Genomic DNA, 123988 nt, shown 5'->3' with positions numbered 1-123988 from the left:
AGCCATCTCGACCGCTGATGGAAGCAACAGTAACTCCATGAAACTGTTAATTACGACATTTTCTTGAATTTCAGGAGTCCAACAAAATATAACTCTAAGCTTAAATTTCTGTCTTGTCTTCTGAAATAGGATTACTTTGCAGTATATTTTAAGGAAAATTCTAACTGAAAGCGCCATAAAAATGATTTAAGTAATTATAATAAGAATTAAAAAATAATAGGATAAATAAAACTTGGCGTAAATTCACGTCACAAAAAATCCCTGCCCTAATCATAAATAATAAACAAATTAATTATTATCGTCAAACTGATCATATTCAGTAAAAAAGCTTAAATTTATAGCAATTTATGCTAGCGATGAAAGTATAACTAATTTTGACTGCAGCGTTTAAGTGTTAAACATCTGGTACAGCAGAAGTTTAAAAAAAATGTAATTTATATTCTCATTTAGAATGTTTCATTTGCAACTTGCTGAAAATCATTCTTAGCAATTTTCTCGTATCATAATATCTGAAAAAAATTGGGTTAAGAAAGGAAATTCGAATTTATATACATAATGCAACGTGTTTTAAAATTATATATTTAAATTTAGACTTATTCAATAAACATTTATACGAAAAAACTGCTTACAGTGTTAAAAAACTTATAATTTAAAATCCAATGACTGAGAACTAGCATTAATTAAAGCATTTCCTTAGATTTATTACTATTTAAAAAACTATGACTTATGAGAAACTATGATTTTAAAAACTATGATTTTTTAAAAACTATGACTATGCCATATTATGTAAATATATTATGTGTGAAATTTTCATGTGTGAAAACGTTCCTTTAAAATTTAATTTCCTAAAATGTACATCGTTTTAAATTATACTTTTTGTTCGAATTTATTTTGATATTGTACTGCGTGTTATAATTCCTGCATATATTAAAATTTCAGGTTGAAATATTGCTTCTTCTAAAGGAAGATTTAATATATGAAAGTCTCAGGACGAAAATACTATAGGTCATCTATCATCTACTTTGTCATCCCCTTAATATAGTAACAAATAAATTCAATGACAAAATACTGGTAGCTTTGTCCAGATTTTCATCGCCTTAGTACGAAAGAAGATCATCAAGCGAATTATGTAATTTACGAACTCCTGGAGCCACTAAATAATTCGTAAATTTTTACAAATTAATTCGTTCAACTTTGATCAACAAGCAAATTATGGAATTTGCAAATTCTTGGAACCATTAAAATTATAACAAATTAATTGGTTCAGCTCTCGCATGAGCTGAACGGTTAATGAGGTACATTCCGATGACCTCAAAGATCACTTATGTATAGCTAACATAAGTTACGGGATCTTTGAGGTCATCGTAACGTTAACAAACAATGCAGATGGCGTGAGAGATCACCTGACTTATGTACTGCTAACGTAAACAAACAAGGTCATTCTTCGTGTTTTTCTCTTGCGAAAAGTATTTCATTAAAAAAAAAGTGATTTTGTGAATTTTATTTTAACTGATGTTTCATTTCTGATGTTGAAACTTTTCTGCACGTTTACTGGTTTGCCTGCTTTATCACAAATATAAATCAAAGAATTTAAATAGACAAAGAGTCCAAATTTTAGCAAGAGAGTTAACAATAGGAACCTACCACTTTGTAAGTTCTGGTCTGCTACCTGTCTTTAACACTGTGCTATGATTTGATGTTCGTCGAAGGATAAAAGAATCATTTTGGTTACAGAAGAAACGGCAAAAACTTTGCGAACGAAAACATCGCGGAGAAAACAACTCAAGCCCATAAATGTCGCTGTGCAAAACATCGTAGAAGAAAACAAAGGAAGCAGAAAACCTCCTAGTGTAACCGTTCTTATGTAAAAACAAACGCCGGCTAGCTCTAAAAGTGTTTATTAAAGTGTTTGGAGATCTTCCTCACCCTGTACAGAGTTTAGGATTTTTGATGCTGAGAAACGTGAAAAATGAGCAATGGCCTCTCCGGGACTCGAACCACGGACCTCTCGAATATGCAACGAGTGTGCTGACCAACCACTACACTACGAAGACATGCTAAGAAGGTGGGAGCAGTACCTTATATACTTCCCCTTTTAAAGGCGACTAGTGTTTAAGGGACCCAGTCGCCAAATCCTGGTGATGGAGAATCATCATTCACCACCTTTTAGTTCGGGCGCCACTGTAGAGTCGTTAGGTAGTTCTAATATGGGAGACGAGAAAAATGAGCATTGCCCTCGCCGGGACTCGAAACCTGGACCTCTGGAACACGTGCCGAGTATGCCCCCTGTTAGACTACGAAGGAGGGAGGAAGAAAATACCTTATACAATATCAACTAAGTTATCGACGTTATAGATACAATTTCCTTATTATTAACGCTATAGATACAATTTCCTTATTATTAACAATCCATCATTAAGTGTTGGGTCCTATTGATCTCTTAATTAAGATAGTTGTTTAGATTCTATCCTCGTTACTATTCTGCAGCTAAAGTATATTCAACAAAGTGTCATAATCGCTCCCTGAATTTCTGGATTAATATCTCCTCTCCATAATTTTCACAACTGCAATTTCTGGTTTGAGGCGATTTCTCGCCTTTCCAGTAGCTGACTCTCACGCTGAGTGAAAGATGTTCTCCTCATTATACTCTCAGAGAACTGAGTTTCAAAAAGCTCCTCATTACCTCGATTTATTTGGTCCGGCAGCGGCAACCCTTTCCCTCTCTCTCTGTCCTTCTCTCCCTCCCTCTCTCTGTCTTCGAAATGTTCATCAAGCCCTAATTTTAAAAGACGTCATTTCGAACTACTTCAGATACTGGGAACAAACAATGTTCATTACCTCGAAATGTTTAGCTAGAGTTTAAGTGCCGAAATTACTCCTTGTAATCTTTACCACTTTGTTCCTTGGGCAAGAAAAGCACACAATTCAGGTAACCGTTCTAGGAAGGGAGAGAGAGAGAAACTAACAAATTAATTTTAACTTCGCATCATCATAAAGCAGTGAGAGAGAGAGAGAGGGAAAGAGAGAGGCTCTCCGGTAATTTATTAAAAGTTCCTTTCCTTCGCATTCCAGTGTACACATTTTAAGAGGGAATTCCGCATGTCGTAAATATGCGCATTACGAAATTCTTAGCCAACGTTAGATTGGAAAGCAAGGTCCAGATGAACTGAAATCGCACCAGAGTTTTGTTCGAATTCTAGATTAATGGGAAGTTTAGCGCATACCTGGGTGCACAATATATACGAGGACCACTGCCCTTGTAAATATTTTGGTCGAGTTGACCTTGCAGAAAATTCTTCTCGTTATTAAAGAGCCGAGCAAATTAGGGAAGTTAAATAAATATCAGCGAATAATATTTCATTAACTTGAACGCAAGAATTTACTGCAAGTTGTATTTTTATGCCAAACATTTCTATCAGGATACAACTGCGAACAAGTAAAACAACTCTGAATAAAGCTAATTCTTCCGAGGATCTTCGCACACTTTTTAGACGATTTTGCTTTGCTACAAAACGATTATCTACTTGGATGCCTTTTAAACGGCCTGCAATTATATTTTTAAAGTATAAATTATTCTCTGCTACTTGACAGTTTTGTTTTCATGCAAAATGGCACATTTAAAGGGGCAATAGATGGAAGGCTATGTTTGTGGTCTTTCCGAAAAACATAATTCGTACCTAGTTATTAAAAAACACTGTGAAAGCCATGGTCTTTAGATATCTAAACTTATTGGCGTCAAGGCCTGCAGTGCCCGAAATCAGCTTTCTTGACCGTGTGCCCCGGGGTGCGTAAGCATATGCCCTGAACAAGTGGTCAACTTGTCGCAGGACTCCCAGTGTTTAGTCCCCAAGCAAACTTCGTACTCATTTTATCGACCCAAGAGATGGAAATCAAGGGACGAAAGGCTGAGTCGTCCTTTCCCAGCCCGGGTATCGAACCCCGGACCTGTGGTGCTGCTGTGCGATGAGCTAGTCACTACGCCACTAGGCCTCCGATATCTAAAGCTACGAAAGGTAATATTGTCAACAAGAAAAGAAACAAAGTTTTACGTTGTTATTTTATCCTTTATGTTGCCCAGCCTTTGGTTTGAAAACCGCTTTTCAAAGAAAAATCCCAAAAGCTAAATTTACCTTATTTATGACATATTTTGTTCACTTGGACAGAAAACGGGATAATTTTTGTTTAAATTCGTAGTCAAAGGGTTCAGTTATCCACGTGTGTCAGGATCCTTAAAGGATAAGCCTCGTGATCGTAATAAGAATTGTGATTGATAAATCTTAGAAGAATAGCTACCATCTTTACACTCTCCTAATTACAGTGGGACTTCAGTCTCGTGATCCTAAGGAATAAGTCTCGTGATCGTAATAAGAATTGTGATTGATAAATCTTAGAGGAATAGCTACCATCTTTACACTCTCCTGATTACAGTGGGACTTCAGTCTCGTGATCCTAAGGAATAAGTCTCGGGATCGTAATAAGATTGGGATCGATAAGTTTTGAGATCATAGCTACCATCTCTAGACTCCTTTGATTATAGTGGAGCTTCAGTTATCCATCACTTTCGAGATCTTAAAGGAGTCTCAGGATCGTAATAAGATCGGGATCGATAAGCCTCGGAATCATAACTGCCATCTCTAAGCTCACCTGGTTACAGTGGGACTTCAATTATCCATCAATCTCGGGAGAGTAACAAGGTTGGGATCGATAAGTCTTGGTATTATAGCTACCATCTCATCTCAGATTTTAGAGATTTATTGCCTGTTTTGAATAATGGCATAAACAAAATTCCTTTATTATCTCCTACAAATTGTGTACGTTATAATTACGTTCATTGCATGCAATAAATTATATGCACGTTTATATTGCAGTTATATGTACGTTTATTACATACAATAAATTACTTTATTATTTATTACATTATTATTAAATTATTAAATTACATTATTATTTATTGTAGATTTATTTCATTTTCATAATTATTATTTACAGTAGGGTTTGGCGTATGCATAATTTTCGCAACTCTTCCGGCTCTTTACTTTTATGTTAAAACAGCTTAATTTATTTTTTAAGCCAAAGTTCTCAAAGGATAGGGTATAGGATCAATAATTTCGTGAGGGACGTTTTCGCTCTAGACCGGCAAGGCCGTATACTATATACAATTTACATTATCTTCTGTGACGTCATTAAAAAAGTATATATATCATGCATCTTGAAATATGTCCAAGAAATTAAAATAATATAATAAAAGTACATAAATCCAGACATAGAGTACCAGGAGCACTTTGGCATAAAAATCAAGAAAATAGCTTTTTCTTCGGCAGTTTTTGGATGGCAGTACATTTAGCTTCTCATGGCAGTACATTTAGTCGGAAGGTTAAAGAAACCTGGTATACTTTGACGCGGCACATAAGGAAAAACTCATGCAAACAGCCCAATCTGTCTTTGGAAGGGAAATTCGTAAAGACACTTTATAAGGTTGAAGTTACAAAGAAGAGAATTTTCTCCCGCCTTTCTGCATGCCTTCGTGGTGTAAACGCTAGCACACTCGGCGAGTATTTGAGAGATCCAGGTTCGAGTCCCAGTGAGGGCATTACTCATTTTTCATGCGTCCTGCTTCAAAAAAAAAAAAAAAAAAAAACCTAATGACTCTGCAGCGGCGCCCGAACTAAAACGTGGTGAAGGATGATTCTCCATCACCAGGATTTCGCGATTGGGTCCCTTAAACACCAGTCGCCCTTTAAAAGGTGGAGTATATAAGGTATTTTCTACCTCCTTTCTGTATTGAAATTGAAATTTGGAATTTCGTGGTGTAACGATAGCACACTCGGCGCGTATTCGAGAGTGCCAGGTTCAAACCCCGGCGAGGGCATTTCTTATTTTTCATGCTTCCTGCTTCAAGGAAAAAAAACCTAATGACTCTACAAATGTTCTCTTATTCTTTTATTTATTATTTTAATTATGTCCTAATCTATGTCTTTTATTATCTAAGAAAATTTATAATATATAAAATGCCATGATAGGTTTAGCAGCACTATACAGAACAGTACTCAATGAATGTTATGAATTAAATTACTGCCATATGATTTTCATTTTCGAAAAGAAAATAGCTGAATAAATTAATAAGAATTAAAAATTTACATATTTTGCTTTTGCTTAATATGTTTCTATATTATTAAACATGCGTTTAATTAATACTGCGAAGATTAGCATTATTAGTTACTCAAACACACCTGTAAAGAAGGATCCTGTTTTAAAACTAAATCAAATTAAAAATGAATTCTATTTCCATAATTTGAAGTAACTGAATTTAAAACATTTACAGTCTGATCAAAATCAGTTTTCGGCCCACCAGCAGCCGAGCGGTAAAGTCGTTGAACACTGGTTGTTAGGTCTGAATCCCCCGAACGGGATGGCTACAGGGATGTTTTCGTGGTTTTCCCCATGTATAACGTGTATACGAGCAGGTTTTCCTCAGAAAGTCCTCCGCAAAGGCACGTCTTCCCTTAGGCAGATAGCCCTCGAGGCTTTGCCGTAATCACAAAATCCAAACCAAAATCACTTTTCAGCTGCGTGCGGAGGAATCTGACGAAGCGCACGAACGAAGGCTGACTTTAAATAAAACCTCAAATGACGAGGATAAAATAAATCATAATAATTGTCGACACATATTACGATTGCAAACGGCCTTGAAGTGCCTATTTTAAATAAGATAATAATTGATTTTCTCGCTTATTTTTCCCATTTAGAATATATAATTTAACTTGGTAATTAACAACACCAGGCTCTCCTGCTGTGAATTCGATGACTTCACATGAACATCTTTTTATTCTTTGGGATAGCTTTCTTAGACATACATAACATTTTAATAGCTTGAAATTTTAAATCAGACCTTAAAGTATGTGTGTTGTAAGTTCGCAACATTTAGGTCCATTTATAAGGTTTTCTCTCTCCTTATCACGTACGTTCGTATTCTACTCAGAAAGCGCCTCCTTGCTAGCATGCTCACCAGCGCCAAGGGGTAAAATTCGCTGAACACTGGTAGTCCGATCCGGGGTTCGTGGTCCCGCGAACGGGCTGGCTGCTTGGGCGTTTTCATGGTTTCCCCATGTGTAATATGGATACGAGCCAGTTTCCCTTAAAAAGAGCTCCAAGGGGCATCACTCCTTTCCGTGTAGTGCCTAATGGCAGAGAACGTAATAAGTTAAAAAGCAAAAAAAAAAAAAAAAAAAAAACGTGCTCGCAGTCGGAAGGTCCGTAGTTCGAGTCATCGAGAGGGAGATGTTCATTTTTCTCGTCTTTTCTTTTTAATATTTTTATTCTAAAGGGGCTTTGTCCCTGGGGGAGGCAATTGTTTTCGTTTTGGCATTTTGCGTTGGTTCATTATAAATTCATTTTTCAAATTGTTGCCACCGAATGCTACAGTCCTGCATTATATTTGAAGAAAGTAAATAATAAAGAATCTGCATAAACGTATGTATGTTTTTCGCATTGTGATCAAACGACGGTACCTAGAGGCATCCAATTTTGAATGACGTAATATTACTGCGCATATGGGCAGGTGGAAACGCAAATTGAAATTTGGAATTTATTTTATTATCGATTTCATATTTTGTAAACCTTTAACAAATTTTGATTAACAAATTCAACGATTTCAAAGCGAGCTATGGCAACATTGTACTGAAAAAACATTTTTATCTCCAGCGCGCGAAACTGTGTATCGGAAATTCTAAAGATAGGCTCATTTGATTAACAAATTCAACAATTTCAAAGCGAGCTATGGCAACATTGTACTGAAAAAACATTTTTATCTCCAGCGCGCGAAACTGTGTATCGGAAATTCTAAAGATAGGCTCATTCAGATTTTCATTTTTTTTAATCGAAGCGTGGGTGGCCAATATTACCTTCTATGAGGGGCAGACAATTTACATCCCGGTTTCGGTATCGCAGTCGGCTCCTCTAACTACTCTATCGTCAGGGCGGCTTTTCTCGTTACCGGCTTCGTCAAACCTAATGATTTACACGTTCACGTAAACTACAAGCGATATTGCTTGGCTCTTATATGATAGCCAGTGTTCTAAAGGATGCATGCGATGAATTTAAGTCTATCGTAAGTAATAATGATTCATAAAAGATTACTTGTAGTAGAGCCAGATAGGATAATTTAAATATCTCCGGCATCTTAGCATTTTTCGGCAGGACGCATCTTTATCCTAACATCCAACTCGTATGAATATAAAATATAGATCATTTCTTACAAATGAGTTCTCCTTTTCAATCCAAATATAAAAAGTTTAATTGCCGGAGGAAAGAAAGCGATACATTCTTAAAGAAACAAACAATACGCTTTCTAAAACCACTCCGCATACAGTTATTGTTGCCAATACAATAGCAACGAAAATTAAATGTAAGAAAAACCTCATTTCGCTACAGTATTTTTTCTTGCGTCATAATATGGATGCGCGGAATCCTTGCTCATTTATCTTTTTAATTACTCCAGCCAAATGCTGGCAGGATGTATACAAAGTTACTTTTCGCTCCCCCTTTCCACCAATTTTAATGACGTATAATTTACTCCGCGCCTTCCCTTTAACTTCCAAGTTTTTTATTTAAAATCGTTAAGTTAAAAAGTTGCAAGGCTTTAAGTAGAATGCGAAAATCCACTGCCGTTGTACCTCAAATTTACTACACAATACCACTCTGTTCCCCTTAGCGCGTATTCAAGCTACTGCCGTATTCAATATAGTACCGTATTCAATGTGGTGCCGTATTCAGTATTTACTGCCGTACTCAATATGGTGGCTACGGTTACTGGTTGCAATATCATTGAGCTTGAAGTAGAATCCCAGAATAGTTTAGGGATCTGCATAAAATCTGTGTGCTTGTAAATACGGTGTCTTTGTAGCACGGAGACATTTAAAAACATCAAGCCAAAAATCCCCTCGAGAGATTAGCGGTAGAGGAAAAGGAGAACAAGCTTCTTGGATTCTGTCTCCCAGCAGTCCCTTTTTTATTATTTTCTCGAAGTACTGAATACGCAGTGCGTCTGTGTACTAATTGTTCTAAATACATTTTTTATACTGCTTCGTGCTTTATCACGATGCTATTTCCTAACCTGTTCTCATATAATTGTACAGACTGTGTCTGGTGAGAAAGTCGACATTGACGGGACTTCCAAAAGTTAGCATCACGTTTGGAAGTACCGCCTACCATCACACGACATATGTTACAGAGATTACAGATCCTTGCATACTCGGATTGGAGTTTCTAAGGAAATACAATTTTACTTTGGACTTTCATCGGACTTGTGCATTCAAATATTTTGCCAGCGAAATATTTTGCCAAAAAAACGAAAATATACCCATTCGCATGATATGAAACTTTATTTTGGTAAACGAACATTTTTAAGAGTGTGATCATCAAGTGGGACTTGGAAAAGACTACTGGTTTAAAGGAAGCAGAATTCCATTTTGTTCAGCTTTGAGAATCACATACTGTTGGTGCGAGGAGTTGACGTCGATTAAATTTTGTGAAAAGTAACTTGATTTATCGGATAAAACTGTTATAGATTGGAACAATCACATGCATGAATTATGTGTCTTGGATATGGCGAATAAACCAAACAAGAAAGTATGCGCACCAGATTGCATTGTGGAAATTGATGAAAGTTTGTTTACTAAGCGTAAAAATAATTGCGGTCGAGTATTACCCGAACAGTGGGTGTTTGGTGGTATATGTAGAATGACAAAAGATTCGTCTGTTGTCACTGTTTCTAATAGAACTGGCTCTACCCTTCTTAATAAAATTATTGAAAACATTGCAGACGGTAGCACAATTTATACTGACAGTTGGAAAGGTTACCAAACAAATAAAATAGAAAAAGAAGGATTCCTACATGCTAAAGTTAATCATAAATACAATTTGATTGATCCTGATACAGGAGTTCATACACAAACAGTTGAGAGAATGTGGGGCAGTGCTAAATGGAGGAATAGGGGGACAGCGAAACATCATTTAGAATCTTATTTAGCAGAGTTCATATGGCGACAGCATCAGGTCAAAAGAAAATAGAGACATTTTTGAATCTATGTTAAACTCTATATCGGCCCATTTTTCACCGAAATCCGATTGACTACTTTGATTTTAAATAAAGTATTTTAATTTATGATTTGTCGAAAAAATTTTAGGTGTAAATTGGCGACACTTAAAAACCGCCAAATCTGCAGCTGCGGTGGCGTTAATACGTAAGTATTACCAAAAAATTAAAGGAAATAAGTTTAAATGAAATGAAGGTAAAAAATGTAGTATATAATTAAATAGGCGTACAAGGTAGTCGTGTTACCCACATCTTATTTTTTGTTTTATATTGAATGATTTTCCATAGGTTTTGCTGAAATGAGCTTGAGCTCAGAGTTAATTCCTGCGAGAAAAAATTGTTTCAGTTTATGAACGTCCAAGTTGACGAATGCCTTCAGGAAACAATTAAATTCGTTAACAGAGGTTTCACTGTAGTTTGATCTGTTTTACATATTGTTGCGTGCGTACGGGTTTGTTATGAAATGAATGCACAAGTCCGATGAAAAATGAACAAAAATTTATTATTATCACAACAAAAATGCTTAAATTTTCTCAAATTATCATGCAGTATTACAATATCTCACAGTAGTTATCTTTTAACTACTCAAATGTCCAATAGAACGTAATTCAAAACAGCTAAAGAAAGCTAATCCGCGAATTCGCTACAATCAACAAGAGCAGTTTTCTAAACTACAACAAACTAAGCAACTACTACGAACTGAGATGTTTTCCTCCTTTTATAAGATTTTAAAATCACGCGCTAGAATTTTCTAGTACTTTCTCGAAATCAAAAAGAGATATTTATTTATTTAATGCACGCGCTCTTGTATTTTCAATTTTCCGGCTTAGCTTTCTTTTAATATTCGTCACGCGCTGCACTGCGCGAGAAATAAAACCATTTAATTTATAATTGAACTAACATTAGCTTTTTTAAATATCAAATTCGTAACAATATCAAGCACACTGATATTGTTACGAATATTGTTCTGTTTCTTTCTTTTTGCAGTGCTGCATGGTATAGACTTGCACGTGCCTTTTAACCCTTAAATGCATGCAGTTGCCATTTGGCAAATGCTCATATTTAATCACGTAAATCAAATCAAAACACAAATTCTAGCTTACTGCATAGTGTAACCAATTGGATACGTACTGTTTTTGTATAATTATACATACTGCATAGTGTAACCAATTGGATAAATACTGTTTTGAAAGTTTCAGTGTGGTGGCAACACTAATGTTGTAACGTTCATTAGTGTGAGTTGATGTGTAGGGTGTGGACATCATTTCTGTTTACGAACTTTTCATTTTGTGTTTGTTGTTATTTTGATGTAATCGAAGTTTTAAAATTCTTTGATCAAGTTCATAAGCTTATAAAAAGCAAATTTATAACAAGCTTATCATATTTCTTTGTAAAACTTAATAATATTTTTTCAAAAATTGGGATAAAAACTTAACTTAAATATATATTTTTTTAATAATTTTTCTCTATTTTATTTGACACCAATTCTAATGTATTTTTGACTTTAAAAATAAAAATTCATGCATTTAAGAGTTCAGTCTGCTTCTCTGATAATTAGGTAATGCTGCATGACTAATTGGCAGATTGCCAGATTCCTTTGATAAATAAGATTTTTCTTATTGCTTTCCAACCTATGTAAAATTAGAATTAAGTTAGTTAACGTACCCATTTAGACTACAAAATTTAAAAAATAATTTAAAAGTAAATATATACCGATTGCTGTTCAATTCACCCGCAATTTATTCGGGTGACTCTCAAAAGAAAATTGGAGAAATATAAAAACTGCCGTCATCACATTTGTTCTTTGAAAGTAATTTATAGGGATTGGTGCAATTAAAAGTTGAATTGTTATTTTGCATTAACACCCCGCTTGAGAAAACTGAACTTAAATGAAACGGCAGGAAAAAGTAACCTCGAATTCGCTTTTTTTAATTGAATTTCAATGAACTTTTTACGTTATCCGAGCATTTAAAGAGTAAATAATAGTTTATGAAAAAGTAATCTGTCTCAGTCTGTTGGATGAAAACATAACGGAGAGCAAAAATTTAGCGAACTACCCAAATTCTTTGACTGAATTCATTAGATCAGGTTATGATAATGCACACTTGAGCGGTATGCCCAAGAGAAGAGATGCCTTCGTCGAAGGCTTTCTAATAGAAGTTGGCTCCTATTCACGTTACACATAACCAAAACTATCACACCAGTGGCCGAGCGGTAAAGCCGCTGGACACTGGTACTTTGCTCCGAAGTTCGAATCCAGCGAACGGGTTGGCTGCATGGGCGTTTTCTCAGTTTTCCCCATGTGAACGTGTATATGAGCCAGTTTCCCTTAGAAAGTCCTCCATGAAGACATCTCTCCCCTTAGACAGATAGCCTTCGAGGGTTTGACGTAATTTCGCATAATCAACCCAAACCATGAGCAAAACTCCCATGCAGCCAACCCAATCGTGGAAACTGGTACTGGGGTCAAAATACCAGTGCTCAACTGTCTCTTTCTCTTGGCTGTTAGTAATCGTTCTTTGACAAAGGACATGAATTAAATTCGCTTTATTTTTAAAATATTATTCCGCAGCTAAAATAATCTTCAGAATGAAATTATCAAAAGTTTGCATAAATTATTAAACGCGTTTTCCATCTTAACCGTTTTCTCATTCATTAGATTTAGCACTATTAACTTCTAGAACTTATTTTTGAAGGCTTTTTCATAGTTTAGTTTTAAAAGAAAGGTTTAAGAACTAAATATTCTCGTAATAAAATATTTGAGAGTCACAGGATGGTTAGCCTGACCTGTTTGTTGCCATGAAAGAGTATGCTTACCATAAAATTTATGCGGTTTCTTGCCACGTAAGTTACTCATCAATACACTAAAACTTTTTTTTTTTTTTTTTTTTTTTTTTCGGAGAAAAAAATATAATTTTTTTTTTTATCTAATTAAATAAATATTTATTTCAGAAGAGGGAAAAATGGTTTTACTGTGTTTCACACCTATGAGCATTATTAGGGTTAAATAAATATTTAAAAGAGAGAGTGTGAAAGAAAGAACAAGGCAAGACGCTAGGAGCGGGGGGGCGCAAAAATTAAAAATGAACACAATAATAATATATTTTATTTTTCGGTTCACTGAATTTGCATTTTAAGTAAGTTCCTTCAAAATCTTACAGCTCTTACGGCGTTTCATATTTGATAGAAATCCTCTACGTTTAAATTGAAATGTTCGAACAACATGTGAAAGAAATAATTGATGAAGAAGTTCACATTTCTGTATCACATCATATGGTGCACAAGAGTTAATTTATTATAGTGAACTAAAATTCTTTTTAAAATCATGTATGTTTTTTCCTTCATTAAGAATCAATCAAAACATGGATTGAAATATATTAGTATTTTAGGAAAAATAGCATGATTATACTGTTTCTTACTTAAAAATTTTATTAAATTATTTCTTAAATAAATCTTTTTATAAAATTTCCTAATTTTTTAGTCCATCTCAAATCATTTATTTATTTTATCATCTCAAATTGTTCTCCACACTTTTGTCATCTAAAATCATTAAAAGAAATTAACATCTAAAATAAAATTTAAATTTTCAGGGTGTGATTAGTTTTTAATATTTTCTGTTAAACAATGCAATTTAATTTTAAATTTTCCGTTATGATTTTAAATTTTGTAGTCAATTTCTGTTGGAAAAGCATTTATCATAAAACTGCTTTCCGAATTGATTTGCACAATGAAAAAATACTAAATCAATTGTCTTTTTAACATTAAAAGGAAGCTAAGGATATTCAGTTCTAATCATAGCTAATAGATGGCAGCACTAAACAGAGGTGAGTTAATCTAAATTTACTTTTGTTGTGCTGCCATCTGGTGAAGATACATATAAATGTTAAACATAAAGCCGCAGCTTATCAATATTAAACGTAGTATTAAGCAAAACTGCCACCATATTTTATAAAGATTTTATGAATTCAGCATTTAACTAGTATATTTTCTTTTTTAAAGTTTCTTTTATGTTTAAGAAAAAAGTGAAAACGAAACAAACAAAAAAAACCTTATTCTAGGCAATAATAATTGTATTAATTATTGAATCATCTGATCGCCCACACATGATAAAGTAACACTACTGAATATTTGAAACGTTTCCCACCCAGATCTTGGCTTTGAGGGAAACAAAAGCATTTTAATTCTATCATTTTTAATATAACTAGAGTCAGTTTTGCAGGTCGCAATTTGCTTTTTCACCTTCTAATAACGTATAGGAATTTTTAAATGTTTAGTTCTACTCATAACTAATAGATGGCAGCACTAAAGACTGCTGGTTTTTTTTTGCTATTCAAAATTTACATTGTGCTGCATCTAGTGAGAATACAGATATATAAAGCAAAGCAGAAGCAATTTTTTTTTACTTTGTTTTGAATCTGCATCATTTTTAATCGGTCATTTATTCTTGGAATTAAGGGGAGTCATCGCACCTTTACACATTCAAAAAATCGAATTTTTTTTTTTTTTTTTTTAGAAACTGTAAACATTTTTGTGTCTGTTAAAACAAACGGCGTTACGATAATTGAATTAGAACTTTAAAAATTATGAAATAAAGAAACCGATTCTGAGGTAAATATTGCCATATCGGGCTTTTAAATCATCACTTGACGTTTGTTTACATTTGTACGCGCAGCTGCTTACGAATGTTCACTCATAGATTGCTTTAATTTTTACTGTTAACATCATGTATATTGGTAAAATTGAATGTGTCGGTCACATTCATAAAACAATGGGCACTAGATTACGAAAGCAAGAAATGAACGGGAAGCAACTTAGGGACGGTAAAACTCTCAGTGGAAAAGGTCGCTTTGCGGATGATATTATAAACCAGTTGACAATTTATTATCGAAATGCTATTAGAAAACATTGCGATTCTCTAAAAGATACGCAAAAGGCAGTGTGGGCGATGTTTTACCACAAACGTTCAACCGACGGGGAACCTACTCACAATTTTTGCCCAATAGGGGAGGATTCGTGGTGTAGATATCAAAGAGAGAGTGCGAGTGTAAATCTGAGATCCTGCAAATATAAAAATTCAATTCCACCACCTGTAATGGATGCTAAAAATTCCGGGTGTGATTATAATGTTAAGACAGCAGTAAATTAGGGTAAATGAGGCAGTTATTACATACAACGAAGGTCAATCTGGGCGATTACATACTAGGAATGAACTTGGATATCGGATTGGTGATAATGCAGTCAGGTTTGCAGCAGATACTGATCAACGTGGTATTCAGTCAGCCGAAATAAAGGCAGAGATGTCTACAATAAATGCTTGCAGAGCAAGAAAAGGAGCCAAATTTGTTGCAGTAACAGCTGTTGAAGAACAAGAGGGTATGGTGTCTGCAGCTGGGCAGTTTTAAACTGTTTGAGAGAAAATATATTGAAATGTTTGAAACTTTAAACTTTAAAACCATTTTTCTCAAAATGGTGATTTTCATACTTGCGCGCACTCTTTAAACAAATCTATCATAGCTATTGATTTAAAAATTTCAGGGTAAGTACATGATGATATTGCTGAAAAATTGCACCTACTTTTTTCTTTGGAAAATTATTTTAAAAATTACTTAAACTTAAAAATTACTTTAAATTTTACTTAAAACATTTTTAACACTTTTTCTGTTTTCTAAGATTTTATTGTAATGGTGTTAATATTCTTTGATATTTTAAAATTTAAATAGGTGCAGAATCATACCTAATGATGTTTTATCACAAAATTGTAAAAATTATTATTGTAACTAGATTTCTATTACTGTCAGTTTGCGCGCAGTGCTTTAGTACAAATTTTAAAATTTGGGGCAAATACAAATTTATTTTTCTTTATAAAACAAATTCCTATACACTATTAGTAAAATAAATCAAGAAACATAATTATCTATGTATAGAGATGACACACTGAAAATTTCATATATCTAAGACCATAAAAATTTGACTTAATTAAAACTCGAAAAAAATCAGTCAAAATTCTTACTTTTTGTGTTGTGCAAAGGTGATAGTAACGTTTGTGAAGGCAATCTTTAGTGAAATTCATATCGTTTACATGATTACATTTACGTTTGTCACAATGTGAATAACTTCTAAGACATCAGACGTTTGGAATTTTGGCCATCATAATTATTACTACATTTTTTACATTTCTACATTATTACACAAATAAATTCATATAAAACGTAATTAAAACTCTACAGTTAAATTCATGTAAAACGTAATTAAATCATTATATTGCCCAAAGTTATTTAATTGTTCTAGTTCGATCAAATGCATAAAAATTATTTAAAGAAATCTCATTCCTTTTTTAATGCCGTAAAGACTAATATATGTTAATTACATGCTTTTTATACACTGCATCTTAATTCTGTTTTTAATTTAAAACGTGTAATATTAAAAACAACAACGGGACCTACTTAGCACCTATTTTTTAATTCCATTTGCTTGCATTTCGAAACACCTTCCATTCAAAGACACTTTCTGTAATTCTTGTACATCTAGACTCTCTAGTCTTGCAATTTCGAAATATTTTTCACTGCGTATGTCTCTGCAAATAAAAATTAGTAACCCTTGTGCGTGAACCTTCTTGTAAATAAATGACCTTGTATAAAATTCTTTAGTTCTGATATAATATTTCTCCTAGTACACAAACTTGCATCCTAAAAAATACATTCTTCATGTAGGCACAGTAATAAAATAATTTTTCGATAAATTTTACTTGCACATTTTATGGTGCTCTGATTTTGTTGCCAGCTAAGTTTATTAGTTTTGTATTCGACCTATCACTATATAAAGATTTTTGCTAAAATTAAAATCTCCTGTGATGTTAACACTTTTTTCTCAAATCGATTTACAAACGTTAGAAAATTAGAAAACTATAACATAATCGTTAAGGTAAGCAAATTAAATTTGAAGTAAGTATTAAAATATTATTACAAATTACTTTATATTATATATTTCATTAATTCTTCGTATCTTAAAAATGTATAGTTATCTGGATTTCAAATTACTGATGATGTCCAATATTTCATTACGATCAGATGTTTACTGAAGTTTTCAATCACAATTAATTTCATTTGGAATTAAATAATATTAGGAATTTTCTATATATGCAAACAATTTTAGTGAATTTATACGTAAAATTGTAATATCTCATGTATGATGTAACATGAAAGACCTCTAGAGTCTGAAGTTTCGCCGGAAAAATAAGGTTACAAGGACAAATCTTCTGAACATTAAGGCTCTCTCACATAACTGGTGAGATATCGCCAACTGGTGATGGCGATTTGGCGTTTGGCGATTAATTTATATCGCCAAATTTTGAAAGAATTATTCCCAAATTTGGAGAGAATTATTTGACGATTATTGCTTCCAAATGATCTCCAAATTTGGCCACTATTTGGCAACATTTTGGTCCCATCCTTGTATACCTTGCCTTCTCCTTACTGCGTGTCTAATGGTCTTTGCCTTTCAGCATTTCGAGAAATCGGAGGTGCTGAAAATTTCTTGGCGGACGACAGAGGAAAGAACATCAGTTCAGATTTGAGTTCAAAGTGTTGAGAAATCAATTCGCGAGTTTACAAACTAAGGCTTTATATATTGCCTATGTTTAACGTTCTTAGTGATCTGAAGTGGTAAACTACCAATTGTGTTCTGTCATATTGAAAAGTACGAATATTCTTGTGATACGTTACAGAGCTCAAAGTATGTTTTTCATAAAATAAATTTTATCAGGCTGTCATCAGGTCTGTGCGTATTCAATCCATTACGAACTTGTACGCATGTAAAAATATTAGTATGTTGGTTTTGTAATAAAATTTTGCTCAGTTATCAAGAATGAGATTTTCCTCCTAAATACTTTGCAGAGGCATTTAAGTTATTTTAAAGCAAGAAATGGGGAAAATGTGCAATGCCCTCGCCAGGACTCGAACCTGGACCTCTCGATACATGCCGAGTCAGCCAACCATTTCCGAAGGCATGCATAAGGGAGAAAATACCTTCTATACTCCTCTTTTAAAGGCCGACTGGGGATTACGGGACCCAATAGCCAAATCTTGGTGGCAAAAAATCATCATCCATCATCTTTTAGTTCGGGCGCCACTGTAGAGTCATTACGTTATTTTTGAAGCAGGAGATGCTTAAAATTAACAACGCCTTCGCCTGGACTCGAACCTGGATATCTGAATTGCGAGCCGAGTTCGCTAACCATTACGCCACGAAGGCTTACAGGAAAGAGGAAGAAAATACTTTACATACACCATCTTTCAAAGGATGACTGGGGATTAGGGGACCCAATCGCCAACTCCTGGTGGCGAAGAATCATCACCGAACACCTTTTATTTCGGGCGCTACTGTAGAGTGATTAGGGTTTAGAACCAGAGGGAAAGGAAAAATGAGCAATGCCCTCGCCGGGACTCGAACTTGGACCTCTCGTGTACGCGCCGAGTGTGCTAACCGTTACACCACGAAGGCATGCAGGAAGGAAAAAGAAAATACCTTATAAGCTTTTTAACACACAGTTGTAGGTCTTGTGATTCTGAATACAACAACTTTTAAACTGTTAAGATAGCTAAAGAGAAGGTTGTTGTTATGATTGATCTCTCTTGTATGAATCAGAACAAGACCACGAAAGTCATCACGGCAAGAAGTACAAGATTAATTCCAAGTGCCCGTATTCGGGTAAAGGACTACATTGTTCAAGTTTTGACGGCTCTAGGTGCTATTGTTTTTTCACAATGCGAGAAACATATATATATTTATACAGATTCTTCATTATTTAATTTCTTTAAATAGAATACAGAGCGGCAATATTTGGCGTGAACAATTTCAAAAATAATACAACGTATTTAAGTGCTTCGAAACAAAATGAATCTGAAATTTATTGCTTTTAAATCGCTTAATTTGTTAATTAATAGCTGAATTAACTTGAAACAAAAATGAAATCTTCTTAAATGACCTTCTTGTCCTTTTGGAGGTCAAGTGTACCAAATTTCATTGGAATAAAATTGTGTATTTATATGAAAGAAAGTCTCATGGACACTCTTCTTTATTTATATAGTATATATTCTCTCTAATAGTGGACAAATGAAAAGCATGATACAGTTTTGTACATATTTGTATGTTCTGATATACAAGATAAAAGCTCTGAACAGAATTTAGACACATTTTTAGGTATTGTTTAAAAGTGTGAGTAGACAGTTGTTTAAAGCTTTTGTGCGCAACTAACTGGCTGAGCTATATGGCAAGTCCCATGGGCTATCAGCCTAACAGGAAAGATGCCTTCATGAAGGATTTCGAAGGGAAACTGGCTCACATGGGAAAAAATACAAAACACAACCACGCAATAAGAGGAAAGATACCTTCGAGAAGGACTTTCTGACGGAAACTAGCTTGTATTCACGTCACACAAGGAGAAAACCACGAAAACTAACCCATTCGCTTGGGATCGAATCCATGTCTAACTACCACTAGTTAGAGGTCTTAACCATTCGGTTATTACTGAGGCCGCACTGAAAGAAATTGAACGAAAAATAAATAAATAAAACCAAGGACATAGGTGAAGTTTCATGTTCCGCCCTTCGAAAAATTTCTAATGGAATATTTCCGTCAAAACTGGACCTGCTTTCTGAAGGCAGAATTAATCTGAAGCGTTTATTTCAAAATTTTCAGATTTTCAGTAAATCAAGCAGAAAGTGATGTAGTAATGGCCAAAAGATGCGATAAAGCGCCAAAAATGGAAGCATTTGCGCTGAGGTTATTAGCCTCAGCCTTTAATCATTCACGCTTTCTTGCCCGTAATATTTTGTTTTATTCTATGCACTGCAAACTTTGGTGTGATTTTATTTATTTAATTATTTTATTATTATTATTGTCGTGACGGATTCGTGGCATGTATTGAAAACTGAAACAGAACCTAAATTGTCAGCAAGATTCAGAAATATTGACAACAAATCGAAAATGTTCAGATTCGAACAAAGTCTTCACTGGTATTACCACCGACATCGCTCCCAAAGTTATACGCATGATTACCGCATTTCTGTCTTACGGATAAAAAACAAATAAAAAGATTTCAATTCAACACAAAACAAAACAAAATGATGGATGTGAAACTCATTAAAACATTTTTTTTTATTTTTTCAGTAATTACAAAAATGTAAAAGCAGTCTTACAGGAAAATATGATGACTCATTTCAATAAGTAACAAAAAAGTCAAGAATAAAAGACAAGTCAGAAAAATCTTCATTGTATTAGCATTACAGTAAGAGTAAATAATTCACTGGGACAAAACGTCAAACTCGAAGCTAATTACAATTAAATACTGAAAAATGAAAAAAACACATTTAACATCACATCGTATATACACAACAGTCGCTTAGTTATAAAGTTAACAGTCACTCAATAACAGTCCATCTTTATACAAATAAATTGCACATTTGCTCTCAACAAATACATGCACATTATCATTCATAATATTTATATACAATTAAAATACAAGTATCATGAACCACTTTTCCTCGAAAATTTGCTCATGATTGACACAAATTTGCACTAGCGACCAGTCATAAAAATAAAAATGAAAGTAGGTTAAAAGATAATGAATTACAATAGAGTTAAATAGATGGCAGCACCAGCCATTCTTGCGAAATAGTTTCAAATTACACATATAGATGGCAGCACTACTCTTTTTAAATTAATAATCTTCAACTATTTCTTTAAAAATTTCAAACCTTAATATCTTTACAAATGGGATTGCGTACTATTTAAATAACAGTACTTTTACTGCATTTTTTTTTTAAGGAACAATCTCAAAAACATTTTCCAGTTGAAAAATAAGAAATTGTTCGATTAGAAAACATTCCTTATGAAACATATGCTTTCTTCTCTTATTAGCAAACACATTTTAAACAAATTTATATAAATAATAAGAATAGAATGACATCAGAAGTTTATTTGCTTTTTATTCTAACAGTTTTATAGTTAAAAACTGTAATTTTGCTACTTGATGTTTCAGCTTAGTATTTAAGAAACATTTTATATTACGATAATTATTTTAACAAAAATCCTACGACCTGACACAGTTGCGCAAGGTAACTGTTTACTCTCTGATTATAGTTATATTTATTAAATATATATTTAGCTCATTTAATATTACAGCACAATGACTCAGTGCAGTGGAGCACAATTTAACTACGATTCTCTGCAGTAAAATTCATTTTAAGCATTTAAACAATATTTATAACTTTGTGCAAAAACATTACAGCCATATTTTTCCGCCAGTACATCTTATACATTGGAAAATAATAACAGTAGCAAAAATAGACAAAACAGATCGCATAAAATGGAAAAACAAGCAAAAATTCACAGTTACATAAACAAACACTTGATGCATTGAACATTAAAATCAAAACAAGAAACGATCAGAGAGATTTTGTTGCATGAAACACACTCTAGCGGTGGGAGGAGCGGGGAAGGAATTGATGAACTCTAGCGGTGGGAGGAGCGGGGAAGGAATGATGCGAGTTATGGAAAGAATTACTAGTACTGTCATATTATTAGTATTATATTAATACACAAAAATACTCTCATTACAGATTTTAATATGCATTTCTGGATTCACAAACATACATACTTGGGCCTAAAACTTACTATTTTTTGTAAGAGTTCAACGTTAAACGGCAAATTTTTCTTCGCGTTAAGTTGCAGATAAATCACAATCACTGCAGCGATATATTTCTCGAATATTTCACTCCATGTTGCATTAAGCTACCAAAATATGATAGAGGTCCGCGAGAATTTCTACACAGTTATTAAAATTTTAGTTTTAACATTCGATTCAGTTCTCCAAATTAAAATATGTTTAAAAATGTTCTGTTAAAGGAAGGTGAACTGCACCACTGCCTCAATGGCAAATACGTATGACGAGCTAATATAACAATGGATATACAGTGTGAATCTGAACAAGAGGGCAGACAGTTAGGGGGTGATAGAAAGCAACTATACGAGTAATATTCGTCAGAGACTGTATGATCGGGACTCAAACGGTGGCATAGTAAATGAATAGTATAAAGAGGGTCAGTCCTCTCATCCAACGGGCATTTTCTATCGTGGATTGCCGAGAGGATTGCTGGTTATACGAATAACATGGATTGGTCAAGGTGGTCCCATAGCTTGGCCACCAAGATCACCGGATCTCTCTTTTGCGGACTTTTTCTGCGGGGCCATCTGAGAAGCTTAGTCTACGAGAGCCCCATTGAAAACAATACATATCTAGGCGCCAGGATCGCCGTTGTTGCTGGTGAATTCGGGAAATGCCTGGTGTCTTCGCAAATGTGCGTCAATCCCTATCCTGCAGGCTTAAAGCCTTCATTATAGTTGTCGGAAGGTCTATTCAGTAATTTTTATGAGCACGTTCTGTTAATAAAACGTTTTCTGAAGTATTTCCTCTCATTCTTGTGTTAATTTTTTAGATACGACAGTGGAAAACTACTCTGTAACTACTTTCCGACCATACATTCTATGACGAATATTGCTCCTTGCCTTCTTGTTCGAATCACCTTGTATATTTCAGAAAGTGTTCAAATACTTTCAAGAGACATAACTTCCTTATATCTTTCAGGCAAAAATAATCAGGAAGTTAACTTGGTTGTATAATCGGCTGAAATATTTCAGTTCGCTTGAAACCTTCAAACCATTTTGAAGAAAAACTCATGAACACAGAAAACTGGAGAGGAAATGTGTACGTTAGTTTGTCATTTAGTTTACATGCATCAGATTATTAATTACAGTGAGTTAATCCAGTTTGACCAGAATCACTGAAAATAATGAAGCTACAAATATAAACGTTTTTCACAAGAATAATCAGAGCGTACATTGAAAGCGATGAATGGAAACGATTTTTTCTAAGAGAAAGCTTTATAAAAAGACTTATAAGACTAACAGAAATAGAACACATTTAGCATTTTATACGAATATTTTCTAATGTTAGTTTAGTTCTGTACAGAACACGAAATATCTTCAAAATGATAAATATCTTATACTCATTCCAGATGATTTGCATTAATCTAAACTATAATAATGTTATGAGTTTATATATAAATTAACAGCTTTAAACACATTTTAATAAAAGAATGCAATGCCAAGAACTTTTTTCCTTTATGCTCTTTCAGATATGTTGAAAATCTCATCATCAATTCTTTAACTTTTATTAATTCCTTAATTTCCAAAAAGAAATCACCATCAATGAGCCTAAAGTTTCAAGAACAAAGATCAGCATAGCCCAATTTCGTTATCAGTAAACTTGAAGTTTCGAGATAAAAAAGCAGCATAGCCAAATTCACTATCAGTAAACTTGAAGTTTTAAGATAAAAAAGCAGCACAGCCCAGTAAATGGTTTCACTATGTCAAGTTTCAAGATAAAAAAGTAGCATAGCCCAATTTCACCATCAGTAAAATTGAAATTTCAAGATAAAAAAAGCATAGCCGAATTTCATTATCAGTAAACTTGAAGTTTTAGATAAAAAAAAAGCAGCATAGCCCAATTTCACCATCAGTAAACTTGAAGTTTCAAGATTAAAAAAGCAAGCATAGCCCAATTTCACCATCAGTAAACTTGAAGTTTCAAGATAAAATATCACCATAGCTTGATTTCAGCAAGCTTATAGATACTCAAATTCTTCATATTTTCTAAAATTGGACTAGGCTGTACCCATTTCATAGTCATGTTTTATAGTAATGATTTTGGTTTTACCTTTCGGGATTTCTTAACTTGAGATTTTTATTTCGAAAATAAAAAACTTCAGTGTTTGGCTTTGGAAAATGAATAAAACAGTATAACTTCAACAACTTCAAGATTCAAGATAAAAATTCCACATACATGAAGCCATTAAAAATTTTCAAGTTTGCTAGGTATGGGTTATAAAAAGGTAACAAGGTTTGTAATCAATTTCGCGATAATATTTGACAGTAATTTAGCTCTTTGGGTAATACTTTACTTTCATGAAATTTTTTTTTTTCAAACTTCTAACAAAACAGAAAGAAAAAACATATTTCAACTTCAAAAGACTTGAAAGTGTTTCAGAATAAAAATTTCAGTAATAATCATAACTTAACAAGCTTGAATTGTCAAGAGTTTTTTAAGAGACAAAACACTCTAAGACCCAGAATGCGACTTTCATATTTTACCCAAATAATCTATTTGCCAAATAGAATTTGTAATTTATCCATTTACCAATAATCTATTGTCGTAACAACTTTTAAAGTTTAACTGAAAATGCAAAAGATAACAAAAACTTTAAATATGGTTAGCATTTATCTGAAGGATTTCAATTCACAGGCTCAAAAATAATGGATTATGTAAGAGACATAAGCAATCTTTTAAATACATTTGTATAACTGCGGTTTGAGCTCAATGGTATGAAATCTAAAAACAGTCACATTTACAGGTACTCGGATGAGATCACAATACATCGACTACACCGGGACTGACTGCTAAGTCATGTTTTCTTCTCAAACATGTTTCTCAGCAGCATTTTGTGCACAGGCTTCGACACAACAGCATTGTCTATGTCATGTATCGACATCCTTGGATATGCATTTGTACAATTTTCAAGTAGTATTTACAAAATATAAAAGTTCAGAGCTGTATCTCATAATACCATCGTTCTGCAATACCCACTATACGTCCTGGCACCATCACGTGGGCTATCATAATCTTCCACGACGTAAGGATCTGTGTGATGCGTGGGGCAAGTTGCCTTAGGTGGACAATCGCACAGAAAACTAGTTGTCACGTCTTCTACGGGAAATCGTTTGCGAACTGAGAATAGGCGGCAGGGTTCCTTCCGACCACATGGCATTTTCTAAAGACAAATATATGTACAAAAATTAGGAGATTAGGAAAAAAAACGTGCCAAGTTAAATAAAAATGCTAATAAGTTAAAGAATAAACATTAATAAGTTAAATAAAAACACCAATAAGTCAAAGAATAAACAGTAATAAGTTAAATAGAAACATTAATAAATTAAAATAATAATAAGAAGAAACACTAATGAGTTAAAAAATAAACACTAATAGTTTAAGTAAAAACATCAGTAAGTTAAAGAAAAAAACACTAATGAAATAAAGAATAAACTCCATTAAGTGACAATCATTAATAAATTATAAAAACACATTAATAGGTTAAATAAAAAAGCATTAATTAGTCGAATAAAAATTGACTAATATAGAATGCTCGCCAGGCGGTAATGTCCCTGAACACTGGTAGTTCGGTCCGAGGTTCGAATCCCATGAATGGGCTGGCTAGATGGGCATTTTCGTGGTTTTCCCCATGTGTAACGTTCAAATACGAGCCAATTTCTCTTAGAAAGTCCTCCACGAAAGCATCCCTCCCTTCCGTGTAGTGCCTTAGGGCGGAACACGTAAATAATAATAATAATAATAATATAGAACGCTCAAACATTTTGACCACGATTCTTCTTCTCTCCGTAATATTTATTTTAGACTTATATTTCGAATGGTAAAGTTTCTTAAAATCAGAAGCAGATCTTTTTTAAAACTATCTCAATCACTGAAGGTAGAAAGGATCTACAAGTTAAAATCATTTGGAATGGTGTTTGTAGAGTTAAAATTTCAATTACTACAAAGTTAAAGATTTAAATTAAAGGCATAATTCGAAGTCTTTACTTGTTAAACGTGAAATTACACTGTATATAAAGTAATTAAAAATCGGTTTCTTCTCCTTAGTTAATTTCTTTTTTAAAAAAATACCGTATTTCCTTGCATATTTCTCCCAATAGTTTCCTAATAATTTTCAGCATTTCATTTCGAAACTTCTGGTTCGTAGTGACAACGTAAAATGCATGCACAAATAGAAAAAATATTTTATACAAATTAAAACAATCTTACCGAAATTTCGTAAGTTCTTACTGTTAAGAAATACATAATATAACAATATTAGTGTGCATTCATGTGTTCTTTCTACTGTGCTATGTTCATCAATTAAGCCGTCTCTTGACAAATATTTTTCCAAATTTTTCCCCTTCATGGTTTTAAGGGGCAAAATTTGTAGGAAAAGAAGGGGGAAATGCACGAGTAAGTATGGAGGTTTCCCCCCCCCCAAAATATGTTTTATAATTTCACTGAAGTTTTAAATTCTTCGGATTATATGCTATTTGTTTAAAAGTAAAAATTTTTATTTAAATTTTTCACTGAAGTATTTTCAATTCTTTAAGTAAAATATAATTCTCTTTATTTAAGGTACAAGATTCTAATTAGAATTTACTTTGTTTTTTCCTTGCTTTGGGGAAAAGCCGGAATTTTCGGATCAACTATTATAATTAAAATACATTGAAATGGTTCATCGGCTAATTCTGGGTACAAAAAAGCAAGGATTTTTGTAGAAGAGAGATTTCAATAGATTTCAATGTTCCTCTCCCCTGACGAAGCGGCACTGAAGTTGATTGAGTTTCTCTTCTGTTATGTACTTTTTTCTGTAAATTTCATTAATTTTTTAATGGGGTTCTGCTTGTTTGAAAAGGTTTAATTTTAACATTTTTTTAATTCTTTGTTGCTTTTATAGAATTATTTGGAATTTATTAATTATTAATTTCAATTTTTTTTGTCTTTCCTAACAATTAGTTCTAAATTTCTTACCTTATGTCTTTAATGGTAATTTTCCAGCAGCTTAAAGCGCGAAAATACTAGGCATGTTCATATTTTGCTTTAAAAATTTTTTTTTGTTATTATGTATATATATGTATACATTATTGGCGAAGGAAAAGGTATATAGATAGCAATACACATATTGTTACAGATTTCGTATTTATTTAGCTATTTTTTTAGAATTAATTAATATTGTTTTATATCCCCGTGCAATGCAGCACGAGATTATTTGAAGAGAAAGCTACGTCGCAAAATTAAAAATACAAGAGCTCGCGCATTTAATAAATAGATATCTCGTAATTGTACGCTTTTGCTTTCCGGAAAAATCGAGAAAATACCAGAATATTCTCGTGCTTGGTTTAAAAAGCTTATTAAAGCTGGAGGAAAACATCTCAATTCAGTGTTGTTGTATACTGTAGCGAATTCGCAGTGAAATCGGATTAATTTTCTCTGTTTTGAATTAAGTTCTGTTGAACATTTTAGTAGTTTAAAAGATAACTTTTGTGAGATATTGTGATATTGTACGCATATCTCTGACGAAATTTAAGCATTTTGTTTTTATTTGTTGTGATAAGAATAAATTTCATTCACTTTTCATTGGACTTGTGCATTCAATTTATTACGAACCCCTAAGCACGCAAGATTATTATATTGAACAATCGGTATAATTTTTTTTATATAATAAGTTTCCATAACAGAAATAGCATTCTTTCTTTTACCGAATGATAAGTCATTAGATTAAAGATTTTGGTGAATATTTTAAATACATTTGAAACATTTTTAAATCACTGCTTTTGTAATAAAAACGCTTTTCATGCCTTATTTTTATTGAAAATTTTTATTGGTCACTTTTTCTGCGTTGAAGGTCATTAGTAGCAATAACGGAGGGCGGCGGGAAAAGACAAAATTTGAGAGCCGGGAGACGGGTCGAAGTGAAAATTCGGGAAATTTTCGTAACTTGGGATTTTCACTAATAATTTCACAAAAAATTTCGTTATCGAGGCTTTATATTCATATTTCGGAGAAGACAGAAGAATATCCAAAACTGAAGAAATAACATAACATGTTATAAGGTATTTTCTCCCTCCTTTCCGCATACCTTCGTGGGGTAATTGGAAGCATGCTCGTATTCGAGAGAGCCAAGGTTTGAGCCCCTGCGAGGATACCGCTCATTTTTCACGTCTTCCGCTTCAAAATAACCTAATGACTCTGCAATGGTGCCCGAACAAAATTTGTTTATGTACGTGCAACAACGTACGCATGTGTAAAACAAATATTATTGTAACAAGATATTCCCAGTGTTTAAACCTAGGTGCACATAAAATGCACCACGGTCATGTTTAATTCTTAATGTATAATATTTATGTTGCAGCTGCAGTGCGTGTATCAGTATACAATTATTGTAAAATGTTTAAATATCAGTTTAAAATGCTCAAATTTCAATATAAAGCACGACTTTCTATTAAGCTCCTGACGCCGGGCTTTTGGGGCGCCAAAGAGTTCTCGCATTGTACAGCTCCGGATTCTGGACGATACCCGAATAGTCCTAGTAAGCCACCCGGTTGTCCGAATCCACTCTCACTTGTCACCTGTACTGATACACCTTGCATATACATTTTTCTTTGAGAAACACATTAAAAAAGAATAATTCTCAGCATCGTAGCTGTTTACCAACAGCGACATGCAACGAAAGGCGATTTTACATAATTTTCGGAAAAAAGACTTTTTCTCATAGCGCAGAAGTCACTCTTGTAGTTTGGATTTTGGAACAGGGATACTTTAAAACGTATTTTTGACCCACTTGTAATGCAGAGAAACATACAAATTATTTAAACAAAGTAAATAAAAAATAACTAAACAACAAGAGACACAAATCCGAAATTCAATATTTATGAAAAGTGCCTAATGTTCGCGAAAGCATAGACCATCCCATAACATTCACAGAAATTCGTACCGCGACGGAAGTTGCTGCTTTAATTACTATTAGTGTTGTCGTTGTTGTTACTTATCCTAACTGGTTAGCTATTAACTAGACCAGATCCATGAGTCCAAGAACCATTAATAAGTCCATAACGAATGTAGGTCTGTAAGATCACACCCTTTTTGCTAACATTCAAATATACACGACTTCTAAAGCAGACGACTTCTCACACAAGCGTGAAGAAACAGCACTCGCAGGAAAAGGTTTACATTGCTCTTTTATTTGATTAAACTCTTCAACAAAAATGCACGCAATTTGTGCTTACAGTAACACCGATTATTTGCGGTGGGAACTTAAGAATAATTTAACAATGACGTTAAATGGCAATGAGTAGTGCTGGACTCTTTAAGACTAGCAGGCTGACTCAGCAACCTACACCGGCGATAGATTTTAAATAAATGACCACAAGGCGTATCAGCAACTCAGACCAACATCAGAAAGGACAAAGTAGCACCGTGCCAGCGAAATGACGCTCTGACTAACTTTCTCTTTTCACCCCTTTAAATACGCTATTTCACTTTAATTTCCATCCTGGCGAGGAAATGCGAGGGGAAGTTGAGGAGTTCAGAAAAGATAACAAAAATTAGAATAACTGGTTATTCAAACTAAAGGGATGTCTGTAAGGGAAACCCTACAAGTCTTTTCAATAGGTCCTCTTTTACGAGCCCCAAACAGGTAAGAAGATATTCAGGAGTGAAATGATCATAATTACATTTCCTACAGATGAGGTACATTTTATTTCCCCGCTCAAATTTAAGGTATTTCATGTGTCCACTTAGGAGCCTCGTCACTGTGCACGATTACTCCCCAAAAGCAATAGCACTTCTCAGCTGTTGGCAAAGTACCAGTCATGAGCCGAAGGAAAATACCAGGAGGAGGAGGCAACAAGGATTCAACTCTCGAGCAGATCTCCAAAAGGTTTTTTTTTTTTTTTTTTTTTTTTTTTAATTATTATTATTAGTATTTATTTTTACTAATAGAGCAGTAATATTTTTATTTTAAGATTTGAGTCTCAATCATATTGCTTAATCGTTCCTAATTATAGTTGAGCTTCTAAAAATCTATACTTACAATCACAGGAGAACAGGAGAAGTGATAATAGAAGAACAAGCCTTGCGCCGTCATCTTGACATCTTGTCCGAAGATGTACGTGGTGGTATTGTGGGGGCATTTACAGTGCATCCGCTGTTGAAATTTATTATCCGTGCCGATTATATTGGTCCACGTAATGTCCTTGAAAACACGGCATATCGGAAGGGCGTCCGCCGATTCGCAAACCTGAAAGAATAACAAACAATAAATCAACTGATTTTAATTAAATGCATTAGCATATTTAATACCAAAATTGATAGTGTTGTTACGTAATGTCCAGCCGCAGTAAGATAACTTCCCCACGAAGCTAGTTTAGCGTTGTCAGAAAATGGCAAGAGAAGGCAGGGTTGCCAGATTTGGTGCGAAATCGCCCTTTTGGCGACAAAACTGGCGACGTGCCATAGACGCAGCGAGAACATTCTACAACTAATTCCTACCAGTTTGTCCCAGAATGCTCTCGAAGGCAGGCCAAAAAGCTAAATAAACCCAGCTTGTCGCCCAGACGTTATAGAGGTTAGGAAAGCTGACTGCGATACCGAAGAGCCCGAAAAAAAAGGCAAGTGCCCGACATTCGATTAAAAAATATATAAACCACTGCCTGTACGCGGAGTAGTGCATCGTGAGTGTATCATTGAGAGTATCGAGAGTACGTTGAATTCAGTGGAATGTGCTCCGAAAGCGATTAACCGGGTCGGGAGCTGTACTTTAGTGCTTTGCCGTGAAGCTGTCCTCACCGTTGTAGCCTGAAGGCTGTGTTGCTGATTGTTTCAGAGTGTTTATCCTAGATTGTTCGGCGGCTGTAAACGTGTCTTTGGAACTCTCCTGTGTAATACTGTCGAATAAATTGTGTTTTGGTTTTTTATGCAGTGTTGTCGTCAATCACTCCAAATCCACGAACTCGTAGAACGAAAAAGTATGTATTTTACTGTAAGGAGTTGATATCGTCTTGCGTACTTACGGGTTCGTAATGGATCGAATGCTCACAGATCCGATGATAGCTTGATAAAATTTATTTTATGAAAAGAAACACTTTAGAATACTGGAACTTTCCACAAAAATACTTGTACAGCTCTTCTCAATATATATATATATATATATATATATAATAACAATTTTTTATTTAGAACAAAATTATCCCAATTTTTTCCGCGGAATTTTCAGTAGAAAATTAATCAGTATAGACAAAAAAGTCTTCTTAAGGAAAGAGGTGCGTGTTATACCGCGAATATACCTAAAAATTAAAAAATATAGCTTGAAATTATAGGTACGCGTTATACGCGAGAATATGCGGCATTTATTTTGACTAATAATTAATATAAAGCGACTTTCCTGTCGCTCCTGTTTCTCACCTACGCTTCTCATGCCACAATGTAAATTAGGTGACGCGCATTTATTGAGATTATAGGTGAAAGAAATGCTATTTAAGCAAAGATTTTGCAAATTGATTTTACAGCTTATTCATCATACCTGAGGCCATGTTGTTACCGTGACTTATTAGCGATTTGATTCTGTGGCGTTAAGAGCTTCTAGCCATTAAGCTTGTTCCGCCGGATTCTACGAGCCAGAGCCGTTTAAATTATCTTGTGGGCCTTTAGGCTAGTCTAATTACATTTTAAGTTAAGTATTGGCTTATGTAAACCCAAGTGAGGTTAATTCTTTGTGATTGAATAAAAGGGCTATTTACACCCTTCCTCTGGTTTTGTCTGCTCTGGTTATGAAGATAATTCCTCTACAGTCTTTCTAGAGCTCGTGAGTTTGTTAGCCAAGAATACGAGACTCTATAACGCACTTGTGAAATATTTAATTTTAAGATTTTCGGGCAGTGCCGTTTTCATTAACATTCATTAAAGTATTATGTATAAGATCAAAAAGCGTTCAGAATCACAGAATGATGCTTATTGTTAGAATGGGATGAACGCGTTTCCACACCAGATAATTACTTTGAATTTTGAGTATGTCTCACGACTAATTGCGAGTTAAAGAACAGATGAAAACAATTCAATACATGATGCTCTTTTTTTTTTTTTTTTGTCACAAATAGACATGCACGTTTCAATGACATTGATTTTTTAGATCGTGTTCCTGCAAATTTTAATCACTTACTTTGTATTGTCTCGTCCTGTCCACTACGGTGTGTCCATCATCTGCTTGAAGGGATGTAGAACACATCTGACCACCACGACACGTGCACAGACGTTCCACCCACGGCGTAGAATACGTATCGACTCGACTACAGACTGACCAGCGCTCGCATTCAGGCATCTGAGACTCGCCAGTCTAGAAAAGAGAACATAATAATGACTTCGACTGAAAATTAATTTCCATACATCCTATGGTAGGGGTCCCCAACCTTTTGGTCCCAAACAGCACATTCTAGAATATCTGTTGCACGGCGGGCACCATTTACTTCTTCAAGGTGTATTAATAGTTGGATAGAGTTTAATAACACATGCCCATAAAAAAACAAAGATCGGTCGCATTTCGCTTTGTGCTGGTATCTGTGTTGGACGCGATTTCTATTTCATTAAGCATGAGAAAACTTTCGCATAGAATTTTATTTAAAATTAAAACATTTTTTATTGTACTCGCACAGCGGTGGGCACACGTTAAACGATCGAACGGGCGCCATGGTGCCGGCGCGCAAAGGGTTGGGAACCCCTGTCCTATGATATATAAAACTTTTTTACTGAAAAAAAAAATTATTCTTATTTATTTGTGCATTATCTCTCCTAGTTTTATTAATATTATCCCTTTATTCTTTTAAAAATCGGGAAGTGAAAATTACATAGTATACACCATTTCTGAAAGGAAATAAAAGAAAATAATACCATTTCTGAAAGGAAGTTGCCCATAAAAACAGATGAACCCATAAAAGAAGTAACCCTTAAAAACAAATGTCCTTATATGGATTAATAGGTTCTTCCAGATAAGAATCGAGAAAAATTTACCGGTATTCGAACCTCAAATCGTCCAGTTGCTAGGTGGACGTGCACTTACACCACGAAGGAGTGCAATAATTCTTTATACAGATTGTGTTCACACATTTGTAGAACGGTTTCAATAAATAATTCTTTAAAAAGCAAATGATGAGAGTAAAATTTTCTGACAATAGATTATTATTTGAAATAACAAAATCGTCTCTACTTTTATATGTATTCTTCTTTCAAAATGTCGCATGTAAACGAGCCGTGCATTAAAGGATATATTTTTGGGCTTTAGGAAGAGTAACATTCCTATTCCATAATTCAAAAATGCTGTGAAATGCATCGAATTAAAATTTCTAAGTGCAAAATAAGTAAAATTTTTAATCGTAAGGAGAAAAAAACATCAGTTATTTCTCTATTTTATATTTATATAAAAACCCGAAAAATGAAAACCGAAAAAGGTACGTACTGTTTCTAATGCTTATAAAGTTAAATAGTTGGTAACAAGAGAAAATCCGCCGACCCAGAAATGAATTGCAAAGTCTTCAAATACATCTCTAGCAACAATAAATAAAATAAAAAACCAAAATTTACAACTTAAAAAAGCTAAAAAAAAACAAAGTTGTACGGCTTTTGCCCAGGCATGTGACTCAACGCAGAACAATTTGTACAACTCTGTATGAAAACTATTTAAAAGGAGAGGAATGTAAATACATTTGTGACCCCTGATAGATCACGGGTTTCAGTCATCTCGGGTCAATGACTGAGGGGGGGGGGAGATCTATTTATTATCGAAAACGAAAAGGGAAAAAAATAGCAAACCTAATTCAATCAATGCAAAGAAACTTTCAATAGGAATGTGTGATTGTCGCAGAATTCTCTTATAATGGGAAATTTTAAAAATAATAATAAATAAATAAATAAAAAGTAAGGAAATTGTTAAAATCAACTCAACCTACTATCAAAAGAATGTTTTACGTCCAATATTTACAAAAGAAATTCCACTTCTTTATCCCAATGATTTTCAAAGAGTGAAACTCCAAACAAAGGAATAAGTCATGCTTCAAAAAGTAGCACTGAATTCCTTGAAAACATGAAGACTAATACAAGTATTGCATACATATCTTTCCATATTTCTGCGAACTCTTGAAAAGAAATCTTTAAACCCACCGCGACTGATGGACTCTGGAAAGTGGTGGAAAAGGAATGGAAATCATCACCCCCAGCAAGTTTTACAAAAAGCTTTTCTATCATGGAAATCAAGATTCAGACTTTTAGTGCAGATAAAAGGCGTCTTTCTCGCATTGTGAAAAAACAACGGTACCTAGTCATCAGATTTTGAATAACGTAGTCCTCCACCTAAACATGGGCACCTGGGAGCCCGAATTTGGAGTTTGTTTTATTGTCTATTTCCTATTTTGTAAAACTTTAACGAATTTTTAATCCAAAACCCAATAATTTTAAAGCAAGTAGTGGCAGCACTGTAGGAAATAAGATATTTTTATCTCCAGCGAGCGAGACTGTCCATCGGAAATGCTAAAGATACGCTGTTTTTAAATATTTTAGCCCAAATGCTCTCGAAACGTGTATGCGTCTGTAAATAGAAAGGGGGGAAGAAACAAAACGCCCGTTTGAGCATAGTATAAAATCTGAAAGCTTTCAGAATTTTTTTCCAGCAGTTTTTTTCCTTAGATCAATGATTATCCGAGCATTTAACAATATTTCTATATTCCGTATTACGTACACTGGTGCAGATAAAAGCAATTACCACATATTAAAGTCATCATATGCTATGACTACTGCTAATTCCCTGCATTTTTCTTTTCCTTTTGATTTTTTCTGTAGATAGTTTTGTTTATGGCGTATGATAGTAAATTTCTATCTTTTCACAATAAAGAAAGTTCATCTTTTAGATCGAATTCGGTTAATCCGCCGCCGGTATATGGGGAACTAATTCCGTTTCAAAATTCTTCGGTGCGATTGCATTATTAGCATTGACGGCTCCTTGCGCATCGGAAATGTCTTACCACTGCAAGTGAAAATGCCCGTTCCCCGGTGAACACCCAAAAGAAAAACAAAAAGGCTCGAAAATTCCTTCCAAAAATGTACGATGTCCTGGTCACGGCGTTTCCGCAGCCTTGCCTCTTCTCCGTTCCATTCGGATAAGAATCACTGGAAATGTGAATTTGAGTGAAAACATTTTAATTGCCGTGGTCACAGAAGAGAGAGCGCTTCGGCCCACTAATGTGTGTCGAGCGTTTAGCCGAACACTTAATTAGGCTTCCCTATTCCCACGTGCCACACTCATGCCTGTCTCCTCTACACTCCTTGGAGGATGTGAACAACATCATCCCCTTGCCCATGCGTGAGATCTCACGGGAGTCATCATCACGACCCTCCTCACTTTGTTAACCCAAAAGACGACACGCTCGGTATTTAATTCGCGCATGAATATTTATGAGAATGACGAACCTTGATTTCGGAAAACGTCTCGAAAGTTTACGTTGAAAGAAAAACGCTACAGGAAAGCTAACATATATGCTAATTCAGTCCTGCATTAATGGGGGGTTTCGGCAGCCGTTAGCAATCCGCGGCGTTGCCGAAATAAAATTTTGTTAGAGTAAAAGGCCAGGAAAACGAAAAATGAATTGAAATGTATTTTCCATGCCGGCATTGCATTAAAAAGTCGGGATACAGGTAATCAGTTCCATCCCAACTGAAGGAAATGGAATCTGGAGCTGAACTTCTCTCCGAAGCGTGTACCATTTCCTCGTGTTTGAAATGGAACGAAGTCTTTACAACATTTAGTAAGAAGAAATAGTCCCGTCCGGTTTCTAACTACAGCCGCAAAATAATCCACATTTATTCTTTGACCCAGAACAGAATACCCTACCGACAATACTGTTGCTATATGGGATTGGTGTTCACACACTTTTGTAACGACTTTGCGAAGTTTTATATATAAACAAACCTTAGAATTTTATTTTCTAATATGTTCAGTCTGATAGCCCTTTTGTTGAACTATCTATCATATTACGTCTTGATTTCCAAGATAAAATTCCTTTTCTTAAAACATCGAGGTTGATTTTATTCCACTCTGTAGAAACTGTATTTGAACCAGATGGCGCTGTGTGCGCCTGAATTCCTTTGAGGACTTCAGAACTTTGATGACTGTGAGTGATGTAACAAGAAATTACATTAAGTGCGAATTGCGAACTAAGTTATATGTGTTCTTTATTGTAAATGTAGTTGTGTCGTCAATAAAAAATTGGATGAAATGACAAAAAGAGAGAATTAGTGCTGCGTCTGACAGGTAAGCGAAATTTCTTAATTATTATTTGATTTGAACATTGAGTTTTAGAACAATGCGAACGCGAATATTAGATGTATATGCGTATTTACACACTCCTCCTTCACCATCTTCCAGACGCCATCCAATGTTTTGGGATGCCCTTATAAAGAGCTTGTTTTAAAAGTCAAAATGCACAGTAATCCACAGGAGACACATCAGGGGATTTGGGTGGGCTGCATTTAAAGGAAATAGCTTCAATTTCGGGTTCATTGCTCAATTTTTCAAAAAATAGAGCAGAAGATTTAGAGGTTCAAAGACGCATCCGCATGGTTGATCTTAAAACGATTAAAGATTGTTTGAATAGAGAGATGAAATTTCTTCTTTAAAAGTAGGTCTTAAAACATACTTCTGATAATAATCCGAATTAATTTTGACTATTTCTACTTCCTTTATTTTAAGCTTACCTTATAAGGTATTTCTTGCGCCTTCTTAGCATGCTTTCGCAGTGTAGTGGTCAGCACGCTCGACGCGTATTCGAGAGGTCCATGGTTCGAGTCTCGGCGAAGGCTATGCTCATTTTTCATCTCTTCTGCTTCGAAATAACATAATGTCTCTACAGTGGCGCCCAAACTAAAATGTGGTGAATGATGATTCTTCACCACCAGGATTTGGCGATTGGGTCCCCTAAAATCGCAGTCTCCCTTTAAAAGAGGGAGTATATAAGGTATTGTTCCCGCCTTCGTAATGTAGTGCAGTGGTCAGCACGCTCGACGCGTATTCGAGAGGTCCGTGGTTCGAGTCCCGGCGAAGGCACTGCTCATTTTTCATCTCTTTTGCTTCAAAATAACCTAATGTCTTTACAACCGTTATAAGAGAATCTAGTAAGAACCATAAAACTAAATAGAAAAGTTTTCCTTTAACAAACATATTGAGTCTTTTCTCCTCTTTTTCGGTAGTAAATATCTTTTTTTCTATTGTAGTTCGATAAGTATATCCAAGCCTCATCCTTTGTAATTATATATTTCCATTTTTCACCTGCCAAATAATTTTCATAGAGCTATCTGCAAATAGTCCTAAGCCGAGAAACTTGTACCGATGAACACCGTGTTTTTTCTGTTTTGATTAGCTTCAAATCAGGTTTTATAATTTTGTTCTCTGTTCCTACAAAGATAATTAAAGATTTTGCAATAGCTCTCTGGAGGGGCTAGATTTTCCTTTAAAACACGAGATGCGACTTTTGATTTAATAAGAGCTGTAATTATCTTTGCTGGGTATGCATTTTTTGCCTTTTCCCAAGTCAGATGTAAACTAGACGTTTCTTTCCTTTCATATTAGTTATGTCACTTATTTTAGGTGTTGAAGTATTAAAACCATTCTGTTCACGTGTTTTTTTAATAATTGAATAAAAGTATTTCTCTTCGGACGGCGCAAAAATATAGCCTTCAATCCATTGTTCATTTTTCGGGGATATTTTTAAAAGAAAATGAAAAAAAAAATTATTAAAGAATAAAAAAAAAGAAAATATGAAAGGTTTCAGATTTTAAATTACGTCCAAAGGGGTGGTTTTTTTTTAACATTTTGTTAGTTACCTTTATTTGTTAAATATGTTCTTCGGACTTAAACACTAAAATTCAGTTCAAGAGAAATATCGCAAAATAATTTTAAATTGTGCGTATCTTTAGAGTTTCCGATACACAAGCTCGCGCGCTGGAAATATTTTTTTTTTTTTTTTTTTTTTTTCGTACAGTGTTGCCATAGCTCGCTTTTAAATCGTTGAGTTTGGTAATCAAAAATTCGTTAAAGTCTCACAAAGTATGAAATCGATAATAAAACGAATTCCAGCTTTTAAATTATGGCTTTCAAATGCGCATATTCGCAGTAGGATTACGTCATTCAAAATTGGATGGCTCTAGGTACCGTTGTTTTATTACAATGCCAGAAACATACATACATTCATGCAGATTCTTCGTTATTTAATTTCTTCAAATATAACACAGGGCGATAATATATGGTGGCAACAGTTTGAAAAGTGAAACCAACATTCAGAGCGATTCGACGCCAAATCGCAAAACGAAAAGAATAGTCCCTCAGGGGCAAAGCCCCTTTGGACTCAAAAGAATATTTTTAATGCTGCAGACGATAATTAAACCTTATTCCAATTGGATACCAGTCACGTTTATATTTTAAAATTAATATTTAAATTCATGGAAAAAATCAAAATCGTTACGAAAATGTGCGAACACCCTAAGTACTTCTCAAAACAGAAATTCAAGCCGATTATGAAAATAGCCTTCTGTAAATTATAAGAACCCCTTCCTCCAAGTGTAATAAGTACACAAAAGTTTTCTTATCGCCCAACCCTAGCTATCTCTTCTTATATCTTGCGATGATGGATGAATGCCCACTGAATAATGGGTCCCTATACTGGTCTCCAGAGATTTGCTTTGATTTGCCACGCGTTATGGAGACAGTGATTGCGGAGGGAGAGCACACGACAACATTGATTGATGCTTAAAAAAAAAAAAAAAATCTGTTGATGGCTGAATCGCACAATCTCAGTTTTTGTTTTTAAAACCCTACGCATAAATTTAACTAAAAAGAAGAAGAAAGAAACTTAGCCACATCTAATTGCATTCCCTCTGTCTCATAATAATAGTTATTAATATTAAACTAGGAACTGTTAGTTTATCATTTGGATGTTGATTTCTCGTGTAAAATAATAAATCAGGATAACTTACATATGGACATGCTCATTTACAATCTCTTGTTCGCTATTTTCAACTGATCTTTAGCTATATTAAACTCGATATAGAACAAGATACCATTCCGTAGCGCAAGCATCCACATGACAATATGCAATTTTTTGGTTTAAGAACGAAAGGTTTTTCCAATTTTCTGTTCTCGTGTTGCCATATATTTCACTTTTATCTGCGAATAACATGGTTTAGTTATAGTCTTGGCTACTTACGTATCAAAGCAATCACCTTGGCGCAATTTGGCGATTTTTTACGAATGAAAATGTAAAAGTTACTTATCTGATGCAAACTGCTAAACTTTTTTTTTTTTTTTTTTTTTTTTTGAAATATTCCGAAACTATCCGTATTTATACATTTATCGTAAAACGGTAAACATTATCAATATACGAATAGAAAATATACTTCAGCAATTTAAAATATAAATTTGAACTATTGAAATAGGATTACGTAATACATTAAAAAATAAACCACTTAACATTTTTCTTAAAATCTTTCTATAATGTTTTAGCGCAGTTCCTCTCCCGAAGTACACGGCGATCTAGTTCCGCTTAAGAAAACATCAGAGAATTGCGAAGACTCGGCTTCGTACAATCCTCCAGAATAGCGTTTATCGAGGAAATGCATTTCCTCGTTGTTTTCTTTAGAAAATGTTCAGCAAAATTCTGTATTCCTGCAGTAATTTTGCCGCACTTTGTTACATTGCTGGCAAATTCCACAAGCTCATGAGCAATGCACTCGCCGGGACTCGAACCCTCGACCTCTCGAATACGTAACGAGTGTGCTTCCAATTACACCACGAGGATTCAGAGAAATGTTAACATGTTGCTTCAGAGAAAACAAAGAAAACTTTTCTAAAGTTTTATGGTTATTACTGGATTCTCTTATAACGGTTGTAAAGACATTAGGCTATTTCGAAGCAGAAAAGATGAAAAATGAGCATCGCCTTCGCCGGGACTCAAACCCTCGACCTCTCGAATACGCGTCGAGTATGCTTCCAATTAAACGACGAAGGTACGCGGAAACGAGAGAAAAATAGCTTATATTCTCCCCCCTTTTAAAGGGTGACTGATGAGGTTACCCAATCGCCAAATCCTGGTGGTGACGAATTATCGTGGACCACCTTTTAGTTCGGGCGCCACTGTAAAAATATTAGTAATTTTTTTTTTTTTTTTTTTTTTTTTTTTTTTTTTTAAAGCAGGAGAGATGATGAAAAATGTGCAATGCCTTTCCTAGGGCTCGAACCTGGGACTTCTCGAATACGCGTCGAGTTCCAATTACACCACGAAGGCATGCTGAAAGGAGGGAGAAAATACTTGTACCTTGTACGGGTTTGGAATGTATGCCAGAAACAAGCAATAAATAATATGAGTAATTAAATAAAAATTCTAAATTACACTTATAAATCATCGAATTTTAAAGCGAATTCTATACCATTGTTTTAGTTCAAGATTATCATTTAACCGAATAATGTACTTATACATTAAACTGCGCATCCACGAGATATTCTTCATTACGTACAAATTTTTTTAAAAAGGTTTGTCCGACATCAACACTGTCGACACTGATAGAAGTGGGTATTGGTTTAATTTATTACGGCAGACAGTCTAGGGCTATCTGCCTAAGGGGATGGATGCTTTCGCGGAGGACTTTCTAAGAGAAATTGTCTCTTATACAAATTACACATGAGGGAAACCATGAAAACGCCCATGCAGCCAATTCATTCGCCTGGTTTCGAATCCAGCTCTGAACTACCAGTATTCAGTGATTTTCCTACAGAAGGCGAAGGGCAATTTTCGAAGGCTAGCGGAATGACTTTTGTCTTGTATTTCCTAAGGCCAGCAAAACTTGGAGTAATTCAGACTTTTAATCTTTTAGACTTGATTTTGCCATAACATTATTCTGACTTATACGCTTGCGAAACTTATTACGAAAATTAGCGAAAGATTATTTAGATATAAAAACAATCCAAGAGTTATAATAGAAATTTACCAAAAAAATATCTAATATTGGTTAAGTTTCAGAAAACTCCCTAAAATTCAAAAAGAATAATTTCGGAAATTCGCCTCGCATTAGCTCATTTTTATAAACCACGTTACGCATGTTCATGGAGCATTCAGCATGCGACTATAATGAAAAAAGGGGGGGGCTAAAGCGAAATTTTAAGACCCTTTGCATGACACAATGTCGTTTCTGAACATCAGAAATCATCCCGCGGACTATTTTTATTGCATGTCTTTTAGGGAAAAAGGCTTCCTCCCCCCGCGCTTAAGAACAGAGAATAAATTAAATAAAATAAAAACCAAATAGGTCATTAATCCCTGTCTTCGTAAACTTCCTGTTTACGAATGTGCAAAACACCAGTTCTACAGAACAGGATTTTAAGCTATTTTGAGAAAATGAATCAAGTCTCTCCCGCCGTGATTAGAGAAAAACAACACGAAGCGTAGCGTCCTGCCCCACGCCACCACCGTATGCCCGTGTCTAATTTCTTGGCTTGGATCTAAACAAATTGCTGTGTTTATTCTGACTCATCACATTGTAATGGATGAATTAGCGGGCTGCGGCGAAATAAAAATTTGTATGTTCTATGTACACCTATTGAAAAAAAATGTATAAAAACATGTCAATATGAATGAAATCATTTCATTCTTTCCAAGCAACAACCGTTTCGCAAATAATGTTTTTGTTGCCAAACTAGGCAACAAAAACATTGACACTTCAGGTTAATACGCATGACGTCATGATTTAAATTTAATGTAATATAGCAACTTTGACTCCATATCAATAAAAGAATTAAAGTGGCAATAACATACCCTGTCAATTATCCTAATCTGAAACAAAAAAATTTACAACACCATCTATTTATTTAAAATGCTGACATTAACGAAAAATGTTCGACATCCAATGGCGAGCTTTCTTCAAAGTCAAAATAGGATCTTATATTATAATAATATGCTTAATGCTTGGCAATGCTATTTTTATTTCATACTTTGTACAACTTACAAATTTTTGACCAACAGACTCTACGATTTGAAAGCGAGCAGTGGACACACTTTTCGAAATTAAGGAGATTTTTATTTCCAGCTCCCGAGATTGTTGCCACTCGGAAAAATGGGAGCGGAAATTAACGTCTTCAGGGTTTTTAATTAATATCTCGACTGATTAAAGTTATACGAAGGTGAGAATGATCGAAATGACTTCCGACGAATTTTTGTAATGCGGAGGGGGGGTACCCTCTCTCGAAACTTAACTCCCCGCCGTTCCGGTGGAAATGATATTAGAAAAAATAGACATACGGGCACAGATTTTAATAGTACAGATTATACTAAATTATGAAACGATTAAACAGTAGTTATAAAACAGGATGGACCGAAATATTTTCCCTTCTCTCTCTAATGTAATATTTCTAATTATTAAAGACAAACAAACAAAAGAAAAGTTTTAAAAAAAACACATTGACTTTGATTTTCAGAAAAGCAATTTTGTTGGGGGAATAATCATAGCTGTCGACATAAGTAAAAAAGTTCTCTCTTTTCCTCCAGGCATAAATGGCATATGAATTTTGATGCTTACTAATTAAATGTGTAACGTCTATGTCTCTTTGGGGACATACAGATTAGACTTTAGAAAGGACTATTGAAGAATTATCTTCTAGCCTGTGAAACAAAACAAAAATCAGAAGAAGGGTGTATAAGAGCCTTTTATTCAAACATAAAATTAGCAAATGGCCGGACTTCGGTTACAAGAAGCCACGCACTTCTGGCTTAACAGAATAACGTAACAAATGGTAAATTTAAGGTGTGGTAGATTAGCCTAACAGCTCAGAGAATGCTTTAACGAGCAGGAAAGGCTCTGGTTTGCAGTAAACCGGCGAAATAAAGCCGAATGGCTAGAACACTCAACGTCGCTAATAATCACAGCCCAGCGTAGCCTAGAATAGGCAGACACGCTCTGAAATTGACTTCAAAACTCTTGCTTAAATAGCACTTCTTTTTACCTTAATCTGATTTTAAACTCTCGCTATTTCATTTACATTCTGGCATGCAAAACGTGGGTGAGAAGAAGGTAATACGAAACTCTTTCAACATAAAATGAACTATTAGTTCAAAATAAATAGATAAACCTCACAAATGCTTTCATAAAACATTCCATAAATAAGGAAAGCAAGAAAGCGAATGTTGTATTGAGCGCTTTAAAATACTGAACACTTCAAGCCTATAAATATTTCAAATTGTTGACAAAAAAAGAAATTTTACCTGGCCATTCAATTTTGTAAATTGTTCTCTGCTCGTAAGTGTCATTCTACTTGTCATAAATAACATGTATGATATGTGTTGTCATTAATCTCGCTTGTCTGACATCCGAACAATCCCACGAAATTCCTTGCGGCAAGGAATACAAGATTATGCCTGGCAACAGCCTTGAGCACAATATAAGTAAAAATACATTTTTGCCCTGTTCCACATCGAAGGGGGTTCCGAGGGTGACCCAACATGTTCAAAAACAGGGCTTAGTACAAAACTTATTACGTTTTCAAATGGCATGTTCGTTAGACATCAATTCAAATATTCATGCTGCATGTTTGCTGCGATACGTAAGAAAACTGCACTTATTATTTTTCCATTTCTGACCTTAAGAGAATTTCACTTTTAGTACTGTAGTAATTTTATTTAAAAAATTTTTTAATTAAGTTAAATTTTTGTTTAACTCCCATATTTATCGGAGAAACTTAAAACTTTTTTTTCCCTCTTTATTTCAGCTTACCTTTCAGTTTCACATGAATGAATAATTAAAAATCAAAAATCCAGTTCTTAAAGTTAGCCGAATAGTATAGATGACTGACAGAGCTAAACTCGTAAATTTTTTCTCGAGAAGACAGATAATACCAAAATTAAATATTAAACTTAACGATTTTTGCACTGCAATATTTTCAAATGAGTGGAGCTTCACTATGTATGTACGAAAATCAAACGAACGGCTCCCTAGGTTCTCATAATAAGAAACGTAATAATAAAAATAAATCAAAAACGGTTAGGCATAGAACTTTGAAATTTTATATATGGAACTGCCATAGCATCTTGTTGTGCACCTCCCTTTTTTTTAATTGCAGTTGGCGGGACCAAACGTGTATATATATATATGAACTAAAATTCTCTTTGGACACACACCCCTTCTGAGTAAGACACAGAAGAGAACACTTTACCAACATGCCACTAGAAAGAATGTAAATTAATTAATGCATTTTCTCACCATTTATACCTTCATATACACTTCACATTTTACTTTTTTATTATACGTATTTTAATTTTTCAACTTTTATTTGATTTATTTTTCAACTTTTATTTGATTTATTTTTCAAAGATAGCATTGTTATGTTTCTTATTTTTCTCATGTTTATTTCAGTTCCTTTGAGTTCTATTTCATAATTCTAACTAAGATTACTACTGTTTATTATGTTTATTTTTATAAAAATAGTCTTGAATTAGCATGTTTAAAAGCGAAGGTGTCGGGGGACATTTACTCAAATATTTTCTAAATTTTACTACATAAATTGGCTTTTTACAGAAAATTTCTGAAAAATCTTGTATTAGCGAAAATGCTTCATTCAGAATGAATTCTTTGGTACTCTACTTTGATTATAAATCCCAAACTAATTTCCGATCAATAGCAATAATTATTCGTTTTTTTTTTTTTTTTTTTTTTTTTTTAATTTCTTTTTCAAAGTTTGAAATTTTGTTATTCATGATTTAAATTCAAGTCCCCTTAAAACTTTTTTTTTCTCTCGTTATGAAAAAATAATATTATAAGAAATATGATTTCCGTGCGGCATAAATTGATCTGCCTATTTAATTTCAAAATTTGCAATTTTTCATATCATTTTCAACTTGCCTCCAGAAATCGATTCATTAAGTTACAATAATTAGAAAGAAATGAGTTTAAATGAAGTGCGACAAAAAATATGTGTAATTCAACACACCGTACAAGGAAGTCATATATGGTGTCCACATCAAATTTTTTAATAAGGTTCTGCAACAAAACGAATCTTTACCCAAGTAAGGGAATCGGAAAATCGAAGGGGTAACGAAAACTTTCTCAGGTTGAAATGCTTTTAAAAACAAGTGAACAAATGTTTTAAAAACAGATTAAAATATTTATCTTTCCTTCTGACGTAATCTTCCGTTCCAGAAAAGTACTCCCCCCCCCTTTTTTTTTTCTTTTGCTTCACGTTCATATTTTCGGAGTCTTCCAGCTCCGACTGCAAACAAGTCTTCAACTCATTAAACAAACATCTTTTCGGAAAAGAAGGAAAGAAGTAGAGCGAAGCTTGGAGAGAGCGGGAAAATGAGAGTGACGTCATGAGTAGGGAATCATGGATGAGAAGACGAAAAATGTTCTCAACGGCTAAGAAGCAAACCCAAGGTCGAACGGAAAAGAAGTCCATCGCGGTATTAAGGGTTCCTGTGGGAAAAAAGATCGCTGGCAAAACCGTCATGCAGACAGTTTCCAATCACGACCACAAGAGCATGGCGTAAAATGCAAGGAGGGAAAGAAAAAGGAAAAAAATCCCACTCTTTGGTAGCAGGTAATTAAAAAATCACGTGGTTGAAAGTCTCGCAGTCGGACTTGTGACGGATGCTGCCGGACACTGGCATCTCAAGGATGCGAGTCCGTGTAGCGCGACAATCTTGGGAACGGATTTTGCTGAAAACTTCTAGAATCCATCCCAAACGAAATCTCATTTTTGTTCTGAACGTTACAAAACCTAATACGGAAACTGAAATAACGAACATTTTCGTTAAACTCCCATGTTATGCACTAATTTGAATTTGGCACATGTCAGTAAAAATTGCTTTTTTTAGAACACAGCCTTCGGAAAACGTCATTCATAACAACGCTAACATCAAAGTAAACATCCATTACGATTGCTTTTAATTAAACAAAAGAAATTATCAGGGCAAATAGATGTATGTGTTACGAATAATTTGCTTAGATGAGTCATTTTAGTAGAATTATAAGTAAAATTGTTGTATTTTTCTATGTATTGTAGCGCGAGACTAATTTTCAGAGAAAGCTATGCCGGAGCAAGTGCATTTAACATTGAATAAATAAATGGGTATCTCCATAATTTGGCGATATACAGCCAAGCTGAACGCGGTTTTGAAGACTTATTTTGTCGCCAAATTCGGCAATAAATCGCCAGAAGGCGCCAAATTTGGTGACAATTTAGCGGCATTCGGGTCCGTCCTTATATGTATTGAAATTGAATAAATGTAATTGATCACTATGCTAGCTGTAACGATAATTCCATACTCTTATTGCTTTCCAGTAATTTCGAGAAGCAGAAAGTACTAGAACTTTCTGGGCGGGCGGTTGAAAACTATAAAAAGCCGGAGAGAGAGCATCTGAGGTCAGCTGCTTAGTTATTGTTGTTGCGAGCTGTAGTTCCGCGTGAAGTGAGATAAATCCGAGTTAGCTTTCTCTTTAGATGCGCTTTGCACTGGGTTGTGTTTAACGTTCTTAGTAGTTTGAAGTGTAAGTACTGATAATACTGTGCGATACTGTAAAAAATTGTACGAATATTTCTGTGAAAAATTCCAGAGTTCTGAAACATTTATTTGATAAAAATAAATTATACCAATAATTATAGTATTTACTTATTATCGGACTTGTGCATTCAATCTGTTACGAGCCCGTACGCACGCAACACACGATTATAATAATAACGATAATAGCTGGCCGTTTTCGTGCTAATAATAACGCTCAGTTTAATTTTAATGAAGTTTTACAAAAGCCAAGAACACTGTTAATGCATGAGTTTCAGATGCCAAGATGTCTTTTCTGAAGGCGTAAGCCCGTTGTAAGCTTTAACTGACAACTGTAATCGACTTGGAGACAAAACGGAAGGCGAAATTGTTGGAATTATAAACTTCATCAGTCAATAGTCTTCCATAGCCCTCCAATCAATAGTCGAGAACTATTCATATTATTTTCTCGAAGGCCAATTCTACCTTTTTAGTCCAAAGGAACTTTGTCCCTGAAGGATTATTGTTTTCGTTTTGCGATTTTGCGTTGAAACATTATTAATGTCCGTTTCACTTTTCAAACTGTTGCCACCGAATGTTAGAGTCCTGCATTATATTTGAAGAAATTAAATAATGAAAAATCTGCATAAGTATGTCTATTCTCGCATTGTGATAAAACAACGGTCCATAGAGCCATCGAATTTTGAATGACGACATCCTCCTACGAATTTGGGCATGTGGAAGACCCAATTTGAAATCTGAAATTTGTTTTATGATCGATTTCATATTTTTAAAACTTTAACGAATTTTTGATAAACAAACTCCAGAATTTCAAAGCGAGCAATAGCAACACTCCGCCGGGGAAAAAAACATTTTCATCTCCAGCGCGCGGAACTGTGTATCGGAAATTCTAAAGATCGGCTCATTTTAAAAGTGTTTTACGACATTGCTATTGGACTGAATTTTGTGGTTTAAGTGCAAAGAACATGATATTCAATAAATAAAGGTAACACACAAAACGTTAAAAAACGCCCCTTTGGACGTAATTTAAAATTTGAAACCTTTCAACTTCCCGCCCCTCTCTTCTGTGGCTAGAACTCGGATATGTTGAAAGTCTTCTCCAACGCTTTCTCTATTTGGTTAAAAGCCTCTTATTATTGCTCTAATTTTATTACAGTTGTTGATTATAGTATTTGTCAGAGCATGGCTACAGTTGCAAAACGGAATAGACTTGCAAGTGTGATATTCTGTCTGCATCAGCAAGGTGGAGGAAGAACTACCGCAAACACCAGTGAAATTTTCCGAAATACTGCTGCCCGATGCCTCCAAACTTTACCCGAATCAAATTCTGCCCCCCCCGATGCAGTCGCACCGGTTGCCTGGTTGGCCAATGAAACTGCTAATAGAATCTCGGTGGTTTCTAAAATCCGTGAATCTTTCAGAATGTTGACCTTTTCTATGATCTGAATTATTAATACGAATAAATCGTCATGCTTATATACCTTTCGAAGTAATGAAGATTATAAATACGAACAAAGATAGAGTTGGAATTCGGCACTAAGACTCAGATTTTGGACTTTTGGGGGGGGGGGGACTAGTCTCTTTTTTTTATCATACGGCCGGCTAGGAGAATCGGGGCTGTGTCCTTATAATAATAATAATAATACCTTTCCAAGGTCTCTTTTAGTGATTATAGAATTCTTTTTTAAATATGCTTATAACATGAAGTTGGTGATTTTCTTTATTAATGATGATTTTTTTCAGAAATGTCAGTGATGAGTGATCACACCCCGTTCACCCAACAAACAATACACTGTAGAATAACAAAATTCACGATTACTGTAGCATGCAATCAGTAGTTTCCGCATTCTTTAAACGACACCATTTTCCACTTCACCGCTGAAAGTCCAAACAATTACGAACTTTTCGAACCCATTCTTCGTTTTTGCTCTCTTATTTACATAAAAACTATTTTTATTTACATAAAGATTTATTTAACTCAAACTAGCCCCGAAACGTCTACAATAGCATTGTCCTTGTTTTCTACCGCATAATTTATACGTAACTGACATAACTGCATAGATTGTAATTATATACTTGTTCCTAATGATTTTTCTATAGCAAAAGATTGGTAAATTTGAATTACCATAGTTTCTGGGTTATCAGTACTTACAGGTAGTTATTTAATCGCGTCGAGAATATCCATGAAGAATTTCAGAGATTTTGTAAGATTTCGTTAATATTGTTTTTCCGCAATTATCAATTAAATTCTTCAATTTCAGATATTTTAAGTCCAGTGGGGTGTTAGCCAAGAAGGGCTATAAGTCTCGAAACGGCATTTTGCGTCAAATCACTATAAACGCCTGTATCCCTTTCCAAATAGTTCCCACCAAATATTATCGCCCTGCATTATATATAAAGAAACTAAATCTACATAAATGTACGTATGTTTCTCGCACTGTGAAAAAACAGCGTTACCTAGAGCTATCAAATTTTGAATAAAGTTAGGCCTCCACGAACATGGACCCTGATATACACTCATGTCCATAAATTAAGGATAATTCGGAGTCGCGCGGAAATCGAACTATAAAATAAATATATCACCTGTAAAATCACTACACACATCTTCAAGAATTATATGCAAATTTCAGGAAGTAACCAGATGACACTGATGGTAAGTCACAATGACGAGAGTGTAAGAGAGTGATATATAAGGAATACAATACAAAGAAGTATAATTGTTCGCAGGCGCTTTATAAGCATTTCAGTGCAATAGCCGAATAGTTATGACACAAAGGACGCATTTGGATGATTTTTTACGTGGTAGAATTATCGGCCGTCTGGAATGTGGACGTACCCAACTGGAAGTATTAGACGAACTTGGAATTGCCCAGAGTGTCATCTCCAGGCTTTGGCAACGATTCCAAGATGATGGTAATATGAGTATACGTTATAGCACAGGTCGCCCAAGAGTTACAATGTCGAATGAGGACCAGTATTTGGCAGTTACTGCCAAAAGAAACAGGCGGAGCACAGCCTCAGACCTGTCTCGTCAGCTCTCTTCAGCCACTGGTACGACAATTTCAAGGCAGACCGTGTACAGACGCTAAGGGCAGATTGGTCTATATGCTCGTAGACCTGTCAGATGTGTTCCACTTATTGCAACTCACTGTCGCCTGCGGTTAGCCTGGAGTAGAGAGCATGCATTGTGGACACCGCAACAGTGGGCTTGTGTGATGTTTTCTGACAAGTCCAGGTTTAGCTTGCAGTCTGATTCTCTCCGGACTTTCATATAGAGAGCTCCAGGTACCCGTTACCACCAAGAAAACATCATTGAACGACACCGTTACGGTGATGCAGGAGTGCTCGTTTTGGGTGGAATTATTCTGGGTTCCAGAACTGACCTGCATGTTCAAATTGGAACCATGACAAGCCAAATCTATCGGTACGTCATTCTGAAACAACATGTACGTTTGTTTTGGGGCGCCATGGGCGCACAATTTCTGTTTATGGATGACAACGCCCGTCCTCACCGTGCAAACATCGTAAGCGAATGCCTTCAATCGGAGGATATAACCCGTATGTACTGGCCAGCATTCTCACCGGACTTGAATCCAGTAGAGTACGTGTGGGGCATGCTTGGCCGACGAGTTGCAGCTCGTCAAACTCCTCCTACATGTCTACCGGAACTTCGGAGAGCATTGCTTTTTGAGTGGTGTAATATCCCCCAAGATCAGATCGATAATTTGATACTCAGCATGCCTAGGCGTTGTACGGACTGTATTGCATCGTATGGCAGACATACAATGTATTAACAGTCATACCAACCACGTAATATTGTTTTTTTGTAAATAGGTTTTTTTTTTTTTTTTTTTTTTTGTTATTTGCTCCAGGGAGCAAAAATCGTTAATTTTTTTAATAATATCAAACATATAGCATCTTTTTTTGCTCTTTACCTCTTGTTTAATAAATAAACTTCACAAATAAGTCAGATTTGTTTTGCTTTTAACTCTTCCTTTGCCTGATTTTGCATTATCCTTAATTTATGGACATGAGTGTATATAGAATATATAGCTTCTGCTAACTTTGCAAATACGAAGTAATTAAGAATTGCCACTCAAATTACGATTCGAAGAATTCTCAGAATGTCAAGCAAGCTACTGTAGAAAGAAATATAATCAGCCTTTTTCCAATAAAAAAAGAAAGTATATGAATGAAATATAAAATTAAATTTAACAAAAAATTCTGAAAGCTTTCATATTTTATATTACGCTCCGATTGGACGTTTTTTCATTTACACACACATACACGTTTCGAGGGCATTTGGGTTAAAAATATTTAAAAGAAGCATATCTTTATAATTTCCGATAGTCAGTCTCGCGAGTTGGTGATAAAAATGTTTTATTCCGTACAGCGTTGCCACTGCTCGCTTTGAAATCGTTGTGTTTTTTAATCAACAATTTGTTAAAGCTTCAGAAAATATGAAATAGCTAATAAAACAAATTTAAAATTCGGGCTTCTGGTTGCCCATGTTCGGGTGGAGGACTACGTTATTCAAAAATGGATGGCTCTAGGTTCCGTACCGTTGTTTTTTCACAGTTGGAGAAACATATACATACATTCAGGCAGATTCTTCATTATTTCATTTCTTTAAATATAGTGCTGGACGATAATATTTGGTGGCAACTATTTGGAAAGTGATCAACGCGAAATGGCGTTTCGAGACTAACAGCCCTTCTGAACGAACGCCTGTTTGGGCTGATTATGTAGTCCGATTTCCGCCACTGTACTTTGATCAAAATATGCGAAGAATTGAATGAAATAGGCTCACTTCAGTTACATTGCCCAACAATTGGGGGGGGATATCATTATTGAACAACACAGAACCAAATTAAGAGGTTCTATTCTCAACTTCATTCACTTTTACTATTCTACACACACAAAGTTACTTAATACTTCAATCGTAAAAAAAGCTGCCAGCAACGCTAAAAAAAATAAAGAGATTCAAGTATTCAAATGAAAAAGTTCAGCGGAACGCATGCAGGAGAAAATGGGCCAAGATAACAACTTCTTTTATTTCTTACGTTTCTGAGCGTGGCAACGTGAGCACCTGCCTGCTAGTGTTGCACAAGAACTTCGACGTCAGCGGCTACAAAATGACGCCGAATTCTGAGTACTGCCACCAACGCAGTTAAAAATAGTCAACAAGATGATTTACGAATCCTGTTTTCAATTGAATATTTAAACCGTGTTATATGGAAGAGGAATCACGAACGGAAGATTTTTTTAAGCGGGCCTACTCTTGAGTCAACTGTGAATGTTCTTTGGACAACAAATTTGAAACCTAGATTTTAAAACTATTGATTCTGACGTGTAACTTTGTTACAAATGTTTACACCCAGTAATAAGACTCGTATAAGATTCATACACTTCATAATCCACTCCATACATATTATTAATAAACTTATTGATATTTTCTATAGCAGAGGTTCTCAACCTTTTGACTAACGCGTACCATCCAAACAAAAATTGAAAAACTTTACTGCCACAACTACATTTTACAATGATTATTTTTCAATTTCTCAATAGAAACATTAAATACATATTATTTATTACATATATATATATATATGTATGTATTATTATTATTATGACATATTATGACACTATTTATTACATATATATATATATATATATATATATATATATTGCCATTTTGCACAACCCACTGAATATTTGCATTAAATGTAGACACATAAAAATATTAGATTAAAAATCGGTTACCATTTTAATTATCAAAATTTTAAATTATAATACGTAAATTTTAAAATTTAACGCAAAGTTTGGGCTGTTTAAGAGAGATCAGTTTCTTTATGTCTGGTCTTACTTCAATTAACTTTAACCGTAAATTAGGATCCACTTTTAATTTTGTTCTGTATTTCTTTCTCAAATAAAACGTGGAATAAAATCCTTGTTCACACAAATAAGTTCTGTAAAAAAGGCAATAAAAATTGAATAGCTTTATTGGAAACACCTTTAAATTGTTTTTTGGGGTTCAATCAAAGGTTAAAAGAGTGTGTTGTTTTTGAATTCTTCAGTTAGAGTTCGATCACAGGAAATATCTATCAATTTTTCTTTTCTTCACGAGATTTACGAATTTAATAGTTAAAAATATTTTATTTCGTTGCGTACCACCTATTTTTCTCTTGCGTACCACCAGTGGTTTGAGAACCACCGGTTGAGTATCGATGATCTATAGAATGGAAAAGTTTTAAAACCTTCTAATTTCTTTGTCCTAAATTTTGGACATCTATTGCAAATACGTTTCATATACTTCACATATCTGATGTGTGCACCCCATGACTTCCTTGTACGGGTTATAAATTACATACATTTTTTGTTGCATTTCATTTAAAAGTATTTCCTCTAATTTCATTAGAGGTAGATTTCCCATTACATCAATTCACCTCTCACTTCGTGACAAGGCAAAAATGTACATAAAAACTCAAAATATCTTTATTAAAAATTGCAAAATACTGAAAACTCTAAAATACCAAATACAGTTAAAAAACAATTTTAACATTTAAAATTAGATTTTCTTCACAAAAAACAAGCAGTTCTGCCAGCGGGCAGGAGGTCAAAATTTTAGATTTGTTATTGATTATGGATTAGCAATCTACGATATCAAAATTTTTTCTCTTCAATATGCCATCTGCGTAACAAACAACATTTGTTACTACGTCTTTTTATATTTTTTCATTATATATATATACATATATATTTGGTGTGGGGGGGTTGTAGGATGAAAAGCCCCTGTCAATAACTACTGCTTTTAAATAAATTAGTTCTTGGTCAAGACACAGTTTGGAGGAGCAAACCCGAAGTGCACGGAAAACAAAAAAATAAAACGAAGCTAACGTTTGTTTAGTCGGATGACATGATCTGAAGTGTGGTGGATGACAAACCCCTCAAAGTTAACAGTAAAAAGTAGTACTGAAGTTGGATATGTTAGTGTGATCAAAATGTCGGGGAACGGAAGAGATTTCTAAACAATATTTGTTCGGCGTGTAATTTTAACCTAAAAGATGTGTTCCTATTTAAAAAAATTTAACTAGCGAGCTCTACAATATAAGAAATCCTAGAAAATATTTCGCTTTGGAAATGAAGCAATTAAGCTCATCAGTTTTGCTTGATATCAGTACTTCTGTTATTGGTATATCTCATGGCATTCTCCTTTCCGCTAACTTAATAACACTAAGGGTCCTCACCCGCGCCGAACTAGGCCCAGGGGTACAACCCCTGCCATAGCACCTTGGAGAGATCGGCGCCAACGCACATGGAGTAGTCCCCAGGGCGTCACTGGTTGTCAGTTCGCTACCTACCAGTCGCTCGGGACTCCCCGTCGCAGAGGGGTATTACCCAGCGTACCCGGAAAGCCATCCCGGGTTACTAGAACCCTCAGCTCCAGGACTTGCCAGACCCAAGGGCCGACCAATGAGTGATCTTTCCGGGGCCGAGACTGCCTAGGTACAGATCCTAGGTCAGTGGTGGCTAACCTTTTTGGGGCCGCCTGCCCAAAGTTTAGTGGCCGCGTGCCATTCCGTTTAAGGTATTAAATTAGAATTACTCATAAGTTACCACAAAAGGCTTAGATTTGGAAACTGGAATCCATTTAACAATGAAAGTATTAAAAGTCACCGGCGGTCTGTAATAAATTTGAATTCGTTTAGCAAACATTAGCTGCTTCAACTTCGGCGTATTCTTTGCCAAGTAACAAGTAATATGACCGGCCCAAACAATTGAAACGTCATAAATTGGGTCAGTAAATATGTATATCATTCTATGGCGATATATGAAAATCTTATATCTAGGCTTAGGCCAGTGACATTATGTGATTAAGTAAGTAAGTGAAACGTTCGAAAACAGACTATATAAAACACTTATTTAAATTACATAGCATCATATTATTGTGATTGTTGATTAAGGAAATAATATTTTATTCGCATGACGGCTGATGAGGCTCTGCGTGCCGAATGTGGCACGCGTGCTGCCATAGCTTCACCATCACTGTCCTAGGCAATAGCAGAGTTCTCGACGTCGATCCCCCCCGGGGGTACTGTTATTGGTATAGTACTTTGTTCATCTAAATCAAAATTACTATATAAAAATGTATGAAATCAATAATATATATTTATTTCAGAAGGCACTTTAAAAAAGGATGCAACGAGGAGTTGCGTTTGTAGATGTTGTTAAAATTCATTACGCAACACGATTCATTCACAACTTACCCAAACAATTCATTCACAACTTATCCCAACATAAATTTACACACAATTCACATCCATTTTCACCCGAGGAAGAGCAATTTGTCAAATAAGGCAAGTTTGAATTGTTTACCCGATCCCTGCCAACACCGTCTCTCTTCAATCAAAACCCGCTCCAAAGGATGCTGGGGATGTTTGCGATTCCTCCAGCTGCGTTTGTATTTTTTAAAACAAAATCGTGAGACCAATGAACTAAAAAACACGACAAGCAAAACAGAGAGAAATAAAACGTAAGATTGACAACAACTTGATTCAAAGCCACGCGCGAGGTCCAACGAACAGACCGAGAAAGAAGGAAAGGGGGGAAAGTGATAGAAGAATCATCCACACATGCGCAGATGTTTCCGTTTTTTCAACCACATGTGAATGCACATTGAAAGCTAATGGATGTAATTATCTTCTCCTTAATACAGTGATAATGAACTGTACGGGCACGCACAGTCTCGGTGGTAAAGGGTTTTTGTTACTTTGTGCTGTTTTTTTTTTTTTTTATTATTTATTTATTTATTTATTTATTACATAGAAAGTAAAAAAAAAAAAAAAAAGAATGAATGAAATGATTTCAACAGAAAACATCTGGCAAAATCTAAGCGGAAATCCCAGTTATTCTGAAGACATTAAAATAGCATCAATCCGAGAAAATGACCCTTTTGCTAAGAACGGTTCGGTTACGTTTAGCATAGCACATCAACTGCAACGATTCTCACCAAGGACGTCATCACGATTAAATCAAAATCATAAATAATTCCAAAAAAATCAATCACAATTAGTGAAATCGCACAAATTTCCGTTACTATAGTTAACAAAGAAATGCTATTAATATCTGAGACTATATTCATTTGATTATGTAAACATTGGAAGTCAACATTTAAATCAACATTGGAAGCAGAGAAGAATACTCTGTAAAAAACAGGAAAACAATTGCCATTACAAAGGAAGGAATTAAGTTAAAAATGGCATTTAAGATCGGCGTTTACAAGAGAATTTCAATAATGCCATTGAATTCACAAAGTCGCATAAAAACGTCGATTAGAGCCTTTTGTTTTGGGACAGAATTTTGCATTTTAAGATCGGAAATCCCATCTTACAGTTGATTTAACAATGTTTATGTACTCCACATAAATTATATTCAAATTACGTTTTGTTGCAGATCATCCATTTTTGTATTTTCTGTAAACAGTTTTGTTTTGCTCTGACGGCTTGCAGGACCACAAGCGGTCGAGAGGTAAAATCGCTAAACACTGGTAGTTCGGTCCGAGGTTTGAATCCCGCGAACGAGTTTGCTGCATGGCCGTTTTCGTAGTTTTCCCCATGCGTAACTATAAAGTATTTTCTCCCTCCTTTCTGCATGTCTTAGCACACTCAGCGCGTATTCGTGAGGTCCAGGTTCCAGTCCCAGAGATGGCAATGCTCATTTTTCACGTTTTTTTCATCAAAAAAAACATCTTAATGACTCTACATAATATGTATATGAGCTAGTTTCTTTTAGAAAGTCCTCCACAAAGGCTTTCTTCTCCTTAGGCAGATAGCCCTGGAGTGCTTTGCAGTAATCCAAACCAAACCAAAACTGATAGTCTGCGAGTGTAATTTTTCCATCATTCCCCAATACACAACCGTTTTTTAACCAAGACCTGGTTAATCCAAATTGAGTTAATCGGAAGTTAACTCCCCCCCCCTTTTTTTTATTTTTTAGTTCCTTGTACGAAGTAAAAGAAACCGCGGAAATATTTGGCTATCATGTTTCAACAGAAATATCCATTTTGACCATTCCCGAATCCTTTTGCACGATTTTTTCACTGACTTCTGTACTTAGCGACAAAATAAAAGACTCAAGTTAAGGTCTTTCTCCCGCCTTCTTAGCATGCCTTCGTAATGCAGTGCTCAGCACGCTCGGCGCGTATTCGAGAGGACCCATTCGAGTCCCGGCAAATGCGTTGCTCATTTTTCACATCTTCTGCTAATCCCCAGCCGCCCTTTAAGAGGGAGAGTATATAAGGTATTTCTCCCGCCTTCTTAGCATGTCTTCGTAGTGTAGTGGTCAGCACGCTCGGCGCGTATTCGAGAGGCCCGTGGTTCGAGTCCCGGAGAAGGTGTTGTTCATATTTCACACCTTCGGCTACCAAAACTAACCTAATGACTCTACAAAGTTTCCAAAATGGATTGTAAAATGGATTTAAAAGGGATTTTCTTCGTAACATCTTTACGTACGTACGTACGTACGTATGTACGTATCTCACGTTACTCAAACATGATTAGCCGTAGAACGTTAAAATTGTAGATGGGATTGCTATAACAATCAATTCTAATGGTGATTCATATTAGTCGTGTGGGAGAAGGTTGCCGCAAGTTCACCACAAGCTGATTAAGAAGTTCAAAATTTTACTTTTGCCTACCTATTGAATAGAGTGAAATTGCTAACTGAAACTCTTTTAAGATGATTATTCACGGTTACAAATGATTTTGGTTTTTGTAGAGTGGGTCACCTTGCAAAACATAGTCATCGTGATTTTCAGTATGCTTGTTTTGTCACTTTCATAAATAATCGGCTTAGAAAGTGGCTTCTAGGTTTCACTTTATTTACTAAAAAAAGGTTTCACTTTATTTACTGATACTCGCAATTCTGTGAATAACTTTATTAGTTTATAACTCACTCATAACTGATGCGTTAGGTATTTCAGACATGATGCCAATAAAAACCACTAATGCGTCATAAAGAAAGAAAAAATCTATATTCTTTAAAAGCGACTGTTTGCGACATCATCTCCTCCGGAACGGCGAGGAGTTGAGTTTCGAGGGAGGTTCTCCGGATTCCAAAAATTTGTGAGAACCCATTTCAACCATTCTCATCTTCAAACGACTTTATTCAGCCGAGATATTGATTAAGAAACTTTGAAAACGCTCATTTTCGCACTCATTTCTCCAAGTGGCAACAGTCTCGTGCCCTTGAGATAAAAATCTGCTTTATTTTGAAAAATGTTGCCACTGCTCGCTTTCAAATGGTAAAGTTTTTTAATTAAAAAACATTTTTTTTAAATATGAAAAATATGAAAATGTTTTACAAAATATGAAATTCAATGGCGAAACTTTAAATATATTATTATTATATAAGGTCATATTCTGATATTGAAGAAAGCACGCGATTGCACGTGACGTCATTGTATGTCGAAAATTTTTTGTTAATGTCAGTATTTTGAATAAACAGCTGCTATTGGAACCGTTTTGTTTCGGGTTAGGATAAATGATACGATATGTTAATTCTTTTATTGATATTGAAAAAAGGTTGTTATATTACGTTAAGTTTAAATCATGACGTCACACGCATTAACCTAAAGAGTCAAAAGTTTTTGTTTCCTGGTTTGACAACAAAAAAATATTTACGAATTGCTTTTCACTTGGAAAGAATGAACTGATTTCATTTACACTGAACTATTTTTATGCATTTTCTTTTCAGGTGTACATAGAACTTATAAATTTTGATTTAGCCACAACCCGCTAGTTATTTATAAACGCGTCGACAACGTCAGTATCTGATCCAATTTAATCCAGCTGCCAAACAACAACTGGTTCTGCAATGTGATGCACCGCGATGAATAATTTCAAAAGCTTATAACAAATGGCTGCTTGGTGTCTAAATTTCAACATATCTCAAAAATCGATGATAAGGTAAACGATTTAGTATACTGTGTAAAGATAATCGGCAAACTTTATTATTATTATTATTATTATTTGCGAAAGCGATAAAAAGTTACTGTACTTGAAGGCTGGAGCATGACGGCACCGTGACGGTTGAAGATTGCTTAGTTTAGTTTAGTTTTCACCCATGAACGAATAGCACTAAGCAATTTTAGATTGGTAAAATGCTTTTTAGAAAAGTAAGATTTCGTTTATTTTTTATTATTTTTTTTTTTAATTTTCAATGCATTTTTTTAACTTAAAAAATTTAATTCTCCCACCCTGTTAACATTAAAAAAAAACGTTACATTGAAAAAACGAACTCTTCCTCATTATTTAACATTACTTCTTTATAGCCTAGTACAATCTAGGATTCATACGTGATACAAAATGCATTTCATTTATTAATTACAAACTAGCTATCAGGCAATCAGACATTAACTAAGATAATTTTCCACGGCTAAAAAACTGGCATTGCTAAAGGTAAGTGATAAATATGTTGAAAATCGGAAGTAAACCTTATAGATTGTGAACGTGCAATATACATTTTTGTTTTCGTCAGCAAAATCCAAGACGAGGTTTAAAATGGTCTCCAAAAACGTGCGCTCTTAATTTCATATTAAAAAAAAATATTGATGTGTACACCACATGACTTCCTTGTACGGAATATTAAATTATATGCATTTTTTGCTGCCTTTCATTTAAAATTATTTCCTCGAATTTCATTGGACATAGATTTCTCATTCAATTAATTCACTTCACACTCCGCGACAAGGCAAAAATACATAAAACATCAAAATATATTTATTAAAAATAGAAAAATATAAAACACAGCATACAGTTAAAACAATTAAAAAATAATTTTTACAAGTAAAACTAGACTTCCTAAGCAAAAACAAGCAATTGATCCAGCAGGCAAGAGGGCAGATTTTTCGGTGCACAAACCTGAACGTTTGCTATTGGTTACATTCGGGAGAAAGACACTGAAGGTGCAGAAACTCATTTAATTCACTACACTGCTAAGTTTCAAATGTAAACAAATATGGCTGCTATGGTAAATAGTATATTTTGTCTCACTTAAAAAAACTTTAAATTGTTGATGATTCTACAACTATTGCATGCAGATTAACTAAAGGCATAAGAACCTTAACCGAAGGATAAAAACAACATAATTCAATCATTTTTAAAACAAAAAATGCGCGATTTACATACAAGTATAAAAAAACCGAGCTCACGGAACCGAGTAACAGAGTGGATAATGCCACAATAAATATTTGAAGACTAAACCATTCTCTCCGTGTAACGAATTAAACTGGTAAAACGCAAAATAAAGAAAAATACCAAATTGAAAACAAAAACTTAATTTCAAAAGATCAACTAAAAAGGGATGTTCACAACTACATGTTGTAGCAGTCCTATATACAAAATTTCAACGTTCTGAAGCTACTCGTTTTCGAATTATGCAAGATACATACACATACATACTTACGTACAAACATACGTACAAACGTACAAATACGTACATTACATACGTACAAACGCCACGAAAAAAAAAACTCTTCTGAATCCATTTAGATCCTTTTTACACCCCGTTTTGGGGGGAAAGAATTTTTTATTCTGTCCTTCCGTACAGATGTCACGTAAAAACATCTTCAAATTGCATTCGATAGCGGTCGAAATGGGTATTTTCGGTTAAATATGATACACGAAAATTTTCGCGATTCCAATACTTCCTTTTCGTTGTACAAGGAAATAAAAACTGCATCAATTCCAGAGCTCAAAGGTGTAGGTGTGCATGTTAAAACTGATGAAGAATGGAATCTTTCCATCTTACAAGTACACACACTGTTATTTATACTGACGTTCAAAAACAAATGACGGTGTCGGATGTGCATTTGTAGAGTTTAAATACAAGCATATATATAACTTAAAAGAACATATGGCATATTATAACAGCGTTTTTCAAGGGAAAGCATTTGCAGTACGAGAAGCTAGACAGCACGTAATAGATTCGAACAAATGGAAACAAGTACATACAAGAATTGGTCTAGAAAAGCCATAACGCGAGTTTGGGTTTGTCAGGAGGGTGGACCGGGCCATGCTAGCCAAAGCAGCAGCTGATAATATAGAACCAATTATACTGACCTATACAGCTCCTTCCTAAAAAAAAAGCTTTCTCGGAAAATTCAGTCCAAAAATGACGAAATGAATGGGATCACTGTGCAGCAAGAAGACGAACGTATGACCTTTATGCCAAAAGTTACAACTGAACGTCTTACAGCCAGTCCAAAGCTGTCTCAATTTATAACGGGCCATGGTCTATTTCCTGTATGTTTCAATGGGTTCGATATCTCAGAAATAAACATCTGCGTTTGTGGAACTGAAGGTTCTCCAAAAGATTATATCTTCCACTGTCCATTAACAAACTCAAATCATTTACACCTACCGGGGCCCACCAGCGGCCGAGCGGTAAAGTCGCTGAAACTGGTAATTTGATCAGAGGTTCGAATTCGGCGAACGGACTGGCCGCATGGGCGTTTTCGTGGTTTTCCCCGTGTGTAACGTGTATACGAGCCAGTTTCCCTTAGAAAGTCCTCCACGAAGGCATCCCTCCCCTTAGGCAGATAGCCCTCGAGGCTTTGCCATAATCACACACACACACACACATTTACGCCTACCAACCAATTATGACACAGCATACAAAAAATTTATAGCAAAAAAATTATGTAGCAACTAGTAAAATTGTAGAAGTACCAATATAATAGCAGCAATGAGGCAAGATATATGTCAGCCTATAAGGAACTTTCTCCCTCCTTTCTGCACGCCTCCATGGTGTAACGGTAAGCACACTAGGAGCGTATTCGAGAGGTCCAGGTACGAGTCCCGGCGAGGACATTGCTCCTTTCTTCAGTTTCTGTTTCGAACAAATTCTACAGTGGCCGCCGAAGTAAAAAGGTGGTGGTATGATGATTCTTCACCACCACGATTTAGCGACTCGGTCGCTTGGGAGAAGGTTTAGTTTCTAAAATTAGAAGTGCTACAGGGTTGAAAGATCAGGAAAAAGGAACAACAATAAATAAATAAATAAAATAATAAATTAATAATTAAAAATTACTGATTGATATTTGCAGCAAATATTATTCATTGCATTGATAGTTGTTGTAAGTTTCAAATCACAAGTGTTGTCATCAATGTTATATTCCAAACCCTCTATTCACTGTCGGAAATAGATTCGAAAAACCAACGAAGAATGATTTGAAACCACCCTAAATAAGAACAGAGTATGATTTCTCGTATTTTAAGTATCACAACTTAAATAAGGTGGAACAGGTTGAGCAAATAGTCATTTACCGCCGTTTTTTCCCGCCAAAAAATTGATAAAAATCTTTGGCAAACTTCCAGACACTTACAGTCAGTTTAGAAAAAGAATAAAAATAACAACAAAAAATAACCGAAACTGTACTGCTCTAGCGAGTTCCAGCTTTAACTTTCCCGCCAAAAAAGAACGGAAAAAAAAAGGTAAAACCACTGGAGGAGGAGTTTATAAAAAACAAAGAAAAAGAAAGAAAAAGCAGAAAAGAGCAACAAAAACCAAGAAAGAGTAAAACAATAATTGACTGTGTCACTCTCTGATGCGTTTCGTTGCTCAAGTGAAACATGTTACTTGAGCATTTTTGTCAGCAAACGTTGCCCAGTTTTCCCATAAAAATGAAAGAAGTTCGTTCGGAAAGTAATAAAAATACAAGAAAAATAAATCCGACGATAGAGAGGGTGAAAAAAAACGTTGTGTTCGCGCTTTATAAAACACCGAAATTGCTTTTAACTGGTTTCCTGAAGTCGTGTCAAGAAGATAAGATTGAGTTACAGGTGTATGTCCACTTACTCTCTTTTTCACTCCACCCATCCCATCTGTAATCCGGACAGAACCATCCAGGCGCTACAAAAACGCGGGAAAACATCGACTGGATGCCGAGGTTTCCATGCTGACCACTATAAGTTTCTCCAAGACGTTTCGGAAATATCTGAACAATAACCATCACCAAATTATTCGTAAAGCTAATGGTAACGGTACCAGCTCTCCAACTGGTATCTATCTCTCTATATAAAGAAGAATGTCTGTTTGTGTGTTTGCTCGCGATTAACTCGGTCATTACTATAGCTATCGTCACCAAAAATTTCTACAATTCTTTTCTGGGTCCTGGAAATGTCGACGCCCACTTTTTTTCAAAAAAAAAAAAAAAAATAGCTATCCGAGATATTAATTAAAAACTTTGAAAACGCTCATTTTCACCCTCATTTCTCCGAGTGGCAACAGTCTCGCACTCTGGAGGTAAAAATCTGCTTTATTTCGAAAAGTGTTGCCACTGCTCACTTTCAAATCGCAGAGTCTGTTAATCAAAAATTTCCAAGTTTTACAAAATCTATACATATAAAGAAGAATGCCTGTTTGTGTGTTCGCTTGTTCGCGTTATTGATTTCTGATCAATTATGATCCATTTTTTTGTGTTAGCATAAATTTAAGTATTTTGCATAATGAAACTCGAAAGGCATACGAAACGAACGTGCGCCAAGATATATATTGGCGAGAGAAAGTAAAGTTCGTGTGCAATGCAGTATATTTGACTTTCACCTTAGCTACGTGGAGTGCATTCGATTCTCACCTTATAAGCTATTTGCACCTGGGCCAAAGGTCTAATTGAGTTAATACTTTCTTTTTTCAGGTACTGTGTCAAAGTATGTTCCTGTTTCTTTTTTTATTGCCTAAATAGGTAAGCCTGATGATATTTAGGACTGATGATGATTCTATGTCAGTTATCTCCTTTTCGGTAATTCAGTGTTTTAATGTCTGTGAAGATTATTACTTTGTTATGCTTAAGTTAAGCAAAAATCTCCTATTTTATTAAATAAAGATTTCATAGTTAATTTTTTGACTTATGATTCTTTAATGAAAACTGTGCTTGAGGAAAGTTACTCAATACGCCTTCACTGCTAATGCACAAATCCAACATTTTGCCACATTTAATCGACTAAATTTTAATGTAGGTGAAATATAGGATGGAGCTTCAGCTTTTACGACCATTTGATTAGAATGACGAAAATCATTAAAATCTGCGTGCCATTGTTGCTGATAGAATGAGAGAGAATTAGTTTATTTTTCTATCGAAATTTTGTATGTGTGTACTTCCGCTAGGATATATATATATATATATAAAGAATTTCTGTTTATGTGTTTGCATTTTTCTTTGCGATACACTCACTACTATAGCTACAGCTATCGTCATCAAACTACTATAGCTGCAGCTATCGTCACCAAACACTACTATAGCTATCGTCACCAAACTTTCTAGAACGCTTTTCTGGGTCCTAGAAAAGGTAGACGTCCACTTTTTTCAAAAAAAAAAAAAAAAAAAATTCAATATACATATATTTACGTGAATTTAACGAACTTTTGATGAAAAACTCGCAGATCTGATAGCTTTGCATTGCCACTCTTCAAAAGCGTAGCGTATAAATGTTGCAAATTTAATCAGAACACTCGGCGAAATAAAAAAATAATGTTGCCACTCGGGAAAACGCAATTATATTAATTTGTCTCAAATTTAATAAAAAAACTCGACTGTTTAAAAGAAATGTGTTGCACTGCCCAAATTAAAATATTTCATAGTGTGTTATCGTTCAGTAAAGTATAAAATATTTAATTTTTCACGCAATAACACGCACGCATCAACACGGGTGTCATTGCGTCACAAGCATTTTCTTTGCTTTTGAAAGTGAATTTCTAATAGTCGTCAAAAAGCGTTACTTTTGTTGTGAAATCAATTATGCCACTAGAACGGAAGTAAATTGCTTGATTTACACTTAAGAACGAACGATAAGAAAAAAGGGCATCACGAGATTCAGGAAGAAACTGGCAACAGGAAGCAAGATTAGAAAATATTCGAGTACGCAACTAGACGAACACTGCGTGCTGATTTAAATGTTGATGCATTCTATGACGATGCTAATTATGATTGCAGTCTTCATCCAAGTGTGGTCGTTGGAAATATCGATAAATTATAATGCATTGCAGAGCCCTCAGATTTACGGATGAAGCACCAGGAATGTTGCTATGAGGGTAGAAAAGTGAATTTTCTCGCACCCGATGGAAATAATATTGAGTATCCAAAAGCATTTCAATAAACAGAATTAAAACACAAACACTTTCTTTCCTTTAAGTAGCACTACAACCGCATGCCGGGTAACAACTAGCTATTACTGTTCTAGGCGTCAGTTTCTTAAAGCTGATGGTATCACCTCACAAGTAAAGCTTCTCTCCTTTGATACCAGTTTCCCGGAAAACCATACATTTTCTAAAACCTTACGTCACAAGTAGAAAACCTGTGAAATCTTAGGGGCAGAGGGACAAGTGTTTTGGAGCTATAGGGCCCACAAAGTATCAGAAAAGTGATGGAAACATGACAGCAAAAGTCGCTAAAATGTTCGTTTCACGTATTTATATGAACTAATAATATGGTAAGAAGGTGGAGATCTCAATGTAAAGGAAAAAAGAACTTTTTGAAAAGAAACAATAGACGTGAAAATGTGACTTCAAACAAAATCTATTACAAGAGACAATATAAGTGCAATTCATCAAATAACCAGTGAAACAGGCAGAAAGACAGTTTATAATGGGTACATTTTACGAAAGCGATATCCTCACACTTTGCACACTCAATTATTTGTCAATGAATCGAAGCAGCAATCCATTGACGCAATCCACGTTCCAGGTTCGTCGTCCAAGTATCTGCCCTTATAAAAAGCATACTTAATCAAGTTCTTAAAACGAGAAGCGCTGAATTGATATAGTGAAAAGGACTGCAGGGCCATAAAACTATCGCGATGCCAAATGGGCTCCTGTGTCTCGAGAATGTTTGTGCCCGTTATGAAACGAACAAAAGTTTTGTAGTGTCTGAAAAAAATGAATATCTAGAGGATCTAGAATATCTGGATCTTTCCCGTAAATCCTTCAGGTACTAGTTCTTTTTGTAGGACTTTACCATCAGGTACTTCGGAAGCACACAATGCAAGAAATAGAGACGCCATTACGGAACTATGTCCATCTTTACACACTTCAATGATACTTTGTGGGTTCTATAGCTTCTCAGTGCTTGCCCCTCTGCCCCTAACACTTCACAGTTTTTCTACTTGTGATGTAAGCTTTCAGAAAATATATGGGTTTCCGGGAAACCGGTATCAAAGAAGAAAAGGTTTACTTGTCAGATGTAAAATTCTGAAAACTGATGGCAAATTCCTCGTGTCCAATTTTTAAATCTCAATGGTACAACTTTGGGTTTCAGGACAGATATAAAACTACTCCAAGCTGATGATTCTTATAGCTTATGTATTATTTTTTGACTCTTCTGAAAAATCCATCTTTTACATAAAAGAATTTATTCAAAATTATTGTTGGTACAATTCCAAGCATCGATTGGATGCTGGTAGTATTCCAGTTTGATGGCTGTTGAAGCTAAATGGTACTACGCTAAAAATCTTTTGAAGGGCTACGGCTACTTAACGCTGCTATGCTTTTCGACTAGGAAGAATTTTGAGAATGTTTATTTTCATAGCTTTCCTCTGAAACGTAAATACAATAAATTTCCCTTAAAAAGCTTTCGAAGAAGACAATGAGTCCGAAGCCGCACTGAGTACTAGTAGTCCCTGCCATAATAAATTACTTAACATATACCAAACGTTAATTATGAAATAAAAAAAAAAAAAGATCTAACTGCTACTACTGAAAAGAATACTTAAGAAAATATAAACATAGAAATAAACACATATTAATAAAAACCGAAAAAGAAATGCTTCATATGCATTGGGCAATTGTCAGCACATACTAAAATGTTTACTTTAATCACCCAACTGTTTAATTTTTCTCAGTTTTTAGCTGAAAAGGCATTACCCCAGAAGGACTATTAATTTCGTTTTGGGATTTTGCGGTGGAAACTTTAAATATCGGTTCACTTTTCAAATTGCTCACACCGAATATTATCACCGTATGTTATATTTAAAGAAATTAAGTAATGAAGAGTCTGCATAAATGTGTGTATGTTTCTCGCAGTGTGATACAACAGCAACGGTATAAAACAACGGCACCTACAGCCATCCAATTTTGAATAACTTAAAACAACGGCACCTAGAGAATCTCGAATATGGCCACCTGGAAGCCCGAATTTGGAATTCGGAATTAGTTTTGTTATCTATATCATATTTTGTAAAGCTTTTATGAGTTTTTGATAATTAATCTCAACGATTTCAAAGCGGAACGAAGAGAGAGCATCTGCTCTCAGTTGCTCAGTTATTGTTGTTATGACTTGCAGTTCCACGTGAGCGGAGATAAATCTGAGTTAGCTTTTTCTTTAGATGAGCTTTGCACTACGTTGTGTTTAACGTTCTCAGTAGTTTGAACTATAACTACTGATCATACTGCGTAATACTGTGAACACTTGTACAAATATTTCTGTGGAAATTTCCAAAGTTCCGATATATTTCTTTTGATAAAAATAAATTTTATTAGCTTATTATCGGACTTGTGCGGTCAGTCTATACGGTATTTCTCCCACTTTCCTAGCGTGCCTTTGTGGTGTAGTGGTTCTGCACGCTGGGCCGGTATTCCAAAGGTCCGTGGTTCGATTCCCGGCGAAGGCGTTGCTAATTTTTCATCTTGCCTGCTTCAAAAAAATACCTAAAGTCTCTACAAGTCTAATGTCTTGATGGAGCGGTGCATTTGACCAACCCCTTGTGGAATATACAGGGTGGTTATAATTAAAGTGACCATATTCTGAACCCTCTAGAACCCGTTCTATTTACCGGATTCTGAAGAAATTTGGTATGTACGTTATATGGACTACGGGAAAACGATTTCTGCAATAAAAACGAGTTCAAATTAGAGTTGAAATTTTGACCACCGGATGGCAATTTTCAAAACTTCCTTATGCAAATTAGTCAAACCTGTAAATAGGCTTGCAGTCAGAGCCAGAAAATCATTCTGCATGCCTTTGTCACCTTTAATCATGCCCTTACAGAAAAAAGATCGAACTTTACTGGTAAAATTGTTTTATCAGAACGGCAGCAATAGCTTAGTTTCATTGCGTGAATATCGTCGTTTAAAAGGATTGCGAAAAGGGCCCACGTCGAACCATTTTTTGTATTGCAGAAATCGTTTCCCCCGTGGTCCATATAACATATATACCAAATTTCATCAAAATTAAGTACAACAAGTTCTAGAGGGGTTCTGAATAGGGTCACATTAATTATAACCACCCTGGATTTTTATTTTCGAATAATGATCAAGAATAATGATATATATATAACAAGATATTAGCGATAATAAGTTATAAAAGATGATGAATAAGAGTTTTTTGTAAGTTAATAGAATCATGTTAAACAAAGTAAATAAATATTTATATGATATAAGAGTAAGTAAATCAGTGAGAAGAGTTTGTAGAGACATTAGGTATATTGAAGCAGGAACCGTGAAAAATGAGCAACGCCTTCGCCGGGACTCGAACCACGGGCCTCTCGAATACGCGTCGAGCGTGCTGACCACTACACTACGAAGGCATACTAAAAAGTCGGGAGAAATACCTTATATACTCCTTCTTTTAAAGTGCGACTAGGGATTAGGGGACCCAAACGCCAAATCTTCGGGGTGGAGAATCATCATCCACCACCCACCCCCCTTTTAGTTCGGTCGCTACTGTAGAGATATGAGGTATTTTGAAGCAGGAATCCTGAAAAATGAGCAACGCCTTCGCCAGGACTCGAACCACGGGCCTCTCGAATACGCGCCGAGCGTGCTGACCACTACGCTATGAAGGCGGGAGAATAAGTTAATGACTCTGAAAAATGATCAAAGTTAAATGAATGAAAGACCCAGATCGGGGACGTATACTAAAAAATGCTCCTAAAAGAACCTGGGGGGGGGCGTTCGAGCTAATGAATAATGCCTGAAATAAATGGTTAGGTCAAGCCCTTTGGTGCTATGAAGGTGTAAGATAAATGACAAAACATGATAATAAGATATAAGAATTACAATTATTACAGAGAGTACAAATTTACTATTACATATTCCAGATATTTAAGACTGCCAGAGAACTGTTGAGGTTTGAAAGATCATTAAAGGCATACGTACAGATTTTAATTGGTGAGTTATTTATGCCACATTGCCTCTTGTGGAATTTTTTCGTGAGGTTGTAATAATGTATCCTGAGTTGGAAAATTTTGAGTTAATCGTGGATTCTACTATTTCTAACATACCACGGAGAGTTGATGATTTGTTTCAGAACAGCATTCTGGTCAGTTTGTAATCTTTTTCGATTAGTTTTACAAGCGTAAGCCCAGACCGGGCATGCCTAACAAAGCATAGCAGGCAGCATTCAGTCTATTACGAGCCCGTACGGAGGCAACAGAACACAAGTTAGAATAGTTAGTTAGATAGTTAGAATTCTATGCTGTCGGTAAAGTAGTCAAGAAAGAAACCTTTAAACACGCGGGTGTCTTCGTATGTGAGATAAACAAGCACTCTGTTTATCTTTCATAATACAATAAAGTTGAATTAACAAGTTTACTTTTCTTCTTTGTTGTATTTCTGAGTCGTACTTAAATTTGTAAGATAAATAAATATAAATATAAGCTATGATGAATGCTTTCTGGTGCATTTTGTATCAAGATATTAAAAAGTACATTAAGGGAACGGCTAAACGCACATTGCAGGAGTTAAATGCCTCGCATGAAAAGTAAATATTTTCGCGTTCGTTATGCCGTCGTCTCCTTATAAGACATGCCATTAAAATAATAACGACAGAAAAAAGGAAAGCATTTGGCAATATTGACTTTCCAGTTGGCAGTTCCTGTCAGCCTTGAAAAGGGATCAGAAGAGAGTCCACATCGTTGAAACGCTAATAGTCGCGCAAATAAATTAAAGCGATTGTTCTTATTTTCTCACTCAGTCTCATCAAGCGATGAATATTTCCCGTTACGCCACAGGATTGAGAAATACTCGTCGTTTCTGGAACTTCGATGTTGAGTAGTAGTGATGAGACAGGATGTGGTACTTACTGCGCAGTGGATTTTTCTCGGTCGTTGAGTATCATCTGCAGAAGACAAGTCTAAAAATCCAAGTGTACAAAAATATCGCTGGGAGGAGATGGTCACAGAAAATTTTTAATAAAATAATAAAAAATTCTTATTAACATTTCGATCATTAGGGTTAATTCGATGTAAAAATGTGCAGCTCTTGCTAAGATTATTAATAGAAAATAAAGAAAATTAATCCAGAACAGATTCATTCTTTGCGATCAAAACGAAAGCCTAATCAAGCATATTTATGTATATGCTATAAGGTATTTTCTCCCTCCTTTCTGCTTGTCTTTGTGGTGTAACGGTAGCACACTCGGCGCGTATTCCAGAGGTCCAGGTTCGAGAGGACGTCACATTTTTCACGTCTTCTGCATAAAAAAAATTTAAAAAAAAAAAAAACCTGATGAATCAACACTGGAGCCCGAACTAAAAAAAAGGGGTGGTGGATGATGATTCTTCACCACCAGGATTTAGCGGCTAGATCCCCTAATCCCCAGTCACCTTTTAAAAGGGGAAGTGTATAACGTACAAATGAGAGGAATACGACCCGATCCACCTGGTTTAAAAATAGACGTTATAATCGTGTTTCGGTCGCCTATCAGTTCACCACAAAATAAAGAATCCAACCTCAAAACCAAACTCAAGCACAATCACAACATTAAAACACAAACTATAAACACACAATTAAAATACATATCAAATAAAAAGAAATAAGGACATATAGAATTAAACAATCACAAGGCATAAAATTAGTATCTCAATAAGGAGTGTATAAGATATCTTCTCCCTCCTTTCTGCATGCATGCCTTCGTGGTATATCGGTAGCACACTCGGCGCGTATTAGAGAAGTCCAGGTTCGAGTCCCGGCGAGGGCATTGCTCATTTCTGCTTCCAAACAACCTAATCACTCTACAATACGAAATATTATTTGTTCCATTTGGAGCTGAGAACTTCATTTTTTCTTCTCGGCATTCTCTTCCTCTGCTATCAAGCGCACAGTAAGCTTTCTTTTTAATAGATTTTTAAATACACTTCAATGACCAACAAGATTAATCACGATCATCAACGAAACAATTACGCTGATCGCAAGCATCAAAACTTCACTCGGGATTTAAGTTCTGTAACAGACGGCATGAGTGCACTAACACCTTTCTAAGACTCGTTCACCTCTCCCATTCTTCCGCTCAGGAAGAGAGGCAGACCGCCAAAAGTTACTTTGCATTTCCGAAATAATCAAGAACTTGTGGTTACGGACAGTGCTTCAAAGAGTGGTCCCTTTGCCCAGGAAACCAAAAAAGCTGAGACTAGAGACAATATTACAAGAGCTCCCAAATCTTCCAGTTCTGTCTCCTTGCCGGGACCATGGCGAGCCACAGGGGGAGGTTGTAACCATTCCTTAAATATAAACTCTACTGCTAACATAAACTGTTGGACTAACTGTAACAACAAGGGTGCCCTCTGGTGAGTAGCCAGAGAAGGACCTCAGTAAAAGCCAAGTGCTTAATCTGATAGGTTGTACCAGACTCTCTGTGTAATATTCTTAAAGTTAAATGTAATGTTCGTGTATAGCTTAATACTGTCAATAAATAATTCTTACACTGTAAAGGACTCTTCTATGACCCTATCCAAAACGACCCCTTATAGCTCTTATATATGATACTATCTACGCTAATCCCCATACCAAACTGAGTGCTTTTAATCTTAAGGAGACAAAAAATTCCTTTACGGAGTTCAAAATTTTCTCTCTCTCTGTAAATTTAGTGAACCCTACGGTTGAAAATATCAATACCGCTATGAAAGTTTCTCGGTGAGAAGCACAAAAGGGCAAACAGTGGGGAAATGAGAGAAATACGGAAAATAACGTTCCATAAATGCTAACAACTCAAATATAAACAGAAAGAAATTCCCCTTACCCTTTAAGGCTAATACATGAAATATTACAATACTATCCTACATGCTTTAAAAAGTTACGTTTTCACGAGTCATTGTCTCGCGATATTTTATTTTTGCGTTATTTATTTACTGTGTAGAGATATTTGGAATTTTTTTTTTTTTTTTTTTAATACGGGAGACTTGGCAATGACCTCGCCGGCAACTCGAACATGGATCTCTCGAATACGCGCCGAGTGTGCTAACCGTTACACCACGAAGGTATGCTAGAAGGAGGGAGAAAATACCTTATATACTATATAAAAATACCTTATATACTATTTTTTGTACTAGCATAGCCCGTATAGGATCATAGGGCAAACTTCATAGGATCATAGGGGTTTTGCAAGGTGGACCTGGCTGCGCTTTAAGCTGACCTTATATACTCTTCCTTTTAAAGGGCGACTGGGGATTAGAGGACCCAATCGCCAAATCCTGGTGGGGAAGAATCGTTAATCCACCACCTTTTCTTCTGCCTTTCTAGTCATCTAAACAAGATCCTAAGCCCGGTGTTCTTTTATAAGTTGCCCCTGCCTTCTTTACTAGTTTTTTTATGAAAAAACTTTATTTGCGGCCCCTTTAAAAATCTTCATTTACTTTTGCTCGTGATTATGATCTTCGCCTTCGGGTGTGATGTATTTTAAGACATACACCTCTAATTTTACATAATATTTTAATGGGCTTTGGTATAATGATTAATTACTGGTTAGATCGCTAGTAGTTGAAGCCAGAAGTAAAGATAAGATACAAGATCCTTTAAAATCTGTTGTCTTACGTCTGGGGCTTGTAGGACAAGCAATGCGTCTAAAATATTCTCAAAATTCGACATCCATTAGAAGGGAAAATCATAAGCATACATAGCCTTCGAACAACTGGGCCAAAGTTCCGAAAGACGTCCAGCTACCTTACCCCCTGAAACAAAGTATACTTTCCCTGTCCTACAAAGAGTGCGAGGGTGGAGTTAAAAAGGCGATGGCTATCGTTTGTGTAGTCTGAGAAAGGTTCCAGAGACCCGCTTTTGGAGTTCTTGAAATTCCAGCACCAAACACCGTGACGTCATTCCATTCACTCCTTTAAACGGAGACAGAAAAGAAACCCACCGCTCCCTATTATTCTCGGGCCGATTGTCTTTTGCCTTGAAGAAGTACTTCCTCTCATTTTCCAATCCACCCCCTCAATTAAAATATTCTGAAGATCCTCCACCTTCCGGTCAGTGCATGTCTGTGGACAGGAAGCCGTTTAACTGTCATAACAGAGGTCTTTTGTTCCACCTTATTATTGTTATTACCTGAGAAAAAGGTGCGCAAAAGAATGGACAATGCAAGAGGACAGGTGCCTCTTTTTTCCCCTTTGATTGTTTATTTATAGTTCGTTAAATGGAAAGATGTGAAAGTCTTGAAGAATGAACGGAGAACTCGCCGCTCTCTTCAGTCGGTGAGTGTGCGTGACTGGTGGAAAGGGGTGAGGTCCTTGTACGGTGTGTTGCGATTTGTACCAAAAAGTTTAATCTAATTACTCACTTCGTTACATTCTTAAATCTGAGAATGACGCATCAGCATATAGAGGATGGTGGAAAAGAAAGGCTTAAGAGTTCAACATGGATGAGAGAGATATCGTTTAAATATAATAGCAAATAGCCCTCAGCCTAAGCAAAACATAGACTCAAGAATACGAATTTAAAACAAAAAATGAATTTTAAGATATTTAAAAATGTTACTCTCTTTCGTTTAAATCCAAAGGGGCAATTTGCCCAGAAGGACTATTAATTTCGTTTCGGCATTTTGCGTCCATTCACGATAACCGTTGTTTCACTTTTCAAATTGTTGCCGCCAAATATTGTAGTGTCATTAGGAATTTTTTTTGGGGGGGGGAAGTAGGCAAGATGAAAAATTAGCAACGCCTTCGCCGGGAATCGAACCACGGACCTCTGAAATACCGGCCCAGCGTGCAGGACCACTACACCACGAAGGCACGCTAGGAAAGTGGGAGAAATACCTTTTAATATTATCGCCGTGTATTGTATTTAAAGAAATTAAAAAAAATGAAGTATCTACAGAAGGGTTAAATATGTTTCTCGCATTGTGACAAAACGACGGTACCTAGAGCCATTCAATTCTGAATAACGCAGTCCTCCTGCGAATATGGGCATCTGAAAGCCCAAACTTGAAATTTGGAATTTGTTCTCTTATCCATTTCATATTTTGTAAAACTTTAAGGAATTTTTGATTAATTCCACAAACACAAGGATTTTAAAGCGAGTAATGGCAAAGTTGTTCAGAAAAAACATTTCTGTCTCCAGCGCGCGAGACTGTGTATCGGAAAATTGATAAGCTCATTTTGAAATTATTTTGCGATATTGCTGTTGAACTGAATTTTATGGTTTAAGTGCGAAGAACATGATATTTAATAAGTAAAGGTAACAAACACACAAAGTGTTTAAAAAACGCTCCTTTGGTCGTAATTTAAAATCTGAAACCTTTCAGATTTATTATTATTATTATTTCCCTGTACAGTGTACAGTACAAAAAGAAGTTGGTAAATTTACTTTAAACTGCCTTATTGTCCCTTTCTTATTTTATTTTCTTTCGGAGAAGACTCATGGCCCGAAAAACATCGTCATTTTTATTCCTGGTTTCGCAAAACGTTTGAAGTATTTTTTGCGCACTCAAAAGCAATGAGTATGTTACGGGCGTCTCAGCTTGAAATTCTTCAAGTTCGCCGTTATCGTCGTCACTTTCGTTATTTCTTCTCATCTGCTTTAGCTTGAATTTCAGTTGCAATATTCTTGGGAGTAGATCCTCGGAAGTGATAATATTGCCGTCAACAGGTATATATAATTTTCAAATTACTGTCTATTTCTTCTTCTTCCTCAGTGATTTGCCCCTCTTGAGTTTTGTTTACGAAAATTTGATTTAAAATTTATGATGATCCTTTGGTCCACTGGATAATACTTGTAGAATTCGGTGGTAAAACTTCAATACTGATTATTTCCCAAGACAAAAAAGGCCGCCGTCGCGTATGCGCAGGATTTATGGCTCATCATTAACTTAGAGTTGGCTTCGGAATGTCAAAACAAATTTTCCAAGAAAGGATTAGCTGAACTGGAGAAGTGAAACTCAACAGAAATTTTATGAATCACGAAATTATTGCTCGCTCGGAGTTTGCTCGTTAAAAGCGAGTAACTCTCCCGTACACTTAACACTGTATTTTCGATTTCCTCGTTAAATCCGGGTTCTTGTTACATCAGGGCTCGTTATAAGCGAGTTGTACCGTATTTCGTTTGCTCAATTTTCTTATCTGAACAAATATAAATTCTCGTCAATTCATTTGCGAGAAATATTTATTGGGGGCCTTGCGCGCAAGCGATCCACTCAAAATGTGCAGAAGCAAGATCTGAATAATTTAAATCTTTTCTTTATTAAATAAGTGCAAAATCTGTATGGGGTGCTGCTTTGTGTTAGAATAATATTTAGCACGCATTCACGTTCCGTTTGGGTTTGCTATTTTGAATTTTTTATTTTTAATACATGATTTACTTTTTGAATCTTAAATTTTTTGGAAATTATTTATGAAACCAAAAACTACTTCAGAAACTGAAATGCGATATGAATATAACATTCAGGTTATTATGTTTTTTTTTAATTTCCTTGAATGTAAATTTTTTAATTTTCAATATTTTTTAACTTTTTTAAGTTATTGATGACAAATTTACTTTAAGGCATTAACTCCTCATCTACAATTATTATTACTCCTCTCGTCTACAATTTTCAAAGCGTAATGTTTTTGAAAATATCTACTACTAAGATATATGTAGTAAAACTTAAATTTTTGACTCACGTCATAAATGGTTTTAAATCGAGAACATGAAAATTTATTTCTATCGAGACATATAAACTTCTTAATAAACCACAGATATCTTAGAGCAGGGATGACCAACTTGCGGCACGCGACGACTTATTGGAAAATAAAAAAATTTCGAAAAATAATAATATCGTATGTAACACACATTAGAATAAATATAATAATTCAGTTTCTCTGCCAGACGGTAATTGTTACCCAACTGAAATCCAAATCGAAATGATTGACCTTACGGCAGCATTCTACATTTGAAAGCAAATATAAAGAACTCATTTCAATTGCCAAGTCATCCAAATTATACTGACTTTTGAAATTTGTACCAAAAAGCAATTTTGCAAATTTACACGATTTGGCTGGCAGATGTTAGATGTTTGAATCAACATATGTTTGTGAACAAATGTTTTCTATTATGAACATAACAAAATTAAAATATCGTTCTAAATTAACCGATATATGCACCTAAAACACCTAATTTTGTTAGCATCTTCGAGAACTAACCCTAATATGGCTAAAAAAACTACTTCACTTGGCGGAAAAAACATTACATATTCAAAAACCACATTAATTAAGTGCTGTCTGATTAAGAGTTATTTAGAAATAATGTTTCAAATTATTCATTTTAATTTAAATATAACCTAACAGATAGAAGCTTTAAAAATTTTATTAACCTAATTTGTACGTTTGTTTTATTTATTTTATTATTTTTTTAAATGTTCTCAGACTTACATAAAAAAATGTGTTATTTGTGAAAAATGAGAAGTGCTCACGCCGGGACTCGAACCTGGAACTCTCGAATACGTGCCGAGTGTCACAACCCCTTACACCACGAAGGCATGCAAAAAGGAGGGAGAAATACTTTTAAAGGGCGAATGGGGATCAGGGAACCTAGACGCCAAATCCTGGTGGTGAAAAGTCAACATCCACCTCCTTTTAGTTCGGGCGCCATTATAGAGTCATTAGAATTTTTTAATCAGGAGATGTGGAAAATGAGCAATGCTCTCGCCGGGACTCGAACCTTGACCTCTCGAATACGCGCCGAGTGTGCTAACCGTTACACCATGAAAGCATGCAGAAAGAAAGGGAGACAATACCTTACAACTTCTTTTTTTCATATAATGGTACACTTCCCAAAGGATTGGTTACCCCTATCTTAGCGGAAACTACTGTTACGGATTTTGTATTTATTTAGCTATTTGTAATTAAAATCGTTTTACATCCCCGTGCAATGCAGCACGAGACTTATTTGAAGAGAAAGCTTCGCCGGAAAAGTTAAAATACAGGAGCATGCCCATTTAACATTTAATAAATAGATATCTCGTAATTGTAGTCTTCTGCATTCCAGAAACCTCGAGAAAATAAAAATTGCTAGAATGTTCTCGTGCACGAATATGAAGCTTTTAAAAACCGGATTAAAACATCTCATTTCAGTTGTTTACTGCAGTTGTTTTAGTGCTGTTATTGACCGTAGCGAATTCGCGGTGAGCTCGGATTAGCTTTCTATGTTTTTCTGAAATGAGTTCTATTAATTTTTAGTAGTTTTAGTAGTTTAAAATATAATTACTGTGAGATATTGCGATATTGTACGAATATCTCTGAGGAAATTTCAGCATTTTGTTTTATTTCTTGGGATAAGAATAAATTTTATTAATTTTTTATCAGACTTCAATCTATTACGAACCCGTACGCACGCAACACTATTACACACGTAAACCTCTAAGAAAGATGCCTACCACTTAAAGCACAAGGATACTCAGTTCCTGCGCATATACGGATAGCAGCACAAGAAGCATTCCAAAATACGACAGAGCGAGACTAAAAATCAATAATAGAAATACAAACCACAAAAGGAAAATGTACTTTTATATTCCCTTTGCATCTTTATTTGGGGGGGGGGGAATTTAAAAGCATTCCATGACGATTTCGCGATACAAAAAGTTTGCGTCATCGTCATATATACTTTTAATGATAATTTACCCAGAACCCTGATGTTTTTAACTCTAGTATTAAATTAACAAGCAAATGCTGGGATTTCCCAGCCCTTTTATACGAAGGGTGTGAAGGATTATTATGAAGAAAAGTGTAAATTTTCATTCACACGCCCTCGGAAATTATAAAGAAAACAGGAAGAGCTGCCCTTCCTGCTACTTGACCTTAACCCATTTTTTTTTTTTTTTTTTTTTTTTTTTTTTTTTTTTTTTTTCCCGTGCTCTTTTTCTTCGTCGTTTTGTGAAAAAGTTAACGTAATATCCTGCCTCTCATACATAATGATACTACGAGTGAAAATTTACCGTTTCCGGTGAATAAAAAATGGAGAACTGTTTATATGCCGTAACCAAAAAAACAATCGCTGTTTCTTACAGTTTTTTTATGTAGATAATTTTCAACTCTTCTTTTGCTCTCGAGAGCTTGAAGTGATTTCTAGCGAAACTTTTGAATGAAACTAAAGATTGTTTTTTACCGCTACTGTTAAGAAACTGTTTAAAAAAGTTTTCTTCTGATTCTTTAAAACAGCATTTCGAAAATTAATTCGCATCCGCGGAATAACTTCAAAAATTACGAAGGATTATACGTTTTTTAGCCCAAAAGATCGTTAGCCGAGAAAGGCTATTATTCTTGTAGAGACATCCGGTATTTTTTGGAAGCAGGAATCCACCACCCTTTTAGTTCGGGCGCCACTGTAGAGATATTAGCTTAACTGTAAAAGCCGGAGAGATGAGAAATGAGTAACCGCCTTCGCCGGGAATCGAACCACGGACCTCTGGAATACCGGCCCAGCGTGCAGACCACCACACCACGAAAGCATGCCAAGAAGACGGGAGAAATACCTTATAGTCTCAAAACGGAATTTTGAGCGTTTCACTCTCGCGCGTTGGAGATAAAAGTGCTTTATTTGATAAAAGCACTTTTATCTCCAACGCTTATAAAAGTTACTTATAAAGTGTTACTACTGCTCCCTTTCAAATCGTAGAGTTTGTGAATCAAAAATTTATAAGTTTGACAAAATCTATACATATAAAAAGGAATGTCTGTTTGTTTGTTCGCGTTATTGATTTCTCATCAATTATGATCCATATTTGCCACATTGAATCGACTAAACTGAATATAGGTGAAATATTCGATGGAGGAGGTTTTACGACCATTCGATTAGGAAGACGAACATTATTAAAATCTGCTTGCCATTGCTGCCGATATAATGAAAAAGAATTAGCTTATTTTTCTATCGAAATTTTGTAAGTGGATTCCATATGGCATCAGACTGAAGAATGTATGACTATGAATCGTACTTTTTGCATCGTTATTAGAAAAGGATCACAGCGGTATCGGTCGCTCTGTTGTTAGATGGATTACTCTCAATCTGAATAAACTGGTATCGGATACTTCCGCTAGTATATTAATATATAAAAATTGCATAAATAAAGCATTTGCAGATCACTTATAGTACAGTTATATAATACGTATATCCAAAGTTCTTAAACTTTTAAGGTTCACACAATGCTCGCATTATATTGTTGCGTGCGCACGGGTTCGAAATACATTGCACGTACACAGAACCGATGATAGCTTGATAAAGTTTATATAATCAAAAGGAACACTTTACATTTCTGGAACCTTCCACAGAAATACTTGTAAAGCTCTTAGTATCGCAGAGCACAACCAGTAGTTAAATTTAATCTACTAAGAACGTTAAACACAAGGCTACGCAAAGCGCATCTCAAGAGCGAAGCTCACACGGAGACATATCAATATTCCGTAGTCGATTCTGAACTGAGAACAGAGAGCTGATGCTATTCCCGGTTTTATATAGTTCTCCCCCAGCCGCCGAGAATCTCTAGTACCAATATTGGGAATTTTGATTTGATGTTTTTAACTGTATTTTTGTTTCAATCTGTGTTTGGTGTACTGCGTTAACCATGATCAATGTAGTGTACGCAACGAAACATATGTAAATCATGCAACACACGCCTCTAATGAAAGTATGTACATTATGTATTATGGGTATTGAGCATATTTCCGCATAGCGCTTCTGCTTCGCGCACACCTTACTATGTCACATATGTCTGTTATGTGTGCAATATTTGCATTTATGTGCTCTATGTGTTTCCGTATGTATTCTATGTGTCATGTTATGTATTCTCGTGTGTGTTTTTATGTCTTTATGTTATGTAATTAGGAGTGTGTTTTTATGTTTATTATTGTGTATCTATGTGTTTCAGCTTGTATGTGTGTTTTAGTATTTTAATGCTATCCTTTATATTCTTTTTAAGTTACTTTGTCTTATAAAGAACGTCCTATGTAACATCTACTTGACACCTAGCCCCTGTATGGCCATGTGAGCTCCCAGTGCAGCCTCATGGGGCTCCGGGGAGTTGTTGCTTCGAGATAGGGGAGGACGTGGGACATAATGCCTGTTTACCTACGTTATACACCAGGCGTCCCCGTCCTCCGTCACCTATCACCTGCGTTAACCATGAGACCGATGGGCTGCAGCGCACTCGTATATTACATTATTTTGCTTTCCACGTCTCGAAATTACTGGAAGGCATATGAGAATTGGATATGGTTACAGTTACGTATAGAGATCAATTACAGTTTTTCAATTACAGTTCCAAATGTAGATATATAAGGACTAGGCAAAAATACCGCCAAATGGTCGCCAAGTTTGGCGACTATCCCCAGCATGGTGTTATGTCGCCAATTCAACGACACAGCCATTTAGTCAATGTTAATACACTTACCCCTGTAATGTTATTTTTCCGGCAAAGCTCCGTCTCTTCAGTGTTTTCATATTACGTTATATAAAAGATTGAGCGGTAAAGTCCCTGAACACCGGTAGTTCGGTCAGAGGTTCGAATCGCACGAACGAGCTGGCTGCTTGGGCGTTATCGTGGTTTTTCCAATTTGTGTGTCCTTCCTTTTTCCACGATTCCTGTTTCCGCGGTTGTCAAAACCATTCCTATTTTCGCAAAATCATCGATCTTCATTACCCCCCCTTCCTAGAGGGGTTACATAGTGGGGGCGGAGTGGACCATGGCCCCTTCCGTAAAGTAGGAAAGCAAAAAAAAAAAAAAAAAAAAAAAAATTAATTTAAAAGAAATAATCGAAAAATATTTACGATCTCAGATCTTTGCATGAATGCAGATAATATTGTGTTTAAAAGGAGAGAGAGAGAGATGTTCAAACTCTGCAATGATTCTGGCAATGAATTAAAAGATTGTTTCCTAAAGTAAAAAACAATATTCTTTCAAAATTCTGCATAAAGGTGAATTATAATAAAATCTCTCAGAATAAATATTCGTTCAAAAACGACATTCTTTCTTCTAAAATGACGACTTCTTTGATATTAACTTCGCTTTTGCAGCTTTGAATTCTTTCATTTATGCAAATCCAATAAACTACATTTTCCTTATTTTTATTCTGAATTTGATACTGATAACCTTTATAAAGGGTTAAGGGTTTTTTCCTTTTAGTTCCAATAATGTCTAAAACATTCATATTTATTAATATAAGATGTGAAAATAACAGCTAATATTGTAGCGGAATTACAAATGGAATGGAACTAAAGATTTCACGAGGAGCCTGAACTAAGACACGTCTTCCATTTAACGAAGAATAACTTATTCACAAAGAAACTGCCCAGCTCTTCTTAATGTCTCATTATGACATCTCCTGAGGAGCTGTGGGAGAGGTACTGTACTCTGCGATTTCGCGGGAACAGGAAGAATTTTAAAAAACGCAGAAACAGAACTAATTCGTATTAATACGAGCCAGTTTCCCTTACAAAGTCCTCCACGAAGGCATCCCTCCTTTCCGTGTAGTGCCTTATGGCGGAATACGTGAATAATACTATTAATTATATAAAAGATACTATAGTCAGGGCCGGCGCAAGACTTTTTGAGAAGTCTGCGACTCCTGCCAAAATTCCGCTGCCCGATTCCTTCCCCAATTTAGAGAATTTTAGCGGCCCCTACATTATGCCGCCCGGTGCGACAGCACATGCTTTAGCGTCGGCTCTGACTACATTTTGAAGCATAACTTCACTAACATTATTTACATATCTACAAAAATTCGCATCAATATGTTCTGATAACTTCAGAGATTTCTTTGTTTTACAAAACTCAAAGTATCCGGCTATGCACATCATATCGCTTAAGTTCTTCAAACAGTTTATTAAGACGCCAAATAAAATACTTTCGGGACACTAAGTTCTTGTGGCTTGTTGCCCCTCAGCCGTAACTGAGTGCATGTACTTAGTGACATAATGGCTTTCTCGGCAATAAAATATTCTCAGATAAAAAAAAACCATAAATTGCAGGTGTCCAACGAAAAGTGCCATTGTATGTTTTATGAAGCTGGGGAGTGTAATTGGGGATACATTATATTAAGTAAACTCAGGTGGATTTATATCGTTAATGCGGCCGTTTAGAGGTCTTTTTTATTGTATCTAACTGAGCGTAATACAAGCCTTTCCTGAGGGCAAATGTAAGTTTTATGACAACTATTACATGGTTGGCAGGTACAGTCGTTTTTAACATGACTCTGCATCAGGATGGAAGACAAGCGGAAGCATATTAATAAAATTCGTAATTCTATTTGCACAGTATTTGGATTGCGAAATCTTTCTATGAAGCGACCCGTAAATGATTTTATTCTCAGGCGTTAATGTATATAGCCAGAATGTTCTTGCTGCTAAAATTGACTAAAAAAATCTGATGTGTACACCACATGACTTCTTTTTTTTTTTAGCATTTCATTTAAACTTATTGGATTGAATTAAACCTACTTCGCTGACAGCGCATAAACCACAATAGAATAAATGCATTCTTTAAAATTCACTCTAGTATTTGTTTACCATAGCGACACTCTGGCGCTAGATTCACTTAACAGTATTAATAATTATATAACAGTTAACTTATATAATAATTATATAACGGAAACTAATTTAACTGTTATATAATCCAATAATTATATAACAGTTAACTTACATATTTCGTTCCTATTATAACTCATAATGCACAAAATTTATATCATTTAAAGAATAGAATTATCTAATCGTTGCCACATGTTCTATTCAAATGCTATAATAAAGCTAGAATGATGTATAAAAGAAATTAAGCAAACAAAACAAAAAAGAAACAGTTTTTCACAGACGATTGAGTATTTCTCATTTAATTAATTCAGTTCTCACTTCGCGAAAAGGCAAAAATACATAAAAACTCAAAATATCTATATTAAAAATTACGAAGTAAATCTTAAACGCTTATTTCCTCGAAAAAATTCCAGAAAGTATTAAGCATGATTTAATTGGCAATAATAAATGAAAGCGTTATCTTTGTTGTTGCGAAACTAAGTTTCTTTAGATTAGCAACAAATCCACTAGTCTCCTGTTTCAAATGTAAACATCAATGGCCGCCATAAAAAGAACGCTTAGCGGCACTTAGACAACTTTAAAATTAAGACACAATAACACGCCGAATAAATACTAATTCAGAAGTCAAACAACAAAAATGTTTTCATTTGCGGTTTTGCAGCTGAAGATGGTGGTTCGGTAAAACCATCGAAACTAGTCCTATGAAAATTTTGTAAATATAACGCTGATTTTTGTTGTTTGACTTCTGAATTAGTAACTTTAAAATTGTTGATAATTCTAAAAATATTGCGTACAGATTTACTAAAGGCATAAAAACTTTAACCGGAAGATAAAAACAACATAATTTAATCATTTTTAAAGCAAAAAATGTACAATTTACAAACATATAAGAGTAAAGAAACTGAGATCACTGAGCCGGGTAACAGAGTGGATATATATATAAATATATTTATATACGTTTGGTGCGGCCGATTGCAACCAAAATACGAGGTGCACATCTGCATGTTATAGCAGTCCTATATACAAAATTTCAACGTTCTGAGGCTACTCGTTTTTGAGTTATGCGAGATACGTACGTACGCACGTACGTATATACGTTCGTACAGACGCCACGAAAAATTCTCTTCATAATTAATTTTAAAGCAGTTTTATAATTTTTTTTTTTTTTTTTTTTTTTTTTGAAGGAAAAGAGTATTTTATTCTGTCCTTACGTACAGATATCACGCAAAAACATCGTTAAATTGTATTCGATAGCGGTCAAAATGGATATTTTCGTTGAAATATGCTGCCTGAAACTTTTCGCGATTACAATACTTCCTTTTTACTTCGTACAAGGAAGAAAAAGGATATTATAAGTCGTACGCGTTTTCTTATTGTCAAACCTCACGAGGGATGTTTAACATATAGACTGCAATAAAGCGGAGATCTAAATTTTATCATTTAATTAATAAGTAAACAGTTATTTTAAGGTTAAACTAGCGGTTACCTTTATTAATTAAATATCATGTTCTTCGTACTTAAATCATAAAATTCAATTCAACAGCAATATTGCAAAATAAATTTTAAATGAGCATATTTTTAAGATTTCCCATACACAGTAACGTGCCCTAGAGATAAAAAATTCCCCCCCACGTACAGTGTTGCCGTTGCTCGCTTTGAAATATTTGAGTTTGTTGATCAAAATTTCGTTAAAGTTTTACAAAATATGAAATCGATAATAAATCAAATTTCAAATTTGGGTTTTCAGATGCCCATATTCGCAGGAGGATTACGTTGTTCAAAATAGGATGGCTCTAGGTACTCGTTGTTTTATCACAATGCGAGAAATATACGTATATTCATGCAGATTCTTCATTATTTAATTTCTTTAAATATTAATTATTTAATACAGGGCTTTGGTATTTAGTGGAAACATTTTGAAAAGTGAACCGACACAAAATACCAAAACGAAATTAATAGTCCTTCTGGCCAAGTTGCTCCTTTGGACTAATAAATAAATAAAAATTCTTCAACGCTCTTTCACATTTAAAAAATTCTTTATTCTTAAATAAATAACTAAAAAACAGCAAAAAATACACTAAACTAAAGTATCAATGAAAGAAATCAAGTAAGATTAGTGCGATGTTTGTGCTTGGAGATAGTTTCTGAACATTCGGTTCAATATCGCAGAAATTCGGTTCAAAATTCGGAAAAACCGTAATGTCGAGTTCTTCAAGGTTATCTGACCTAGAATATAAATTCACCTCACCGTGCTTAGGAGCAGAACCTGCGAAGAATTGCTCCCAGCTCGGACGGCTAGCCGCGAAGGAAAAGTGATGTTTACTTTCCCATTTTTGTACTTTTGTACATTATTGAGCTTCGTCTTGGACGGCGCGGCGATTTTTCCGCCCTTTTCTCAAAATTGCCATCGCCTTATCTCCAACCGACACAGTTAAAGCAGCTTGTACTGCTATATGCTGAGAAAACCATGTTACTGATCTGATCTGCTTAGGAGCAAGCTCCTAAGTTCGTTTTATTGCTGGTGTAAACCAGATAATCGATTTAATAAACTTTTTGGGAGTTTAAAACATCCTTATCGCCCGCTGCCGCCCAAAACAAGTTCACCATCTTCTTACTGCCCCCCCAGGGTACGGTGCCCCCTTCCGTTGAGAACCAGTGTTCTAAATGATCTGGTTTTTCCTTATATATTATTTCAAACGCTCGCATCTTCTTCGCAGGGTTTCATCCCCTCTCAGTCGTATAGTATTTTAAGCAAAAGAAAACAAAAGATTGGCTGGCACGTGGACCAACAAGACATGTTATCTTGCGCGCCTTGACCTTTCAAAGCCGGCTGTTTCAAGTTCGTACAAAAAAATCACAACACCATCTTTCCTGCCATCATTTTTCAACACATCTGCCTGTCAAGCGCAGTCCAGAACAAGTCACTTGAACAGCTGCCCGTCCATCTCGTTCTCTCCAGGATCATTCCATGAATGAAAATGTTTCAACAAAAAATCTAGTTTTCGTTATCACCTTTTTAAGACGCCGCCCTGGTTAATGAAAGCTTTTCGCATGTTCACCTGCACAGTCACTATAGTTACTTTTCTATGAAAGTGTTCGAGATTAGGGAAAGGCCTGTCGATTTTGCCGGAGGACATCGTAAACCTCGTTTAAAGTCAAATCACAGACGCGTCTCAGAATATTCGTTACTGCCGCCGCTGATGAATATTCGTTACTGTCGCCGCTCAGTCTACGATTAACTGAGGTCCGAGAGAAACGGTGAATTCGTTTATACTACTTCGCACTCGGGGAAAATGCGATCAAGGTGTAATTTTACTATCGGCTCTTGTAACTTATGTAACCATGTCCGAATTTTAGTGATTTCAAAATTCATTCAAAATGCCTTTAAAAATAGCTGGAAAATAATCTTTAAAAAAAAAAAAAACACTTAGAAATATTTTTTAAAAAGCTTTCAGATTCTACATTACGCCCAAAGGTGAGTTTTTTTAACGTTTTGTGTGTTAACTTTATTTATTAATTATCATGTTCTTCTTACTTAAACCTGTAGAGACATTAGGTATTTTTGGAAGCAGAAGAGATGAAAAAGTAGCAACGCCTTCGCCGGGAATCGAACCACGAACCTCTGGAATATCGGCCCAGCGTGCAGAGCCACTACACCACGAAGGCACGCTAGGAAGGCGGGAGAAACACCTTATAAACCATAAAATTCAATTCTACAGCAATATCGCAAAATAATTTTTAAATGAGCATATCTTCAGAATTTCCGATACACAATCCCGCGGGCTAGAGATAATTTTGTGTAGTCCAAAGGGGCTTTGTCCCTGAAGAACTATTGTTTTCGTTTTGCGATTTTCCGTTGAATCACTATAAATGTCGTTTCACTTTTCGAACTGTTGCCACCGAATGTTACAGTCCTGCATTATATTTGAACAAATAAAATAATGAAAAATCTGCATAAAGGTATGTGTATTTCTCGCATTGTGATAAAACAGCAATACATAGAGCCATCGAATTTTGAATGACGTGATCTTCTACGAATATGGGCATGTGGAAGACCCGATTTGAAATTTGGAATTTGTTTTATGATCGATTTCATATTTCGTAAAACTTTAACGAAGTTTTGATTAACAAACTCAAGGATTTCAAAGCGAGCAATGACAACACTCTACGCGGGGGGGGGGGGGGGGAACTTTTTATCTCCAGTACACGGAGCTATGCATCGGAAATTTAAAAAATACGCTCATTTTAAAATTATTTTGCGACATTGCTATTGAACTGAATTTTATGGTTTAAATGCAAAGAACATGATATTTAATAAATAAAGATAACACACAAAACGTTATTAAAAAAAAAAAAAAAAAGCTTTGGACGTAACGAGTTTTTTAATCAAAAACTCATAAATGCTTTACAAAATATGAACTAGATAATAAAACAAATTCCAAATTAGGGCTTCCAGATGCTCGTATATATTCGTTGGAGAATTACGTTATTCAAAATTCGATCGCTGTAGGTACCGTTGTTTTATCACAATGCGAGAAACATGCACACATTTAGACAGATTCTTCATTATTTAGTTTATTTAAGTATAACACAATGCGATAATATTTGGTGGCAACAGTTTGAAAAGTAAATCAACGCAGAAAATGAATCGACGCAAAATGCCAAAACGAAATTAATAGCCCTTTGGTCTAATAACATAAATATTATGAAATTAACAAGCATTGGTAAATGCATTAAACCCAGAAGCATTTACACATGCCGCCCAACTGGGATAATCCTTAGTGACTATGACTGCCATACCGAAGGGCCCGGGTTCGAATCTTGCCGAAGATAGTGTATGTAACTTATGTAACTATGTACTCGAATCTTGCAGAAGATAGTGTATAGTGTCTGTGTGGCATGGGGCACTAATATCCGGAGAGCCGAAAATCTTCTTTAGAGGTTAGTGGTAGGGAAAGAGGGGAGAAGAGATAGCCGGACCCGTCTCCTGGAGAGATATCTGTCAAAACTTGGGGGATAGGGCGGAACTGAGTTCAAATCGGGCTGTTACCTACATGTTGCTGAAGGCTCTTGCCAACGACAGGCACATTTGACTCCTGCCGTGGGTTGCTGATCATAAGCAGACAAGCGAGATTGGTAACAACAATAACTACACATATCTGTTACTTGAATTTTAAGTACGCTCGATAGTGCTTTTTACTTCATTGCACAGAGTAAAGGAAGTATCGTAATCACGAAAAATTCAGGGTATCATATTTCAACGAAAATATCTATTTTCACCGCTATTGAATGCAATTTAGCGATGTTTTTGCGTGACATCTGTACGTAAGCACAGAATAAAGAACTCCTTTTCCCTCCAAACGAATTATAAAATTGATTTAAAAATGGAGATTCAGAAGAGATTTTTTTGCGGTGTCTGTACGTACGTATGTATGTATCTCGCATAACTCAAAAACGAATAATCTGAGAACGTTGAAATTTTGTATATATGGCTATAGCCTATACAACTATATGTTATATATGCTATAACATATAGTTGTGTACCTATTATTTTGGTTGTAATCAGCCGCACCAAAAGTATGAATTCCCTGTTTAATTCAATTAGTTCTGATATTATGTTATAACTCTTATACACGGGAGCAATTATCATATTATAGAACTGCCTTGATTTTATTTAAATTTACTAATTAATTTAGATGCTTTAAGTTTATATATTTATATACACTGGTGTGCAAAAATTAAGGACGAAGTCGAAAAATTAGCACATCAGCTGAACGAAGAGACAGAGCGGACAGAAAGACCAATCAGGAGATTAAGTAAGGTGATGTACGGTAGCACATGCGCAGATAGATATGCAGGTAGACGTAATGGGGGAGTGTCTGAGTAGTATAAAGCATGTTTTCGGTGTAAGATCAGTATTTCTGGCAAAGAGATTGCACGCCGTATAGCAGTTAAAATCACACCGAGTTGCTGCCTCAGCGAAAAATGGCGAATAATCAATCTGTTAGACGACATCTGGATGCTTTTATCCGAGGTCGAATCATTGGGAAGTTGGAGGAAGGCCGCAGTGTCACAAGTGTGGCTGCAGAGTTCGGAATTGCTCACAGCATCGTTTCACGACTTTGCAGACAATTTCAAACTACAGGAACAGCTATCCGAGGGTTTAGTAGTGGTCGTCCACGAGGAACCACACCCGCAGATGACCGGTATATTGCCTTATAGGCCAGAAGAAACAGGCGGCAGACAGCGGGAGAAATTGCTAGACACACGACACAGGCGACTGAACGACCGATATCGCGTTTCACCGTGGCCAGAAGACTGCACGGTGGTGGTCTGTTTGCACGACGCCCTGTAAGGTGTGTACCTCTAACGCCTGCCCATCGGAGAAGGCGTTCTCTGTGGTGCCGGGAACACTGGAATTAGAGAGACAATGAATGGGGACGAGTACTCTTTACAGATGAGAGCAGATTCAATCTGAGTAACGATTCTCATCGCATACTCATCTGGAGAGAGCGGGGAAGCCGCAATCATCCCTCGAACATCATTGAAAGGGACAGGTATGAAGGTGGCGGTGTTCTCGTTTGGGGAGGCATCATGCTTGGTAGTCGCTCAGACCTTCACATCTTCGACGCAGGTTCAGTCAACGGGACCCGTTTTTGTAACGATATTCTTCTTGCATATGGGCGTCTTTTTAGAGGCGCTATGGGTCTGCAATTCCTTTTCATGGACGACAATGCACCATGTCATCGCACAGTAGCTGCCGAACAGCTGTTAGAGAGTGAGGATATTGAACGTATGGATTGGTCGGTACGATCTCCGGATCTCAATCCCATCGAGCATGTATGGGAGTTTCTAGGCAGACGTTTGGCAGCTCGTACCTTACCACCAGTAACGATTCCGGAGCTTCGATTGGCGCTGCAAGACGAATGGGCAGCAATACCTCAACAACTCATTGACACCCTCATTCTCAGCATGGGCAGACGCTGTGAAACCTGCCTAGCAGTCAGGGGAGATCATATCCCCTATTAAAAACCGGATGTTTCTTGCTGGACACCCATCACAGGGATGTTTCGGCCTTCAGTCGCATTGCGCTCCATGCTACTTTTTCAATAAAGCTTCTTTTTATCCATCTTATTTCTCTCTTAGTAAGTGTTGCTTACATTACTCATGTCCTTACGTATTGGGGATCTTACGGTATTAAATGTGTTGATTTGGAAAGCTTTTGTACAAAGTTATATTGAAAAAACCGTCTAGTCCTTAATTTTTGCACACCAGTGTATATATATATATACCCACTCTGTAACTCGGCTCAGTGAGCTCAATTTTTTTTTTATTTTTCTATATTATTAAATTGTTCATTTTTTGTTTTAAAAATGATTTAATTAAGTTATTCCTATCTTCCGATTACGGTATTTAACTTTTAGTTAATCTGCATGCAACAGTTGTAGAATTACAAACAATTTAAAAGTTATTAAATTAAATACGGCTAAGCCTATTTTTTTTTTTTTTTAACCATAGCAGCAATCTTTGTTTCGTTTGAAACTTAGCAGGATAGTGAATTAAGACTTTCTGCACCTTCAGTGTCTTTTTGCCGAGTGGGACCAAAAGAAAACTTTCAGTTTTGTGCACCGAAAAGCCTTCTAGCTGCTGGCCGAATTGCTTGTTTTTGCGTAGAAAATGTAGGTTTAATTGGAAAATTTATTTTTAATTGTTTTAACTCTATTTGGTGTTTTATGTTTCTCTATATCTTTCAATTTTTAATTGCTTTGATGCGCAGTGAGAATTAATTGAATGAGAAATCTATCTTTAACGAAATTCGAGGAAATAAGTTTAAATGAAATGCAGGAAAAAATGCACATAATTTAATATTCCGTACAAGTCAGGTCGTGCACACATCAGATTTTTTTAAAAGTGGGAAGATCCAAGGTCATTTTCCAGCTTACCACCAACGGACTACACTAACTGAGCAAAAAAATCAAATAAAGGGGATTTTATCAAGGGAGAAAAACCTATTGCACACAGCTGTGGGTGTATAATTCGAAGACTATTTCAGTGGAATAGCTTTCTACCCTCTGCTTATAATCTTACGGAACTGAGCATGCACAAAATGTCTTAAAAGAGCTAAGAAATGCCGGTATGGAAAAATTCCTAGATGTGACACCCATAGCTTGTGGTAAATGCCTGTCGTGATAAACAGGATTAGTTTTTGTAGATTGGCTATGCCTGCTTAGTAAAAATGAGTTCATAGGAGTTGAGACAGTATTTTTTTCAAGGATAACATTTTTTTTTTTTTTTTTTCCCCATTATAAGAATTTAATTTTATTACTAGAAATATTTCAAAATATCCTAAGAGTCCCAAAAATGCTTTAAGAATGAATTATCAAAAAATGGGGGAAAATGCATATGTTGTCAAACCAAATTCTTAAAAAATATAAGAAGGCACACACAAACTTTGTTTACACTCAATCCATGTTACTCTGCCTCTGTAGCTTCAGGGGTTTTATGGATAGACATGGACATGGACATTTTCTGGACATGCTATTTTTAAATTATTTTGTGGTATTGCTATTGAACTGAATTTTATGGTTTAAATGCGAAGAACATGATATTTAATAAATAAAGGTAACACACAAAACTTTAAAAAAAAAAAAAAAAAAGAAAGAAAAGAAAAGAAAAATCTTTTGGAGCAATATAAAATCTGAAAGCTTTTAGATTCTTTTTTGGGAGAGGGGCATTTTTTTTTAAATCAGTTGCAACACTGAATTTGTATCGAGATTTGACATATAACATTTCTAGCTCACACAACGCGGAATCTTAATTATTTGGTAGTCAGACAATCAGCATAAAACAAAATAGCTGGAAGACATGAATTAATATATTATACTACAAAATTTAGTTCATTAGCCCAGTTACTTCCTTTAAGAATTACTGTTTAAAGCGCAACTCTATTGTCTAGACGTTTCAATGAATCGTAGAACGCATTAGCTTATTATGATGACAATAAAATTGTTTGCCATAAATATCCGTCAATTAATAGCGTATTTAGCACTGCCCGCATGATAAAAGAATAATCTATTCAGTATACTCATATTGTTCGCAGCATGATTGCATATTAAACAAAAAAAAGAATTGAACGATCTCGAATCAGCTAGCTTTAAATGACTTTTATCTTTCGACGGTGATCACACTTATCTGAAGGACAAATCTACAGCTTCATTTACCAAAACCTAACAGGCAACAGAGGTGATCTGTATCTGACGGAAGTTGTAAGGCAACTTGTTGCTGCAAGTGTTCTCGGAGTTAATTAAAATGCACAACCACGTTTCAGGCGCTACTCGTCAATTTGCATGGAAACAATCAGGTGGCAAACAGAAGCGAAAGAAAGATAAATATACCAACCATAACAAATTAGTTCGGGGCTACTCTCTAGGTATTGGGTGGGGGGAAAGTTTCTAGAACACTAAACCTATTAAATATCTTGGATTCAAAAGCTCTATCGCCATGCGATAAATTTAACATTTTCCAACTTTCATGTCTCTTTTTGTGTACATGTAGAACGCTTTACGTGGAAAGATTCACGATGGAAAAGCTTCATGTGAAAATATACACGTTAGAAAGCCTTTATATGGAAAAATGCACTGTCTCTGAATCTTAAATCCCAATCACATATGTTTCCGCTACGCGGGACTGGACGTCGAAAGGGATAACTCTCAGAATCCGCACATTTCCACGAAATATCTAGGTTACCATTTTTACTTACTAAACAGACTTGAATACTAAACAGTTGTAGAGACATTAGGTATTTTTTGGAAGCAGGAGTGATGAAAAATGCGCAACGCCTTCGCCGGGAATCGAACCACGGACCTCTGGAATACCGGCCCAGCGTGCAGAAACACTACACCACGAAGGCGGGAGAAATACAGTAATCGATTATCTCTCAGGTTGGGATCACATGATCCTTCAGAAGCAGATTTTTCGTCTGATTGGTTGATCTCTACACGGGACAGAGCTGCAAACGAAACATTTTCGGTGAGGTTTCAAAAAATGCCGCGTAGCCGGTACATCGTTTCAATAGCCAGGCAGGACTTCGTTTCCAGCTGAGCTGCTTCTTCTAGGAATCTCCCGTTTAAACCAGTACTACCAGCAGGAACCGTCGCTAGATGTGATAACCCCTTGGGCAAACATGGGCAACCACTAACCTACGTTTAGGACAGGCCTTGGCAACCTATGACCCGCGGGTCACCGAGTGACCCATTTCATAATTTCAAGTTACCCACGCCAGTTCCGAAAATAAAGTACAGAATATATGACGTAAAATTGTTGTGTCATAAATGTTCTGTTTGATAACCCTTATTCTACACTATCTTTCTACACCGTAATTTCCAAACATGAAGGGAAGAAACACTCTAATATCGGAAGAAGTATTTATCCCATTCTCCTCTTGAACAGCTTTTCAAAGTCCAAGGACGGTTGTAGGTCGACGTTTGGACAATCCGCTTTTTAAAAGTCCAAAGTATCCTGTTATGACTATTATAAGACCAACCTAACTTGTTATGACTATAAGACCAATGTATTCTGTTATGACTGTATAAGGTATTTCTCCCACTTCCCTAGCCTTCCTTCGTGGTGTAGTGGTCAGCACACTGAACCGGTATTTCAGAGGTTCGTGGTTCGATTCCCGGCGAAGGCGGTTGCATATTTTTCATCTTTCCTGCTTCCAATTAACCAAATGACTTTACAACTGTAAGACCAAAAGTATCCTGTTATGACTATAAGACCAACGTCCTGTTATGACTATAAGACCAACGTATCCTGTTATGACTATAAGACCAAAGCATTCTCTTATCACTATAAGACCAACTTATTTGGTTAGGTGTGTTGGGTTCTACAAATATACAATATCAATGTTCATTTTGTAAATTTTAATGTTTTACATTTTAGTAACCACGAAGGGAAGAAAATCCGCTTTAAAAAGAAAAGAGCATTATATATAGGCTTGATCAAATATAAATTCACATTTTTGCAGCTTATCTATTTCTGCGAAATTAACAGTCTGTACTGCTGAAAGTTAAATTATCCGTAGTTTAATTTCTCTTCGATGGTAATTAGAATATTGAAGACGCAGCAAGACTCGTTGACGGCGAAGCTATTTTAACATTCAAGGACGTTTTAACGTTGACACGTTATCCCCCCCTCGCATTGCAAAATAATCAATATTACAAAATCTTTAAGACGTATGCATATGGCAAGCTCTTCGTAAACAACGACGCGACCATTTCTGAGAGCAAAAGGAACTATGATGACAAATAAGATGGAATTCAACTCTAACCTTCCTACTGAATATTTCTTCTCGGGATTCCTCCCCTCTCTCTCTTTCTCTTTTTTTTTTTTTTTTTTTTTTTTTTTTTCTCTCTCTCTCTCTCTCTCTCTCCCGAACTGCTTCATTTTTATTCAACGTAGGTAACGCAAGGCCGGTGAAAATAAAAGGTAATTTAGCTCATTTAGTGAGTAACTGCAAAAATAATAATAAGGCAAAGCCAGTAATTCAAAAAATGTCAGTAAGGCAAATAATGAATAATTATGAAAGTATTTTATAAAAGCAAAAACAAAACAAAACAAAATCTGAATGCTTTCAGATTTTACATTACGTTTTTAACGTTTTGTGTGGTACCTTTATTCATTAAATATCATGTTTTTCGCAATTAAATTCAACAGCAATATCACAAAATATTTAAAAGAGCATATCTTTAGAATTTCCGATACACAATATCGCGCGCTGGAGATAATATTTCTCCCCCCCCCCTTAAAGTGTTGCCATTGCTCGCTTTGAAGTCGTTGAGTTTCTTAATCAAAAACTCATAAAGGCTTTACAAACTATGAAAGAGATAATAAAACAAATTCCAAATTTGGGTTTCCTTTTGCCCATATGAGGGTGGAGGCGTACGTTATTCAAAACTGGATGGCTCTAGGTACCGTTCTTTTATCGTAATGCAAAAGACATACATGCATTCATGTAGATTCTTTATTATTTAATTTCTTTAAATATATTACAGGGCTCTAATATTTGGTGGCAACAATCTTAAAAGTGATTTGCCGTTTATTAGTGAATCGACACAAAATGCCAAAACGAGATTAATAGCCCTTTGGGGTAGATATCACTTTGGGCTAATGAAACTTAAAAATTCGTTAAAATAATGTGAATAACGAATTCACATTTTGAGCTCTGAGACACTTCATCGCTTTAAAAACTGGCTCTTTGCCAAGTAGCATGGAAATTAAATTAAAAACTTATGTCTTTTGGAATGGCAGTTTTTGCCAAAGCGCGTGAGTAATAAATACCCTTGGAATGTAAAAAAAAAAAATCAGAGCGCCGCTAAAAATTCGAAAATTTCCGCTGCAGACTTGTAAAACATGCATTTGGGAAGAGAAAAAAACTTTTTTTTACGTTAAAAGCTAACCAAAAAAAATAGTAATTTTTTATTTAAAAAAACTAAGAAGAAAAAAATACAAAAAGGAAACGATTATCAAAAAAAAATTACACTGAGTTAACCAAAAAAAAATCGTGATTTTTTTATAACTTTTTTTTTAGCGTAATAACACTCGAGACCACTTTGTTCGTAAAGAGAAAAACATCGCGGCCGCCTTGTTCGTAGCTGAAAATGGGGAGGGGGGAAGAAATCAAGGAGGAAAAGGCAGGCGTGACACGTGATACTAAGTACCGTCATTGAGGCGTGACCGTTTCCTTCTTCTTTCCAACTTTATCAATGGGCTACGGAGTAATGGCGCGCTTATTCATAATAACATTGTGCGGCGAGTTTTACTACGCCTTTTGAACGCGTGTTCTTGATTAGAAACTGGTTTACAGCCGGTGCAATTTGGGTCAAGTGATTTAAAAAAGCTTTTTAGGCTAAGAATTCTTGCTGCTTCTCCTCAGGGGTTCACATTTCATGCATTTGTCAATGAAAGTATTGCATTGGCTATGGGCAGTCCATTCTGAAAATACTTGAATATTTGCTAGCTAAAAAATTCAATATGTGTAATAATTTTTTTTTTTTTTTTTTTTTTTTTTGGAAAGAGTATAAAAGATTCACTAGTGGGTACAAGCCTGGAATTCAGAAATAAGCTTGAAGGAACCGGTTTTTTAGCATAATATTTCATCCATAGTGCAGGATTTATGTATAAGCTTACACAAGCTAAGCCCCACTTTCTTGGGGGCCCCAAAAATTAAAATATAGTATAAATATAATATTAAAATATAGTATAAAGGGTCCCAAGTCCCATACCGTCTGAGCGGCACATTGTAGATATTAATTCACCTTAATTTTAACGTAGTTAGCAGCACAGTCCTTGTGCAATTAAACTGATGCAATGGCATTACTTTTTACATTTCAAATTCCGTTGAAAGAATACTTGTTCTGACATTCTGTCTCTTGGATGCGAAATCGACTACGCAATTTCGTGTTTTACTGCATGTGTAATGTGAATAAAAGCCAAATGCTATAGAAAGTCCTCCACGAAGGCATCCCTTTCCTGAATCAAAAAGACTTTAATTCTTTTCCTATAATCGATCAAACGACAACTTACAGAGGCCTAAATAATTGTCTTGCGACGTACGTATACAGTTTTTAGCCCAAATGAGCGTTAGCCCAAAAGGGCTATTAATTTCGTTTCGGCATTTTGCGTGGGTTCACTATAAAAGGTCTGAATCACTTTTCTAATGGTTGCCACCCATTATTAGAGCCCTGCATTATATTTAAAGAAATTAAATAATGAAGAATTTGCATGAATGTATGTATATGCTTCTCGAATTGTGAAAAAATAACAGTACCTAGAAACATCAATTTTTGAAAAACCTAGTCCTCCATTCGAATATGTGCATTTGGATATTGATTGATATTTAACATTTTGTAAAACATTGACGATTTTTTTATTAACAAATTAAACGATTTTCAAAGCGTTCCTGTAACATTAACATCTCGTGCACCTTCAAGCACGGATATTTTATGTGCGAGGTTTCTTTACATTTCTTACTGATATTATGTTGGTAGTGTAGCAACGGAAAGACGTTATAATGCTTCACGGTATTTTGCGTGAAATGACTTTGAATATCTGTACCACTCTTTCAATTCCCACTGAAAAAAACGCCCTTTTGGGCGTAATATAAAATCTACTGAATTCCGAGTCTTTCCTTTCGTTAAATTTTAAAGTGTCTCAGTTTTTATCTGGTCACGGTAAATTTGCAAGTTATCTGTTTCGTTTTAATCTACGATCAAACAATTTATGTGAATGTTCAAAAAGAGTTCCTCAGGGTGTGGAACATTTGATTTTCTCGTGCCCTACATTTGATGGCCCTAGATTATGCTTACAGAACGATTTGAAAATGTTCGGAGTGACTTGGCCAGTGAACTTATCTGTTTTCGTGAAGTCCAGACTGCTGTTCTCTGCTTTTGTTCGCTTTATTTATGCATGTAATTTTTAATGTTTATTTATACATGTAACCTTTAATGTTCTAATTAACTTACTTCTGTAAGCCCCGTGTTGTACATATGTGGTGCACGGGGAGTCTGTATGTTCTCAAAAGAAAAAAAAAGCTTTCAGATATTTTTTTATTTATTAATTTTGCTAATGTGTTTTTTGGCTTAAATATAATAATTTGAATTAAATGCACTTTTGGCGCTAAAATAATGCTGCTACATATATATCTAACTTTTAAGTCACGTGACCAATTTATGCAACGAAAATAACGTGGTTGAGTAAATCCAGATAAAAAATTAAGTACCAAAGTGTTAAAAAAAAAAAAAAAGAAAAGAAAAGAAAAAGAAAAAAAGGAAAACGAAAAGGCCAAAATAACCTATTTCCGCTCTTCTTTAACTGCCTACTGCAGTTACAAAGAATCACATAAAAACAAAAACAGCGCCATTTTTAAGGCTAATTGTTTGTTTCCTTCGTAACCGCAAAGCATTGAAACGAGAAATCAATTTTCTCTCCAAGTGTTCTTTCTGGCTTCTCTAACCGCAAAATGCTTGCAGGAAAAGCCTCTCACTTTTTTTAACACCTAGAAATTTATTTTTGGCTGTTACATTAATCTCGCTTTGTTAAAACATCCACTGGAACTCTCACCACCCCCCCCCATTCCTTATAAAAAAGGTTGCAATCTAAATATATATATATATATAGCCTAAAGGGACAATTTGCCCAGAAGAGCTACTAATTTCGTTTTAGCATTTTACGTTGATTCACAATAAACGGCAAATCACTTTTTAAATTGTTGCCACCCAATATTAGAGCCCTGTATTATATTAAAAGCAATTAAATAATAAAGAATCTGCATAAATGTATGTATGTTTCTCGTATTGTGATAAAACAACGGTACCTAGAGCCATGCAATTTTGAATAAAGTATGTCTCCACCCGAATATGGGCATCTGGAAGCCCAAATTTGGAATTCGGAATTTGTTTTATTATCGATTTCATATTTTGTAACATTTTAAGGAATTTTTGTTTAACAAACTCGACGATTTCAAAGCGAGCAATGGAAACACTGTAGGGGGGGGATTATCTCCAGCGCGCGCGACTGCGTATCAGAAATTCTAAAGATATTCCCTTTTAAATATTTTGAGATATTGCTGTTGAATTGAATTCTGTGGTTTAAGTGCGAAGGACATGATATTTAATAAATAAAGGTAACACACAGAGCATTAAAAAAAACGCCCCTTTGGGCGTAATATAAATTCTGAAAGCTTTCAGATTTTTGTTTCCCCATCTTTTTTTTTTTTTTTTTTTTTTTTTTTTTTAAGATTTAATTTGATAATAAATCTTTAAAGTACTTGGCTGTTCTTCCAAAATTGAAACAATATTTACCTTTACCAATTGATTAAACTGCTTTCTGCTGTTGTGCTGTTGAATTAAATTGAGAACTCCAAAAGAATTAAAAAATTTGAATTAAATAATTTGAAGCTCCGGTGCTTGTTTCTGCTCAAACAGAAAAATTTGAAGTTATTAAGAATATATGTTATCGTTTGAACAAATTTTAAGAAAAACAACAGAGAGACTTGCGATCTACAGTTTACTACAAAATTTCATCACAACCTGTATTCTAAATGGCGGACACAAGAATAAAAAATTTTACAATCGACCCATTACAAGATTTTAGTAATCTATTTAATTTGTGACATTTATGGTATCAAGTAATGCTTGTAGAAAAAATTGTTAAGAAGGCAAACAAAATGACTTCTTAAATTATTACCTTACGCTGTGTTGAGCCCAGCGTGCAGAACCACTACACCACGAAGGCACGTCAGGAAGGCGGGAGAAATACCTTACATACTCCTCCTCTTAAAGGGCGACTGGGGTTTTTAGGGGACCCAATAGCCACATGCAGGGTGGGGAGAAATCATCATCCACTACCCTTTTAGTTCGGGCGCCCCTGTAGAGAGATTAGGAGTTTTTGGAAGCTGGAGAGATGAAAAATGACCAATCGCCTTCGCCGGGAATTGAACCACGGGCCTCTGGAATACCGGCCCAGCGTGCAAAACCACTACACGACGAAGGCACGCCAGGGAGGCGGGAGAAATACCTTATATACTCCTCCTTTTAAAGGGCGACTGGAGATTTTAGAGGACCCAATCGCCTATCATTATCCAACACTTTTTCGTTTGGGCGCCACTGTAGAGACATTAGGTATTTTTGGAAGAAGGCAAGATGAAAAATGAGCAATCGCCTTCGCCGGGAATCGAACCACGGACCTCTGAAATACCAGGTCAGTGTGCAGAACCATTACACCACGAAGGCACGCTAGGAAAGCGAGAGAAATACCTCATAAGTGTTTTCAGATAGCTCAACCAAATTATTCATAACAAAAGAACAGAAGAACAGCCAATCGAATATTAAACCCGAAAAGAAGAATTTTATTGATGGTTTACGAAGATGTGGGCTTACATCATCTGAACTTTTGGGGTCCCCTCGTTTTAAAGCAGAAGGCATGGGGTATTTGGGGGCCCTTAAACGAAGAGCCCCTTGCGATTGCTAGTTTCCAGACTCTATGATAAGTCGTCCCCGGACATCAACAAGGCTTCAGTGTTATATTGTACCGTCAAATTCTATAACTAGCATCAACAGTTTATGACATGTGATACATCGCATTCGATTAACACTTCGTAATAAAAATAAACTTTCTAAAATTAATTACTGATAGCGCTTGATGTTATTCAGTTCTCAAACGTCTGATGAAAATCATCGCATCGGAGGAAAAACATGTCAGAGTACAATTTAAAATTAAATATCAAAGCTGCCTTAGTTTGACAGAGATTTTGAATAAAACTCTATACATTTCCACCGAGAAGGAACACAAGACTTCTTCAGGAACAAAAAAAAATTTTGCGAGCAAAAAGGTTAATCTATAAAACGTTTGAAACTACACAAACTAAAAAAACACACTCAAAGCGAAATAACGATTTAATAGAACAAAACTGCAGAGCATAAACAAAGAATTTCAATTAAGACACAATAACACGCCGAACAAATACTAATTCAGAAGTCAAACAACAAAAATCAGCGTTATATTCACAAAATTTTCACAGGACTAGTTTCGATGGTTTTACCGAACCATCATCTTCAGCTGCAAAACCGCAAATGAACAAGATAGGAAATAATGATTAGATAAGATAAGGAAGCCTGGACAAGAATAAGCAAGTGGCGCCATCTGTTGGCGAAACCAGAACTAAAACATAATTTCTCTAAAAGCCGAAGGCAAATTTGGATTGGAATTAGGATCGTTAACTAGAACAGAAAGATTTTTATGAATGTGAAATGCCTCTAGAAAATCCAGTTCTCCAATGGAAGATGTTTTTTGAATAATTTTGGCAGCAGAAAAATTGAAAGTGTGATTTTCGGACCAACAATGTTGAGCAACAGAAGACTTCTGTGTTTCCTTTTTTCTAACATATGCCTCATGTTCTTTGACGCGAAATTTTAAGGCTCTCTTAGTTTGGCCAATGTAAATTAAACCGCACTGGCAAGGAATCCTATAAATACCCCAGGAATTCATATCCGGAATGGGGTCCTTGAGTATAGAAGTTGGAATTTTATTGATGGGAGAGTAAACAACCCGAAAGTTAAATTTCTGCAAAATATGAGCAACTTTATAGCTAATTGATGGAAGGACGGGAATGACAACAGAATTTTTATAATCTCCTAAAATAAGAGTGTGGCTTTTAGTGTGTTGAGATGAGAATTTTTTAACTGCTTGATTAATAATGTTGGGTGAAAAGATCCTTCACCTTCGGACTTATCCAAAATAAAAACTGCGATCAAATCTTCGCAAATCATTTCAAGCAACTTAAAACATTCGCTTATCCCATCTGTTGCGAATTGTGCCAGATTATATGCTCTTCCCAAAATTCATAAAAGTGGTATTCCTTTCCGCCCTATTGTATCAAATTTAGGTACTGCCTCGTATCCATTAGCTAAATATTTAGTTTCTAGATTTTCCACTCTATTAGACAATAACATTTACACATAAAAAATTCAATAGAGTTTGTAAAAAAGGTTAAAAACATTTCTCCTCGTAATTTACTCATGGTTTCTTTTGATGTAAAATCATTATTCACCAATGTCCCAGTGGAGGGTGCATTAAGATGTCTAGAAACCAGACTTCGCGAATTTCATTTCTCTTGCATCGAAATTGAGGAGCTAATTTCTCTCACTCAACTCTGTTTGAAACAAACACATTTTGTTTTCCAAAATAAATATTACAAGCAAACTGAGGGATTAGCCATGGGATGCCCCCTCAGTCCCATCCTGGCTGATATCTACATGCATTATTATGAATCAAAATTGTTTGAAACTTTAAACTTCCCGGCATGGTTCCGCTACGTAGACGATACTTTTACCCTGTTTGAAGGTAATAAAGATGATTTAAATAGAGTTCTTTCAACAATGAATTCTATTGATCCTGCTATTCAGTTCACTTTTGAACTTGAGACTTGCAATTCTCTTCCGTTTCTCGACATTCTGGTCACACGTAACACATCCAACTTCAGTACTACAGTTTACCGTAAACCTTCATCGGTTTGCCTTCCACCACACTTTAAATCATGTCATCCGACTAAACAAAAGTTAGCTTCATTTTATTCCTATGTTTTCCGTGCTCTTCAAGTTTGCTCCTCCAAACTAGCCCTTGATGAAGAACTAAATTATTTAAAAGCAATAGCTATTGACAGGGGCTTTTCACCCAACATTATTAATCAAGCAGTTAAAAAATTCTCATCTCAACACACTAAAAGCCACACTCTTATTTTAGGAGATTATAAAAATTCTGTTGTCATTCCCGTCCTTCCATCAATTAGCTATAAAGTTGCTCATATTTTGCAGAAATTTAACTTTCGGGTTGTTTACTCTCCCATCAATAAAATTCCAACTTCTATACTCAAGGACCCCATTCCGGATATGAATTCCTGGGGTATTTATAGGATTCCTTGCCAGTGCGGTTTAATTTACATTGGCCAAACTAAGAGAGCCTTAAAATTTCGCGTCAAAGAACATGAGGCATATGTTAGAAAAAAGGAAACACAGAAGTCTTCTGTTGCTCAACATTGTTGGTCCGAAAATCACACTTTCAATTTTTCTGCTGCCAAAATTATTCAAAAAACATCTTCCATTGGAGAACTGGATTTTCTAGAGGCATTTCACATTCATAAAAATCTTTCTGTTCTAGTTAACGATCCTAATTCCAATCCAAATTTGCCTTCGGCTTTTAGAGAAATTATGTTTTAGTTCTGGTTTCGCCAACAGATGGCGCCACTTGCTTATTCTTGTCCAGGCTTCCTTATCTTATCTAATCATTATTTCCTATCTTGTTCATTTGCGGTTTTGCAGCTGAAGATGATGGTTCGGTAAAACCATCGAAACTAGTCCTGTGAAAATTTTGTGAATATAACGCTGATTTTTGTTGTTTGACTTCTGAATTAGTAAAGAATTTCAAATTAATAAAAAAAAAAAGAGAGAGACGGCTTAATTCTTCCCCCCTTGCCTCCCCCAAAAAGGGGGATCTGAGTCTGATCATCCTAGAAAAATAGAGAGTTTTGTTCAAAATCAATGTCAAACTACAAGCAGGGCTGTGGAGTCGGAGTCGGGCAGATTTTCGGGTAAAAGGATTCGGAGTTGGAGTCGCTAAAAACAGGTCGACTCCGACTCCAGTTTTCGTTGGACACTTTGAATTTGAAACGAAATTAAAATGAATTGAAAAATAATCTATGACAACCTGAGTTATTATTTTTATTTATGAACTGTATACATTAATAAATAGTTATTTTCTATTTTATTGACCTATTAATAAATAAATATAAGGGAGGAGGATGGATGTGATATTTGCCATTAGTGATTAAACTGATTCATTTAGTTACAAATCTCACTGCTAAATTTAGGTAAGCAGCAAGTCCTAAAATTGATGCCATTCTTAGGAAGCGAGCAGAAAAAGGAGCAATTATCGATCGAGCAACGCGATAAGGAAGTACATATTTGATCATAACGAGGTTTTTAGAATTAAGAACTGTTTGTAAATAACCCTAATGTTTCATTAACAGAAAGACTGTGGAATGATCTTGCACAATTGGAAACTCTTCTTTCTATAACATATATAGCCACAAAAAAGCTGCAATCTGAAGAATTGACAGGAGGCGAGAATGGGATGTTTGTTCTTTCTGAAGTGGAGAGTTTATTGCAAAAGGAATCATTTCTTCAATAAAGAAAAGAGAAACTAGTTTGCTAGACAATGAGATCTTGTTGGGTTCAATATATGGAGATCCGAAACACGGAATTTTCTTGGATGACGAACCAATTAAAAAGGCAAAGAAAGCCATCTATGAACTTTCATTAAGAATGAAATTATTCTCAGAACAATTGGAGAATTCGAATCAGGACAGTCAAACTGCAGATATTGCAATTGAGCCTCTATCATCCTTTTCCGTTGATGAATTAGATTCTGGGAAATATTTTTGGATAATATTGAAAAGGCTGAGGCAAAGCGAATGAAAATTTAAAAAAAACCAAGAGCCTTTACTCAAGAGATAAAGATAAGTACTCAAAGATAATATAAAGATAAGATAAAGATAATATACCCAAGATATAAAAATGAAAAAATACAAACAAGATTTCTGCACGGCCTATGAAGAAATAGATATATATGATTGCATTTGCAAGACATCGCTTTTATAACTTATCAAAATCTATCCCAAAAAGTTAAAAGAAGTATCCCTAACAGTAAAAGCTCTTCCTAAAGTTACTGTAGAAAGACTCCTCAGCTCTGAAGTTTATCACATCTGATCTATGGCTCTCCAACAAAGAAGATCTTGCCGAAGCTATACTGCTTCTCAGAAATAAATAATGCCAGTTTTCCATTTCATAATAAATACTAATATAAATAATTTGCTTCCAGGAGTCGGAGTCGGTCATTTCCCTACTGACTCCCTAGCCCTGACTACAAGTGCTTTTTTTTAACTCAGTTTTCAAAAATCAGAGTATTATGTACTCTTGAGTTTCAATATCACAGTGCGAGATTTTGTTGCCATATACTTCCAATATTCGTCTTGCTAATAATGTTTTACAGATTCTAAGCTATATTTTAATTTTATAACAGTTTATTTTAATCAACTATCCATTTTATCAATTCTTGTTTACAACTTACAACTCCTTATTACCAGAATGAGTTTTTAGAATGGCATTGAATACAAATGAGTTAGAAGTAGTATTTAAGGAAGGTTCAACTAACTTCGACAGAGAGTGCTAGGAATCGTTAGTAGCGCGTGTTTGCCTTCGGGCTAAGTCCCTCTAGAAGCTGTTACGCTCGGCCGTACTATTACGTGCCTTTTGATATTCGTCGGCTAGTTTATGGGTCAACTTAAATAATTGTGTCTAGCTTCGGCTAAGTCTCGTTTAGATAGTTTTAGTTTAGTTTCTTATTTCTCATTCTGACTCAAGGTCCAAGTAGAGGCTTCCTTTAAGCCCGAGAAGGGGCCGACTGTTATTCTTATTTGAGTGAATAAAAGGGTAACTAAAGCCTCTCGAGTCTACGTCTTAGGTGTTAGGAACTCAGCGATAAGTCGCTACATAGTTCACTGAGTTCCTCGACGTTCATCTTAGACAAAAAGAGTTAAGAACCCTACAAGATCATTTAAGAAGAAATACGCAGAAATGGTTAATGACTCGTAGATTTTGGTAAGAAAAGTTTGAAGCTAGGATAACGCCTTAAATTCCTTTTAAGTCTGAAGACAGGATAACTCCTTAAGCTCCTTTAAGTTCCTTTAAGTTCGAAGACAGAATAACGCTACATACATGCACTTAAATAAGCTTCACATGTGATTATTCAATTCATACACTTTTCAGGAAAAAGTACTATAAGAACTCCGGTACTTTTGATAATGGAATAAAATATTTGTTAAACTTTTTTTGTTTAAATTTTTGTTCGAAACACAGAAAGAATTCGTTAAATCGGGAAATAACGCAATATACAGTAAGACCCCGCTTAACGCTGTTTCGTTTAGCGCTGTTTCGGTTTAGCGCTCTTTTATTTCAACCCGGGGATTCTCCGAAATTGTGCGCAGCGCTAGGTTTCCAAATAACATATCCGAAACAGTGTAGTTGTGTTTCTTGCTTTGTGGACGCATTTTTATCATTTGAAACAACATTTGTTGACATTATTGTAAGTTTGTATAATACTATAACGATTAATACAGTGACAAATATTATGATCTTTAGTTTTTATCATGGGTGATAATAAAAAACAAGAAAAGAAAGCAACCAGAAAAGCATTTCACTGGAAACTCAAATGCAAGTGATTAGAAGATTAGATTATGGTGAACGTCAATCTCAAATTAGTGCTGCATTGATTTTGGCAACTTCAACAATAAGGACAATTCTTAAGAATAAAGAAAAAATACTGTCATCGGCAACTGCAACTACGTCAAGCTCTGCAACTAGAATTACCCGTTCTAGAAATAACATTATAGAGGAAATGGAAAAACGACTCTCTATATGGATTGACGACGAAATTGAACGCAATATGCCATTAAGCCAATCTATCATAATGTCTTCTTGACAAAAAGGCAGAAAATTGGAAACCGAGAATAGACTGAATGATCTGACTGAGAATTTTATTTGTTTTTAAAAGTATATGCGTTTATATTGTTTTTATTTTTCTAAGAAATAAATGTTTGATTTTATTTTTATTAAAAAAACATTATTAAATTTAATGCCTAACCATTTTTTATCCGTCTTCCCCTAACCCCATTATTTACATGTTAAGATAGCCTGGCTTAGCGCTGTTTCGCATTACGCTCTACTTCGATGGAACGTATCCCCCGCGTTAAGCGGGTCTTACTGTACACATGAATAAGCTTCACATGTGATTTAAATGTGGTTATCCAATTTATACACTTTTCAGGTAAAAGTGGTATAAAAACTTCAGTACTTTTGTGAATTTGTTAAATCCTGTTAAAATGTTTGTTAAACTTTTTTTTGTTTAACTTTTGTTCGAAACACAGAAAAAATTCGTTAAATCGGGAAATAAGTTAAACATGTGTTACCGAGATAAACTCTGATACTAAACTAAACCAAGATAAACACTGATGATCTAATTTTAAAAATTCCAGAATTGCCGATTCAAAATCCTGCAAATTAAGATACTTCTGCTGAGTAATTATTAATTATTCACTTACCCCTTTTGGGTAGAGTATCTTCAGGAGCGATGAGGACTTGAAAAGTTTGTCGTTTACCTTCACGGAATTTTTCGCTAGAGCAGCAGACGACAGCACCAGAGGGGCCACCGCCGCCAACAGCACACCCAGGACGGCCGGGTAGGACCTCAGAGCGACGAACCAAGAGCGCAACATCGGGAAGAACGAGGAGCAACAACAGCGACGTGAAGACAGGTGCGTCGAGGTGAGAGATTCGCGGGCTTTTTGAGATTTCCCGCGCGCGGGTCCGAAGTAGAATTGCGGATTTCGTTCAACTCCATTGCGCATGAGGGGAAGAGAAGAGAAAAAGGGGCGCGCGTAAGCGATCGGAGCCACTTGGTCGGTAGGGGAAGTGGTGTTTTCAGTTAGGATGGGCTCGTTATTTGACGAGAAAAAAAATCGTGGTGTAGCTGCGGCGCTTGCCGTCTTTTTCGAGAAATTGTTGTTTTCGTTGTTCTGTAACAATAAAATTCTGTAAAAATAATTCTGTAAAAATAAATGCTACAGATTAATAAATGTCTCGGAAAAAAAAAAAAAAAAAAAACTAATTAAAAATCTGAAAGATTTTTTTTTTTTACATTACGCCCAAAGGGGCCTTTTTTGAACGTTTTCTGTGTTACCTTTACTTATTAACCCTTTGTTGCATCATGTCCACTCCAGTAGATAACAGTTTAAATTTGTTTATTCTTCTGTAAATGCCTTAACAGATTCCATTCCTGTGTTTATTCATTCTACATTATTAGAACTTTAAACTGTCGATCATAGATGGCTGTATGGCATCACTAAATAAAGCATTGCTTTTTGGAAAATGGGCTGCTACTTCTGTTTCCAAGTTAATACAATTTCTCATAGTAAACATTATATAATATTGCTTACTATACTGCCATTTTTTATTCATAATAAGTCATTTTAGACATTTTATTTTAAATGTCAGTTTGAGAAAATTGTGGAGTGGGTAGAAAAAGATCTACCGAAAAGAGTGAATTGAAACCCAAATGGACTGCTTATCAAGCCAAAACACCACTGGAAATGTTTATGTTTGGCAAGGAATTTCTAGAACATTTGACATTTCAATCCAATAGGTACAGGTTACAAAATCGTAACAAAATGAATTCCATCACAATCGACGAAATGAAGGTATTTTGGGGGATATGTATGCACATGTCAGTTGTAGATTTACCATTTAGAAGATGGTAATGATCACTGCAAACAAGGCAGGAAATGATTTCAAATGCAATGACCGTAAATCATTGGGAAGAGATTTGTATGCATGTACGTATATGCATGCTGTCCACTGTAGTGAACAAACTGTAGCAATTAGTTAAAACAAAATTTGAATAAAACTATTTTTTTTTATTATTACTAAGGTTATTTTAAGCAGAAAAAATACAAACATTTTCGTATAACTTCTCTAGATTATTTGTATGCAACAAAGGGTTAAATATGATGTTCTTCGCACTTAAACAGTAAAATTCAATTTAACAGCAATATTGCAAAATAATTTTAAAATGAGCTTATCTTTAGAATTTCGGATACACAGTCTCGCGCCGCTGGAGATTAAAATGTTTTTTTTAGGAGGGGTTCGTACAGTGTTGCCATTTCTCGCTTTAAAATCGCTGAGTTTCTTAATCAAAAAGTCATAAACGCTTTACAAAATATGAAATAGATATTAAAACAAATTCCAAATTAAGGCTTCCAGATGCCCATATTCGGGTAGGGGATTACGTTATTCAAAATTGGATGGCTCTAGGTACCGTTGTTTTATCACAATGCGAGAAATCATTATTTAATTTCTTTAAATATTATTAAGATTAATTATAGATTCTTCATTATTTAATTTCTTTAAATATAATGCATGGCTTTAATAGTTGGTGGCAACAGCTTGAAAAGTGAATCGACGCAAAATGCCAAAACGAAATTAATAGCCCTTTGGGCTAAAAATATTTGTCAACAAAGAACCGAATGTAAATATTTTATATGAAGTATAGTAATATTAGGTTTTAAATTATTTTGAATGTTCAAAAACTCTAAAAACGTTGTTTGTCACAGAGATCCAATGTAATTAACTATTTTATTCTTGTCAACCGGTCAACTGGTTTCAGTTTTTTGGCAAATCAAACAACCACGAAATCTTAAAATTAATATTTGATGTATTGACTCCGTACGTATTTTTAAAGCAGTTTCATTTTGGTCATACGCCAGAAGAGAACCTATTTCCGAAATGTTAGAAATTAATATATGCCATCTCAGATTTTGGTGGCTATAACATGTTTAAGAAATTTCGGGACTTCTCTAACGGAGTCTCTTCAAATTACAACGCATTGTCAGATTGTTAGATAATTTATCACTCATCATTTTACTTCGAAACCTTATACTTCGCGCTTCTGTAGTATTTTTTGCTTGTGAATAGTTTCCAGATTAATGCTGTTTTCCTCACTCGAACTGAATACAAATATTTTTAAAAATTGTAATATATCACTTATATAATAGTAAGCAAAGTTTGTATGATTTGTGTTATTTTCAGTGAATCCCAAGTGCAAAGTCTAGCACATTTTCACTAACTTCAAACCTAGCAAAACATTTAACAATTTCTAAACAAAAATATTTTAAATGTGTAAAAAAAAAAAAGCTTATTTCGCTATACATTGACTACCAATAAGTATTTGGACACCTGTGATAGAAAAGAAAAACTAACTTTATTCAAAATCAATAGTTGGTAGAATAGTCGGCTTGGAGAACACATAGAAGTCCCTTAACCGATTTTGCACGGGTAATGCACCCTTGAATTCGGCGATGCAACTCGTCCCAGAGGTTCTCGATAGGGTTCAGGTCTGGACTCTGGGCAGGCCAATCCATTCGATGAACTCCATTGGCACCATACCAAGCCTTGGTTAACGTCGAAACATGACAATTGGCATTGTCGTCCTGAAAGCAACAGGGGTCCAACCCGTAAAACTGCCACAACGTAGGAAGCACATTGTCATATAAAATAGTGCAGTAGGCATCGGAGTTGAGCTTACCATGAATGGGGACCAAGGGTCCCAGCCCATAACAGGAGAAACACCCCCAGACCATAATTCCACCTCCGCCGAACTTAACTGTTGGCACAATGCATTCTGGCAGGAGACGTTCTCCAGGTAGACGCCAGACCCAGACCCTGCCATCCGAACGGTGAAGGGTGAACCTTGATTCGTCACTCCAAAGAATCCGTTTCCACTGATCTACGGTCCAATTTCGATATGCTTTGCACCACATTAACCGAGCAGCGCGGTTGGACTTTGTGATCAAAGGCTTATGGGCAGCAGCACGACCATGAAAACCAAGCAGATGTGCTTCCTCACGGATGGTATTCATTGAAACAATACTCCCGGATGCCTGTTGAAACTCCTCGCGGATGAGGGCCATCGGTTGGGTGCGGTTCTTCCGAATTTCTCTGGACAGCACTCGTCGGTCTCTATCTCCCAGTTTCGTTGGTCTGCTGACTCGGGGTACATTCCGACAATCACCGCTCACCTTCGACTTCTTAATCACATAGGCCACTGTCGATTTTGAGTACTTCAGATCGCTAGATATGTCCCTTAAGGATCGGCCACATTTGTGATACCGGATAATTATACCTTTCTCGAAATCAGAGAGCTCCGAACTGCGAGGCGTCTTGCATGCGACTAAAGCCGATGCTGTTTTCTACACGATATGTACCGGCGGATTCCTTGTCGTACCTTAGGACCGCAGATATCGTCATTTGCATAGGTGTCCAAAATGCTTTATAGCAATGGTCTCAAACTCAGGTTTCATGCGGGCCTTATGCACGGCAACAGCTGACGGACTGAAAACAGCTAACGGCCAGAATTTTTTTTTTTAAATGGAAATTGAAAATTTTAGTAACAAAATAAAAAAAATATTTTAAATTACTCCCATTAATTATTTATCAAAACCTCCAAAAATAAAACAATTCAGATTTATATTTATTTTTTATCCGAAAATCTAAAATTGATGCCTGTAAGACATTTTCTTTGGTCATATACTGTAACTCAAATGTATTCATGGCTAAATCTTAAATTCTTAGCTTGATATTTTTTTTTTTCAAATGATTCTAACATGTTTAATTAATCTTTATAAGTAGTTTACTTTAACTTGCTAAGTTTTCAGAAGAAATTAGCCAAGTGGGACGAAACTTAAGAATAAATAATGACAAGCTAGTGCCTTTTTCTTATTTCTTAAACTTTTAGAGTCATTAGGATTTTTTTTTAAGCAGGAGACTTGAAAAAATCAGCATGGAAGATGCATGACGCACGGTTCCTGCATCACGTCCGAGTCATAATTTCCAACACCTTCCTTGTTGATCGTTACCTGTCTTTGTTTTTTTGTTTTGTTTTGTTTGTTTGTTTCTTTGTTTTTGTTGCACTCCGAATAATAAACATGTTTACTCACCCCGTTCGTGTCCTTTCTTTTTTGACTTTTCTGTTGACACTACCGCGCCAGGAAAGCGTTTCGGACCCCGCATTGCTATGTGATTTCCCATCACCTAGAAGTACTCTATGTCTCCTGAAAGTTTGTTACCGCTGTATTGATACACCCTGTATATATATATATATATAGAGAGAGAGAGATGGAGTATATAATGATGAAAATTTAAAATTGGTCTGTTCTAGTAAAAGACAACTGAAGCTTATGATTTTTCTGGTGATTATTTTTCTGAACAAGTAGTCATACGTAGTCGTGGATCTATTTTATCTTTTGCATAATTTATTGACTAAAACATAATAAAGCCATACACAAGCATAGAAATGATGCCATAATTATATAATTACAATTAATGCCTTCTCTACGATATTCTATAATTACAAGTTTACGTTTTACGTAGGTGAAGACAGAAAAAAAAGGGGGGAGAGGCAGTAGATGACACTTAACTAAAATAGAAGCAAGCATGAGAAAAGTGAAGATTGCGTTATTGATGTTAAATTAAGAAAGGTGTAGCTAGATAATTTCTCAACACAAGGTTATAATATCTCTGTTATTAATACTAATTTAGAATTTAGTTACAGTTTCAGTTTATTCCAAGTAAATGAAAGATTTTACTTCCTCGTGCGAAGTAAAGGAAATATTGTAATGACGAAAAATTCCGGGTATGATATTTCAACAAAAATATCCATTTTCACCGTTATCGAATGCAATTTAACGATGTTTTGGGGTGATATCTGTACGTAAGGACTAAATAAAGGATTGTTTTTTTCTCAAAATGCATTAATAAAATTGATTTAAAATGGATTCAGAAGAGATTTTTTTCGTCACGTCTGTACGTAAGTACGTATGTATCTCGCATAACTCAAAAACGTGTACCCTTAGAACGTTGAAATTTTGTATATAGGACTGCTATAACGTAGATGTGCACTTCCCTTTTTGGTTGCAACTCTATTACTCGGCTCGGAGAGCTCAGTTTGTTTTAAATTCTTACATGTTGGTAAATTGGGCATTTTTTCATTAAAAATTATTGAACTATGTTGCTAGTATGTCTGGTTAAGGTTTTATGCCTTTAGTTAATCTGCATGCAATAGTTGTAGAATTATCAAAGAGTTGTTTAAGTGCGGCTAAGCCTAAGTTTTTTTTTAAACCATAGCAGCCATATTTGAAACTGACAGACCAGTGAATGAAGTCAGTTTCTGCACCTTCAGTGTCTTTTTGCCTAGGGGGACGAAAAGGAAACTTAGTTTTGCGCACCGAAAAATCTGCCTTCTTGCCTGCTGGCGGAACTGCTTGTTTTTGCGTAGAAGCTCTAATTTTAATTGTAAAAATTGTTTTTTAAATTGTTTTAATGGTGTTTTTTTTTTTTTTTTTTTTTTTTTTTTCTATATTTTTAAATTTTTAACGAAGATATTTTGAGGTGTTATGTATTTTTGCCTTGATGCGAAGTGAGAACTGAATTAATTGAATATATTTCTGAACATTTTAAATTTAATCTTACTTAAATAAAAGTTGTTAATTATACGCTTGCAATTTTGCATGTTTTATATTTTCTAAGCAATAAATTGATATATTTTTTTTAATTTTACATTTTAATTTTATTTTACTTTTGTTTTCGTTTCTGCGGGTTGTTTTCGTTTGAGTGAAACAAAATTTGATTGCCGATATGAACAATAAAAACATGTTCCGTGTGGATTTCGCGCAACCACACGGAACTATGGTACTTAAAATTCTAAGAATTTGTAACATGTAACAACAGGAATTGGGAATGTTTTTAGTCAGCATATATTTATTCTTTATATGCTGAGAAGCTGTTGCACATCAACGTCGTTGTTTGCTTTTATTTATTTATTTATTTATTTATTTTTCCCCCAATGATAATATACATACATTTTTTAAATGTGGCAACCCAAAGTCGCCATTCAAAATTATTATTTTATTCTCAACTTAAATATATTTTCATCACTTTAAGGGCATGTGTATTTTGCTATTTTTTTCCTTTTTTTCTTTGTTTTGTGTGTTTATATAGTATTCTTTCTTGGTATTTTTGCATGTGGTAAGACTACTCAGCCATGGGCTCGCTCGACCCTCTCAAGTGGCTGCTATTTCTGAAAAACTTTAGTGAGGTAAACCAGATACCTATTGCAGGTTCTAGCTTACCAGTTACCCAAAAAGGGTCATGTGGCGGATTACGGAATACTGATTCTTACATTCAAGGGCCTTTACGTACGGTGGCGCATACCCTTGAATTAACCCTTATTTTTAATCATATATGTAGTCGCTGCTAATAAAGTGCGTACATTCTGTGAATTGCTTCGCAACAGAGTACTGTGATTAATTGTTTTCAAATTGTTTTTTGTTTATAATTCCTCTAAAAAATGGGATTACTGTTTAGAGCAAGTGAACAACTAAATATATTATTAGTATTATTTTCATAGTAGTAAAGATTCGTAAAAAGAAACAATTGATTAATAAAAACTTTTATCTTTCAAATTAACAAAATAATTAAAAAAGCAACTTTTTATTTATCTCTATAAAAACCCAGCTAAATCTTACCCTTAATTGGGCAGAATTTGATTTATCTGTTTCTGATATGCAATTACAATTTTCAAATAATCGAAAAATTTCTAAAAAAATTACTAATGATTATATCTCTTTTTCATTAACAGTTTATAATTATTATGTACCTGAGATGTTTTCAATATTTCAATTGCTTATAACAAATGCATTTTAGTAATTTGTATTAATATTGGTTTAATTTACTTAAATATTTTGGATCAGCAGAAGAAAGAAAAAATTTCACACTAAATTCTTAAAAATAAATTTTCCGAAAAAAAAAAAAAGTTTCTAAATTTTCAGTCAAATTAGTTTCTTTATCTGAATTTTTATTTAATAGCAAATGACATAAATGGGCTTTCGACTTTCAAATAGTATATTGAGAGAAAATCATATGATGCATTTTATATATGGAATGAAAATTAAATTTTTTTATTTAGTGCCATAAATATTTTTTAGAAACATGTTCTAGAAAAAAGAAAAAGTTTGGAGCACAAAATAGAAAAAGGAAATTGCAGCGAGAGGAAGCTAATCAAAAACTGGCAGGATCTCTAAATAAACAATAGGATTAGAAACACAATAAGATTAGACCAGTTGTGTAGCTAGGGTGGGGCAAGGGGGGACATCCGTCCCCGGGCGCAGCGTCCAGGGGCCGCCAAATTGATGATACACATTTCAGAATGAAATGCTCTCCATTCTTGGAACACAGAAAGAGGCACAAAATCTTTTAGGTGTTCCCGAGCGCTTAAAACCTTAGCTACGCCCCTGGATTAGACGGACAAGCAATTGAACTAGGACCGTCAACATCAACATCTGGTTTGGAATTTCATAATGAAAATTTATCTCAAAATGTAAATTCATCAGAATAGGATCAAGAAGAAGCAACGATTTGTACCAATCGAAAACTTAGATGCTGACGTAGAAAATTCGCCGGGTAATAACGTAATATCTCAAAACGAAGATTTTTGAATTTAAACAATCCAGCTACCTGGCCTGATACAATTCCTGTAAAAATTGGAGATTATTTAATTGAAAATGTCCCTCCCTGCTCGATAACCAAACATTTTCCGAGCGATAATTCTGGCAGAAAGTTTTCAGAATCTATTATAGAACATTACCGAATGGAGAAAAAGTATTTAGAATTTATTTATATTCTAATTCCCGAAACGCAGTTTTTTGCTTCCCATGTAAACTTTTCAGTGAGAAGCATTCACAGCTTATTAAGGATGGATGTAATGATTGGGCACATTTAACCCACATTTTGAAAATACATGAAAGCAGTCTCCTTAAACATAGTTCAAAATGCAGTGAACTCAAAATGTCTTTGCGTAATTTATGTACTATTGATGCAGCTCAACAAAGATTTTATGATGCAGAAAAGGTTTACTGGAAATCGGTTATTGAACGGCTTATTTATTTAATTCAATATTTAGCCCGGGAATGCCTTGCTTTTAGAGGTTCTTCGAAAGAGTTGTATCATAGTGATAATGGAAACTTTTTGAAGTTGGTTGAAACCATAGCAAAATTCGTCCCAATAATCGCTGAACATCTCCACAAAATGCAAACATCTCAAAAGAAGAACATTGCTCATTACTTAGGGGATCAAATTCAGAATAAAATTATAAGCATTATTTCAGAAGGAATTGAAAAGCATTTATGACATATGATTAAATATTACTTACTAATTCTGGATACTACACCTGATGTCAGTCATACAGAACAGTAGACTGTTGTAATTCGATTTGTTTATAAGAACGAAGAAACCAATAAAGCCCAAATTGAAGAACTTTTTTTAGGATTTCAGTCTGTCCACGTCACTATTGTTTGAATTCATAAATGGGCATTTAAAATCGTTAGAACTAAATTTATCACATTTACGCGACCAATCTTACGCTAATGATGCTAATATGAGAGGAAAGCACTAAGGATCGCAACAAAAAATTATTGAAAATATTTCGAGGGCACGCTATATCCCCTGCTCTGACATTCTCTAAATTTAATTGTAAATGATGCAGCTAAAATTTCCTTCGAAACAGTTAATTTCTTCGGAGTAGTGCGGGAGCTTTACAACTACTTTTCTTCATCCGTTAAACGTTGGTCTATTTTGCAACAGTATGCTGAAAATATTACTTTAAAGCCACTCTCCAATACCAGATGGAAAAGTAGAATTCAAGCTTTAAGACCCCATGGTCGAAGAAAACGATTTGAAGGGAAATTTGAGAGCGTTAATAAATATTCAAGAAGATCAAACGAGAGACATGGAATCAAGAACTCGGGCAAAAATGTTGATTCAGATGGTTTCGTCTTTTAAATTCATTTGTTCCATTAACACCTGGCATGATATTTTAAATTTAGTAAATGCGGTAAATGGAATAATGCAAAACTCTACGTGTGATTTACAAATCGTGACTGACAATTTACAAAATCTTATATCAGAACTCAATAATCGTAGATCAGATAAAGCGTGTGAACATGAGATTGTCAATGCAAGTATCGTTGCTGATGATTTGGGGGTAGTTACTGATTTTCCACGAAGTCGAAACAGGTTTAAAAAGGAACTATTTCAAGATGAACAAACCAATCAACAATCCGAGACAAAATTTATATATTTAAATATACTATTAGACACTACTATTTCTTCAAGTACTGAAATATTCAGTCAATTAAAAGAACATTACAGTTGCTTCAAGGTAGTACACTATATACGTAACTTAAAAAACTGGAGTGACAATGAAATTTTAAAACATTGTAAAGGATAAGAACAAAAATTAATCGATACTAAAAATGTTAATGGAAAGGATATTGATGGATTAAATTTGTTCTAAGAAATAAAATCTTTGCGATGTTTTACCAAAGAGGATATGTCATCTATTGATGTTTTAAATTATATTTATGAAAACAATCTTACCGATACATTTCCAAATATTGCAATAGCTTTACTGATTTCTTTAACCCATCCAGTTTTGGTGGCTACTGGAAAGCGAAGTTTTTCAAAACTTAAAATTATAAAAAAACTACATGCGATCTACCATGGCCCAGGATAGATTATCGGACTTGTCAATTATATCCACAGAGAGCGAAATTTTGGATAAATTAAATATAAACGAATTGATACGCGCGTTTGTAGCTGCTAAAGCTAGGAAAATCATTATTTGAATATATTTTCTAACTTTTATATTTTACTTGAAAAATGTTTTATCATTGTTTTGTTTTTAAAAATTTCTGAAATAATAAAAAAACAATAACACAAACATGTGTTTTAATATTATAATTTTAAAGCTTTTCAGTTCAAAAGTCAAATTTTTAATATTATAAAAGAGTATTCCACATATAATTTGCAGCACTTTATATGTGTGCAACAGAACCCCATAAAGGGGCACCAAATTTCAATTTGAACAACGGCGCCTAATACCCACGCGGCGGCCCTGCCTTATGATAAGCTTTAAGCCAACACCAGATGGAAAAGTAGAATTCAGGCGCATTATGATAAGCTTTAAGCTTAAAAATTTTTTCCTAGGAGACTTGTAAAGTGGTAATTAAAAGCTGATAAATGTCGCTAAATGCTCGGCAAGTCAGCCTACTTTCTGCAATTTCTCGCCAAATTTGGCGACATAAATTATTTGCGAAAATCATCGCCTCACATTTACCTGAATGTTAAGTGGACTTCTAATCTTATTTCCCGGTAAAGCTTCGATTTCTGATGTTTTTCATGTTTCATCCTAGGCCATTGGTTGCCCGTGTACTTTCCTAGGCTTGCCGCCCCCCCCCCAAAAAAAACTTTTAAATGCTCAATGATAATTAAAATTTTTATTCAGTCATAAGTAGTTACACATGACAAATTATATAAAAAGTACTTACAATGAATTAAATAGGTGCAGGTGTATTTAATTATGGCAAAGCACACTAGGGCTATCTGCCTAAGGGGAGGGATGCCTTCGTGGAGGACTTTCTAAGGGAAACTGGCTCGTATACACGTTACACATGGGGAAAACCACGAAAACACCCATGCAGCCAGCCCGTACAACAATGAATTAAAAGATTTAGTCATGGTGAATCCGGCTGCCCCTGATTTTCGCAGCTGGCTTACTTTTACGCGCTGCTAGGAACAGCCCTGTGTTTCACTATACAAGCGATACATATATAACTAACGGCGCTGTGATTTACTATACAAGAGATACTACAATGTGTATATAATTTTACTAAAATTATTTACATGTATACAGAATGCGTAACAATATGCTTTTGTTTTAATATGAAATTTAATTCTTATCATAAATAAATACGAATTTAATTTTTATCAAAATATTATTACGGCAGGCAAGATATATATTTTGCTCGTAATGCGTAAGAAAGCTATCAAACAAGATCAAGGCTACTTAAAAGACAACACTTTTACATATGGGCTCGCGGAAACTGCGCTTACTCCCTTAACCAGTTAACTGTGATTGACGAGTATACCCGTCATGGAGAAGCGGGACGAATTTGTGTATTGACGAGTATACTCGTCATGCGTATAAAGCAGTGTAAGCAACACACGTATAAAGCAACGTAATAGAAACAGAGAAAAGAAAACTAATAACAAAGAAACTGGAGCTAGTGATTGATTATAATTAAAAAAAATGGGTGGAGTGGATATGAGCGATGGAATTATCATAGCGTACTGCACAGCAAGAAAACGACTCAAAAAGTACTACAAAAAGATATTTCTCCATTTCTTAGACATTATGTGTCTGAATGCATTCATATTATACAAAAAAAATTGGAACATGATCGCGTATCAACTTTTTACTTAAATTTATTGAAGACACTTTTGCGACGTATCCAATTGAAAGAAATACACTCATGTCCATAAATTAAGGATAATTCAGAGTCACGCGGAAATCGAACTCTAAAATAAATATATCACCTGTAAAATCACTACACACATCTTCAAGAATCATATGCAAATTTCAGGAAGTAACCAGATGACACCGATGGTACGTCACAATGACGAGAGTGTAAGAGAGTGATATATAAGGAATACAGGTAAAGAAGTAAAATTGTTCGCAGGCGCTTTATAAGCATTTCAGTGCAATAACCGAATAGTTATGACACAAAGGACGTATTTGGATGATTTTTTACGTGGTAGAATTATCGGCCGTCTGGAATGTGGGCGTACCCAACTGGAAGTATCAGACGAACTTGGAATTGCCCAGAGTGTCATCTCCAGACTTTAGCAACGATTCCAAGATGATGGTAATGTGAGCAGACGTTACAGCACAGGTCGCCCCAGAGTTACAACGCCGAATGGGGACCGGTATTTGGCAATTACTGCCAAAAGAAACAGGCGGAACACAGCCTCAGACCTGTCTCGTCAGCTCTCTTCAGCCACTGGTACGACAATTTCAAGGCAGACCGTGTACAGACGCTTAGGGCAGATTGGTCTATATGCTCGTAGACCTGTCAGATGCGTTCCACTTACTGCAACTCACTGTCGCCTGCGGTTAGCCTGGAGTAGAGAGCATGCATTGTGGACACCACAAAAGTGGGCTTGTGTGATGTTTTCCGACGAGTCCAGGTTTAGCTTGCAGTCTGATTCTCGCCGGACTTTCATATGGAGAGCTCCAGGTACCCGTTACCACCAAGAAAACATCATTGAACGACACCGTTACGGTGGTGCAGAAGTGCTCGTTTGGGGTGGAATTATTCTGGGTTCCAGAACTGACTTGCATGTTCAAATTGGAACCATGACAAGCCAAATCTATTGGGACGTCATTCTGGAACAACATGTACGTTTCTTTCGGGGCGCCATAGGCGCACAAATTGTGTTTATGGATGACAATGCCCGTCCTCACCGTGCAAACATCGTAAGAAAATGCCTTCAATCGGAGGATATCACACGTATGGACTGGCCAGCATTCTCACCGGGCTTGAATCCAATACAGCACGTGTGGGACATGCTAGGCCGACGAGTTGCAGCCCGTCAACCTCCTCCTACATGTCTACCGGAACTTCGGAGAGCTTTGCTTTTTGAGTGGTGTAATGTCCCCCAAGATCAGATCGATAATTTGATACTCAGAATGCCTAGACGTTGTACAGACTGTATTGCATCGTCTGGGAGACATACAATATATTAACATCATACCAACCATGTAATATTGGTTTTTTGTAAATAGGTTTTTTTGTAATTTGCTCCAGGGAGCAAAAATCGCTAATTTTTTTAATAATGCCAAACATATAGAATCTTTTTTTGCTCTTTACCTTTTGTTTAATAAATAAGCTTTACAAATAAGTCAAATTTGTTTTGCTTCTAACTCTTCCTTTGCCTGATTTTGCATTATCCTTAATTTATGGACATGAGTGTAAATCGACACACACTCGGCCATTTATACCTAACATAAGCCAATTAGGCGGGAATCATGTTCCGGATTATATACCCGGAACATCGGAAAAAAACAACCCTAAGCAAAGGTGTTCGCATTGCTATAAACGCAAGATCAGGAAGGAATCGCGTCACTGGTGTTCGATTTGCAAAGTCCCATTGTGTATAGCAACTTGTTTCGCTGAATATCACTCCACAGCAGGAATTTAAAATTCTTACTTTTATACGGATAATACTTAATTTCCTTTATTGCGTTTTTAGTTTAATATGTATGTAATATAAGCTTACGTTAACCAAATAAGTCAATATTAGTAATAAAATTTTCAATTTTATAAAATAAACCCATCTTTTTCATCCAATATCTTACCAGCGCAACTTACTCTTGATTGACGAATATACTCGTCATGAAACGATTCTGGCGACACAAAACGGTGCGCAATCTTAAACGAGAGCGCCACAGTTAACTGGTTAAGTTCATCACTGCTTCCCAGTATGATTAAATTATTTCTGCGAATTTCCGAAACCTTTTCTGTCAGTTTCTGTGACACATTTTGTGAGTGATTTCACTCAAATTCATTCAGATGAATATTTTCGTTTACTATATAAAGGTTAGGCTTACTGATCCAAAAACCTATCTAGTACAACTTCAAAAAAAAAAAAAAAAAAAAATAAATAAATAAATAAAAATCTGAAATGTTTCAGATTTTAAATTACGTCCAAAGGGGCGTTTTTTAACATTTTGTGTGTTACCTTTCTTTAATAAATATCATGTTCCTCGCACTTAAACCATAAGATCCAGTGCAACAGCAATATCGCAAAATAGTTTTAAAACGAGCATATCTTTAGAATTTCCGATATACACAGTCTCGCGAGCTGGAGATAAAAGTATTTTTTTTTTCTATATAACGTTGCCATTTCTCGCTTTTAAAGCATTGAGTTTGTAAATCAAAAATTCGTTAAAGTTTTACAAAATATAAAATCTATAATAAAACAAATTCCAAATTTGGGATTTCAGATGCCCATATTCGCAGTAGGATTTCGTCATTCAAAATTCGATGGCTCTATGTACCATTGTTTTATCACAATGCGAGAAATAGACAATCATTTATGCAGATTTTTCATTATTTAATTTCTTCAAATATAATGCAGGACTCTAACATTTTGTGGCAACAGTTTGAAAAGTGAACCGACATTTATGAGTCCGACGCAAAATGCCAAAACGAAACTAATAGTCCTTCGGGATTCAAATCCCTTTGGACTAATAATAATTCATTGCATAGTAATTTTCTAAAATAAAATTGCCGTTTAAGCAGATAGATTGGCATTTCGTCAGATAACGAAACGTCTTAACGAAGGTACTTAAAGCACGATTTTATCCCATGTGGTGTTTGTATGATAGTTCTAAGCTATCTTCCCTTGAATGCTTCAGATGATGTGAAAAATGTTTTGTGACAAGCTTAATTTCTTTTAGATTTCTTCCTCTTTTTGTAGTTTTTACACAGATGAGTAAGCAAAGCAACGAAACAACAAAGCTCTTTTAAAATGCAATGAAAATTTTTAAAGAGAACGGAAAATCCAGGTAAGACAACAACTCATGATAGAATTAGCAAAGCAACTATTTACCTGAATAACGACTCAAAGCAGGAGAAATAGTTGTATCTTGTATTCGCAATTACTCACGTATTTATAATCTAGATACTATCCTGCTCTCATTTGATTTGGACCTACGGTATTTTTTCGGTGTTCGCTCTAGTAAAATAATTACTGTAATTCGTATGCTGTAGAGTCATTAGGGGATTTTTTTGAGAAGCAGTAGGCATGAAAAAAGGAGCAATGCCTTCGCCGGGACTCGAACCTGAACTTCTCTAATATCCGCCGAGTGTGCTAGCGTTACACCACGAAGGCATGCAGAAAGGAGAGAGAAAACACCTTATATACTCCCAATTTTAAAGGGCGACTGGGACCAGCCGCCAAATCCTGGTGGTGAAGAATCTTAATCCACCAGCTTTTTAGTTCGGGAAACTGTAGTCACTGTAGAGTCTTTAGGATTTTTGAGAAGCAGGAGCGTGGAAAAATGAGAATGCCCTCCCCGGAACTCGAACCTGGACCTCTCGAATACGCGAGGAGTGCGTTACTGTTACACTACGAAGACATGCAGTAAGGATGGAGAAAATACCTTATAACGTATGTGTACTTTTAACTGAAGTTGTTCTGACTTCCATAACGAACGGCCTGTGATCGAAGACCGAAGAAGGCATGGATGGTTTGTAAATGTATAGTGTCTATGCAACATGGGGGGACTCAAGATATGCGGCGAGCCGAAGACTCTTAGGTTCTCTCCCCCGATGCTCTCCTTCAAGAGATGCTCTTGAGGGCGGAACTGAACATAAAGTTGGATTGTCACCTGTAAACCTGTATCCCTCCCTGGGTGTCGACGCATATATATATATATAATTTAAAGTAAAGTAGAATGAACAAACGATAAAAGACCTATGTGGTCAAAAACTTTGCGCATTGTGCTGCAAAATTAAAGAAATTAAAAGATAAATTCTAGTACGAACGCTTAAATGCTGCTTAAATACTGTGGTTCCGTGAAAACATTAACATAAGCAAAATAAGTTGCAATGAAATGTGTTAAAAGAGAAAAATATAACATTTGAGTATTTACAAGTAAAGCTCAATAGTAAGCAATATGCTAAACTAATTAAGGTATATTTAAAACATAGTAAAAGTATTAACTAATTAATCGAGTTAAATATAAAAATTAAGAAGCGGTAAATGGTCGATTAGCCCAATTCGAAGTTCATTAAGGCATGTCAGGGGAAATATTTTTTTAATGAATTTCAAACTGAGCTAACTCCATCACACGTTTCGCCGAAACAGATAATTGAAACTGTACGCGACACATTTTTCAATTAATTAAATAAACTTTGTCATAATCTTGTGTCTCAATTCTCTTTTCCAATTTCCCGACGCGTCCGCATGAAGTAACACATTAAGGTGTAATACAGATAGTAAATAATGGAATGGAACTGCCTATGTACGGAATAAAATAAATAGCAATATGCTATTAGTCAAAATATACAAGATTTTATGGGTGGACCTGCTAGCTTAAAGAGTTAATACTTTGTAAAATTATTTTTAATTTAAAACTGAAAGGATAATAAAATAGACGAATTGAAGCAAGGGTCTTGCCAAGGCCTAGAAGCATTTTTTAGAGAAAAAATATTATTAAAAACAGATCTGGAGCAGTGCCGTCTTCTTTGGCTAACGACGAAACTCGAAAAGGGTGGGTCAACCCCGAGCGTGCTTATTGCTTTCCAACTCGCAGGAGGACGTAGAAAGGGGGGGAAAACGTCACTGGGAAAGAGCCAATGTAAAGTGACTAACTGTTGGCAAAAACCTTACTCAGTGCAAAGGGGGAGTAAAATGTGTTGAAATAAGCGAAAAAGGTTCAAAATGGCGTCTTGTCTTAGGAGTTTGGAGAAAATTGGACTGGATGAAAGAGAAAATGGCTAATTCAACAAGATATTATCTAAAATGGCCACCAAAGTCAGCAGAAATAATGAAAAATAGCAATTTATTAATTAAAGTCGTAATTCTTCAAGCTAGAGGGCGTTCAAGCTGCCAGAAACGAAATAGCCCATAAGTTAATGACAGGATAGAACTGGCCAGCAAATGTTTAAAATCTATTTAAGAATAGAATTAAAAGTATTGTACCAAATTTTTAGAGGAAAAATAGACGTTGTGGCAGGAATTATTTGTACATTTATACATTAGATCTTCTGAATCAACCATCCACTTTACACCGTCCCATAGGGCTTTAAGTATAAAATTTCATTATCTAACTCAAAAAATCTAAAATATAATAAGCTTAATGCCAGCTTTTTTTAACGTATTTTTAAATACTTTTTGAGGAATTAGGTTATTTTTCAATATTGTGACAAAGTATAGTACTTCTTCTTGAAGGTTCTTTTAATTCTAAGCAGCTGTGAGTAAATTGTATTGAGGTTGACTCTTTTAGAAATATTGGAATTCCATTTGGTTAATTTAAGTGTTGTAAAATTGAATTCTCTTCGTTTATCATAGACTTTCAAAAAATTGTAATCTATAATATGCAAATCAAGGTACACTATTATCATGTTGCACGGTATTTGTAGTATTAAGTTTTAGGCATGAAGGGTAGATATTAGCATTTTCAATCTTGTTGAAATTGTTGAAGGCTATTACATCATCAATATATCGAAAGATGTGTTGGTAAAATTTATGATCTTCATTTTTGAGTGAACGTATAAAAGTCAATTCTTTTGTAAAAAAGAATAATTCACAGACAGAACTTGAAAAATTGCCTTCAATAGGAATTCCCTGCATTTGTTTAAATATGTTGTTATTGAATTGAATATAATTATTGAAAAGTACGCTTGAAAGAAAAAGTTGCCATTTTTCAGCATTTAATACTGTAGAAATTTGGGGAAATAATTCAGGAAGAGCAAGTAGACTTTTATAAATTTCTTCAAGTGGCAAAGTAGTATAGAAGTTATATATATATTTATATATCAGAATTTAATGCGCATGAAGAATCAACTGGCAGTCGTCATGGCTGGGTTTGAAAGCGTAGAGACAACCAGGACGAAACTTATTTTTTATAAATCACCAATCTTTATTTTCCCACATATCCAATTATTTCAGCAGATGCTAATTCAATCATAATTAAAGATGATAAATTTCTATGCGCATTGGTTTTTTTAAAGAAATAACGTAG

At 35.2% G+C, this 123988-nt stretch overlaps 1 protein-coding gene and 1 non-coding gene across 2 annotated transcripts; both read right to left on the bottom strand.

Moving 5' to 3' along the window:
• Positions 1 to 20218: 20218 nt before the first annotated feature.
• LOC118187543 (protein giant-lens-like) lies at positions 20219 to 106098 on the bottom strand. Its single transcript, XM_035357786.2, has 4 exons — positions 105831 to 106098; positions 31957 to 32130; positions 29833 to 30039; positions 20219 to 24978 (listed from the first exon to the last, which is right to left on the bottom strand). The coding sequence occupies exons 1-4, from the start codon at positions 106002 to 106004 to the stop codon at positions 24766 to 24768; spliced, it is 768 nt and encodes a 255-aa protein (XP_035213677.1). The 5' UTR covers positions 106005 to 106098; the 3' UTR covers positions 20219 to 24765.
• On the bottom strand, positions 67875 to 67947 carry TRNAT-CGU (transfer RNA threonine (anticodon CGU)). Its single transcript has one exon. It is a non-coding gene; the product is annotated as a tRNA-Thr (tRNA).
• Positions 106099 to 123988: the final 17890 nt, after the last annotated feature.

Source organism: Stegodyphus dumicola, chromosome 6, assembly GCF_044657685.1.
Source record: "Stegodyphus dumicola isolate Sdum_Otavi_A_Nest chromosome 6, ASM4465768v1".
NCBI lineage: Eukaryota > Metazoa > Arthropoda > Arachnida > Araneae > Eresidae > Stegodyphus > Stegodyphus dumicola.
The sequence above is the reverse complement of the archived record's forward strand: the minus strand, read 5'-3'. Positions and strand labels throughout refer to the sequence as shown.

What these genes read in the sequence shown, in the direction of transcription:
- LOC118187543 (XM_035357786.2), bottom strand. Translation starts at nt 106,004, where the DNA reads ATGTTGCGCTCTTGGTTCGTCGCTCTGAGGTCCTACCCGGCCGTCCTG. An exon ending in AGATACTCTACCCAAAAGGG is followed by an intron (nt 32,131 to 105,830) that starts GTAAGTGAATAA and finishes TCTCTTTTCTAG; the next exon opens with ACTGGCGAGTCTCAGATGCC. An exon ending in ACAGGACGAGACAATACAAA is followed by an intron (nt 30,040 to 31,956) that starts GTAAGTGATTAA and finishes TTATTCTTTCAG; the next exon opens with GTTTGCGAATCGGCGGACGC.